The 144179-nt window shown below is 41.0% G+C and overlaps 1 protein-coding gene across 6 annotated transcripts; it reads left to right on the top strand.

The window, feature by feature from the left end:
* The first annotated feature begins 2383 nt into the window (after positions 1-2383).
* Positions 2384-114191, top strand: NLGN3 (neuroligin 3). 6 transcript variants are annotated; one of them, XM_072124105.1, is made up of 8 exons: positions 2384-2540; positions 90429-91038; positions 97589-97648; positions 106431-106490; positions 107635-107784; positions 108927-109112; positions 110384-111173; positions 111701-114191. In XM_072124105.1, the coding sequence occupies exons 2-8, from the start codon at positions 90600-90602 to the stop codon at positions 112536-112538; spliced, it is 2523 nt and encodes an 840-aa protein (XP_071980206.1). In that variant the 5' UTR covers positions 2384-2540; positions 90429-90599; the 3' UTR covers positions 112539-114191. The 6 variants fall into 6 exon arrangements, with proteins under 6 accessions (XP_071980206.1, XP_071980210.1, XP_071980211.1 ...); XM_072124106.1 differs by having other exon boundaries at positions 2409-2562; XM_072124107.1 differs by lacking the exon at positions 2384-2540 and adding an exon at positions 41830-41850.
* Positions 114192-144179: the final 29988 nt, after the last annotated feature.

The raw sequence follows: 144179 nt of genomic DNA on the forward strand, positions 1-144179 counted from the left end.
TGCTATTTATTCATTGCTGGTAAAAATTAATATGTATTTTTGCTGGAAGGACATATTTTTCTATTAGTGCTATATAATAAACTTGAAAGTGACCCCACAGAGGCCTAAAAGAATCAACTAATTGATATGACCAAGAAGTTTTCAACTGATATGTAACACAAGGTGAATCTTCTTATCTCAGAGGATCCCAGCTCAGGCTGTTTCTATATGCTCCCCAAGATACACAAAGATGGTAATCCAGGAAGGCCTATTATTTCAGGCATTGGCACCTTGACGGAAAGTATCTCAGGTTGGCTGGAAAATCTCCTTAAACCCCTTGTCAGAAGTACTCCCAGCTACATGCAGGACACTACTGACCGTTTAAATAAACTGGTCACCATGGATGTGGAATCTCTATACACGAACACTCCGTGGCTACAGTTTTACAGGAGGGGTGGATTGGGGCAATTTTGCTTTTCTACCTCAGGCTCCAAAATGCCTTTTCCCAGCGATGCTGGGAGACACAGGTGATGGGCGAGACACGATGACTATGTGAAAAGGGCAGAGTTCACAGCGTTCTGCTTCGGCAAAGGACCTGCCGACTGCTAGCAGTACCCAAATAGTACTATGTGCCTTTGCAGTAAAAAACATTTGTGGATTTGTGGGGGGGGGGGGTTTGAACTCCATGTCCACAATTTAATATTCCATGCAATGTACTGAAAAGCTGGAAAAAAATTCCAAATGTGGTAAAACACATTTGCGGCATTTTCTTGTGGGCTTTGTTTACACAAATTTCATTGTATGCTCCAAATAACACATCCCCTTTATTTTTTATGTAGGTTTTATTAGGTTTTTAGTCAATTTAAAAAATGTAAATCTTCCGTACAAAAAAAGTGCCATTTTGCCAAATTCTGAGGCCAATAACTTTTTCATACTTCGGTGTACAGACCTGTGTAAGGTGTAATTTATTACGCACTAACATTTTATTTTCTATCAGCTTGGCACCTATATGAGCCTTTTATTTTTTATTTATATATTTATGGATAAAAAAAATGGTGAAAATGTGGTAATATGGGCACTATTTTCTGTTACGGTGTTCACTGCCGGGAATAATATCTTGTCAATTGGCCCTCCAAGATGGCGGCGGCCACCGGCAGCTCTTTTAGGTGTCGTGGTTCGATGGTGTCAGTGGACAGGTTAACTGTGGCGACCAGTGTCAGCACTGACCGTGACAGTTACAGGCAGGTGTCAGCTGGGTTATACAGCTTACACCTACTGTGTATGGAGAGAGCTAAACCCGTGAGTTCTCTCCATACACCCCCCGCAGCTCCATGATGTTATAGTGCGTTGTGCTACGTGAAGGGGTTAAAAGTCTGCATGTTGAGTTTTTTTGAGGGAGCTTTACACTGACTACTTTATATTGCATCATAGTGGTATATTTATATCAAAAGATATGATAAAATATTTCAGAAAATGTAAGAACTTTTTTGTATATGAATAACTTTTTATAGCGGTATTTTCATGTATGCCACTGGTTGGCATCTACAGAGTGAATCCCTGTTGGGTGTAAGGATACATCAGCTACATCCAGCATCATAACTTGAAGCTGATGAGACCTGGTGCAAAGTGTGTGCCAGGCCGCTGACTGTAATGTGTGGTTTATATATAGTACTAGCCTTCCTATATTGGAAAGTGACACCTAATGGGCCTCCTAAGCCTCTTGGGCCCGGTTGGGACCGCACCCTCTGCACCCCCTCATGTTACACCCCTGGCTACATGGACAGGTGGCATGTAGGCATTCTGTCATGACACTGAATGTAACTGTACATTACTATCTGCCTCCATGTACATTTGCACTAAGGCATCCATCTCTGCAGCAAAATCATTCTCAGTGTGTGGGCTACACATTTTATCCACTTCCCTGCGTGTTTTCTTCACACAGTTCTGTGCTGAACATTTTATAGAGAATCTGTTATTTGCAAATATACTCAAGGGTGTTTTTACACATTGTTTTTTTTACTGTAATATTGTAACCTGCTTTTTTGTTAGCAGTAGGTTAGAGTATTATGCAGGGCACCTCCTAACAAGGGGTTACAGGGGTATTAATGAGGTTTTTTTTTTACCTCTTTATAAGGGAAATACACCTGCCAATACATGCTTTATTTGATTCCTTACACCCTCACGTAGTAATAACATAACCTTATCAAACGAAGTAAAAACTAGTACAGGGGGTAAACTTTCTCTCCTCATAAACCAAACCCAAACCAAAATCTCAGCAGCATAGCACTGCCCCTGCTCTACCTACAGAGCACATAGCAGAGGGGAGCCCCTTCCAGTCAGCTGCACTCCCCAGCATCCCCAACACAGGAGCTCTGTATGAGGCGGCAGCAGTAGCCCCTCCCCCTGTGCGCGCCCCCGCACCCTCCGGTCCTTCGTCCTTCTCATCCTTCTGTGCGCGCTCCCGGAGTCGCTGCTGCTGCTGCTGCTGCTGCGGGCGGCGGGAGACGAGGGAAATTGGAGAGGCCCGGGGCCGGACACACCCGGAGCAGGGAGACAGCCGGGTGAGAAGACATTGCTATATTGGTATATTTTGCTGGTGGTTGGGATATGGTCTGTGTATGACATGTGTATGGAGTGGATGCATCACCGCTATGTACATCAATATTCTTCCCTGGCTCCCCCCACCCATGCATACACATACATGCACAAGGACAGCACAGTGCAGCCATTATATACCTATGTGCACCCTCATTACATCACCCTATAGCAGGGGCCCCGTATACACCACCTGGCTGTATATATACCAGAGGAAAGGATAACTAGGGGCAAGCATGGCACATATGGGGGGAAGGGCAGGCTGCAGCAGGACTACACTGGCACCGCATCTATAGAACATCTCCATACACATCATGGCAAGAACAGGATGTGATGTCTCCCTTACCTGGCAGGATCTGGTGGCATAAGCCCTCACCCTGACCCCAGATTGTGGTCATATTTGCAATCCTCCCATCCTTGCCCTGTTTTCTTGATACATTTTTGGTGTCACCCCCTCCCCCCCCCCCTTCACTGTTGGAGGATTCTTGCATAAATCTGTGCACCCTTTCAAGTAATGGTGTACTCATCTCTCATGTCATCCACCATTTGCAGAGCTCTGGCTCATTCACTGCTTACTCCCGGATATATTCCTAGATAATCTGTGTAAAGTACATATTGCCTTACTTCTTCCTTGTGTTATGTCTCATTCTTCAGTCCATGTTTTTTGTAATAGTCCTAAACATCTTAAAATGTTTGCTTTGTCTGAATTTGATGTTATGTTATATTTAAAGTTATCTGTTGGATTTCTTAAATATCACACCTTAGTACATTAGATGACTGTATAGATTCCTGTGATTAACATACAATACTATCCGGTCCCCCATCCGGCATCGTTTCAATGACACCACCACAGTACCAATAAAAGTAATGGAAGTCTCCCCGTTCTAGAAGAGATCCCAGGGGGACTCCATTGCTTTATTTCCATCTCTGACTGTATCTTACCTACATCAATCTTTCCTTGCATGTCCTTAGTCTACTCTTGAAAGCGTGCCTAATACTTAAGTAGTAAAATATTAACATCACTTCCAATGGTAATAATACAAAGTAAGCATGAACCTATTCAACATTCTGTATTTTATATATAGTTCTATATGTTATAAATGATCTACATTTGAGTCCATCCTCCTATTTAAAAGTATTTAGTTTGGGGCTAGAAAGTGAAATTTCCTGTTTTTCAACAAAGCATTGGATTATCAATGAAGGAAATGGTTGTAAATTGCTTGTTTTTCATTCTTGGTTTAAACTTGATCTATAAAATTGATCTATTTGCATCTCCCTATTGCAAAATAGAACCTGTCAGGTGGTTTTTCTAACCTTGATCATTCCCCATCTTGTGCAGCATCACGTGATAACCTTTCCCATGGTGTTCCTCAATAACCTTTCTGTTGCTGAAATGTCAAGTGATATATCTATATATGTTTTAAAACTTTAGTTCCCCTTGTGCAAATTTAGGCAAGTTTTCCCATCTCACAGTATACATGACGGATGCAGGTCCTTCCTCTGTATGTTTAACTCTATGGGAGCATAGAGCATATAAGGGCACATTACTAAGAACAGTGCAAACTGCACTATGTGCTGTTTTCCTGTGTACAGTGCAAGGTGAGCCAGATTCATGATTTTTGGCGCACGTTCTGCATGAATCTGGCGTCCCCTGCACTGCCCCATTATAGTACACCTTTAACATAGGGCGTGTGACACATTTCTTTCAGACTTTGCGTGATAAATGTGGCGCACAGTCCAACCGTGCATGGGAAAGGCCATTGCAGTGCATTTCAGTCACATGAAGAATAGTGCAGCCACGCCACAGAACGGTTGGGTGCAATGAAAATGTGGCGCGGCCACTTCTTAATTACCTGTGCAAGCAGTTTGTACATAAAAAACGTGCAAACTCCGCCAGAAAACTGGCGCACTTCCATCAGTAAATGTGCCCCATAGTCTCAACTATTGTTGTAGTGGAGCACTCTCCATTCAGTCCTGCTGCAGGAAGGAGTTAAGTGCGGTTTGGGACAGCCGAGGTATAAACTACATCTATATATGACATGTGGATATGTCATAAATAAGTTAAAACCCCTTTAACTAATCACAGGGGTAAGGAGCTGCATTATTTTGCCAGTCATCATACTTATTTTGGCTGGCAATTTAATAGGGCACCAATGCTGACATCTGACAACAAGGAGCATGTCAATTACTCCTCACAGGGGACTTGATTTAGTGCAGTTAACACATGACTTTATTTACTTGCTACAGGTGACATATTCTATATTTTCTATAGTTTAACTGATTGTATTTGTCTAGCACTTACTGCCAGTTTCCAGAGTGGAGCTGTTTTAGTGCATAAAGAAATGGCAGACTTTCAAAGAAAGAAAAAAGACAAAAAAAAATGTAAATTTGTTGAAGGTGCTCAGGCTGACAGCACCTGAGCGCCTCCCAGCACTGCCAGCTTTTAATTTATGTACGTTCCACACTGTATTTGTAACACTTGCTCCTGCTCGAGGAGCTAGGAGCACATCGGAGATTTGGGGATTGAAGAGAGCAGGCTGTGAGTACTCACCAAGCTCCTCAGGTGGCAGCAATTGGTGGCGAACCTATGGTACGGGTACCAGGCGTTTCACTCAGAGACCCAGGACTTTTCACGCTCAATGTTATTAAATAGCAACAAGCCATCACTGACTTGGTGCATAAAGAAATGGTCATGTAAGTGGTAGACATCTACCATCAGTGAAACTATAGATACTCACCAATGCTCCTCTTCATCTTGATCCCAAAGATTGTCTTGTCTTATCTTGACACGCCTGGATCAGCTAGAAAAGAAACTTATAATAAGAAGGGGGAAGTGTTGGGACAAGATGTTCGATGCTCCAGGCAGCTAATTATGCACTACCCCACACTACCGTGAATTCACACCTCCTGCGTAATAGATACCTCCTTCTCCCATGTTGGAGAGGGAGATGAGGTCACGCAAATAGCTTGCATAATTAGCAGCCCTGAGTGCCGGACAGCATCCCCATGCTCCGACCTGTTAATTATAAGTCTCTTTTCTAGGTGATCCAGGCATGTAAAGATTAGCAAAGACAAGGGACGGGATCAAGATGAAGAAGAGCGTAGGCGAGTATCTGTAGTGTAGTTTATTTCTTCCTACTGGTTGATTTCATTTAACTTTTTAGTCTAATCGTTTTTTGGTGGCTACTAAGGAAGTCAATGGCTGGATTGGTGTAACTGCTTACTGTTGTCTGTGGTGTCCTGCCAACTTCAGAATCATCTCAGTAGAGGGAAATCTTTGTATTGTAGCATTCAGGCATGCACTATTCACAACACATTCATCAATTGTTGTTCAGGGTCCATATTTTGGTGAATGAGTTGTGTAGTAATTTACACTAGAATGTTAGATTGTGGCAAAAGGCATTAATGAATTTGTGCATGACCGAAAGGGTTCTTAAATGTCACCACATTCATGAAATAGAACATGGTAGACCAGATTTAACCTCATCTATTTGTGCACCAAAAAATAGTGTTGGGAACCTAGAAGCACAAGAAAAGTGCCAAAAGTGCCAAAAATAAAAAAAGGCGTGAGTATCGGAGAAGGATCAATATTGTGGCACTTACACTTTATAAATATGGCGCACAAGACGCAGCAAGGAAAAATAAACACCCATATCTGTTCTATATAAGTGCCATGATAAATGAGTGGCATCATTTGTGTCGCAAAATTACCAAGAATTCTGCCACTCTTACACCAGAAATATGGAACAAACAAACCTGCGCTGTGTAACTGCATGGATGTGCGTGTAAACTCTCTGTATGTAGAAGCTTTTTATTTTTTTTCCTTCAGATGATAACAGTGACTGAGCTTTCTGCCCTAGGGCTTATTTGTTGGAATCTATACATTGTGACCTTTTGGCAACTTTGATGTTTATAAATCTTAACGATAAATGCCTATATGTTAGAATGTCTTTATTTGATTCAAAATAGCTTTATAGTCTCTGATTATATATTTGTCACAGATTTCGGGAACTCCTTGCTTGTTAAAGGATAATAAGTAACAGAAAATAGGTTGTATATTGTATTCCATATTCTAATATAAATTGACTGCCAATTTATATTAGAATATAAATTGAGACTTACTAGTCTCAAAAGCTTCATATCCATGTTGGATCAACCCAGTACAGTCCTTTCCTTTTCATTCCTCTATTGCCACAAAAACAAAACCAAAGCCTCCTTTCTGTTTCTACTTTAGGGCCTTTGTGCATAAATGATTTTCTTGTCTTGAGTGCTGTCTGATGCACTAGTGTTATGTGCATGTCCAGTGTTCTGCATGGACTGTCACCTCATGCCGAGAAAGTTCTAGCATCTCATCTGAGTTTTGGATGAAATTTGCTTATCCAAGTCAATGGTTGGAATCATTCAAGCATGGTAATTTTTTTGTGAAAATTGAGACTTGATGTAATAATCAAACAAAACTTTGATGACACTAGAACTACAAAAACTGGGAGAGGGATGGAACTATATGGCAATCTGACTAAAATTGTTAAATGAGCCTGAGGGGCTCCAGGCTCCATACTTGTATTTGCATACAGTATTTCATCCTGGTGGTAGATGCCCTTTAACTAACTTAAAATGTCTCATTCTAAACTCCTTTAAGGGTCAATTGACCTGGAATTGGATGTGACAGAGAAGGGACCTGGTTTATCTTATGAATTAAACCCTAACGCCAGTCCAATACCCCCACATCACTATGCTAACACTGAAGAAAATTCTATATTGTGTTAGGACCAACAAAAGTTTAGCTTTCAGAACCAGGTGCTGAAACCAGGACATTTTTTTTAAAACTGGGGCTTTACTTGGCTGGGAACACATTATATATGTTCCCCTTCTGTTATATGCAGAACACACATAACAGTGATCTTATGGTAACATCCCATAGGATCACTGTTAGTGATCTGTATATGTATATATAGACATGCAAAGAGGATGCACATTGCATCTTCTCTGCATGTCTATTAACCCCCTCTGTTCCGGGAATCCTGTTGAAGTCACTCAGCGCTGTATTTGGGGGCAGCTGTCATGGTGACTGATAATATCAGCCCCCTGTCTCTTCAGAATTGGGCTGTCACATTGACAGCTCTATCCAACGGGTAACATTGTGTGCACACTGCCAATGGGGCAGGCAGAGCTTGCTCCCGACTGCTACAGATAGTCATGTGACTGGTGCAGCCTATACTGAGTAGCTGAGCTCCGGTCATGTGACTTACTACTAAGGCGCGTGCTGCAGAAGCGAAGAGACTAGAGCTCTCGGATTGTCAGAGGGAGAGGGAAAAATCTGCATCGGACTATTTTTGTTTTATGGCGCACAGTCGGACTACGCGCCACATTTATCATGTGCTGTCTATGTTAAAGGTGCACCAAAAATAGTTGGCACTCTATCGGAACGCCAAAATTCATGAATCTGGCGCAGCCTGCACACTTCACAGGCAACCTGCACCTAGTGCTGTTTGCACTGTATTTTTTTTTAACTGTGGGTCATTCTGTGTGATTTTTCAATGGTTTTAACTTTGTCGATTAATAAAGAGTTGCTATAACTCCATTTCAGATGTGCACATCTTCTTTCTTTCACCTATGATTGACTATTTCATTGATATGTGTTGCTATATCATATGGATGTAGTAGGACCTATTTTTTATACAGTTGTGATCCTGCGCAAGTTGCGATCCTGCGCAAGTTCCTTGCGCAGACTATAGCTAGTGCGCCACCATGGAGCAGGAACGCTCCATGCTGGGCCACTTTGCCACTGGGCACAGCCTCCTTTACGTCCCTCAGTGTCAACTTGGTGTGGAGGTGGCGTATGGGGAAAATAACCACAGTTACGGTCCTTGTGCCAGGAAATTTGCGACTATTTCATGGCTTGTCCTACATAAAACTAGCGTACAAGCTGTGATAAATCCCCCCCCCCCCCCCCCCAAAGTGTTTGGGAGAGCTCTAAGCCGGGAGACACATGGGACAGCTTGGTTGCAGGTTAGCCACATTGGAATGATTTCATCCACTGCAATTTAGTGAATAGGATTTATACAAAATCCAGTCTACATTCTGCATTTAAAATCTGCAACAGATTTGTTTCTCCCTCCCTTACTACTATAGCTGTGTGCGCTGTATAAATAAAATAATAAATACCCCCTACTCTAGTAAAGTACTAAAGTAAAGCATCCAGAGAGGTCCATCTGTAACTAGGGGGTCATCTGTAAGTTGGGTGTCCTTAAGTTGGTGACCACCTGTACAGTCAATGAGTGATCCGTAAAAAAATGGATCAGACTAGAACATCCTCTTTTATTTAACGAAATGTACACAATCCATTAAAATAACAGCCATGGGTGCTAATCTATTAAAAAGTACGGTTGTGTGCTGCCTGTTAAAACAGTGAGCACAAGTCAGTTTTCAATGATGTAGTTTGTAAAGGTTGAGGTGAGAGCTGTTGATAGTATTCTGAATAAATCAGTCATGTTTCCACAGATCTTGTACTCTTGCTAGACTAAAAATACACCTCAGAGAAGTATTTTTACTCTGCCAGAAAAAAAGAGCATAACCTCTTTTGGTAAGTTCCATTTCTTAAAATTCCATACATAATTAAAACTGTACAGCCCTTTCAAACCACTAAAAGTATTTATGCCATTAGGGGAAGATTTATCATACACCAGCTCCACTGGCTAGCGCTAACCTCTACGCCCCCCTCCAAGCCCACATGGTGTTTGGGAAACAAAGTAGCTGTTATAATCGCAAAGTCTTGCATTGCGCAGAAAACCCCTTTATAGTTTACCTCCGATTCTTGGGCTCTTGTGTCTGGCTAGTGTTATTTATCAGAAAGGTACAGTGCCATTGATAAATTTGCACAAATTTTCACATAATTTTATGAAAAACATAGGAAAACACATCAAATAGTTTTGTTTGCTGTTTATCATGTCTTCTGCTTTATTTTTAAAATGAATTAATGTTCTGAAATATTCAAAAAAAGCCATGCTCCCTTTCCTGTCCAAAATAAATAAGGTCATCACTGATACTTCTTAATTGGGTGCAAATTGGTTATAAAATAGGCGCACCCATAACTAAACCATAAGCAGTTTTGCAAAATGCTTTACTACAGGACCTCTGTTTTCTTACTTTGGACAACCAAACATTGATAGCCTATATGCTGCTCTGAATATTTAACATCTCCTCTATTTTACAATCAAATTAGAGGAGAGGGGAGATATGAAGAAAGGGTAAGCTATGCTTTATTGTATCAACTATATTTGATGCTGCTGCTTTCATCTTTTCCCTCTTTTAGTGCCTTGATCTGATATTAACAGCTTGTTCAGGGTTTTTCTAGCTGGGCAAGCCACAAGAATGACTTATGATATTATATATAGTCCATAACAAGTGGGAGAATAGCAGCTGAGATCCATGAACAGGTCTTAGCTAGTTTTATTGTACAGATAGTTGTTCAATAAAATGGGTTATCTGATTTACTGGTTCTCCCTGGGGCAACCCCTTAGTGTCTGTAAGATATGTCCCTGGATTATGGATGGGGAGCCTGTAGTGGTAGACAGCCTTATCCAGGGATCAGACAGAGGCAACATAGTGCAAAATAACTCATGGTTCTTTATTGGAACAACTGCAGGCAATGGGCCAAATGGTCTTGTTACAGATTCTGGATTACTGGAGTGGTCATGGACAGTGTCCTCAGTGATAGATTCTGTGTCCAGATGTGGATGCTGTAGCTTGTCCTGGGATTAGCTGTGTGTCTGTGCCAATGGTGCACAGACACAGTCTCTGGTCGCTCAGTGTGTATTCTGGAAGATCTTCTCTCTAGGAGAGCCGGGGCCTAAGAGCTGCTCATGTGGTGAGAGCAAGTGCTCAGAAGCAAGGCTCAGGCCTAAGACTTGCCCCTTCCTGTCCAGGCGTTTTGTTAAACCCTGGTCAGGTGGTGGCTCACTGTCCAATCACACTCCAGTTTACATGAAGGAATATAATTGGACAATAACTTTAGAAAACATAACCCTTGCCTGCACAAGCAGTATCTACAGCTACTTATTACCTTAATTGACTGCATTACCCTAAAGGTGAGTTGATCAGACTCCCCTAGAGGGGTCCTACAGATAGAGGGCCTTATTCGCAAGCCCTCCCTTGCCTAGATGTTGGCAGCGGTGTTGCACTGGCATGTGACTGCATTTCATTGCCCTCAGTGGTCCTGTGCTGATCCCTATTGTTAGATCAATCAGGGTTAGCCAGGTTAGCATTGTCAGAGAGGAGGGCTTCTACCGCATCTCCCTGCTTCCATTACTGGATGGAGGACATCAAAAATCATCTTTTTTATAAAAGAATGGTGGCTCTAATCCTATTCATAGCTGATGTGTTTGGGGAATTCACGTGGCTCTTAGTCGTAGCTGTGCTGGATGATCTTCATTTTCTGAAAACTATTGTGGATACTCAGGAGTCCAGCCAGTACATCCGTGCACAGTTGCAGTATTTGGAGGAAGGGGTAAGGCTTTTTTCTTATGACTTTGGACTTACCGTATATACTCGAGCATAAGCCGACCCGAGTATAACCCGAGACCCCTAATTTTACCACCAAAAACTGGGAAAAACGACTGACTCGAGTATAAGCCGAGGGTGGGAATACAGCAAGCCCCTAGTAGTATACAGCAAGCCCCTAGTAGTATACAGCAGCCCCTAGTAGTATACAGCAGCCTGCCCCCACGGCCCTTAAAAAAATAAACTTAAATACTCACCCTCCGATGTCAGCGCGGCTTACCGATGTCCCCGATGTCAGCGCATCCCGTCTTCTTTCTTCTCTGCGGCTCCTCTTCTCTCTTCTTTCTTCCGGCATGGACGCGGCCATGTTTTCTTCTAGCAGGCGCATACTATGACGCATCCGCTGCTGACGTCATAGTATGCGCGGCCCTGAAGAAAACATGGCCACGTCCATCCCGGAAGAAAGAAGAAGAGCCACGGAGAAGAAAGAAGACGGAACCCGCTGACATCGGGGACATCGGTAAGCCGCGCCAACATCAGGGAGCCGCGCTAACATCAGAGGGCGAGTATTTAAGTTTTTTTAATAGACTTGTGTATAAGCCGAGGGGACGTTTTTCAGCACATTTTTTGTGCTGAAAAACTCGGCTTATACACGGTATATACGGTATATTAGTAATCAGTGCTGTGTCTCGTGCACCTGTGTGACATCACATGACCCGATAAGAAGTAGAGATCTAAAAAACTGTAAGGAATTGATACAGAAAGTATATTGGAAAAGTGTTTCACTTTTTATTACACAAACAATATCCATTATTTGCTTAAAGTGAACAACCCCCTTTAACCGCTTACTGACATGTGACGTACTATACGTCAATGTCGGGTGTGGGCGTATGGCTTGAGCTCTCTCCATACAAGGTGGCCGTTTGCTGCAAATATAGAAAGATTATGTCAGTGCTCACTCCTACTAGTTCCTAAAGGATTCTTTTTCAAGGCAACAAGTCCCAACACTCTTCAATTATTGAGAGAAGAGGATTCTACTACAAAGGAAGTTGTTCACTTGTTAACCAATGTTATGGTAGTCTGATTCCGGCACCACCTTGGAGGCCAATTCACTCCTGTGTCTGGGTTCTTACAACTGGTCCTAATAGGGATCGGGTAAAGAAATTGTTTTAAACCTTTGGGTTTAGAGTAAAAAAAGACACTTAAATTTTCTACCAAGAAGGTTAAAAACGTACATATAAAATCAAAACTCCATCGGACGCTGAAGCACCATTCTTTGTCCAATCCCTATTAAGGACCCACTGGAGGAGCCCAGACAAGAGAGTGTATTGGCCTCGGAGGTGGTGTCGGACTATTGGAATCAGATTACCAAAACATCAGCTCAGAAGTGCATGGCACTTTGTAGTGCAATCTTCTTCTCTCAGCAGGATTAGAGTGTTGTGACATATTGCTTTAAATAGGCATTCGGGCCTGGTAGAAATGAGCATGTTTGCATTCTAAGGTCATATTACCGACCATGTATGTGGTATGGGCAGTCCGGTATAGGTCCGTTGTTTACAGCCCAATAATGCATGTCTATTGAAGCTTGGCTAATTAGTGTCCTGGTTAATCCTCCAAGCCTTTTTGGAGAACAGAAATTATCCTAATACCATACAGAATTCATTTGGAATAATCATAGTTTATTGTATCTGCCTGTTTTGCTAAGGGGCAAAAAGAATGTTATCACATGCCACACAAATTAGGCATCATCACCCACTATACCCGACCACATAGAAGTCAATACATTTTTTAAAACTTACACAGTGCAAAAAGAACTAAGTAAAATCTACATTTTCATGAATATTACTTATTCTCTTCGAGCCAACTGTGCTCTCAGTGAGGTTGTCTGATGGCCACTGTATTCCCAAGAGGCCGTTAACGAGTCTAGGTAATTTCAAGGAAAATAAAATATTAATTTCTGAGTAAAATCTGTGATCAGTAATTTTGCTGATTCCAACATTCACACTCTGATTAATTCAAACACAGTTAAACCCAGTGAAGGAGAGTTTGTGCACAGCCCTCCTTTCTATATTGTCATCTCGAGTCCATGAGATGTGTGGGATTTGTAGGCTATATCGCCAAAGTCTGTTTCCGGCCCTATAATTATTATGTAGTAATTCTCTAAACACTGATTTAACTGTAATTAGAATTAATATAATTATTTTCTTATAATAATCATTTAGAATCTTTTAATCTTTTAACTTCTGAGAAGATATGGAAATGAGGAAAATAAAAGGATAAAAGGAACATGGCACTTTAAAAATACACAGACACTTTTACTACTTTTGCTTTGTTACTGCTAAATGCAAAATGCAGAGATGAAAAAAAGGAGATGAGCAAATTGTTCAGTGTCCTGCAGGTGGCATGTTATAGAACAGGAGAAGCTCAGTGGATTATAAATAGTGTCCTATCCACAGAACACATTATAGCGCGAGAAAAGCCGAGCACTTGGTAAACCAGTAGTTGCGATTATTATTAGGCTGCCTCCACACCAAATGGGTGTGGAGAGGCATAAAGGAGGGCAGCGCTGCCTGCGCACTCACTATCACCAGCAAAGTTTCATGAGTGAAATTTTGCATTCTACACCAGGCAAGGTGGAGCCTCCTGATGTATCTGGCAGCAGTGGGGTGGTGGGGATTTCATTGCACAAGCGCTTGGGTATGATAAATGTCCGCCATAGTGTCCTATTTGCAAGAAGAATATTATAGAGCATAAGAAGCTGAATATCTTGTAGATAGTTATTATAGGCAGGAGGAGTGGAGCAGATGGCACATAGGGGCACATGTACAAACAACCGTGCAAACTGCACTAAATCCACTTTACCTGTGTAGGGTGCAGGGTGTGCCAGATTCAGGATTTCTGGCACACTTTCTTCATGAATCTGGTGCCCCCAGCACTGGTCCGACAAAGTGCACCACTTTTTTGATGCACTTTTAACATGGGGAGTGCAACACAATTCTGTCAGACTTTGCATGTTAAATCTGGCCCACAGTTCGACTGAGCACCCCCTAATTTGTGTTGCATGATGCCTAGTGCAGCTGTGCCACTAATGGGTCACGTGCGACACAATTGTGGTACAGGCACTTCTTAAATACCTGTACAAACAGTTTTCACTAAAAAGAATGTGCAACAGCCCTTAGTAAATGTGCCCCATAGTGTTCTGTATGCAGGTAGTGTGTTGTAGAGCACGAGGAGCTAAGTAAATTGTACACAGTGTCCTATTTGCATGCACAATGTTATATGACAGGAGGAGTGGATCAGATTAAAATATAGTTTATGTGAAAAGCTTCAGTATAATCATTAATTTGTATAAGACTTCTGGGATGTACTACAGGGCAAGTGGATTCTCCCATCTCCCGACTGCATTTCTGGAGCTCAGCCACAGTGATCTTGGAGATCATTTTTACCTCTCTCACAAAGGCTAAACAGTAAGGTCAAGGAAGAGTTGTGGCTGTCCCAAACTTTTTCCATTTAAGAAACCTTGAGTACTACAGAAATTCTTTTGTAACCCTGGCCAGATAATCAATTAGCAAAAATATCTTTATTTCTTTTTTTTCTGTCAAGAGGGTGTGCAGAATGTAAATTAATGAGCAAAAAAAAAACTTTTTTCATCTCACCAATTGGCTGCTATGAAACAAAGAAGGCAAAATTTAAAGGACATCTACCTCCAAATCTAGCATTGGTAGACTGTCACTAAAGCAATCAATACGTCACCCAGCTGTCTGCCAATCCTGTGAGCACTACCAGCAGTCTGGGACCAGTGTTGCTGCACAAGGTGTAGTGCTCACGCGTAAGCACGAGATTGGCAGACAGCCGTTGATGCTTGCGGCCGGCTGGCGTTGTGAGTATAGATGTACATTGTACTTACTTTTCTGTGGCATGGAATCTACAGTTTTATCACAATGAAAAATTTCCTATTATATAATATTATGAATAGTAACTAGCATGCAGACAGACAGAAATGATTTTACATTTAACAACAGTAATATGCAACAAGTCCTTATTCATTCTTGTAATATCAATAAAGACACTTTATAAAGTGGATAAAAGCATTTTCATTTTTATCTGTTTTCATAAAGTTCATAACATTTTTATATATGAAATATATATGTTATATATACGACTCGTATATATTTGTTTTTTCTGTAATTTATGGAAAAATTATATGTTGTTTACAACATGTATGTCAGAAATGTTAAAAAGATCTTCTGTCACAGATTGCGTCAAAAAGCATGGAGGAAAGGAAACCCAATGAACTCCATTGGAGCTTTTTGTCTACATTGGAGGATGTTATTTTTAACATTGGGGAATATTTTAGTATACAAGGCATTTTCTTCTTTTGCAGAAATGCCTTATATACATTATGTTCCTTTACAACTATTTGTTTATAACCAAAATACCAAAGGGAGAAAAAAAGAGGAAAAAAAACAAAGCTTCAGTACAATTACACAAAATATAAATCTTTATTAGTGGACAACAATAAAAATGTATAAAAAAGACTAAGATGCATCTCAGAAAGGATACAAAAAGCACGCCAGATAATAAGTCCTATAGCACATGATCTAAACATATAGTATACAGTGATAAAGACCCATAAATATAATAAGCAATTCTAAACAGAGGTAGGAATAGAACAATGATGGTGTGGAACCAATATATGGCTTGCAAACACAGCGCTGTAATAGCAAGCGTCACAAAAGCAAAACCACAACCAGTGATAAACGAATGAATGTAATAGAAACAAAGTAAGAGCTAATGTGACAAAGGGAAGGACATAATATCACCCGGCGTGCACTTGTTTCTTGGTTATATATTTGTTTATAAGGCTGGGACATTTTGATGTTTTGCAGGATGTATTTGTATTCTGAATTGTATCTCTACTATATATTATATCTATACAGTTTTATACTACACCAGATTGCATTTTATTCCAACTCAGTACCTTCCTATAAGTAGACTGGAAATTGTGTATTTGTGGAGCATGGCATTGCAATTTAGGCATGCCCACTTTATACACTTTTTGCAGTTTGTGCTATAGGGAGAGCAGATATTTCTCCTTTAGATTTTTCACTTTCTCCCACTGTAAACTGTATGCAAATCTTTACAAACAGAATATCTGGTTTTGAAGATTTTGTTGGTTGGGAAAATACAATTGTTACACAGTTCCATTTTTTTTTTGCAATGATCAATGTTGTGAGACCTCTCACCTTTCTCCATATGTATTGAGCATTAGACACAATGGATGCTGAGATTTTTCTGCTTACTGGGCACTGGGTTTTTTACAACAGGGGCCAGATGTTAGTGAATAGGATTTTCTTATCTGATACTGGGGAAGGGGGGCATAGTCATGTTCTTTCTTGATCATTTTGCTGCTTTCTCTTTTTTTCATTTTATAGCTTTACCTATATGTGGCTTTATCTTTATGTCACTCATGGTTAGTAACAGCAGCAAGTAAAATATTTAGTGACATGCAGTTTTCAAATGTTGCTTCTTGGAAAGTGCCTCAGACCTCTTAGAATTTTGCGCTGCTGATTGTTGTTGCAGTAGAGTGTCAGGGGCTTGGTGTTTTATGACATTTTTATCAATTTCTAACAACAGAATTTTGTTTTACATAACTGGAGCAGATCCCATTGACAATCTAATCTCTATGGAAGCTGCCAGATGCTCTCTCAGCATCCGATATTGTCCTCAACATGGATCTTGCTGCATGGATTTTTTTCTGTCTGATACTTTTGTTTCGCTTGAAGCTAAATTCTACCAGATTTATCTGGCAGCTGTTTATCCCCTTTTGCCTTTTTCAATGCAATGTATAAAAACTGGGCATAAACATAGCATGACCGTGGGTAGAACAATATCCGATGGCTACATGGCCAGCTTTAGCAATTGATACTTCATGTATATGATGTTGTTATTGTGATATATGTGTGTGTGTATATATATATCTATATATATAGATATCTCTCTCTCTCTCTCTCTCTCTCTCTCTCTCTCTCTCTCTCTCTCTCTCTCTATATATATATATATATATATATATATATATATATATATGGACTTGCTTAAATATAGATATGTCTGGCAATACGAGAGGTTTGTTCATCTATCCACAAGTGTCTCTATTTAAAATGTCAGAGTATTGGGCATTATTATCAGCCAAGTGTTGCTTTGGGATCAAAACATTGGAATATTGGGCTATTGAGTGTTGTTATGTGTGGACAGTATTGCTGAGCTAAATAATATGACTGAAATGAGTGTTTCTACTTAACTAAATCTATACACCATGCTGTCTTTTTCATCCCCTGGCTTACATTTGTCATAATTGAAAAGCATCTTAAGAGCAATTAAAGGCACTTTTTGACATTAGTATATACGAAAGCCCGTCTATTACTGTCCTAATAATATGCATGAAATGACTGGAGTGTTTATGCTGAACTCATATCTGCAAACATTCCCAAATTGACATTCAGAGTCAACCTAATTTTAAGAAATGTAAATTGTAAATATAGTTTGACTGTTATATATATATATATATATATATATATATATATATATATATATGTATGTATATATATATATATATATATATATATATATATATGTGTTGATGTTCCTGTCCCCACTGAACCTTTCAGATTCAATTCTTACGTACAACAGGCATGTACAATGGGTTCAGATTTTTATAGTGTAATGTATTGGTGTACTCTATTGATTTTCTTGTAAAAGGAAAATAATAATAAAGATAAAGTTGTGATTGTGAATGGAGATATTTTTGTGCATACAGGAGACTTCCTGTTATTTTGATGAAAGCATCTGCAGAATCCCTAAGGGACTTATGCCAGGTTTTACATTTCTTTCTTGTCCACAGAACCGGTAATAATCTGAACAAGTCCAACTGCAGGGACCCCCACCAGTCGCAAAAACAGGGTCCCATGTGATCCCATATAAATAGAAACGTGTTTGAGCTTCTGTATTCATCTTTACTGGATGGCTAAAAAGAGCCAAAGTGTCTGTGTGGACCACCTGTACCATTGTTAACTTAGGTTACTTTTTAAGAGTGAGGATGATTGGCATATTTAAGCAGTCTTTAATATGTCATCAATTGCTGCAATTGGAGCTGTCCCCAACCCCACACAATTAACTGTGTTTGTTATCTATTTTTAAATAAATGCCACCCCCTTAGCTATGTTTTCTAATATCAGAAAACACCTTGAATACAAGATACTTACATGAGATGAGCAATAAAACATCACTGCTACCCCCTCCTAATAGCAGGGTCTTCTGGGTCTTCCACTTGTACCAATTCAATGTAGTTTTTGTACTACCATTTATTCTCCTCTTAATGTAATGTACAACTGAAACCAAAAGTTTACATACACTATATATAAAGACACATATGCATGTTTTGCTGAATAACTATCTTGAAATCAGAATAAACATTTCACATTTAGGTCAGGTAGGATTACAGTCTTCATATTAAAGTATTTATATTTGGCAAATGCCAGAATAATGAGAGAGATTTTTAAAGGCATTTTTACAACTTTTTGCAAAGTCAAAAGTTCACTTACACTAAGATTATTATGCCTTTAAACAATCTGGGTCAGGAAGTAAGAGTTCTCCTTATAATGAAGCTGCCAATTGAGGCCGCCTTGCAGGTGTGTGGAGACTTATAGCCCTTGATTATTCACTTATGGATTTTGAGAAATATGCAAATACGTTTTCCAGAAATGGACAAAACCACACCTCTTTTGCTACTATGTAAGGCAGTCCCCCTTACCATCAAGTAGGACTTTATAGGAAGCTTAATTAGATGATGTGAGATTAAAGCCAAACCAGTTAATTTATTCCAGGTTCCCAATGGTAGATAGCATTGACCTGGTTGCGTCTCTTCAGTACAGTTGGACAGCCAGTACAGGCGGTCCCCTACTTAAGAACACCCAACACCCAACTTACAGACCATTCCTAGTAACAAACGGACCTCTAGATGTTGGTAATTTACTGTAGTCTAGCCTTAGGCTACAATAATCAGCTGTAACAGTGATCACAGGTGTCTGCAATGAAGCTTTACTGTTAATCCTGGTTCTTATGACAACCCAACATTTTTAAGATCCAATTGTCATAGAGACCAAAAAAAAATTGGCTGGGGTTACAATTATAAAATATACAATTCCGACTTACATACAAACTCAACTTAAGAACAAACCTATCTAGTACGTAACCCGGGGACTGCCTGTATTTTTATGTTGTTTCTTTAGAAGCTTCTGATTCTCTCTCTGATTGTTCTGGTAATTTGCAAATATAAATAATTTTGGTTATTTTTATATTGGAAAGGTTTATTCTGATTTCATGTCAGATAGTTAGAAAAACATGCATTTGTGTCTTTTATGTAGTGTATGTAAAGTTCTGGTTTCAGCTTATTGAATGAACACCTTAATTAATGGTGCCTTATAATAAAATATTAATAAAGTGTTAGGAAGTTACAAGTACTATACATTTTATATTAAATGAGTGTTAGAGAGAGTGAACCTTGTCTTACATGGTGTTTTTCCCCAGGTTTTGGTAATGTTACTCTTTTTCCTATTTAGATCAATAGAGAAATGGTTAAAAACAAATATATCACATAGGAACATTAATCTCAATAGTTTGATCTAATAGTAAATGAGCAGAGCAAGCCGAGTCCTCTGGTTTTGTAATTGCTATGTGTTTCTAAGTGGCTCTCGAGAGGAGATCTCAGAAACCACTACTTGTAGCGTGCATATGATTGCTTGTCCAGGCCATGCTACGTGTACAGACTTTCTATGTTTATGTCCTTTTCTGTTCCTGGACACAAATCATGCAATGTTTGTAAATACACACACTGTTTGTTTTAAAAATTTCTTCTCTGAGACCTATTGAAGGTACATGTTCACTTTGCCAACCACCACAGCCATAATCCAATTTATGTGGATTTTAGAAAAAGTCACTTATTGGCTCTCCTTTTTGTTACAGTAAAACATGTTTTTTTCAGGCTAAAAATATTGATAACATGTCTGTAGAATAGAGACTTACTGTGAGATTAGTGGGGGTACCCCTCCCCCAGGTCAGTTGTTCTTAGAAGCTAAGAAAATGGAATAGGAAGCAGAGGGCTGCATTCACTATGTTCTTCAGACCAGGTTACTGAAATTAAGCTTACATTCATTCGTGTGGGAATAACTTATATTTGTTGGTGCTGGATGTTGGATCTTCACCAAACTAATTTTATTGATCTATCATTAGGTACATCATCAATAGTCAAACTCCTTTATATTAAATGACCCAAGTGCCTGCCCTAAAGGCATCTGAAAGACACCTGTTCCATCAAGGTACTATCCATTCCTGGGGAAAAAAGACAAGCCAAAAATCTGGTTAAGGCTGGATTCAGATGACCGTTGTCCACCGTACCGTAGCGAGGCGGGCACACGGGAGCACGCGGGGAGAGGAGGAGGAAGTGAGCAATGTGCTGCACTGTACCGCACCTGTAGGGCGCCGTGCACCCATTGCCATCTATGGGGGATCTATATCGGCCTCATATACGTCCCCCATACTGCCGTCTGAATGTAGCCTTAACAGAAGAAATCCACTAAAACTATCCTATTAAAATAGTATCATGGTTAGGAAGCTCAGGCACTGTAAAAATACATGCTAGAATTTTCTACTGTGTATATTTTTCATTGTGAACATACCCTAAATAGGCTTTCTATCCCCCAACTCATGATGTTCATTACTAAAGATAAGAACTTGTCCTCTGTCAACACAAGGGTTTATGAAAACAGATCAATCAATAAACAGGAAATGCCGTAATGGATTGATTTCGCATGGTAGTACAGATTGAAGAAAATAGCAATCCAATTATATAGACAGCTCTACAAATGAAATGACGTAGGAAATGTTATTGAAAACTGTGACCTCTCTTATTTGAATCTTCACGAGAGTAGCAGGGACACAGATGTGGTCAATTCTTCATCACTATTGATTGGCCAAGGTTCCTATATACTGTAACACATTTACCAGTTCTCTGCAAAGATTGTTCCTTAAGCGTAAGGGTTGATTGCGTGAGTGTAAGTCTAGAGGAGGGGTGATATGTAGTTGTTTGATTACCTGGAAGAGATGGTTAACATCATTCTACTTTTACAGGTCTAGCTTAACAGAATAGTTGAGATCTATGGTTAGAAATTGATATTCATTCAAACAATGGTTGAGGTCTTTATTTTTTTTCCTTTAAGCAGGTATGAAACGGCTCTATACACATCTGCATTGTTGTTTCCTTTAATCTTTTGTGTTGGAGGATGCATTGAACATAACAACAATGGTGAAAAAAGAACGTTGCGATGTTCCAATGAGAATGTTAACAAATTTTGTTAGTAACCAGTAGACCAAAGTAGAAAATTTTACAATACATGAATATATACATAGAGGTAGTTTACATTAATGTGATCAATTGTATAATAAGAGATGTTAAAATGTGACTGATATGTTTAAAATTGAAAAATAATTATCCATCTTGTTCACTGGTTCTTTTTATGTATTTCATATATCCACGTGTATATACATATGTATGTATGTATGTATTTCAGGATCTTAAGTGGGATTAATAACATGCTGAAAATAAACCATAGTCGTTTCTGTAAACAAACAAATGTTATCTTAGTGGAGTCCGCAATGTCAGCTCTATATAGGGTGCCTAAAAGCCATTGACTCTGCTCTGAGATTACAGTTTATGGAAATATCTGTAACAACAATCAAAGCAAGGTTTCAGTATTGTGTCAGGATAATGAAGTGATGAATATCTCTGAGCACTGGTACTAAGGGCATGGGCCTCAATCCCTTGGGTGGAGGTTTGAGGAGTGATTATCCACATATGTGATCTTTGAACATGTTACTGTGACATCTCAAAAGATCCTTTGTGGGTAGAGGTCCCCTTTCAGTATGTAAGAATCAAAATATACATTGTTCTAACATAACTTTTCATGCTTTTTTGTTTTGGCAGTTTAAAGGAGCCATGGGGTAAAAAGCTGAATTCTGGGTGGTGAAGGTGCCAAGTGCAGTTATAAGATATCCTAGTAAAAATTTGAAATGTGTGCCATAGGAGCACATAATATATGTACCATATATAAAACGCAGAATGGAATCACACAAGCCTTGGCTTGGTTATATTGCCATATTAGATGGAGGAGGTCTGTTTCCTCTTTATCACCCACCATTGACCGTAAATATTAGTTACAACTCTTCCCTGTCACAGCTTTAGATTAGGGCCCACAAATGACAGGGCAAAGCGACAGTTCATCATCCTATATTTCGGTCATGGGCTTCTTATCTGCTCTATAACAGGGAAGTGTCATAAATAATACATATTCAGGATGATTTTTCTATTATATAAAGGATCCGTGTTCATCTTCTCTTAGAGGCAGAAAATGGAAGGACTCACATCTACTATGTCTTTGTAGCAAAAGAACCAGTAGCTTGTTTAACTGTCAGCGTGTATAGCATTGTACAATACCGGATAATATAGGTAACTCAGCATGTGAGGGGCAACTCGGCTCTTTCAGAAATGTAAATGAAACATAGTTGGAAAATTACAGTGTATTTAGAATTCTGTTCAAAGGCAAGAATGAAAAGAATAGGTGGATATCCTATTTGGTAGCAGGTTTATTATTTGCGATATGAGAGGGCAGCTGAAATGTTAACCAAACCCATGACCTGAGCTGCATAAGCTCAATATAAAGAAGTTTCGAATTATTGATAAAATATATTGATTTTTTTTTCCATTTTGCAAAAAATGAAGTCTCACAGCTGATATTATTAGAAACAATAATCATATGTGGTTCTAAAAATTGAAAGCAAATCTGTGTAAATTCAGGAGATATAGGCATTTGAAATGTGCCTGTCAGAGGGAGGTAGAATGTAGAAGGAGCTGCAGAAAAGACTTAGCTTTCAGTTTTCAGAATCACAGAAGTACATGCACCCTCTGCTAGGGGAAAGGGTGATGGAATGATGCTGTACATATTTATTACATATTTTGATGAAAGTCTATTCAGTTTTACTTCAGCATGAGGAGGCAACAGAAAGGGGAAAATAATTGCAAATGCTAGAAATACGGTAGCATTTGCGATAATTTCAGGGTTTCTATAAAGTCTGGATAAATACCCCCAATGTGTTTAAATGGCCATTTCAGGGTAAAGATATAAATGACCTATCCATAGGATAATTGATATGTGATGGATAGACAAAGGTCACACTAACTTTTTTAAAGAAGGGTAATAATACTCCTCTCCTCACTTTTGAGGAGTATTTTTCATCTGAGAAAGAGTATGGAATTTTCAGTAATGCAAATAAATAACTCCTAGGCATATATATTGTTAATAGATGGATATTTATGCAAGAAAAGCATTACTGCTAGTGTTTTCTGTGCTTAAATAGAAAATTGAGACTAGAGATGAGCGAACACTAAAATGCTCGGGTACTCGTTATTCGAGACGAACTTTTCCCGATGCTCGAGTGCTCGTCTCGAATAACGAACCCCATTGAAGTCAATGGGAGACTCGAGCATTTTTCAAGGGGACCAAGGCTCTGCACAGGGAAGCTTGGCCAAACACCTGGGAACCTCAGAAAAGGATGGAAACACCACGGAAATGGACAGGAAACAGCAGGGGCAGCATGCATGGATGCCTCTGAGGCTGCTTAAACGCACCATTATGCCAAAATTATGGGCAACAGCATGGCCATGACAGAGTGACAGAATGAAGCTAGATAGCATCTAAAACATGCAATAATTGACCCTGACACTATAGGGGACGGCATGCAGAGGCAGCGGCAGCAGGCTAGAGAGTGTCATGGCGACATACCCTAAATGGACTCAGGCTTCAAACCAATGGGTGGCAGAGAGGAACCAAAGGAGGTGAGCAAGAAGTGCTCAAATAATATCGGTACATGATAAAAGTTTGCCAGTATATTTTGTGGATTACACAGCAGGGTGGCGACAAAGTTAACATGGAAGCCATGAAAACAACCCAAAATTCTGCCTGACACAGCTCGTTTGATAAGGGGACCATGTATGGAGGCAGTGAACTAGTAGTAGATTAAAGGTGCTGCAGTTAAAACTATGTTAGTTGGATCTTGGCATGGAGCTGGCGCTCCGCTGCCAGGCGAGCTTTCGCCAATCCAAGCCCCTGTCTCTAGGCTACTCCCCAAACAGCACTTCTAAGAACCTTTTGTATAAGATCAAGTGTAGTAGCGTTCTTATAAGTTTAGGATATGCCGGGTGAGGGGAATGTAAACAGATGCGCAAGAAGCGCATGATGCGCATGGAGCTGGCGCTCCGCTGCCAGGCGAGCTTTCGCAAATCCAAGCCCCTGTCTCTAGGCTACTCCCCAAACAGCACTTTTGTATAAGATCAAGTGTAGTAGCGTTCTTATAAGTTTAGGATATGGCGGGTGAGGGGAATGTAAACAGATGCGCAAGAAGCGCTGAAATAATATCCCTAAATGGTAAAAGTTTGCAAGTATATTTTGTGGATTACACAGCAGGGTGGCGACAAAGTTAACAACTTTGATGTGGAATCCATGAAAACAACCCAAATTTCTGCCTGACACACCTCGTTTGATAAAGGGACGATGTATGGAGGCAGCTATATGGACGACTTTTGGAGGTAGGAATGGAGACAACGTGTGGAGGCTGCTATGGAGACAATTTAATTTGGATAGTGCCTGTATGTGGCAGTCCCAAACATTTTTCAAACCAGAGGAGCAGGTAGGTGGCCCTCCAGTAAAATGGGATAGATTGAGTGCCTGTATGTGGCAGTCCCAAAAATTGTTCAAACCAGAGGAGCAGGTAGGTGGCCCTCCAGTAAAATGGAATAGATTGAGTGCCTGTATGTGGCAGTCCCAAAAATTGTTCAAACCAGAGGAGCAGGTAGGTGGCCCTGCAGTAAAATGGAATAGATTGAGTGCCTGTATGTGGCAGTCCCAAAAATGTTTCAAACCAGAGGAGCAGGTAGGTGGCCCTCCAGTAAAATGGGATAGATTGAGTGCCTGTATGTGGCAGTCCCAAAAATGTTTCAAACCAGAGGAGCAGGTAGGTGGCCCTCCAGTAAAATGGGATAGATTGAGTGCCTGTATGTGGCAGTCCCAAAAATGTTTCAAACCAGAGGAGCAGGTAGGTGGCCCTCCAGTAAAATGGAATAGATTGAGTGCCTGTATGTGGCAGTCCCAAAAATTGTTCAAACCAGAGGAGCAGGTAGGTGGCCCTCCAGTAAAATGGGATAGATTGAGTGCCTGTATGTGGCAGTCCCAAAAATGTTTCAAACCAGAGGAGCAGGTAGGTGGCCCTCCAGTAAAATGGAATAGATTGAGTGCCTGTATGTGGCAGTCCCAAAAATTGTTCAAACCAGAGGAGCAGGTAGGTGGCCCTCCAGTAAAATGGAATAGATTGAGTGCCTGTATGTGGCAGTCCCAAAAATTGTTCAAACCAGAGGAGCAGGTAGGTGGCCCTGCAGTAAAATGGAATAGATTGAGTGCCTGTATGTGGCAGTCCCAAAAATGTTTCAAACCAGAGGAGCAGGTAGGTGGCCCTCCAGTAAAATGGGATAGATTGAGTGCCTGTATGTGGCAGTCCCAAAAATGTTTCAAACCAGAGGAGCAGGTAGGTGGCCCTCCAGTAAAATGGGATAGATTGAGTGCCTGTATGTGGCAGTCCCAAAAATGTTTCAAACCAGAGGAGCAGGTAGGTGGCCCTCCAGTAAAATGGAATAGATTGAGTGCCTGTATGTGGCAGTCCCAAAAATTGTTCAAACCAGAGGAGCAGGTAGGTGGCCCTCCAGTAAAATGGGATAGATTGAGTGCCTGTATGTGGCAGTCCCAAAAATGTTTCAAACCAGAGGAGCAGGTAGGTGGCCCTCCAGTAAAATGGAATAGATTGAGTGCCTGTATGTGGCAGTCCCAAAAATTCTTCAAACCAGAGGAGCAGGTAGGTGGCCCTCCAGTAAAATGGAATAGATTGAGTGCCTGTATGTGGCAGTCCCAAAAATTGTTCAAACCAGAGGACCGGGTAGGTGGCCCTCCAGAAAAATGGAATAGATTGAGTGCCTGTATGTGGCACTCACAAAAATTGTTTCAAACAGAGGACCGGGTAGGTGGCCCTCCAGAAAAATTAAATGCATGAAGTATAGCAAGAGCCAGTGGGCCCTGTCAAAAAATAGCCATTTTCCTCTGCTTTACTGTACAAAGAGGAGGAGAAGGAGGAAAATGAGGAGGAGGAGGAGGAGTGGATCAATTATTCAGGTTGAGCTTCCTTCACCTGGTGGAGATTGGAAATTCTGAGAAATCCAGCCTTTATTCATTTTAATAAGCGTCAGCCTGTCAGCGCTGTCAGTCGACAGGCGTGTACGCTTATCGGTGATGATGCCACCAGCTGCACTGAAAACCCGCTCGGACAAGACGCTAGCGGCAGGGCAGGCAAGAACCTCCAAGGCGTAGAGCGCCAGTTCGTGCCACATGTCCAGCTTTGAAACCCAGTAGTTGTAGGGAGCTGTGTGATCATTTAGGACGATGGTATGGTCAGCTACGTACTCCCTCACCATCTTTCTGTAAAGATCAGCCCTACTCTGCCGAGACTGGGGACAGGTGACAGTGTCTTGCTGGGGTGACATAAAGCTGGCAAAAGCCTTGTAAAGCGTACCCTTGCCAGTGCTGGACAAGCTGCCTGCTCGCCTACTCTCCCTCGCTACTTGTCCCGCAGAACTACGCACTCTGCCGCTAGCGCTGTCAGAAGGGAAATACTGTTTCAGCTTGTGCACCAGGGCCTGCTGGTATTCATGCATTCTCACACTCCTTTCCTCTGCAGGGATGAGAGTGGCAAGATTTTGCTTGTACCGTGGGTCCAGGAGAGTGAACACCCAGTAATCGGTGCTGGAATAAATTCTTTGAACGCGAGGGTCACGGGATAGGCAGCCTAGCATGAAATCTGCCATATGCGCCAGAGTACCAACGCGTAAGAATTCACTCCCCTCACTGGCCTGACTGTCCATTTCCTCCTCCTCCAACTCCTCCAACTCCTCTTCTTCTGCCCATACACGCTGAACAGTGAAGGACTCAACAATGGTCCCCTCTTGTGTCTCGCCAACATTCTCCTCCTCTTCCTCCTCATCCTCCTCCACCTCCACCTCCTCCGATATGCGCTGAGAAACAGACCTCAGGGTGCTTTGGCTATCAACAAGGGAATATTCTTCCCCCGTCTCTTGTGACGAGCGCAAAGCTTCCGACTTCATGCTGACCAGAGAGTTTTTCAACAGGCCAAGCAGCGGGATGGTGAGGCTGATGATGGCGGCATCGCCACTGACCATCTGTGTTGACTCCTCAAAGTTACTCAGCACCTGACAGATATCAGACATCCACGTCCACTCCTCATTGTAGACTTGAGGAAGCTGACTGACCTGACTACCAGTTCTGGTGGAAGTTGACATCTGGCAGTCTACAATCGCTCTGCGCTGCTGGTAAACTCTGGATAACATGGTCAGTGTTGAATTCCACCTCGTGGGCACGTCGCACAACAGTCGGTGAGCGGGCAGTTGGAGGCGGCGCTGCGCTGCCCTGAGAGTGGCAGCATCTGGGCTGGACTTCCTGAAATGCGCACAGATGCGGCGCACCTTCGTGAGCAAATCAGACAGATTGGGGTATGTCTTGAGGAAACGCTGCACTATCAGATTTAACACATGGGCCAGGCATGGCACATGTGTCAGTCTGCCGAGTTGCAGAGCCGCCACCAGGTTACGGCCGTTGTCACACACAACCATTCCCGGCTTGAGGTTCAGCGGTGCCAGCCACAGATCAGTCTGCGCCGTGATGCCCTGTAATAGCTCTTGGGCGGTGTGCCTTTTGTCGCCTAGGCTCAGCAGTTTGAGCACCGCCTGCTGTCGCTTAGCGACGGCACTGCTGCTGTGCCTAGAGCTACCGACTGATGGCGCCGTGCCCACGGATGGTAGTTCGGAGGAGGAGGTGGAGGAGGGGTGGGAGGAGGAGGAGGCATAGTAGGCCTGAAACACCTGGACCGAGGTAGGCCCCGCAATCCTCGGCGTCGGCAGTATATGAGCAGCCCCAGGGTCAGTCTCGGTCCCAGCCTCCACCAAGTTAACCCAATGTGCCGTCAGCGATATATAGTGGCCCTGCCCGGCAGCACTCGTCCACGTGTCCGTGGTCAGGTGGACCTTGTCAGAAACGGCGTTGGTCAGGGCACGGATGATGTTGTCTGACACGTGCTGGTGCAGGGCTGGGACGGCACATCGGGAAAAGTAGTGGCGGCTGGGGACCGAATACCGAGGGGCGGCCGCCGCCATGAGGTTGCGAAAGGCCTCGGTCTCTACTAGCCTATAGGGCAGCATCTCCAGGCTAAGCAATCTGGAGATGTGCACATTAAGGGCTTGGGCGTGCGGGTGGGTTGCACTATATTTGCGTTTCCGCTCCAGCGTCTGGGGTATGGAGAGCTGAACGCTGGTGGATGCTGTGGAGGATCGTGGAGGCGACGATGGGGTTTTTGGGCCAGGGTCCTGGGCAGGGGGCTGACTAGCAGCTGACACAGGGGAAGGAGCAGTGGTGTGCACGGCCGGAGGTGAACGGGCTTGTTGCCACTGAGTGGGGTGCTTAGCATTCATATGCCTGCGCATACTGGTGGTAGTTAAGCTAGTAGTGGTGGAACCCCTGCTGAGCCTGGTTTGGCAAATGTTGCACACCACAGTCCGTCGGTCATCCGGTGTTTCCTTAAAGAACCTCCACACTTCTGAAGATCTAGCCCTCGCCGCAAGAGCCCTCACCACGGGAGCTTCACTAGTTGACAGTGGCGCTGATGCACCAGCTCTGGCCCTGCCTCTCCGTCTGGCCCCACCACTGCCTCTTCCAACCTGTTCAGGTCGAGGACTCTCCTCCGTCTCAGAAGCACTGTGTTCACCCGGCCTCTCAACCCAGCTTGGGTCTGTCACCTCATCATCCTCCGATCCCTCAGTCTGCTCCCCCCTCGGACTTCCTGCCCTGACAACAACTTCCCCACTGTCTGACAACCGTGTCTCCTCATCGTCGGACACCTCTTTACACACTTCCACTACGTCAAGAAGGTCATCATCACCCACAGACTGTGACTGGTGGAAAACCTGGGCATCGGAAAATTGCTCAGCAGCAACCGGACAAGTGGTTTGTGACTGTGGGAAGGGTCCAGAAAACAGTTCCTCAGAGTATGCCGGTTCAAATGGCAAATTTTCCTGGGAGGGGGCAGACTGGGGGGGAGGAGGCTGAGGTGCAGGAGCTGGAGGAGTGGGGATTTCGGTGACATGGGTGGACTGCGTGGAAGACTGACTGGTGGTGGACAAATTGCTCGAAGCATTGTCAGCAATCCACGACATCACCTGTTCGCACTGTTCTGGCCTCAACAGTGCTCTACCACGAGTCCCAGTAACTTCAGACATGAACCTAGGGAGTGTAGCTCTGCGGCGTTCCCCTGCTCCCTCATCAGCAGGTGGTGTCTCACCCCGCCCAGGACCACGGCCTCTGACCCCTGCAGTAGTTGGACGCCCACGTCCCCGCCCTCGTCCTCTACCCCTAGCCCTGGGGTTAAACATTTTTAAAATGAGAGTTATAACTTTTTTTTTTTTTTTACTTTTTTTTTTTTTTTTGTGTGTTTTTTTTGTGTTTTTTGTTTTTTTTTGTGTTTTTTGTTTTTTTTTGAGTTTTTAGAACCAAACAATCCTATCCTATTGCTATGGCTATTTTCTAGCCAAGTATCAAAGGAAGCACACTACTATGCCAGATGAGATGACACTGAGTTATTGCCTAATAGAAATCCAACCCCTACTGAATTTTGCCACTTCAGCCTTTGCTATGGATATGTGCGCCACTAAGCGCAGAACACAGCGGTCGCAAGTCTCACTACAAATTGCTCAGAATTGGCAAGTACATGCACTGCAGAAACTACAGCCACCAGCAGATCAACCAGAAATCAAATATATAGAACGCTACTGTAGGCTTCAAGAAGCTATTTGTATTCTCCTATGGCTATTTTCTAGCCAAGTATCAAAGGAAGCACACTACTATGCCAGATGAGATGACACTGAGTTATTGCCTAATAGAAATCCAACCCCTACTGAATTTTGCCACTTCAGCCTTTGCTATGGATATGTGCGCCACTAAGCGCAGAACACAGCGGTCGCAAGTCTCACTACAAATTGCTCAGAATTGGCAAGTACATGCACTGCAGAAACTACAGCCACCAGCAGATCAACCAGAAATCAAATATATAGAACGCTACTGTAGGCTTCAAGAAGCTATTTGTATTCTCCTATGGCTATTTTCTAGCCAAGTATCAAAGGAAGCACACTACTATGCCAGATGAGATGACACTGAGTTATTGCCTAATAGAAATCCAACCCCTACTGAATTTTCCCACTTCAGCCTTTGCTATGGATATGTGCGCCACTAAGCGCAGAACACAGCGGTCGCAAGTCTCACTACAAATTGCTCAGAATTGGCAAGTACATGCACTGCAGAAACTACAGCCACCAGCAGATCAACCAGAAATCAAATATATAGAACGCTACTGTAGGCTTCAAGAAGCTATTTGTATTCTCCTATGGCTATTTTCTAGCCAAGTATCAAAGGAAGCACACTACTATGCCAGATGAGATGACACTGAGTTATTGCCTAATAGAAATCCAACCCCTACTGAATTTTGCCACTTCAGCCTTTGCTATGGATATGTGCGCCACTAAGCGCAGAACACAGCGGTCGCAAGTCTCACTACAAATTGCTCAGAATTGGCAAGTACATGCACTGCAGAAACTACAGCCACCAGCAGATCAACCAGAAATCAAATATATAGAACGCTACTGTAGGCTTCAAGAAGCTATTTGTATTCTCCTATGGCTATTTTCTAGCCAAGTATCAAAGGAAGCACACTACTATGCCAGATGAGATGACACTGAGTTATTGCCTAATAGAAATCCAACCCCTACTGAATTTTCCCACTTCAGCCTTTGCTATGGATATGTGCGTCACTAAGCGCAGAACACAGCGGTCGCAAGTCTCACTACAAATTGCTCAGAATTGGCAAGTACATGCACTGCAGAAACTACAGCCACCAGCAGATCAACCAGAAATCAAATATATAGAACGCTACTGTAGGCTTCAAGAAGCTATTTGTATTCTCCTATGGCTATTTTCTAGACAAGTATCAAAGGAAGCACACTACTATGCCAGATGAGATGACACTGAGTTATTGCCTAATAGAAATCCAACCCCTACTGAATTTTCCCACTTCAGCCTTTGCTATGGATATGTGCGCCACTAAGCGCAGAACACAGCGGTCGCAAGTCTCACTACAAATTGCTCAGAATTGGCAAGTACATGCACTGCAGAAACTACAGCCACCAGCAGATCAACCAGAAATCAAATATATAGAACGCTACTGTAGGCTTCAAGAAGCTATTTGTATTCTCCTATGGCTATTTTCTAGCCAAGTATCAAAGGAAGCACACTACTATGCCAGATGAGATGACACTGAGTTATTGCCTAATAGAAATCCAACCCCTACTGAATTTTCCCACTTCGGTCTTTGCTATGGATATGTGTGCCACTAAGAGCTAAACACAACGGTAGCAAGTCCCCCTGCTAATTCCTCACAAAATGGTAAAAGATGCAAATTAAAATAAAAAAAGTAGAACGTTATTGTAGCCCTAAGAAGGGCTGTTGGGTTCTTTGAGAATCACTCCTGCCTAACAGTAAGCTAATAGAACACCCTAACGCTTTCCCTGACCAGCAGCAGCTCTCTCCCTAGCGGCATCCAGAGACAGAATGATCCGAGCAGCGCGGCCAGCGGCTAGTCTATCCCAGGGTCACCTGATCTGGCCAGCCAACCACTGCTATCGACGTGTAAGGGTACCACGTCATGCTGGGTGGAGTGCAGAGTCTCCTGGCTTGTGATTGGCTCTGTTTCTGGCCGCCAAAAAGCAAAACGGCGGGAGCTGCCATTTTCTCGAGCGGGCAAAGTATTCGTCCGAGCAACGAGCAGTTTCGAGTACCCTAATGCTCGACCGAGCATCAAGCTCGGACGAGCATGTTCGCTCATCTCTAATTGAGACAATAGTATAGTAATTTCAACCAGACTATGGCCAATGCCCCCGACCCCCTGTAAAGACTATGGCTGACACCCCAGACCCCACTGTCCAGACTATGGTTGATGTCCTAGACCACCCTCGCCAGACTGTGGCAGATGCCCCAGACCCCCCTGTCCAGACTGTGGCGACACCCAAAACAACCCCCCTCCCAGTCCATACTATAAATGATGTCCCAGAAATCCCTGACCATACTATAGCGGTTCTCCAGCCCCCAGGTATTTGTGAGCTTTTCCCTTACAATCATGTAACTGAGAAGCCAGCATCAAATTATACAACACTGATGCATTCTACAATGTCTTCATTGGCAACAGTAATAGACCAGTTCATGTGTCACAGTGTAATATGTAAAATATGTTCACAATGTAACATAAAATAATCATCCGTACCATCCATGTAAATATGTATGCTGCATGAATTTACATGTAGATTGTACAACCTGCTGCATATTTCACCTTGCACAATACAGTAGCTGAGATCTGCAAAATACTGAATCAAATCCATGGTAAAATAGAATTTGCAGACCACATCCACAGCATGCCTTCATTCATATGTATTGTATTGTACTTTGAAGTTTTGAATATATTGCAAATAAGTTACTAGACTAGGTCAAGTCAATACTTACATAGTGCAGTACTATTTGCTATAAACTGATGACATGACTATGGGGCGTTCATTCATTTCATGTGTGTTTATGAATACTGATGGATTTTTCTAGTAGGTTTTCTTTAAGTCTACCTGTTCTTGAAGGTGATGAAAATCGGCTGTGAAAAGCAGATGTTATCATCCTTTTTATAGCTGATTTGCATCAGTCTGGCATCCGATTTCCGATCCACAATGGAAGTATATGAGTGACTAGGAAATGGTGTACATGCTAACTGGTCGGTGGCACAGACTGTTAAAATAAAAGCCGTGGGCACTGATCTATTTAAATTGTTTTTTAGTGCAGTTTAAGCTGTCCATTCTAAAAATGAACGACACTCAACCTGGGCGTTGACCCCTATACAAATCTCATTTATCACTAGGAGCCTGCATCGCAAATTCTGCAAGTATATACTGTTCTAGTTCATCTAGCACAATGAGAAACACTGAAACAGGAAACCCAGTAGGAAACCCCCCTTCTTAATTAGTGGGGACTGTCTTACATGTAAATGTCATGTCAAGTAAATATTATACAGTTAAGTTGTGATATGAATTTTATTGTAGGCAGCCCAAGCAGAGGAATTTTGTTTTGGAGACCTCTCCTCATTTATATACACAGGAGTATGTTAATAGGTGTCTTGAAAATAGATGTGTATGAAATTGTTTTGATATCTGGACATATTCTCCCGACCTTTCATTATCTTGCAGAATGCTTGAACTTTTTTAAATGTATATGCTAATAAAGAAGCATGTCTGACAAATCATGATTGTATATTATAACGCCAGTTTTCTATGAAGTTCCCATGTACATCACAACGTTTGTCAGCTCAAAATAACGGGTTTACCAGCTTTTTTGTCTGGGAAATTGGCAGCTTTCAGTGTCTTCTAAACCACAATTTTAAATAATGAGCCTTCCATAGACAGACTTCACATTGGCCTCAGTTCCATTTTCGTTACCCATCTGCTAGGCAATCACAAAAAAATGGAGTTAAATTAATTTACCAACAGCAGAGAACAAGTTTGGTAAGTAACAATTCTCTCTTGGCGTCTGTGAAGTGATAAAGGCCATACTAAACATCATAATTGTCATTGTTTGTTAGAAGATATGAAAATGAAGGCGCCAAATTCATGGAAAACACATTAGTGTCATGCAAAATGTCTTCAATTGGTATGTATGGTTTCATAGAGGTGTACACTTTTAGTGTTTTTTGTCAGCTTTTTAATATTTTAAAGTTTTTCATTCTAATAAGGGTGCATTATTTATATTTTTCCTGCTGTCTTTATATTCAGGTCACACATCACCCTTTAAAACATGGGAACATTACAGATTTCTCAGGATCCTACAACATTTGGATTCTTGCACATGCCTCAATATGAGACTGTGACACGAAACTGATTGGTAGAGTCCCCTGTCACAGTATACAAACACAGCCTGCCAATGGCACTGTGCACTGGAGAACACAGTGCCATCAAACGCACCACGTAAATGAACAGACTCCAGGCACATGCAGCCTCATACTTGGTGCAGTATAGAAGGGGTTATATCAGCTTACTGATACCGAGATATGTTAGTTTTTTCCCTTAATGTAAGTAATGTAAGTAATTATACAAGGACACAATCTTCACCGATATGCTTTGTTCTTAAATACTATCATGGTATCATGACAAGTGTATCTTTTTTCATTTTTTAAACAAGTGTTTTTTTCCACTGTATACATCTTTATTGTATTATTCCTCATAAACATACCCACCTCACTTAGATCTACGGCTGCATGCCTTTACAAATTTTTACAGATATATACCAAAATATATCACTAACTTGTCCAAGCTGCTCTAAACTTCTCCCTTCTTGAAAATGTATGTGAACACTTAGTCCATCGCTGTCAGATCTGCTTCTAAATGTAAAAGTAGAATAAATTCTTAGAGGACTTTTAGAAAAGTCTGTAAGAGTCCAGCTTATGCCACCCATGCTTTACTCAATGATAGGGCAGAAGAAATAACCTGACAGGTTTTCTACTCTTAAAGGGGTTTTTCCACAAAGAAAAGCTAGGCCCTATCCACATGATAGGGCCTAACTTGCTGATCAGTGGGGTCTCAGTGCTGATCTCCGCTGCACTCTGCAATCTCAGTCTTAATAGAGATTAATGGAGCAAAACGGTCATGGGCGGCCGTCTGCTCCATTAGTCTGACGGAGCGACGGGGGTCTGAAAGGATCAGCACTAAGACCCCCACTGATCAGCAAGGATAGAGCCTAACTTTACTTTTTGTGGGAAAACCCCTTTAAGGACCAGACCAATTATAGGTTTTGAATTTCCATTTATCACTTTCTGAATTCCAAAAGCCTTTTTTAGTTTCCGTTTAGAAAGATGTATGAGGGCGTGTTATCTGTTGTGCAAATTGTACTAATGGCATCATTCTATATTCTGTGAGATCTCCTGGGAAGCTGGATGAAAATTCCAAAAGCGGTAGAATTCACAAAAAAGTGAGTTGTGCCATTTTCCTGCAGGCTTTGCATTACCGACTTTCTAGATAACACATCCCATTTATCCTATAGGTCAGTATGATCATGGAGATGACAAATTTATCTAGCTTTATTGTGTCTAAATACGTTAAAAAAACTTTAAAAATCTTAGCAAAAAATTGTCCTTAGATCACCATATTCTGATGCCTATAATTTTTTATACTTTAGTCAATGGGGCAGTTTGAGAAAAAGTTTTCATTGATACCATTTTTAGATCTGTAAAACCTTTAAGATATTTCTGGGTCCCAAAATGGCAAAAAAGCTGTGGTTTGGACATTTTGAAGGTTTTTTTCAGTTAGGATACACCACATTGGATAATTATTTTTATATTTTGATAGATTGAGATGTATGATTACTAATATGTTTATGATTTTATTTTTCTATTTTTGTATGCATTGTAGGGAAAGGGGGTGATTTGAATTTTCTCTCTCTTTTTTTAAAAATTACATTGGCAGTGAGCAAGGTAAGCTTTATCAGGGGATACTACACAAATGGAGGGTAGCAGAGATGTGAGCCTAACTGTTATGTAATGTACTATTTAGTGCCTATTGGGACCTGTAACCAGTGAAATTCTGCTTTCTGGTGACAGGTTCCCTTTAATGTGACTCTCTGTGTTCCTACCAACATATGTACAAGCGTTATAGATGCTTGTACAGACAGTTTTACTCTTCAAAAATAGCCCCACCACTAGATTCTAGGCAGCTTCATGTTACTCAATCCTGCAGCTCGTGGTTCTGTTTGAAGGACATGTGACCGAAGATCAGTTACTCAGATGACTTTCTACAGCGACCACGGGCTTTAGCAGCGAGGAACTTTGCCCATCCAATGGCAGTTTTGCACTCCTGTACACAGAGCCATCAGGAGGATAGAGTTTTGACAGCCCGATCCTTTACTGTGAAAGGGGGACAATATAACCTCCAGCAGCCCCTGCATACAATGGCATCCCTGGTACAGTGGGGGAAGGGGGGTGAGAGCCATGTACGGAAGATGCTGTGTGCATCTTCTCTGCATGTCTCTGTATACAGATCACTGTTAACAATTGATCCAATGGGCTGTTATATGTGATTTCTATATAAGAAAAGTAGGCAACACACGTATAATGTGCATATAAGAAAAGCAGGGAACACACAAATTTCTGATTTCTTATATATAAGCAGTCTTTGCAGTAGTCTTTGCGCTAACCCTCTTGGACAGCTCTTTGTTTGTCTCTCCAATCCGCTGGTATCAACGACAAGTGGTACTCTGTTATTTTAACCCCTTAACGCTGAAGCCACTTTTCACCTTCCTGACACGGCCCATTTTTAAAAATCTGACATGTGTCTATTTAAGTGGTTATAACTTTGGAACGCTTTAACATATCCAGTTGATTTTGAGATAGTTTTTTCGTGACACATTGTACTTCATGTTGATTGAGAAATTTAAGCAATATGTTTAGTATTTTTTTATGAAAAAAAATGGAAATTTGGCAAAAATTTTGAAAAAAACAATGTTTTCCAAATTTTCTACTTTTTGGAAAGTTGGCAATATCACTAAAATAACTTGATAACTAACATTTTCAATATGTCTGCTTTAACTTGGCATCATTTTTCAAACATCGTTTCCTTTATTTAGGATGTTAGGAGGCTTATAGCTTTAGGTGCAATTTTTCAGATTTTCACGAAAATCATCAAAACCTACTTTTAGAGGGTCAATTTAGTTAGAATTGACTTTATAAGGCCCACATGACAGAAAACCCCCATAAATGACACCATTTTAGAAACTACACCCCTCAAAATATTCAAAACACCCTTTGGGAATTTTGTTAACTCTATGTGCGTTTCATGAGGGTGAAAAATAAATGAAAGTGAAATTACAGAAATGTAATTTTATATTACAATAGATTCATTGAACACTAAAATTTGCACTTTCACAATGGGTTAAAAAGGAAAATGCATTTTACAATGTTTAGGGCAATTCCTCCTGAGTATGCCAATACCCATTTTGTCACTGTACCCTTCTGTACGGGAACAGGGGGGCACTTGGAAGGGAAAGAGTGTTGTTTCGTTTTTGGAGGGCAAATAGGGCTGAAAAAGTTTTCATGTGTCAGGATGCATTTGGAGATCCCTAATGGTACCAAAACAGAGGAAAGCCCCAGCAAGATACACCATTTTGGAAAGTACACCCCTTGGAGAGTTTAGCAAGGTGTAATTTGTGTATTTGGCCCAACAGGTGTTTGATTTAATTATGCCACAAAAAGGAAAAAGGTGAAAATTGATAAGTTTATCCCATGTTTTCAAATCAACTTTAAGCAGGGATATCTTTGTGTAGTATGCTAATGTGAGCTAAAAGCATTGAAGGAGGCATGGGTGCGTCTTCTTACAGCGCATTACACACGTTGGCCAAATGTGGAAGTAATAAATACCCCAATTTTTTATAGTATATTATAGAGAAGCTGTCTGGCCTGGGGGGACTAAAGTCACTGGGGATGGATAATATAATTTTCCTCAGTTCCACTATCGTAACCGGTTGTAAAAGCTTTATTGAAATACAGACACACAAGGGGGAAAAATAGGAAAGGGAACCTGCAAAAGTCCACTTCGTGGTTTGGGCTATTTGTATAATGTATGCGTAACCCACAATCCCTTGCAAAAGTCCAAATCAAGTGAAGAGTGAATGTTTTCCGGTGTTTGCCAGTTAAACACAGCCTGTTTTTCGTAATACACCTAATCTAAGCAAAGTCCAGCGTCTTGTACAAAAGTCCTGAAGTTGTGCAAAGTGTAGGTGTCCGGTAGAAGCTGGAAAAAAGCGGCTGTTGCTGGGATTCTCCCTGAGGGAGGCGGTGAGTAAAAGCGCTCTTGCCTTTTCCTCCTCTAGCACTTGCAGTGTAAGTTGGCTAAGGAACTTTTTAATTTTGAGTGCCCTCTCTTGTGATCTGCATAAATTTAAAGAGACTTGTGTAGTACTTTTGGAACACTCTGGCTATCTCGTCAGTGTCTGTCACTTTATCCCCCATCCCCAATCTGAGAGTCTAGACATATGTTCTCGCCTGGGCTTTCTGCGGTATGGAAGACATGGTTCTACTGGCCTTATCACCATGGGCATAGAAGCGATTCTGTGATTTCATATATATTTTATCTGCTTGAATATTAAGCTCGTCCCTCAGGCGTTCCGCTGTAACTCTTCCTTAACCATTAGTGCTTGCGTTCTTTTCTGTTACCTCTCAAGGGAAGATATATGGGCTATAAGTACCCGTATTCGTCCTAAGGGTTCATTCACACGCGGTTCATTCCTCCCTCCATAGTAAACAGCGGCGCACACAGAAAGATAGAGAATGCGCTATCTTTTTGCGCATGCGGCGCGGATCGGTAGCACACATGTGTGGCACTGTACCGCCACCAGGCCGCCATTGCCGTCTATGGGGATGTATATGCAGCCGCAAATTTGTGCCCGCATGTATGTCCCCATGAACGGCCATGTGAATGGCCTACCGTATATATTCGAGTATAAGCCGACCCGAGTATAAGCCGAGACCCCTAATTTTACCACAAAAAACTGGGAAAACCTATTGACTCGAGTATAAGCCGAGGGTGGGAAATGCATTGGTCATAGACCCCCCAGTATATAGCCAGCCAGCCCCCAGTAGTATACAGCCCAGCCAGCCCCCAGTAGTATACAGCCCAGCCAGCCCCAGTAGTATACAGCCCAGCCTGCCCCCAGTAGTATACAGCCCAGCCTGCCCCCAGTAGTATACAGCACAGCCTGCCCCCAGTAGTATACAGCACAGCCTGCCCCCAGTAGTATACAGCACAGCCTGCCCCCAGTAGTATACAGCACAGCCAGCCCCCAGTAGTATACAGCACAGCCAGCCCCCAGTAGTATACAGCCCAGCCAGCCCCCAGTAGTATACAGCCAAGCCAGCCCCCAGTAGTATACAGCCCAGCCTGCCCCCAGTAGTATAGAGCCGTGCCCCCAGTAGTATACAGCACAGCCGTGCCCCCAGTAGTATAGAGCCGTGCCCCCAGTAGTATAGAGCCGTGCCCCCAGTAGTATACAGCCGTGCCCCCAGCAGAATAAAAAAATAAAGTTATATACTCACCGTGCATCCCGATGCGCAGCGCTGCTCCCCCGATGTCATCGCGGCTCCTATTCTTGCTTCAGCTTGCTGGGCGCCGTCTTGTTCTTCACGCGGGCGGCGCCTAGTATGACGCGCCGCTGCTGACGTCATGCTAGGCGCCGCCTGCGAGAAGAGCATGGCGGCGCCCAGCACGCTGAAGGAAGAAGAACAGCAGCCGGGAAGCCAGAAGAGGAGCCGCGATGACATCGGGGGAGCAGCGCTGCGCATCGGGGCCACCGGAGGGTGAGTATATAAGTTTATTATTTTTTTAGTCAATTTTAGTCAGTATTGACTCGTGTATAAGCCGAGGGGACGTTTTTCAGCACATTTTTTGTGCTGAAAAACTCGGCTTATACACGAGTATATACGGTAATTTATTTTTTTTTTTTGTCCTAGCTCCCATCTCCATAAGGTAGTCCCTGGCTAGCAATTTCTGTCCCTCCCAGTCCTTTATAAGATCTCTTATATTCTCAAATGATAACGTCATTTTTTCTGTGAGTTCTTTAAAGGAAATCTACCACCGTGATCAAGGATTGTAAATAATGCACACTGACATACTGGTGTGTCCCCCCTGTGTCTGGATCTGCTTTTCTTTTAGCTTCTTTTGCCCTTGTTTTTACAAAAAAAAAATAGGTTTTTTGCAATTATACAAATGAGCCCAAGGGGCTCCCCGCACCATTAACACCTATCAAGTCCAAAGCCCCTCAGGATTTTTTGCATAATTTTAAAATCTTGCTTTTGTAAAAGCAAGAAGTTAAAATAAGAGAAGATCCTTACAGAGGGGTCACACACCAGTATTTCAGTGAGTTTGGTTAACAATTCTTTATCCTGGTGGTAGATGTCCTTTAAGAAGAGCCTCAACGCCCAACAATGTGTCATTTAGTCTCCATGTCCAATCTCTTGGTAAACGGGAGAGCATAATTGTCTTTAAAACAGGGGCATGGTCTGAAAGGGAAATTAATCCTATGCTTGATGTGATCATCTCATGTACGAAATGGGATTGGATAAATATATAGACCAATCTGTGGTAGGAGTCATGATGGTCCTGAGTGGAATGCGTAATTTGTGGAAGTAGGATTTTGAAGGCGCCAAGTGTCAACTAGTTTTAGTTTCTGCAGAGGTAATTTCATCCACCGAAGTGCCCTGAAAGATAACGCTCAGTGACCTGTGGATAAGTCTAGCGTAGCCTTAACGTTTCCCCCTATTACCTTAACCAGCTTAATCAAATACAGGGTGTTACACAGCCAGGCGTATTGTCCATGATTGGGAGTATAGATAGAGGCAAATGTGTACTGTTGTCCTCCTATTGTGCTTTTTAATAAGAGCACTCTCCCTTCCGCATCACTATATGTATCTTTCAGGATAAAAGGCAGGTCCTTATTGATCCCTATTGATACCCCTTTAAACTCAGACATAGGGGGGACTACTTTGGCACCAATTTGTGTGGTGGGTAATTTGGGAATATGTTTTTCCCTAAAGTGGGTCTCTTGCAATAGTGCTACTTCAGCTTGCATCTGTAGGAGAAGCAGTTGGGTTCTCTTATGTAGGGAATGTAACCCCTTAACATTCTATGTACATACCTTTAAACTAGCCATTTACAATCATGAAATAAAAATGCTTAATTATGCCGTGAGAGTATTAGCAGTCCAGAATTCTTGAAGCCCCTTCAGCCTCAAATTCTTTCTTCTTCTGCGACTCTCTTGGTCTTCCAGCATGGTCATGATATGGTTGATGTGCTTGTCTTTTGCACACAGTTTAGCTTGCACTGCTTCAGAGAGTAGTTGCTTCCAATGCCTGTGTTGACTTTTCTCGAGGGGCTATGCCTATTCCCCTTGCTGCTGCTGCTGCCGTATTTAACAATTTTGTTTATGTTAATGCTGCATTACTTTTCTTCAGACATTTTCTTTCTCTGAATGCATTAAGTAATCAACATTTCTTTTAAAGCTTACATTATACATGTATTAATTGTTTATTTTTTTGTAATTGTTTGTAATTAATGTTAATTATATTCAACTATTAGATTGTATTCATTTTATTAATCCCTCTGATGAGAACACATTTCTTTAATAATTAAGCCTAAATTTTTTTTGAACTAAACATGTAATTTTTCATATCAGTCTATGGAGGGTTTATCTAAATGTTCTGTATCATCATAATAGTAACAAAACAAGTCAAAAACAATTTATTATATTCATCTGATACATGGTTTTGCATTATAGGACTATTAGATGAAAGCATATTAATATGGTCTGAAAAAAACATGCACACCAATAAGGTGCCTGGACAAGTAAATGCTAATATGCATGACAACAGTGCTTCGACAAGGTCAGTCATATTATGGACAGAGATGGTTCAAAAATGTGACATCATTCTGCTTATTTCATGTAGATTCCTAAAAAACACTGCTACTATGTGTGTCATCCTGACACATCTTTGATAATGCTTGTGACACCACTTTTATCCTGTGGATATCTGTGTTGCCCTGTCCCAGTTACAAAGCCATTCTTGTTATATTGTCGTTATAATGACAGTGTCGTGAGAAGCATTGTGTGTCATTGTCATAATTGTCACTATCATTGTGCTTCCTTTGGAGACTCTAGCAAAGTCACATTTGTATAAGCACAGTAAGAAAACATAAAATATAAGAATTGTGAGAGCTGTTCTATAGGTGCTGTAGACAGAACAGAATACAGAACTGATACAACAGGTCTTTATGGTATTCTCCTTAACCTTGTCGGGACTGAGGGCCATAGAAGTCTGAAAAAATTTACAAATGGAACGTCATTAAATCACTTGTGAAATAAAAATAATATCATAATTATTTTATCATAAGTATAGCTGTAGTAGTTATTGCGGTATAAGTGCAGTGATGGTGTAATAAAGCACTCATTACAGAGTTAACTTTTTTCTTGGCTTTACTTTGGAGAGCTAAAGAAAGCCAATAGACTATAATGGACTGTAATACAAGTCTCTCAACTGCCTTCAGCTCTCAAGTGTTAAGCCAGAAAAGGTCAGTGGGAGTCGTCACTGCTATATCTTCTTGATAGCCATTTATTAGGTTAGTTGTGTTAAACAATGGTGGTCTGCGAGTGGCAGTCAATTTGAAGCCTGTGTTATTTTGATTAAAATTTATGTTCTATGAAGTTACTAGTCCACTTCTCCTGTATTATTATGTCCACGTGTAGATATTATAGCTATTGCAAGAGCTACAAATTGCAGCATCTGTACATTGTACAGAAAGATCTTCATGACACTAATCTCCAGACGTTGGGGTTTGTATGTGAAGATGGACATATTAGTTTACAAGAATTATAAGGAGGAAGGAAAATAAGATTTTTAGGGGTGGTTGGGGACCGTGGAGGAGGTTTGTTCGGTATTTTATTTGAACGTTAGTACTGGTGTAATGATGGTTTGCCCGGAATAGTAAATAACTGCTCTTAGCTACAACAAAATAGAATTGGTAAAAAATTTTTTTAATATGCATCTATATGAACATCCCTTTTTTATAAACTTTTTTGACAGTCTTTTCCAGTGACTCTGACACTCTCATTCTACTGTCTGTCTCTGACACTCTCATTCTACTGTCTGTCTCTGACACTCGCATTTCAGAGCAGCAACCAATCACGGCTCAACTTCCAACTGCCACAGCAGCAGCAAACAATGGCTCCTGTATATTGTGGGTAATTAAGTAGATTAAGTAGAAAGCGAGTTGTCAAAATTTCGGCTCAAAACCTAGAATATGACGTTCCCTGAGTAAGTACAGTAAGCGACTGTACAAAATTTGGTGATTGTAAACGTTACGGTACCGTTTCCTTTAGCGAACATACATACATACATGCACACACATATACACTCAGCTTTATATGTTAGATGATATGTACTTGATATGAAGATGCTACTGATGTGAAAATTGTGATGGTATAATGTGATTAATGTTCTTAAAGGGGTGTTCCCATTTCAGCAAATAATTGTTATTGTTTTAATAAGAAGTTATACATTTTTCCAATATACTCTCTTTATCAGTTCCTCACAGATTTCCAGATCTCTGCTTTCTGTCATTCCATAGAATGCGTCTATGTTTGGTACCAGTGGATAGAAATCTGACCATGGTCTCACAAGTGCGCGGCTCGTTATATCACAGACTGTAATCAGAGGTGTGTGGTATAACGAGCTGTGCACATGCGTGACCATGGTCAGATTTCTGTCCACTTGTAGTAAACATAGAAGCTTTATATAGCAGGACAGCAAGCAGAGATCTAGAAAACTGTGGGGAATTAGTACAGAAAGTATATTGGAAAATTGTATAACTTATAATAAAAAGAATGACATTAATGTGCTGTAATGAGAATACCCTTTTAATGTTTATAATGTTATCTTTTTGATCTAACGTCCATTTGAAGCCTGTGTTATTTTAATAAAAATTTATGTTCTATTAAGTCACTGGTCCACCTCTTCTGTATTACTATGTCCACGCGTAGACATTGTAGCTGTAGCAAGAGCTACAAATTTCAGCAGCTGTACATTGTACAGAAAGATCTTCAGAGAGGGATATTTGGGATTAATTGGAATTTTACTTCATCACTGAACACACGTCAGTTTTTTGGTGAAACATTGAAAATATCATGTTGAAACCAAAAGTCATATTTATGAAGCTCTTACACCTCTTTGAATAAGACCTCCAGGTGTTTCAGGTGTGGTTTACAGGGAAAGAAACTATTATTTGATCGCTTGCTGATTTTGTAAATTTGCCCACTGACAAGGACATGAACAATGTATAATTTTAAGTGTAGGTTAATTTTAACATTGAGAACCAAAATATTACAAAAAATGTAATCCAGCAAATCACATTGTATAAATTATATACATTTATTTGCATTTTGCTGAGAGAATTTAATAATTTGATTCTCTACCAAATCAAGAGTTCTGGCTCAAGTGTGGGCCATTATGTTTTGGCAGTTTTTCACTGATAAGGGCACAGGACTACTTCACAACATCAATGGGAGAATGGATGGAGCCATGTACTGTAAAATCCCGAGTGACGACCTCCTTCCCTCCCCCAGGACATTCGGAATGTGTCATGGCTGGGTCTTCCAGCAAGACAATGGGGCAGATTTATCAAGCTGTCTGAACGTCAGAATATTGCCCATGGCAACCAATAACAGCTCAGCTTTCATTTTACCAGTGCTCATGAATATTTTAAAAGGGAGCTGTGATTGGTTGCCATGGGCAACTAGAAATATTCTGACTTCAGACAGCTTGATAAATCTACCCCAATGACCCAAAAGGTACAGCCAAGGCAACAAAGGAGTGGCTAAAAAAGATGCACTTTAAGGTTATGGAGTGGCCCAGACAGACTCCAGTGAGTATGAGTGAATGCATGTAGCAGAGCTGTGTGTGTATGTGTATGCAGCAGTGTTGTTCCTATGTGTGTGTGACCACCAGGGAATTTTAAATACAAATATATTTGATGACTTTTTGATGATCTGGGGTGTATCTTAAAGTAATGAGCGACTTATAGTCTAAAAAATACAGTACATTTTCCCTGTAGGCAGAAGGCTTTGCAGAATTTTGTTGGTTTCAAAACTCTTCATTTATTGTGACTCATCTTCACTTTTTGTACAGTGGATAGCTTAGAGTTATTCTTTGACACTCGTTTTGCTGGCTGCAAGTCATAAAGGGTACAGATGGGTCAATAAAATAATTTATTTCCTGTACATAGTAAAGTCTACAACAATTGAATATTTAGAATTTGCCAGAAGCCTAGCATTGAAATGACAACACTTCCATCACTTCCTTTAATCAAAAGCTGTTTAATCAGACCTAGTCTGGGAATATGGCGGTAGTAATGGACTAGTCAAGACTTCAACAATTTCATGAAGGTTAACAGAAAAAGTAACTTATATAACACGCTTGATTGAACGCTGAATGCAACATTATAATGGTTCTATATACAGTAGCAATGTGACTAATAGTTTTTTTTGTGTAATAGATTTTGGCTACAGATGAGCAAATCTATAAGCCGATTCATAGAACGGGTACAAATCTGACTAGTTTATGGAATTCATAGTATCTTAGTTGAAAAATGACACATGTCCATCAAGTTCAACCAAGGAAGGGAAGGGATTGGATTGGGGAAGAGATTTAGGGGAAACAACTCTCTGCTGTCCCTGCTGTGACCAGCGCCTGAGGCAGGTTATTCCACAGATTGACAGTTTTCATAGCAAAAAAACCCCTGCCGCCTCTGGTGATTAAACCTTGTTTTCTCCAGACAGAGACAGTGCCCCCTCGTCTTTTGATTTGATTTAATCTGGAACAAATTTTCCACCATATTTTTTGTATGGACCATTCATATATTTACAATATATTCGGTAAATTAATCATGTCCCCTTGTAGTTGTCTCTTTTCCAGACTAAATAAATCTAGTTGTTTTAATCTTTCCTGGAGACCCTCCATACCCCTTATAATTTCTGTCGCTTTTCGTTGAACCCTCTCCAGTTCCAGGTGCCCAGAACTAGACAGCATATTCCTGGTGAGGCTGAACCAAATGTCTTGTACAGTGGTAATATTACATCCCTATCCCGAGAGTCCATACCACTTTTTTTACATGACGAGATCCTGCTGGCTTTAGAGGCAGCTGATTGACATTGCATGCTGTTCATTTATGATTTAATTTATGATCTACTAGTACGCCCAGGTCCTTCTCAACAAGGGACTCTTCCAAATTTACTCCACAAGGACATATGTTGACTGTGGATTATTAACCCCCAGGTGCATAACTTTACATTTATCCACATTGAAACTCATTTGCCAAGTGGATGACCAAACACTCAGTCATCCTCCATAGACTTTATTTCACTACACAGCTTGGTGTCATCTGCAAAAATAAACACAGTGCTATTAATTCCTACCTCTATATCATTTATTAATATTTTAAATAGTAGTGGGCCAAGCACAGAACCCTGGGGTACACCACTTATACCTGGTGACCATTCTGAGTAGGAATCATTGACCACAACTCTCTGGATACAATACTGCAGCCAGTTTTCAATCCATTTGCAAATGTTTCCTGCCAAACCAATAGCCCTAATTTTACCCATCAGGCGTCTATGAGGGACAGTGTGAAATGCCTTTGCGAAATCCAAGAACACAATATCCACAGCAGCTTCTCTGTCCAGAAATCTGCTCACCACTTCATAGAAGCAGATCAGGTTAGTCTGACAACTTCTATCCTTAGTTAACCCATGCTGGCTGTCACTTATTATACTATTTGATGTCACATACTCCAGGAAATTGTCTTTTACTAACCCTTCCAATCTTTCCCTACAATGGAAGTTAAGCTTACAGGCCTGTAATTGCCTGGCAAAGTTTTGGAGCCTTTTTTAAATATTGGCACAACATTCGCCACTTGACACCATACCAGATATTAGAGAATCCCTGTAGATTTTAGACAGTGGTACAGAAATAACAGAACTGAGTTCTTTAAGAACTCAGGGGTGTAACCCGTCTGGTCTAGGGGCCTTGTACACATTGGGGCTTTTTTACTAAGGGTTGCGGATTGCACTTTCGTCGAACTTTGCATGTCGCACTTTAACAGGGGTTTGCATGGGATTGTGTTGCACGCGCTGGCTTCCATGTGACACAAATCGGGGGGCATGCCGCCGGACGATCCAACTGATTCGAGCTGAGCGTGGGATTTAACTTTCAAATTGTGTCGCAAATTGTGCAATTACATGCACCAAGAATAAAGAAGGTGAACTCTGGGGGACCTGAGCGGGAAAGCGACACATGCACGATCTCGGGCGCATGGACCGGGTAAGTAAATGTGCCCCATTGATTTTTATTGAGCCTAGATTGGATAATGTCTACATTCAGCCAGTCTAGTATATTACAGGATGCATCACCCAGACTGGCATTTGTATAAATGGAGCTAAAAAACCCCATTTAGTATCTCTACATTCTCTCGGTCTCCAGTCACCAGTTTCCCATTTTCAGAATACAGGGGTCTGCTCTGACCCATTTTTTTTTCATTTACTTAAAAAATGTTTTAGGATTTGTTTTGCTATCTTTGGCCATCTGTCGTTCATTTTTGTATTTTTGCTGATTTTATTTCCTTCTTACAGATTTTGGTAAGTGTTTTGTAATTATTGAATGCCTCAGGTGACCCATCAGATTTTAATTTTTTAATGCCCTCTTTTTATTGAATTGAATCCAAATTTTTCTAATTTTCTTTGGACAGATCAATGTTGCTTCAGTCTTCCTGGATATTGATATATGCACATTGGAGGAAGGGAATTTATAATGGCTTATAGCAGTGATGGCGAACCTTTTAGCAGCCGAGTAACTTATTGCTCCCTTCTCAACAACTTCATATTTGCCTCCTGAGCAACAGGACAGCAACACAGTAGAAAGATGTACATTTTTTATACTTTTGGCTTCTTTCCAGTGTCCCTCCTTACACAGAGAATCGTGGGGCCAGCAGTAGGTCCTCCGAAAATAATTTGTCTACTCATTCTTCCTCTTCCTACAGTCCCAAGTAGCAAAGTAAGTATCAAAATATGACTGAAAGCAGCATCTTTTAAGTTGCTTGGAACTGCAGGACAATACTTTGAGTCCTGTCTAGTGTTCTGGGGCGATGGCCCGGGTGCCCACAGAAAGGGCTCGGAGTGCCGCCTCTGGCACCTGTGCCATAGGTTCGCCACCACTGGCTTATAGGCTTGATTTCCGGCATAAAAGCCAGTTTTCTTCCCTCTACACCACCCAAGTTGGAGTGGAGTGGGTCGCTCAAGACTGGTGCATTTACTTATAGCAAAATTCTACGCCAGGCAGGCCCGTCTAAGGCACTTTATAAATCTGGCATAACGTGAGTTGGGAAGAATATCATGATAAAAGCCCACAATTACTTATTACTATTTTTAGAGCCGTATAAGACTATAACAGTTCTGTTGGAAAACTTTATCTTTTCCACCAAAATTGTACCACATTTTCTATGGCAATTTTTTCTTGCAATCCACTTGCAAGCTTTAATCCATGTTGGCTTTTATACAGATCCATAATATGGGCATGAACTTAAATCCTAAATTGAAGTTTTCCATATCAAACAGTAATTAGTACATTTTTTTCTATTTTTGTCTAAAAGCAAAATGTTATTACGACAGATATTTATATATGTTTAATATCATAATCAACGGATTTCCGAAAGAAAAGATGAATGCTATGTCTACTTTATGATAAATATATACATTTATAATAGTCAGGATCAATGTAACAGTTACAATTTAGGTCATATTGTGGTTGCCTTTTTAAGAGACTCTTATCAATCCAGACAGCACTTGGCAACTAGGGCAGGAGATCTAAGCATGACAGACAGTGAGAAAATATACATAGCTTCTGGGTTCAGACATTAAAAGATAAATATTGCAGACGGTAGGTGAAGCTAACTACAGATGAAGTTAGGATAGCCCGTTGACATGTACTTGTAAGGTTCAATCCACATATACAAAGTGAGTTTGCTGGTGACCAGAGGTCGTATTAACGTTTTCAAGGGAGAGTAAAAATACTCCTTTTGGCATTTTGGAGGAATATTTTTAACCGACAAGGAGTACACACCATAGAAACGCATATGCTATTGTCCCAAAGCTCGTTCCTGTACGTTAGTGCTGCGTTTGTAAATGCAGTGCTAGGGGTATGTGTGACCGCATCCTTACGGATCACATGTTTCAGTTGAAATATGTATGTGATCGCACAAAGCCACTCCCCATTCCGCTTGACTAGAGTTTCTAAATACAAGTCATCTGGAATGCGTAAAAGCAGCTAAAATTGTATTACCTTTACCCTGTAACCATATAACTGATAGTGATGCAATATTAGATATGGGCAGGTAGACTATCCTTCTCAGCTAATGGCTCTCACTTTTTCTACTTTTTTAATTTTTGAACCTGGTTCTGCCGGATTCCTTGTGGAGCAGGGGAGCATGTGTTGCTGGAGTCAGTGTGGCACATTTACTAAGATCAGTGCAGTGTGTACCATGCACAGTTGCCTTTGTAGTGTGCAGGGGGCATCGGGTACAGGATTTTTGCCGCATGTTCTTCATGAATTTGTTGCCCACTGCAGTTCCTCGACGCAGTGCACCACTTTGTTTTTTGGTGCACCTTTAACATGGGTGTGCAATACATTTCTGTCAGACTGCCCCGTTCAGAGCATAAAATTTGTGTTGTGTGAAGAGTAGTGCAGCCACGCCACAAAACAGTAGTGTGCAACACTAATGTGGCGCAGACACTTCTTAAATACCTGCGCAAGCAGTTTGCACCTTATAGAATGTAAACCAAAAAAGAGTTCCACAAAAGGGAGTATAATCAAATATAGATAGTTTTATTGTAAACAAAACAGTTTTAAAACCATGACAACAAATACATACAAGATAATAGAAACCTGTGCCCAGGGGAGATATACCCCGACACTAGACAGCGTGGGTTAACATTGTGTGTAATATTTAGCACAGTGGCAGTAAGAACAACATAGGAATATTGTGTAAGCACACCTGGGAGATGGACAACGAGTACCTATTGTGGAAACTAATCCCCATCAGACATATCTCAAGAAAACAATGCAAGTGCACATAAAAAGAGGGATTCTTATAAGGTTAAAAGAGTCAAATTGTCCTCACCCATAGTGCAGCTGAACTCCAGACAATTTGGCCTTTACCCCGACCTCCAGTATATCACCTCCCGTGCCTGGAGGGACATGACAGGGAAGCTAGCTAGTGCCATACAGCAGCATGGAGCATGGTTTGTTTGGGTTGGAGGAGAGTACAGGGCCAGGTGATAGTAGCAGGATGGGAGCTGCCAATGGCTTTTTTTGTTACCTAGTTCTGCTGAGTTGTGGAGCAGGGAAGCAGGGCCAGCTCCAGGATTCAGTAGGCCCCTGGGCGACAGAGCCTCAGTGGGCCCCTTAGCAGGAAACTCATATGGCGGCATTGAAAAAAACACAATATTTTAATGAATTAACCTCTTAGTGCTCTACACTATACATGTACACATTGTAATGATTCCTATGTAAAAATTCCATATACTGCAATACAGTAGTATTGTGGCATATGGTAGGAGTGATCAAGCCATCTAGGGTTAAATTACCCTAGAGAGTCTAAAAAAATTGTTAAAAAAAAAAACTTAAAAAAAAATATAAGAATTCACCCCTCTTTCCTACAACTGATATACAACTAAATAAACAGTAAAAATCACAAAAGCAGGCATCACTGCATCTCAAAATGCCATGATCAAAATATAAAAACGGTTGCTCCTGACGGTGGACCTCATATTTGGCCAAATTATCCTAAACGGCACCTTTACACCATTTTACATCACATAAAATTTTTTTAGAAAAAGTGATCAAAAAGTCGCAGTCCTCAAAATGGTAGCAATGAAAATGTCAGCTCATCTCACAAAAACTGACACCACACACAGCTCCTACACCATAGAATGAAAATGTTTTCATTTTCTAAAATGTATTAAAATACAATAAAACCTATATGGTAAAAACTGAGCCCACAATAAAGTGACACAAATGCGTTTTTTCGCCAATTTCCCCACACTTGCACACTCACATAGCTCTCTACACGTTATATAAAAAATTTATGGAAAAACACTGCGCCCATAAGAGGTTAATATACAGTTGCTCCATAAATTAATATACAGGCACACAAATTAATATACAGCCCCTTTTAACTGCAACAGCCAGGCCATTAGTTAGGTATATACAGCCCCCTGCCCTATGAATTAGTTAAATGCACATTAAGCACCTTATAGTGGCAGTAGAAAAATAATAAACGTTAACTTACCTAAAGCAATGCAGGTCCAGGGCTCCATCCCACGCTCCTCTCCACCTATTCTGGGGCCACGATCTTCAGCACAGCGTCCGGCACAGTGAGCAGATATAGATAGCCAAAAAAGCCTTTTTATCACTATCTGCTACTGACTTACTACCCTCTTCTGAACACATGCACAAAAGTTGAATATACAAATGTGCTTAATTCTGCAGGTGTGGTTAGGAGAAATTATATCTGGGATCCATGTGGTATAAGAGCCAAATATTCTGGTTTTGATGAGCCTCATCAAAATTTTCTAAAAAAAAAAAATCACAACTCTGTGGCAACTGGTTGCATGCACTCTTTAATATGTATGCCTCAAGACTCGATGAATAAAGGTACATATTCATCAAATTGTATGAAACCAACCTCTTTGAAGCATTAAAATACATGAAATGTAAAATGACCAGCGCAGCCGGCTGGTTACTACTGCTTCTGTCCAAGGAAAGTTCAATCTTCAGCACAGCGTCTACTGTGCAGCAGCAGGGATGCTGACGGCGTGCCCCCTGTCGCCCGCGCCAGCAAGCTGTCTCTCAATTACATCGGCGACTCAAGGAAGCCGATGTAATTGAGTTCTATCATCTTGCCAGCGTGTGCCTTGGGCCCCTCTGGGAGCTCTGGGGCCCCGGCACCAATTGCCTGGGTAAGCCGGGTGCTGGCGCCGGCCATGCAGGGAAGCATGTGTGGCTGAAGTCTGGCAGCCGCACAAACTGATGGAACACGTTCACACTCCAGTGCACTCAGCCAATAACATAGCCCCTTACATGCTGCTTAATACTTGCAGCGTGAAACTAGCTTTGTTATTGGTCTTGTGGACACTGCCTCATGTGCAGTTTTCAGGGGTTAATTGCCAAGCATACTTTTACGCATGGCAATTATTCTTTGGAGTAATGGTGCCTCATCATGCGTCTATGACACTTAGTGAGGCGTTAATGCGACCTCTGCCGGCGTCAAACTTATCCTTTTAACCCCTAGGGGCACCAGGACGTTATAGTACGTCCCCGGAGCTACATGCTAAGTGCACGGGGACGCACTATAACGTCCTGCTTCTGGCACCGGCTCACAAAGGGAGCCGGCACCAGAAAAACACTGAACACTATACATTATAATAAATAAAAAATAAATATATTAAAATATAAGCCCCTAAAATGTCACTTTCCCATAAAAACACTTAATAAAGTATAAAAAACACAAAAAACCCTGCAAATTTGGTATTGCCGCGCCCATAACAATCTGTATAATAAAACAGAATCGTTACTGGACCCGCACGGTAAACGCCGGAGAGAAAAAAATGCAAAAACTTTCCGAAAAGAGATAATTTTTCATTAATACCCTATAAAAAAATGCTCTAAAAAGTGCTAAAATGCTAAAATGAACAAGATTTTCTCCAAATTAGTTTTTATTCAGTACAATTGAATAAAATACACAAAACCCCCACATATTTGCGTCCGTAACAATCTGCATAATAAAACAGAATCATTATTAGAACCGCAAAGTGAACCCCGTGAAAAAGAAAAACCCCAAAAAAGCTCCAAAAAAAGATAATTTTAAATTAATACCCTATAAAAAATGCTCTAAAAAGTGATTTAAAAAATGTTATGCACTCTAAAATAAGACCACTAAAAAGAACAATCCTTCTCTCAAAAAATAAGCCCTTAAACAGATTTGTGAGGCAAAAAATAAAAAAGTTATGCATATGAAAGACGGTGATGCTAAAATTAACATTTTTGCCAAATTACTTTTTATTCAGTAAAAATGGGAAAAAATAAAAAATCTATATAAATTAGGTCTTTTCGTAATCGTGGCGACCCATAGAATAAAAATAATGTACTATTTTTATGGTATGGTTAACGACCAAAAAAAAAATTTCCTCCACCAACAAAGAGTTAATAAAATCTCACCAATTAGCTATAGATGCCCCAAAATTACGTACCAGAAAAGTGCATCTCATGTGGCAAAAGAAATAAGCCCCTATAGGTCCACATTAAAAAAAAGAAAAAAAATTATAGCCTGTACAATGTGACCTAGCAAATCTGATCTGGATGGCGCCTCCTTCCCTTCTATGCCCGGCCGTGCGCCCATACAGCAGGTTACCACCACATATAGGGTATCCGTGTACTCGGGAGAAATTGGGTATCAAACTTTGTGGAGCCTTTTTTCATTTAATCCATTGTAAATGTTTAATTATCCACCCAAATTGAGTGTATTGTGAAAAAATATTACAATTTGCAAACTGCACCTTCATTTTGTTTTAACCCCTATAAAACACCTAAAGGGTTAACAAACTTCTTAAAAGTGGTTTTTCATACGTTGAGGGGTGTAGTTTCCATAGTGGGGTAATTTATGAGTCTCGCTATTATTTAGGCCTCTCACAGTCAATTAGAAGTTGAGCAGGTCCATCAAAATACGGGTTTTGGTGATTTTACAAAAAATGTGAAAAATGATACCTAAATTCTGAGCCTCATAACATTCTAGTAAAATATGTGGAATCTTAAAAAACCATGCCAACATAAAGCAGACACTTGGGAAATGTATGAATTTATTTGGGTGCTATGACTATCTACATCAAAAGTAGAGAATTTAGAACGTTGAAAATAAAGAATATTTCATCCAAATTTTTAAACTAATTTGAAGTACAATGTGTACCCCTGGATATCTCATAGCGTTCCAAAGCTATAACCACTCATAGTGACACAGGGCAGATTTGAAAAATGGGGCCGTGTCCTTAAGGCCAAAAGAGGCTGAGTCCCGTAGGGGTTAAGTCTTATTTTGCAATGTTTACTGCACGGCAGGCATGTAATATTTTTAGTATTTTTCTAAATGTTAATATTAATAATCACCTTCTCCAGGGCTACCATTCAGTTTCCGCAGAGTCCATCAATGCTGGCCCCTGTTTGTATAGAGCAGTGGTGGCGAACCTATGGCACTAGTGCCAGAGGCGGCACTCGGAGCCCTCTCTGTGGGCACTCGGGCCATCGCCCCAGCATGAAGTTCAGCAGACAGGACTCAAAGAATCTTCCTATAGAATCTTCCTACAATGATAGGCGAATTTGCCCTCCTCCATTCAACTGCGTTAGTGTCCTTAGGAGGCTGAATGACTGAAAGTTGTCTAAGAACAAGGAGAAATAAATTACTGCTTAAATTGCTGCGCTGGCACTTTGCAATAAATAAGTGGCTTTTGGTTGAAGTTTGGCACTCAGGCTCTAAAAGGTTCGCCATCACTGGTATAGAGTATGAGTTTCGGGCTATAGCAGGTGCACGGCTGTGGTTGGGATGGCACTGCTGGCCTTTTTATACAAACAAAGACTGACAGTGACAGGAGGCGTTGCGGCTGAATGGGAGTGCACGAATAGTATTGATTATTTTTACAGTCCCCCCCAGCTATATAGATAGAAACTATGTTCCCTGACGATCCATTTTAGTTCAGTCAACTATTTGTATGATCCAAAGGTTTTGTTACCGGAGCTCACCAATACAGAGTATATTCTTCAATTCCTTTCTTCTACATATATACAAGAGATTTCTCTCCAACTATGAACGCTTAATACGACCAGACACTTTCAACGAGAATAAGATGTCATTCAGACACAAAGCCGCTGCGGTCCCTCTTCTTCAAATATCTTCCATAGCTCAATCCACTATATACACTCACCGGCCACCTTATTAGGTACACCTGTCCAACTGCTCGTTAACACTTAATTTCTAATCAGCCAATCACATGGCGGCAACTCAGTGCATTTAGGCATGTAGACATGGTCAAGACAATCTCCTGCAGTTCAAACCGAGCATCAGTATGGGGAAGAAAGGTAATTTGAGTGCCTTTAACGTGGCATGGTTGTTGGTGCCAGAAGGGCTGGTCTGAGTATTTCAGAAACTGATGATCTACTGGGATTTTCATGCACAACCATCTCTAGGGTTTACAGAGAATGGTCCGAAAAAAAAAAAACATCCAGTGAGCGGCAGTTCTGTGGGCGGAAATGCCTTGTTGATGCCAGAGGTCAGAGGAGAATGGGCAGACTGGTTCGAGCTGATGGAAAGGCAACACTGACTCAAATCGCCACCTGTTACAACCAAGGTAGGCAGAAAAGCATCTCTGAACGCACAGTACGTCAAACTTTGAGGCAGATGGGCTACAGCAGCAGAAGACTCCTTTCAGCTAAGAACAGGAAACTGAGGCTACAATTTGCACAAGCTCATCGAAATTGGACAGTAGAAGATTGGAAAAACGTTGCCTGGTCTGATGAGTCTCGATTTCTGCTGCGACATTCGGATGGTAGGGTCAGAATTTGGCGTCAACAACATGAAAGCATGGATCCATCCTGCCTTGTATCAACGGTTCAGGCTGGTGGTGGTGGTGTCATGGTGTGGGGAATATTTTCTTGGCACTCTTTGGGCCCCTTGGTACCAATTGAGCATCGTTGCAACGCCACAGCCTACCTGAGTATTGTTGCTGACCATGTCCATCCCTTTATGACCACAATGTACCCAACATCTGATGGCTACTTTCAGCAGGATAATGCGCCATGTCATAAAGCTGGAATCATCTCAGACTGGTTTCTTGAACATGACAATGAGGTCACTGTACTCAAATGGCCTCCGCAGTCATCAGATCTCAATCCAATAGAGCATCTTTGGGATGTAGTGGAACGGGAGATTCGCATCATAGATGTGCAGCCAACAAATCTGCGGCAACTGTGTGATGCCATCATGTCAATATGGACCAAAATCTCTGAGGAATGCTTCCAGCACCTTGTTGAATCTATGCCACGAAGAATTGAGGCAGTTCTGAAGGCAAAAGGGGGTCCAACCCGTTACTAGCATGGTGTACCTAATAAAGTGGCCGGTGAGTGTGTATATATATATATATATATATATACAAAAAAGATAGTCGCAGCACCCAAAGAAATTCAGGTATGGGTGCACATCCAGGGGCCAGGACGAGAGGTCCCAAAATACTTAATTATCGGAAAAAACGGCAGCACTCCAAAGGCTTGTGAATGAAAAAGTGTAGTTTATTCCAACATGTGCCAAGCTACGTTTCGGCTCCCATGGCCTGGAGCCTTTCTCAAGCTTGAGCACTCAAGCTTGAAAAAGGCTCTCTTGAGCCGAAACGTCGCTATTGTTATATGTGATGGAATAAAAGGACCACTTTAAACTTTTTTGACCACAAACGGAGTGCTGCACGTTTTCTTCATATATATATATATATATATATATATATATATATATATATATTCATCCTCTCATTTCTCTTTATATAAATTTGCAAACGATGTGGCAAACTTTGCCCCCATCACCATTCCGTCCGTTTGTAAATAAATATTATCATCAAACCAAAATAATTGTTTTAAAAAAAATCTATACCCTCCACTGTAAACCTTTTCTTATTGTATTCCATATTTAGAGCACGATCCAATCTATCCTCAATCACTAATACCCCATGGTTTTGCAGAATAGAAGTATAAAGTGCTGAAACATCGCAAGAACACAAAATAATATCATCACCTTTTCCAATATCAATATTTTTCAAAATGTCAATTAAATGTTGTGAATCTCTAAGATACGATTTCATACTTTTAACCAGCGGTTGAAGATAAACGTCAATGTATTCCCCCAGGCGACTAGTTATAGTTTATTCCTGAAACTATAGGTCTACATAGTGGATTGAGCTATGGAGGATATTTGAGGAGGAATTACCGCAGCGGTTTCGTGTCTGAATGGCATCTTATTCTTGTTGAAATTTTTTGGTCGTATTAAGCGTTCATGGTTGCAGAGACATCTCTTATATATATGCAGAAGGAGTAAGAAATTAAAGAATATGTTGTGTATTGGTGAGCTCTGGTCACACAACCTTTGGATCTTTGAAAACTATATGTTGGATGACCGTGGGACCCATCCAGGAGCGTATGTATAGCTCATAGACTGAGAAGGGGCAACACTTGTGTGGTGTGTTTTTTTATTTGGATGACCATCTGCATAGAATATCCATTTTTTGCAATTTTGTAATAACAACAAAAATGTGGTGTATTGCTCCTCCATTAACCCCCAAATTTTTTTTTTTATTTTGCCATCTTCTGGCGCCAATAACTTTTTCATACTTTGGTGTATGGAGCTGTGGGTAGTGTCATTTTTTGCGAATTTTGATGGCGTTTTCATTGCTATAATTTTTGGGACTGTGCGACCTTTTGATCACTTTTTATTAATTTTTTTATATTTTTCAAAATGGCAAAAAAATGCCATTCTCGACTTTGGACGCCATTTTCTGTTACGGGGTTAAACGCAGTGAAAAACCGTTAATATATTTTGATAGATCAGGCATTTTCAGACGCGTCGATACGTAATGTGTTCATGATTTTGAATTTTTCGGGTTTTTTATTACAATTTATTTTTTTTTAAACTTTTTTTATTTTTACTTTTACTATTTTTCAGACTCACTAGGGTACTCTAACCCTAGGTACTCTGATTCATCCTAACATATACTACATTATGGCAGTATATGTGGATTTTACTCCCCATTCATTACAATGTGCAATTAGCACATTGTAATGCATGGGTTAAAACGAAGTAGCCTCAGGTATTCGGAACACCCGAGGCTACCATGGCGCCGGATCGCCGCTCCCCGTGACGCGCGTCGGGAAGGGGTTAATGCCACCATATGAGTATTATTGCAAATAAACTAGACAGCAAAACTAATCTCTAGTCCCTGGGGTTCTCTTGATAAATGGAAGTCGGTCGGTATGTGAAGTTGGACATATTCATTTCCAAGAATTGAAAGGAGGAGGGAAAATAATTTTTTTGGGGGGCCCCACCTTGGTGGGGAGGGTGGAGAAGGTTGGGTTTGGTATTCAATCTGAATGTTAGTACTGGTGTAATGATGGGTTATATTTTCTCATGATATATACTTGATATTAAGATGCTACTGATGTGAAAATTGTGATGGAATAATGTATTTAATGTTTTTAATATTTATAATTTTAGATTTTTGATATTGGATAAAAAGTAATAGACAGCAACATGTATCTCTTATCTAAAATACAACATATAATAAATAATTCATAATTCAATAATTTTTTAAACAGAGGAACTTTTTACCAAGCCCCATTACTTATTAATAACTATTTATTTAGCTCTGTAGCAGGGAAATGTTACTGCAGAATAGATCATACACACATAATATGACGGAAGTTCATACACTCACCTCTCAATAGTTGAGTATCTCTTTTTCGATTCCAGCATCTAAATCCGTTCTCACTTGGATGAGCAGTGTTAATTAAAGTGAATTGTGAAGCACTGCATGTACATATGAACCATGCACACTGTTTTTATTTTCGAAAATATTAGTGCTTCTGCTGAGATCATTAAGTCATTATGCAGGTTAATTAAATCTGAACATAATTGCCTCTTTCTTTGTCAACAGACCTAGTCCCTGCCCTCATTGCTATTCAGGAGTCCATAATGACATTCATTATTAATGGGGAGGAGGGGCTCTGATTTAGGGAACAGTAGCCTCTAGTAAGTGGTTTTGTTTTACAACAAGGCCATGTGAACACTGCACTGAGACAGTGTACCATTGTGAGAATGTGCTTTTTAGAAAAGTTTAAATTTTCCCTAATTTTTTTTTTAATCTAGGTGTGGGTCAGAATGTAAGAGTTCTCCTTATGGAGAGTTTGCCAAATAAGGCTGCCTTGTAGGCGTGTGAAGACTTAAAGCCATAGATGCTCCACTCTGGAATTCTGGGAAGTATGCTAATACTTTTTCCAAGGTGATAAATGGAAAACAATGCCTCCTGTTGCTACCTTAAGTCATACTTGGTGTTAAGGGAGCTGCCTTTCAAGGTAGCAAAGGGAGACATCGTTTTCCATTTAACACCTTGAGAAACATATTTGCATATTTTCCAGAATTCCTTAGTGGAGCATCTATGTCTTTAAGTCTCCACATGCCCATAAGGCACCCTTAATTGGCAAACTCTTAAAGAGAACTGTTACCTTCTGACACTTGTCAATAGCCTCTCACACAGCCAGTTCCCTACGCTGTACTGAGGAGACCCAACAAGGTCAAAACAGCGCTGTCTACAGTTGGGAGTCTGTTCCTTCTGCAATAGATATACTGGTTTGGGTTCATCCTACATCATGTTATTAGACTTCTTGTAGAGCATACTTGGTGTTAAGGAGGCTGCCTTTCAAGCTAGCAAAAGGAGACATTGGTGTCCATTTAACACCTTGGAAAAACGTATTTGCATACTATCTAGATGTGGGGAAAGCCAAAATGAAAGTAGTAAACACAAGCCATAGATGGCACGTTACCTATCTGCTTCCCAATCTTCATCCCTGGGCTTGATCCTATTTGTTTCTTCTGTTGTGCTTCTGTATATTCTTGAAGGGAGTACAGGCGGTCCCCTACTTAAGAACACTCGACTTACATACGACCCATAGTTACAAACGGACCTCTGGATATTGGTAATTTATTGTACTTTAGCCTTAGGCTACAATGATCATCTCTAACAGTTATCACAGGTGTCTGTAATGAAGCTTTAGTGTTAATATTGATTCTTATGACAACCCAACATTTTTAAAATCCAATTGTCACAGAGACCAAAAACGTTCTGGCTGGGATTACAATGATAAAATATACAGTTCCGACTTACATACAAACTCAACTTAAGAACAAACCTACAGACCCTATCTTGTATGTAACCCGGGGACTGCCTGTAGTGTGTTAATATAGCCTAAAGTTTCCAATTGGATGGTTAGTGGTTAACGCTAGTTTACATTGTATGATCTACTTATGGTAACCGGATTCTAACTGATTATTAGAAACATAGAATATCTCATCATTTAGTATGTGTTATTTTGTGTGTGTACTTGAAAAAAAAAAAATTATATTCTGTGCCTTTCTAGAGACAAGGACTGATGGGAATTCATTCTCTGTGGAGAGATGCAGATAATGTTGGTTGTGCGTAAATAATAAGCTATAAATTATCTGTTTTGTCTGTAATAAATAAGGTTTATTTTGTTTGTCAGCTTGCCATAAATTAAAATTACATACCTGTGCTTACAGTTTAACAAGTATGGCCTGACAGCTCTCTTTTTAGTGCTTTGGCAGATTAATTTAGCATGTTATCTGTTTGGCCAAAAGCCCTGCAGAATGTATTATACATATACTTTTATATCGCTGTAATAATCCAGAATAATAAGCACTGATTCTCCATTATCAGGTTTTACCAAAATATTGTTTTCCTTTTTTCTTTTTGCTGAAAATAAACTAAGAAATTGATGTCCATTTTAAGACCTATAAATGTCACAAATCTTGGCTGGCGTATGCCATATTTGTGCTAAAATTGTTGACTTTTAGGTTTTATCTAAGTGGTTGTAAATTGTAAATTCTTATCCCCTGTACCTTTGTTTTAGTTCAGTTCATGTGAAAAAGGCTAAAGATTCAGAAATTTGTTTAGCTCATTCTTGCCTGCCCATGCTCCATAAATGACATCTGTTCTATAATTTTTAACAATTGGTTATTTTATTTTAAACATATTAGACGCACAGTAAGTTCGTTCCTCCTGACTAATCTAAGCCACTTTCTGTGGACACACAGTGAACTAAGATCCAACATATTGGGGGAAGAAATGTATAGAGCATTTAAGAGAGCAACTTTTCCCACCTACTCCAACTCCAAAAGTTTGAGTGGTCCATTCACTGATTACTCACTGATTTTTTTTTTTCTTGCCACCTCCATTACTGTTAGTCTCTTTGCTGTCAGATGGTTGCTCCTGAACTTGAGAGCCATACAGTAAAAATGCCAATTAGCATTTTGTGTTTCAAAACGACTTGAACCGATTTCTCCAGAATGATAGGGGCTGGAATTGGTTCAGGGATACCTCTTTAAGGATGCAGAACATTCATGTAGGATGTAAAAGGACCTATCTCACAGGTATAGGCACATGCCATGGTTTTACTAAAATTTTGTTTTCTGTTTTCAAAAGTTGCAAGAAAGGAGCGTGTTAGGTGGAAAGGAGCAGGCGATTGCTTATACAAATTTATAATGATATATTCCACAAATTGGTATGAAATAGAGCATAAATCTATTATTACAGATGTATTACTGGTTAAGTACTTCTTTATAAATTTGGAACATTTTAGTTCAGTAACTTTAATTTAATATTAGCATGGATGTGCGAGACCTACAGTAGCAAATTATCTTCACTGATTCTTAAAATACATGTAGTATAATAATATATTAGTAGTATATTACATCATGAGGTGGTTTGACACATAATGTTGCTAGAAAAAGTATATGAATCCTTTGGAATTACCTGGATTTCTTTGTTAATTTCTAAATAAATTTATAACATAAAATATTTTCTTATCTTAGTCACAAATATACAGAAGGGCCTAAAAAGCTAATAACACACAAACAAACACCCAAGTACAGTTCAGGAAGAAAAACTAAGCAAACCTTTAAGTTTTGACTTCTCCAAGAGTTGCTCTGCAGCAGGAGATGAGAGTAAAATTGTGATTTGTCACTCGATGAGAAGAAGGACTTCTTTAAAACGCTTGGCCACTGTCAGGCAAACAACTTTCTAGAGACCTTCAAAAATAATGTTTATCTAGAGACGTTATAAGACATTGATCAATCCTTTGGGGGAGGGCAGCTATACTTGTACAGGGTAACAAGACAGTGTAGCTTGGGAACTGGGAAGAGTCATGGTACATAGGGGTGGGAGGGGGGCTGGGATAAGATAATAAGAACCAAAGCAATAGGGATAGGGAAAACCATTTAAACCATACAACCACATGATGTACACAAATTCAAGAAGCCTCACAAACAAAATAAAGGAACTGGCAAATATAATACATGTTGGGGGGAACCTGAGTAATAGTGACTACAATATTATTGATTTTGTATTATGCTTTACTAAGAGCATAAGTGAAAGGGCAACAAACACTCTAAATTTCAGGTGGGCAAATTTTCACTTATAGGCATAAACTTGTCCCAGTTTATGCCTATAAGTGAAAATTTGCCCACCTGAAGTTTAGAGTGTTTGTTGCCCTTTCACTTATGCTCTTAGTAAAGCATAATACAAAATCAATAATATTGTCCCATGCTCTTAAAGACAAAAGCACCCACAAAAATGAAAAAACTGTCCGCTCACCCAATCACATGGAACCTCCTCTCGATTGATAATTACGTATGAGTGGTGCACGCTCCTTGGATCCTCGACTGCCGGATCAAAATAGTTTCAAAAACAGGGATTGGCAGCACTCCAGATACCTCCACACGATGACTTCATTAAAATTCTTCTTTATTTGTTCAAATAACCGCACACATATAGAATGGACAGTACAATGATTATTGTACTGTCCATTCTATATGTGTGGATACAATGATTATTGTACTGTCCATTCTATATGTGTGGATACAATGATTATTGTACTGTCCATTCTATATGTGTGCGGTTATTTGAACAAATAAAGAAGAATTTGAATGAAGTTATCGTGTGGAGGTATCTGGAGTGCTGCCAATCCCTGTTTTTGAAACACCCACAAAAATGGGACTTTTTCACAAATATTCTAAAAAAGGCCTGTGAGGAACCCAAACCATATGGAAAAAAGCGTAATAGAAACAAGAAAACAAGTGGGTAACTGGTCTTGTTAGGAAAGCAAAAATAGAGACTGAGAGAAATATTGCCAAGTAAAGCAAAAATAATTCCAAATTGAGAGTGTGGGCCCTCTGAGGAATAACTTGGGGGTCATGGTGGAAGGAGATGAGGAAAGGGCCGATCTACTGAATGTTGCCCTCTTGACTGTCTTCACCCAGGAAAATCCCCTGGTGGAAGGCATGATGTGGAATGATGTAAATTCTCTTTGGAATGTCAACAGTTTAACCCAGGAAGAGGTACAGTGCTGCCTCACAGCCACTAATATAGGCAAATCACCGGGGCCAGATGGCATACACCCCTGGGTTCAGCATGAACTTTGCACTGTGATAGACAGACCATTATTTTTAATATTTGAAGATTCCCTGCTGACTGGTTCTGTTCAATAGGACTGGCGCATAGCAAATGTGGTACCAATATACAAAAAAGGATCAAAAGGCAATCCTGGAAACTACAGACCCGTGCGTCTAACTTCTTTGTAGGGAAATTATTTGAGGGTTTTTTTAGAGATGAATAATAGTACCTTCACTACTTCGTAGAAAAAGGTGAAAGAATAAAGCCGGCTCACCCAACCTTCAGACCGTCTCGGCTGTACACACTCTGTAGAGGTCTCCTGGTGCACGGAAAGACTAATCCATAGCCATGTAGCATATTCAGGAAAAAGTAGTGGTAAACCGGCACGACATGACGGACTTCACATGGGTACGATGCCAAAATTCTCTCTTTTATTGGTTAAAACGTCATGTAACACGAGAAAACAAGTAGGTTGACGTGTTTCGACGGAGACCGTCTTAATCTTAACCTGTCTGCTATCACAACACGCTCACCTTTTAAGCTGATCAGCTGGGTGGTGCAAGGGAGGGAACTCCCTTCCTGCCTCCACGTCACTCGGTCCGGGACGCGCCTCCGAAATCACATGACCTAATCCTAGGTCACATGATCGGGAGCGAAGCTCAGAACGATGTGATTCAGGTGAGTGAAAACTTTAAAAACAAATCAATGTGTGTAAAATTTGACAATACCCATTATAATTGTAGTATACAAAAATGTGGGGTAGACAAAAGTAGAAAATGTGCTTTGGGACCGTGCAGCAATGTTATGATAAATCTCGAATTAGACATGCACGTATTATATCAAAAATTCACAATTCATAAAGAACAATACATGTGAAAAGGAGATTGAATGTGCGACAAGATCTAAAAGGCAATGCTACAAGATATATATACAGGATACAGTATGCAATGAGTGGTACAGACTGCAATAAATGGTACAGAACAGGGCCATCAGACCTCACACATATAAGAGAAGAGGAAGGCGGAAGAGGGAAGGGAAACACCATGTTCCTTTATAGCAATGGTATAGGAGTAGGGTATATCTTATCTTAATACGTTAATATGATGTCCTGTCTTTTGTTCATACCCTGTGGCACTCTACATTCCATCACAAAAATCCAGTAGCTTTCCCTATTCAATAATTTCCTCTTCATATTCCCACCCCTAATTGGACGGGTAACCTTCTCAAAACCGGTCCATGTGAAATGACACGTAGATTTATCATGAATTTCTCTAAAGTGTCTAGAAGCCGCTGATATGCCTACCGACTCGTTGGTAATGTCTGATAAGTGGCGGCGTATCCTGATTTTGAGAGGGCCTGTAGTGTGACCTATGTATTGGACATTGCACTTATTACACTTAATGGAGTACATGGCATTGCAAGTATTGCAATTGAGGTATGATCGAATGGGATAACTCCTACTAGTGGTACAAGATGTTATATTCGTATCAATCGTGACAAACCTACATGCTTTACACTGTGTGTGACCACATTTATAGCAGCCTTTGGTGTTTAACCAAGTTGCATTGGATTTTTGGCTGCTAAACAGGCTGGGTGAGAGAGTGCTACCAATTGTGGGAGCTCTCTTTGCCACACATTTAAATGCCGTTGTTCAATATTGTATGCAAACTCGGATCTTGTAGTAGAATCGGGACAAATTTCTGAACTATTTTAGTGATTTCCCTAAACTGTCTGCTATATGCCGTAGTGAATACTATGGAAGTTTTGGGTTCTTGTGTTTCATATTCTACCTCTGTTCCCCTATGTTTACTCTTGTCTATCAATAGGTCCTGTTGCTTCATATTACAAACCCTCTTAACAGCTTTTTCAACATTAACTTTTTGATAGTCGTATTAGTTCCCCGTATGGTATGGTGTTTTTTAGAGATGGTATCCTGGATTATCTCACTGTATAGGACCTTATAATCCAGCATCAGCATGGGTTTATGAGGGATGGATCCTGTCAGACTAATCTGATTGGCGTCTATGAGGAAGTAAGTTCCAGACTGGACCTGGTGGGCTGTGGATGGTGTATATCTGGACTTTTCAAAGGCATTTGACACCGTACCACGTAAAAGGTTGATACAAAAAATAAGATTGCTGGGACTAGGGGAAAATCTGTTTATTTGGGTAAGTAATTGGCTTAGTGATAGAAAACAGAGGGTCGTCATTAATGGCACATTCTCAGATTGGGTTGACGTTACCAGTGGAGTGCCACAGGGGTCAGTATTGGGGCCACTTCATTTTAATATTTTTTATTAAAGACCTTGTAGTGGGTTTACACAGTCAAGTTTCAATATTTGCAGCTGATACTAAGCTGTGTAAAGTAATATTACTGAGGTCGATAGTATAGCATTACAGAGGGATCTGGTTTGATGAGGTTTAATGTAGATAAATGTAAGGTTGTGCACTTGGGCCATGGAAGCAAAAGGTACAACTATGTTCTAAACAGTCAATTACTTGGTAAAACTAAAGCTAAAAAAGACTTGGTGGATGGTAAACTTCATTTTAGTGACCAGAGCCAGGCAGCTGCTGCTAAAGCAAATAATATTATGGGATGTATCAAGACAGGAATAGATTTACCCTTATACAAATAACTGGTCAGACCACACATGGAATATTGTGTACAGTTTTGGGCACCAGAACTGGAACAGGTGCAGAGGAGAGCAACCAAGATTATTAGGGCAATGGGGGGACTAGAATACAATGACAGATGACAAAATTTGGGATTATTCAGTTTAGATAAAAGACGACCGAGGGGAGATCTGATTACAATGTACAAATACCTGAACGGACAGTACAAGGATCTTTCCAAAGATCTTTTTATACCTAGGACTGTGACCAGGACAAGGGGGCATCCTCAACGCCTAGAGGAGAGGCGATTCTACCATCACCATAGACAAAGGTTCTTTACTGTAAGAGCAGTGAGACTATGGAACTCTCTGCCGCAGGAGGTTGTTATGGCGGACTCTATGTAATAATAATTCTTTATTTATATAACGCACACAGTTTACGCAGGGCTGCACAAAGCATGTCAAATTGGTCCCTGTCCCCATGGGGCTCATGTTCAAAAGAGGCCTGGATGCCTTTCTGGAGAGAAACAATATCACAGGTTATGGGGAAAAAAACATTTGTTTAATTCTTAAAGGTTGCACTTGATGGACTTTTTCCAGCCTTATATGCTATGAATCCTGAAAGATGTACGATCAGAAGGAACCTAAGGGTAACAATAAAAGGACACTAAAGACTTCATAAAACCTCTGTGCTTATGTCCATTGTTAGAAACACTGAATAAAAATGATGTTCATAAATGTACAAGTTTTCCTGAAACTACCTGAATCTTTCAAAATTCTACTGTGAAAATTTCTATAAACACGGATAAGATCCTTGCCTAACTTCTAATCATAATACAGGGAACAAAAGTGCTTGGGGTAGGTCTGCTGCCTAATGGCCTGAGAACATTTAATTTTGCATAAGAAGTCTAAGCCCTTAAAGGGAACCCGTCACCACTATTTTCACAAATACAGCTAGTGACAGGTTCCTATAGAGCTCTAATAACTATTTGACACCCTGCTTGTAGCTAAAAATTATGCCCCTGAGATTCCCATATATTCAACTTTATAGTTTTATCTGGTAACTAAGCATGGCTACATGTAGTCCAGGTGGGCGTGGCCTCCTCGGGCTGAATCCAGCAGCTCCTCCCCATCCCTATCTCTGTATGCTGCTATAATGTCATGTGACCAGGGTGACATCATCGCAGGTCCTATAGCTTTTGTAGCATTAGGAGCTGTACACTAAGCATATATGTCATGAAATCACAGCATATTTTATCACATGAAATCACAGCAGCCTGCATGGAGAGGAGTAGAAGTCCATGGAGGCTGCTGTGATGGTTTTATGTGGTCAGATATGTACATGGGGTATAGTTTTCATATTAAGTAGCTCAAGGACCTTTGATGATGTCACCCTGGTCACATGACATTAGGCCACGCCCCCGTGGACTAGCTCCAAAGCTGCATAGTTACCAGGCAAGATTATAACTCTGATTTTATGGGGATCTGAGGGGAACAATTTTTAGCTAAAAGCAGGGTGTCAGATAGTTATTAGAGCTCTATGGGAACCTGCCACTACCTGTATTTGTGAAAATAGTGGTGACGGGTTCCCTTTAAGCATAAATGGAATTTAGAAGGATATTATTAAAATAATGTACCTTTGTGAAGATAATATCCTATAAATGTAGTCATGTTGTCCCTCAGAAACAGGTTAGTTGTCCTTGCGAACACCTCCACACTCTTCCAGAGATGGCCACACATGCGCTATTTAGGTACCCAACTACCTGGATTCTATGTTCATTACCACAGGATGGCTGCCGGACATGCAGTAACCCTCGGCCAATTTATATGCAAAAACTATTTCTTTGAACATTCACTTCAGCTGCGCTGGTTGTATCCAAGGACAATTACCTTATATACTCGAGTATAAGCCTAGTTTTTTAGCCCAAAAAATGTGCTGAAAAACCCAAACTCGGCTTATACTCGAGTCAAAAAAATAAATAAATCAAAACTCGTCTTTCTGGCGGCACCCGTAGATCTTCTGTGCGATCCATCCGGTATTGTTGTGCTGCACAACGGGGAAGGAGGGGGCTATATACACTGGGGCAGGGGCTGGCAGGCTATATACACTGGGGCAGGGGCTGGCAGGCTATATACACTGGGGCAGGGGTTGGCAGGCTATATACACTGGGGCAGGGGCTGGCAAGCTATATACACTGGGGCAGGGTTGCTACATACTGCAGAGGCTGTGACCAATGCATTTCCCACCCTCGGCTTATACTCGAGTCAATAGGTTTTCACAGTTTTTTTGTGGTAAAATTAGGGGCCTTGGCTTATACTCGGGTCGGCTTATGCTCGAGTATATACGGTATCTCATTTCTAAGGGACAACATGGCTAAATTTTTGGGAAATTATCTTCACAAAGGTAAATGTTTTATTATCAATCAGTTGAAGAAATATATGTAAAAGGCAAATTAATTAAATGTGAATACCCAGATGGAAATAACCCTTTAATTCACTAAAATACTTGAAAAATAATTTTTTTTAATGGCCTGATCAATGCCATAACCTTAACAGTATCATAATGCTGTGTCTGACCTGAAGACGGCAATGCATTCCAGAAATCCAGAAATATTGATGCAATGAAACACATTTCCTTACATATACTGTGCCACTCTTATTTGCAGCTACAGCAAATGTTTGGCGACAATAATTACTGTTTGGTAAAAGTAGGAATTAGAAGTTATTAAATTTAAAGAGAATATACAAAATCGAGCAGGATAAAGCAGGGACACTTACTCATGGACCCAGACACTATCACTGTGGTAATCTTCTTGTATTTGTTAACCATGGCCTCCTTCTTTTGAATCAACTTTTAAAAGAATGCTAAAGTAAAAAGTATTCTCTAGAGCCGTTACCACAGCCCCTCATGGCTGCAGATTCACAGGCTTTTACAATGAGCAGAACATGTCTTCCTGCACTCTCCTCATCAATCTCCCTGTGTAATCAAGCAACATCAGGAAGTGCCCGGGGATTGAAAACCTGTTCTGCTCATTGTAACAGTCTCTGAATCTACAGCACTAAAGTGTTCTGAAAACACCCACCAAAGCCCATTAGGCTCATAAGCCTACTTATAAAAGTTGCTTTTAGAAGGAATGAGGCCATTTATGCAGCATAATATCTAAATAATGGTGCATATCCTTCCTCCATTCTTTATTGTGGCAGGTTGGGTGGCCGGGCCTCCACACAGTGCAGGCCCTGTAGCTGCTATGCTTGCAATCTCTGTAGTTAAGCCCCTGGGCCTGAATCTAGCATTGCATGATTTGTAGTCCAGGATCTTGTTTTATTATGGAATAAACCAGTAATTAAGTATTATTACTCTTTATACATGGGAACAAGATTGTTAAAACAGTCCTGCCGGCTCTACTGACATGTCTATTTTAGTATCTACTAATATTACCTATGGATTAACAAGCAGCTCTTTCTGAACTCTGCATTGTGTCACTGCTTTGTTACCAGAGAATGCATGAATAAATGGAAAGCTAGATGTTACTGTTCCCCTTGTCCATAAGATGTCTACATAGATTGGTTCTGTCCATAGAGTGTTGCATACAGTACAGACCAAAAGTTTGGACACAAACACCTCATTAAAAGAGTTTTCTGTATTTTCATGACTATAAAAAATGTAGATTCACATTGAAGGCATTAAAACTATAAGTTAACACATGTGGAATTATATACTTAACAAAGTGTGAAACAACTGGAAATATATTCTATATTCTTATATTCTAGGTTCACTTTAACCCCTTAACGCTCTGCGCCGTAGCTCTACGGCGCAGAGGTATAAGGGATGTATGAAGAGGGCTCACGGGCTGAGTCCTCTTCATACAAAGGTGGGGGTTTTTGCATTTTGCACAAAACCCCCACCGCTAATAACCGCGGTCGGTGCTTGCACCGATCGCGGCTATTAACCCCCTAAACGCCGCCGGCAAAGTCGCCGGCGGCGTTTAAAAGACGGCGGCGCGTGGGCGCCGCCATCTTTTTTTCGATCGCCACGCCCCCGAACGTCATCGGGGGGCGGCGATCAGTTGCCATGGTAGCCTCGTGTCTTCTTTTGACACGAGGCTATCTGGCAGCTGCATATTCGTTACAATGAGCCAGTGGCTCATTGTAATGAATGTGCTGCAAAAATGCCATATATTGCAATACAGAAGTATTGCAGTATATGGTAGCAGCGATCTGACTATCTAGGGTTAATGTACCCTAGATGGTCTAAAAGATAGTGAAAAAAAAAAGAAAAAAAAAAGTTTAAAAAATAAAAAAAATTAATAAAATATTAAAAGTTCAAATCACCCCCCTTTCCCTAGAACGGATATAAAACATAACAAACAGTAAAAATCACAGACATATTAGGTATCGCCGCGTCCCAAAATGCCCGATCTATCAAAATATAAAAACGGTTACGGCCGGCGGTGACCTCCGAGGCGGGAAATGGCGCCCAAATGTCCGAAATGCGACTTTTACACCTTTTTACATAACATAAAAAATGAAATAAAAAATGATCAAAATGTCGCACAGACCTCAAAATGGTAGCAATGAAAACGTCGCCTCATTTCGCAAAAAATGACCCCTCACACATCTCCGTGCGCCAAAGTATGAAAAAGTTATTAGCGTCAGAAGATGGCAAAAAATTTTTTTTCTTTTTTGTACACATTCGTTTAATTTTTGAAAATGTATTAAAACACAATAAAACCTGTATAAATTTGGTATCACCGCGATCGCACCGAACCAAAGAATAAAGTAGGCGTGTTATTTGGAGCGAAGAGTGAAAGTCGTAAAAACTGAGCCCACAAGAACGTGACGCACGTGCGGTTTTTTTTCAATTTTTCCACATTTGGAATTTTTTTTCAGCTTTGCAGTACATGGCATGTTAAAATAAATAACATTACGGGAAAGTAAAATTTGTTACGCACAAAATAAGCCCTCACACAGGTCTGTACACGGAAAAATGAAAAAGTTATGGATTTTTGAAGTTGGAGAGCGAGAAATGAGGCGAAAAACCCTCCGTCCTTAAGGGGTTAAAGTAGCCACAATTTGCTTTGATTACTGCTTTGCACACTCTTGGCATTCTCTTAATGAGCTTCAAGAGGTAGTCACCAGAAAAGGTTTTCACATCACAGGTGTGCCCTGTCAGGTTTAATAAGTGGGATTTCTTGCCTTATGAATGGGGTTGGGGCCATCAGTTGTGTTGTGCAGAAGTCAGGTGGATACACAGCTGATAATCCTACTGAATAGACTATTAGAATTTGTATTATTGCGAGTAAAAAGCAGCAGTAAATAAAAATGAGTGGCCATCATTACTTTAAGAAATGAAGGTCAGTCACTTCCAAAATATTTGAAAGTGTCCCCAAGTGCAGTTGCAAAACCATCAAGAGCTACAAAGAAACTGGCTCACAGGACGACCGCCCCAGGAAAGGAAGACCAAGAATCACCTCTGCTGCGGAGGATAAGTTCATCCGAGTCACCAGCTTTAGAAATCGGAGGTTAACAGCAGGTCAGATAAGAGACCAGGTCAATGCCACACAGAGTTCTTGCAGCAGACTGTGTGCAGTAGCTTTCATGGTAAAATAGCTGCTAGGAAACCACTGCTATTGACAGGCAACAAGCACAAGAGACTTGTTTGGGCTAAAGAACACAAGGAATGGACATAAGACCAGCGGAAATCTGTGCTTTGGTCTGATGTGTCCAAATTTGATATCTTTGGTTACAACTGCTGTGTCTTTGTGCAAAGCTGAACAGATGAAGAGTGGACTCTATATGCCTGGTTCCCACTGTAATACATGGAGGAGGAGGTGTGATGGTGTGGGGGTGCTTTGCAGGTAACACTGCTGGAGATTTATTCAAAATTAAAGGTATACTGAACCAGCATGGTTACCACAGCATTTTGCAGCGACATGCTATTCCATCGGATTTGCGTTTAGTTGGACCATCATTTATTTTTCAACAGGACAATGACCCCAAACACACCTCCAGGCTGTGTAAGGGCTATTTGACCAATAAGGAGCTTATCAAGAGTGTGCAAAGTAAGCTACTTTGAAGAACCTAGAATATAAGACATATTTTCAGTTGTTTCACACTTTTTTGTTAAGTATATAATTCCACATGTGTTAATTTATAGTTTTGATGCCTTCAGTCTGAATCTACAATTTTTATAGTCATGAAAATACAAAAAAAAACTTTGAATGAGAAGGTGTGTCCAGACTTTTGGTCTGTACTGAATATATACACTTATTGTTTGGTATATAGCACAATTTATTTGAAAAATGGAAAATCAACAATCCACTGTCCAAATGTCCAAACTGTTCTTTATTGTAAATTAAAATCAATGAAACAGCAACATGTATCTTAGTGGCTAGAAATGCCAAACAGTCTACTGGTTTCGATGCAAAGCGTCTTAACCTTCGTCTAGTGTTAGATTTCTGTTCTTCTTACTTATGTTGTCTAAAATCACCCCTAGGATACCCTAAAAACAGTTATTTATGATCCAATTTGTTTCCTACCTCTTAGTTACCTTGTTAGGGTTTCTCATTCATGGAAGGATTGATTTTAATATTTTTGTTGTGGCCCCCTGGGCCTTTCACTTGAGAGCGTACCCTTCATTTTCAATATAAAAATATTGTCAAATGAACCTCAAGAGAATAATATAAACTTTAAAAACGTTTGTTATATTATCTGACTATTACTGAAGGGTTTTAGAAAAAAAAAAATACACATATATATTTTTTATATTATTAACTCTAGTAACATCTATGGTGTTACGGGTCAATTTTGACCCATATCTAACTACTTTATGAAAAAGGCAAAAAACTGATTTTTTTATTATAGAACTTTTATACAAATAAAAGATGAAAGTTATATTAACATTAATAGCAATAATAATAATAATAAAAAGTAACTTTTCTACTGGTGGTGTCTGTAAATCCAAACTTTGAGTGAAGTGGAGCCCTGTCCTTCATCTGCAACAATTCAGCGGACAGCTCAGGTTTGTTTTTTTTCACTGTGCCCACCCTAGTGATTTTCCAAGGTCATAGCTGGTAAAAAAAATTGTCACAAGTAATGTTGTGACCCTGCAGTCCAGTAGTCATATCGAGGACTACACGTATTGTTTTTTCTCAGGGATGACGCTTGCAGACTTGCCTGTGTAAATCTGTAGATTCCATGCATAGCTAGTTTTTGCATCACAGTCTGCCCAGATTTTTAGGCCGTATTTGCCTGACTTACTTGACATGTATTGCTTTAAGGGGCATTTTCCGCAGAAAGGGAGAAAACGTTCGTCTATTGTCTCTGGCCCTGGGTTGAACATCAGTGGAAGGAGCTGCACCCATTTCTCCCAAACATCCCCGATGGGAGCAAGTTTGTCAGATGTTGTTCTGGTGTCTCTGTTGTCAAATCTGAGGACTCTTGATATCATTTGAAACTTCTGAAGTGACATTGTTGCCCAGAAAATAATCCTGCCTGTCGATGCGTCCCAGAGATTATCAGTGGCTTTATTGCAGGATTTGTACACTCCAGCAAGGAGAAGAACACCAATGTAGGCATCCAGGTCATCATCATGAAGGTCATTCCACATGCTACCGTGGACTTTTTTTCCTTCAAGGTTTGTCATACCAATAATGACTTTTTTATTGACAATAGCAATCAAAACATGTCATGATGTCACTTACTCTTGTCACAGCAAACCTTGTGATCCCAGGCATCATTTTTATGACATTTGCAGCATCTGCCCTGCCATGTAAATCTGGAGGTACTGAGCTCCAAATGATCTTGCCACTTTTGGATTTGAATCTTTCAGCGGGAGCAGCTTCAGCACTGGTGACCTCCTCATCAGATTGATCAGAACTGTCTGTGTCTTCCGGTTGATACTCCACATCATCTTCCTCCTCAGAAACCTGTTCATCTGTATCAGCTTGCTTCTGTATCATCAAAGATATAATCCAGAATGTGGCTTGCATCTAATCTTCTCCTCATTGTTGCATGGTGTAAACTGAAGATGTATACTCTGCAAAGTACCAACTATAAGCTGATTTGGCCATACATGCCTGAACATGACCCTAACTCAAGTTGTTGGAGGTAGAGCTGGCTGTGGGCTGTTGGTTTATATTGTGCTTATGAGTTCAGTTTTGGGACTTATTATTGTTTTTTTACTCTTATGTTAGACCTGGGTCGAAATTGACCCCAACAACACAAATGTTACAATTTTAATAAGAGCATTTTACAAATTAGTAAAATAGTTTTATTTTATTGTATTTTGTTTAAAAATAAGTTCCTGACAAAGTCAAAAAGTCTTGATGTAATAAACAAATGTATGTAGAATTTGTATGCATTTAAAACCTAAAACGGGTCGGTCACGACCCTAACACTAGAGGAAGGTTAATGACCTTTTAGCCTGGCCAGCCTGCATGTATGGGTGCATATTTATGTATGCAAGCATAATTATATGTCTGTTAGTATTTGTGAATGCCTATGTGTTCAGGTGTCTGTGTACTTGTGCATGCATGTGTCCAGTGTTGTAACATAAGACTTTGCATCCACTATAGGAGATGTTCATGACGGCAAGGTTATCAGTTCAATTAATTATTAGAGTGCACAGGTAGATGCATGCATGTGCGCTCTGCCTGCTCACACTGTGTGACATCATACAGTGTGCGCCAGCAGAGCCGCAGGGAGTAATGACTACTGAGTTTATTTTCTTTAATACAATGGGGCCCTGTGACTGCTGATTTATAATCTATTATTAAAGTGGTTTTCCCACAAACTAAAGTTAGGCCCTATCCACGGATGGTGTCTTCATGCCAATACACATTTAACTATTCACTGCCTGCTAGTTGCTTGAATGTATGGGACAAATGGTTAATTATTATTGCAAATTCCACATTAGAGTTAGTTTGGTGCTTGTATGGATTAATGTTTTATCTAGTGGTTCAGATCACTTCAAGTTTAAGTCTATTTAATGTTTGTAAAATGTTTCTTAGCAGGCATCATCGCATATGGGTGACAACCACCAATACTGGCTAGATCTGCTGTGTTCCGTATAAAAATGTTTTGTGACATTGGTGTTTTAATAGCTGACTGTGTGAACAGACACAACCAGCTAGAGAGATGAAAGGATCAGTAACCCTAGTGACAGACCCATAAACATCCACAGCGTAAACTATAGGATCAGTTTTGATGCCTTTTTGGTTTTTACCCGCAATTAATTTAGTCTGGATATTAAATATAACTAGAATGAAGTCTTCATGTAGAGTAATGAATTCTCAAATGATTATTCATTTATTTACTAGTTAGTACAGCCCGTGAGCCCTCTTCATACACCCTTCATAGCTCTGTGGCGGATATATCCATCACAGAGTGTGAAGGGGTTAATCCATTACAGTGTAGTGTGTTGCTAACGGAAATCTTTGAGGCTGTGGTCCCAGCTTTCTTCAAGTATTGGCCAGGTCCTCCTGTACCTCATAAAGTGAGATCTTGCATGGAGCCCCAGATGGTAATTCACGGTCATCAAGTGTTTCTTATTAGTATTGTTTAATAATTGTGCCAACAGTTGTCTTCTCACCAAGCTGCTTGCTTATTGTCCTGTAGCCCATCCAAGCCTGATCCTTATTCTTGGTATCTTTAGACAGCTCTTATGTCTTGCCCATGGTGGAGAGGTTTGAGTGTGATTGATTGTGTGTCCTGGGCTCAAATTATTTATTACTATTGTTATTTATTTATAAAGTACTTATTTTCCCCACTGTATGGACCTGATCATGATCAGCTTCTGCATGGTCAAGGTATAGATGGTACAATTGCCGTAAGTGACAATGTTTAAACCCCTTCCCACCGATGCTCTTTTTCATTTTTGCGTTTTCCATTTTTTGTTCCCCTTTTTTTCCATAACTTTTTTTTATTTTTCTGTGTATGGAGCTATGTGAGCGCTTGTTTTCTGGGTAAAAAATAGTACTTCCGAGTGATGGTATTTAATGCTTGATTGTACTTCATGCTTGAAAGCTGGAAAAAATTTCAAATATAGTGAAATTGACAAAAAAATAGTTTTTGCACCATTTTCTTGTGGGCTATGTTTTTTTCCCCTTTCACTGTGCACACTAGCTATAAGAGGTTTCATTTATTGCGACATTTTTATTGCTACCATTCTGGGGAGTGCAAGAGCTTTTTATTAAATTTTTGTGTGTTGCTAAATGACAAAAAAGTGGTGCATTGCACATTTGGGCACTATTTTCCATTACAGGGGTTCACTGCCGGCAATAACCATTTTTATATTTTGACGGATTGAGACTTTTGGCACCTAACATGTTTATGATTTATAAGTGGCGAATACCAGGAGTGTGGTAATATTAGTTGCTTGTCCTTATTTGGGGTTATTATAAGTTCAGGACCATATTCTGCGGGACCTACAGGAATGGAGCTATTTCAACAGCATACAGGACACCCGATGGGGCATTGTTGGGATGTCAAGAAATTGGACATTATATAGTATTGAGACCATGAAATGGGAATATATTGTGTGGACACACTAGGGTGGGATTAGAGGCATATTTTTCCTTATTAAGATAAACTTCTGTCCCTCTTTCTGCATTCTGAAATTTGGTAGGTATGGGTAAAGCTGTTAGGTGACCAAATCATATGTGACCAACACAACACAATGGGGCACATTTACTTACCCGTCTGGAGGAGGAAAGTGTATTGTCCGTGTATAATGCACTCTGCTGCAATTCACTAACATCCTGCATGTGTCGCTTCCCTGCTATGGTCCGACAGAGTTCACCTTCTTCTTCCTGGTGCATGTAAGTGAATTGTCTTGCGACACCATTTGAAAGTTAAATCCTGCGCTCAGTCCGAATCAGTCAGATCGTCCTATGGCACGCCCCCAATTTATGTCACATGAAAACCAACTCAGCTGCACCACAATCCAATCACGTGCGACACAATCCCCTGTTAAATACCTGTCAAAGGCGTGCAATCCCCGAAAATGCCAGGAAGTCCGACGAAAGTGCGTCCGCGGACCCTTAGTAAATAAGCCTCAATGTTACCAACACATAAACGATCCATCATGATTTTATAAACTCCCATCAAAGGATTCATACACTTCTATTGTCCTGAAGGATATTGAGAAGTCTTTTTGGTGTAATTGGCCATTTCTAATTGATGTAAAAAATTATATGCTCCTTAATGGATTTACTGAGTTTGAGGTAGTCTCTTTATTGTTCCAACCTTGTAGACTATGATATAATGACCTCTTCTAAAATGAAGGGTGTAAAGTTTAAAGAACATATAGGTTATTGGAACATCTCGCCTTATCTGGCTGTGGGGATCACACACCCATTCTGTTGACATTTACATATACCCCATTAATATCCACACTAACCGGTTGGTTATCAAGTATGATCAGGATCCAGGATATCTTGGATACTTTATCCATGATATCCACGCTATGAAATAAAAAAATGTAATAACATGTTTACTGTTTTGCAGGAGACATACCTCCATATATATAGTCTGGAGCTTCATTTGCTTCTCTGGAATAATTTGCCTTTGATGACATTCTTTTAGCTAGATACGAAGCTGCAGTTACTTTTCTTGCGATCTGTCGAAACAGATGTTCAGTACATTTTTTGTTTTAAAGAAAACAACCAAATGGCTTTACGTGTTTGCTCAGTGTTTATATAGCCAGTTTACAGCTTACATTATCACGATGATAAAGTCTTATGGCTGCCATGTTAGCAGCCGTATAGAGGGGGGGCAGCCTGGTCATTTTGGTTACACAGTGTAAAGATCTACATGTACACCTGTGTTCACATATACAGCGATGTGGATGAAAGCATTTTTCCCAGGTGATTAGTACAACAGATGTGTTGGTGCTTTGTACTTGTAGAATAGACTTGGTCAGGCTGCTCATTTACATAAATATTGCGCATGCAGGGAGGGCTGAGGAAGAGCTCATTAGGGCAGCTCTTTCCAGTCTCTCCAGGCACTCAGTGCTTGTCTCATGGGGGTGGGGGGATTAAAGCAGGTGGAACAGAGGTGCTCTTTATCTCCGGATTGTTTCCCTAGCGTTGGAAGAAGCCAATTTATTAAAATGCCAGTTAGCAGGTGCCATCTAGCTACAATGGCCTATTCTGTCCACCTGCTACTGGATGGGCATCTTGACTCGTGGATATATATATAGCTTCTGTGCTGTAATGTGCTTTCCCTTGTGTTGCGCTCCTGCATTTTAGCTGCTGCATTCCCATCATCTGCCTGTTGATGCAGAGAGTGGCACCTGCATTTAGCCGTGATGCCTGTTGCTGCAGAATGGCTCAGTCAGGAAAGTGTTACTGACCGGTTGGGGGAGGGAAGCGAGGCTGAATGGAGGCGCGCGACAGGCTGCAGTTTCTATGGCAACGGCGTGAATGAGTGAACATGAAAATGAGCCGCAGACCCTCACTGCAGGAGAGAAGAGGTGGGGAGAGGGTTCTCCTGTATTACAAGAGGGAGGGGGCAACATAGAAGCTCTTGTCTGAAGAGGTGGCGGTGGTGGGGAGGGAAACGTTCCATATTTTTCTCTATTTCTGCACCTTCCCATCCGTGTGCTCAATTCTCTTATTCAATCCCTCCTATCCTTCCTCTCACTTCCCTTACTGCGGTTCCCTGAACACATATTTGGCCACATACCATCCTTCTCTTCCATCTTTATCCTAAATGTAGAAATTCCTTTGAATATCTATCTGGTCCATAAAGACATGGTGGTTTGTTGTCCTTTTTCTCTGTGTTACCTCCTCTCTTTTTACTACCCATCATCACTTTATTTTCATATTCCTTGCCCTGATCCTTGACTCTTCCTTGAGTTTCTATGTATCTGTCTCCGTTTCCGTCCACTCTCGTATTTAGCATTCTCACCTTGGGTTATTCTTCCCTCGTACACCTCTCCTCCTACCTTTCCTCAGCTCTCTCTGCTTAGTCTATTTACTCTCTCTGGTGAAGCACATCCTTGCCTTCATGTCTCACCCCCCTCCTTGTTTTATTCGCTTTGCCTCACTCCCACTCTTCTTCATGCTTTGTCTTCGGGTCCATGTCTCACCTGCTACCTATATTCCTTTCCTTGCCACCACATTCCTCTCCTTTGTCTTTATGTCCCATTTTTTGTACTCGTCCAGTTTTTTTTACCCATCCTATTGTCTGCACTACTGCTTATTGTGTCCCTTTTCTTTCCTACTATACACCTTTTTTTGTGTATTTCATGCAGGCTGCTCCCTATGCCTTACTGCTAGCATGCCACTCTCCTTGCCTGTGCCTCCATGCCCTCCCTTTCTGTAACACACTCAGCATCCATTTACATTCTGCTGTTGTGTCTCTTCTGTCACCATCTTAAAGCAACAGAGCTCCAAACCCTGGAGGAGAGGAGGTAGTTTTCTACATTTATTTATATATTCATTGTGTAAAAATATGACTTATGAAGAAATAATAAATGAACATTTCATCCCCTTTTTGAAGAAGAAAGCCATCCACCAGATGTCACCCTTTAAGTATGTCACTTTAGCTGTAGGATGAAAACAAGCGCGTGGTAAAACAGAGAAAGCGCAAGGCATCCAGGGAATAAAATGGATTTCCATTTCAATTATATGCAAACTGCGGGGTGAAAAATAGGGAGCAGAAGTGACGTGGAGGCGTCTTTTGGGAGCTTTTTACAGTGTTCTTCATTGTGCATGTCAGATTCGGTGAGGCATACTGGGAGTTATGCCATGTGCAGGCCTGTGCACATTTAAGGGTAGACAATGTTTAACTTAGCAAAGTGCATTTGTAGAGCATACACTACAATTTGTCATTTAAAAAAAAAGGTAAAGTAAAAATAAATATTCCTTTACCTTGTTTATGTTTGTATTCATACATCAGACGTAAGATTAACACCTGCCTAATATTGTGTATGGTCAATGTTATGACCACTACACCTTTAAGTATATAAAGCAGTATCAGGCATTAACATAGCAACAGATCTTATAAATCCAATAGGATGCTAGGTGTTTCCTTTATGGATAGGACTTATTTCTTTGCATGTCCCAAACCGTTTCTGAATATCAACATGTTTGCAGTACTAAGCACTCTCAGAATTGAACTGCAATTTCAGCATCTATCTGTCTATCTACTAATGCAGTGTCTCAAATAAAATTTCCATCATTGCTGAGAATGCTAAATGTTTCCTACATGCAACAATGTTTTATTATACGTTTTACGTAAGTAATATCGACATGAATTCCACATACTCGCATAAATCTTCCCATAATGCCCCCCAGTGACATCTCTTCTACATGTTAGGAATAAATATACATCCATCTGTCCATAATTATGTGACAGAAAACACTCATTAGACCACACCATTTTGAAGATACATATATTGGCTGATGTCCAACCCTACTGGTGCCATGGCAAAATAATCAATGCTATTATGACCCCTTAGAAGACAATACCCCATTGCAGTACTACTGGAGACACCATAGAAAACAATACTAGAAACCCCTAGAGCATATAACTAATAATAGTGGAGACCCCAGTGCAGACACACAAAAAAATCTCCTCCTTTCCTGGACTTTTTTCTCCTACATGCCAAACAACAGTTCTTCTCTCCTCTTTGTACCGCTTTGCTCTGTGTCCCATGCTGGTTGTATGCGGTGGCATCAGAACACAGAGCAGAACTTCACCTGAAGAAGAGGACCACGGAGCAGTACAATACACTGACAAGTACTTACCATTTGTGGGTCCTCTCCTGCGGGCGCTCTGCTTTGGGTCCTGACCTTGATCCATATAACCAGTGTCAGGACACAGAGCGGAGTGTCAGGACAAGGGAGCAGTGAGAACTTCTCAACTGCACGCACGGCATGGCTAGTGCACCTCTGATGCCCCTTTTAGTTGAGATGAATGTGTGCTGCACTTTATATACATGCTCAGGACTGAAGCTCCTCTGTTATAGATTAGAGGAATAAGAAGGAAGGAATGCCTCATTTATCTCACGTACTGCTAGAGTGACGCCTGTGGCGTCGAAGTTGATAACCGTTTTGGTAGGGTTGGAGTCGGGTTCAAATTTCAAGGTGGTTATGATGTCATGGTTGATTGGTTTATGAAAAAATCTGGCAATAATTGTATGTATTTTTATATATGTGTGCCAAAATGGAGAAAGATATGAAAGATATGAAATGAGCTTAATTTTCAAGTTTAATAATGTCTTCTCGTCTTCAGTAGTATGCAAAATGCAGTCATAGGTTTCTTACCATTACAATTTTAATAGAGGGTAAAATTGTTTTCAGTATGTCAGTCTCAGTTATGCATTATTATTAAAGGGGTTTTCCGCAGGATCCTCTAGCATGGCTTTTGCTGCCTGTTCATTAACACTGCTGGCTAAGTTGGAAATGTTGTGGGTCACAGAATCCACTACAGCCAAGCTGTGGGCTTTGGCTATGTCACATGTTCTAGGTCACTGGGGTTCGATGAGACAACTAGTTTACCAAAGCAGGTCCTATGACAGCCAACACTTTCAGCCCAGGTGACTCCCTATCAGAATTTCCAGAATTCCAGGAATACCCCATCAAAATATACCATAGCATTCTGGTTGCTTTGAGGTTAAAGTGACTAATGTTCCTTCAATATTTCTTATATCAAGCAGCAGTCCTATCCATTTCCAGTGATTTAGGCGATTTTGCAGTTGCTTGCACATTGCGTTGCCAAGAGCGTCACTCTTCAGAGTATTACTGTAAAGAAATTGTGTTGCTTTGCTAACTTTGCAAGTCATTGAACTCTATCCTCAGTAACTGAAAAAAAAAAACATTCTAAACTTATGATCTACACTAAACTACACAAAATACAAGTGAACAATCTGCCAAATTAATTATCCAATAAGTTGCAGATATCCTGCATAAAAACTTAAAGAACAAGTGTAAAATATAAAAACTTTTGCCTAATTCTGTAATAAGCAAAAATAAGCAATTATTTAATTTACTCTAATTAGCTGCAGGTTTTTAGTTGCTAGCAGAGGCTTTACCTTGTTCCCTAAGGTTAATCTTCATTTGCCATGCTTCCTGGTAAGCATGGGAAACCACTAGAGGGGAACAGCTAGAGAGTACAGGAGGCTTGTTTGGGGGGTGTTTTAGTAGAGGAGTACAAAAAAAAAATAGGACCTGGAGAGATGTCACAAGCAACTCATCACATCCTTCAGGTTGTCCAATTGCAAACATGCTGCGCTGCATCAATTGAAAGATCTTAGTTTTCTGACAAAGTACCTTGTGTGATATAAGCAGATCAGCCAACTACAAACATGCTGTCCTGAGTCATATGAATACCCTGGGTGCTGCCCTTATCCGAAGTCACAACCAGGAAGTGCCGCCCACTTCAGGAATAGCTGCATATGATATACAGTACTAAGAAATGATGATGGATATAGTGGCCTGTATCTGTAGCTAGGAAGAAGCCAGCAGCATGATACAGATATCGTTAATATTGTTGTCAAAGGCTCTCTCCAGCCGGGCAACAATTTTTTTTGTCAGTAACTTTACTGTTAAAGTTTAAGATTTCACAAAATGTTAAAGACTGCAGTATGTACTTGCAAACGAAATGATTTTTTCCAGGTAGGAACCTTAACCATTAAAGACTAACTGTAAAGGTTTTTTATTTTTCACAAATCAATCTCTCTTGGGATGTAAAACAACTTTGCCCATTATCTTTATTGCAGTAGTTTCTTTGCTATAGCCCTCGCATTACCTCATTGCTGTAATGGCTGCCTCCTCTCCATGTGCTGATAAGCCCTATGAGTCTGTATCTTTGTTTATGGTGGTTTCTGGGGAGGAGCTGCTGCTTACAGGGGAAGAGGTCATGTGTCAGTGAATGAAGCAGAGCTGGAAGCCTACAGAACAATGAATGCAGATGGCTCCTGCACAGAATAGTGAGGTACAAGTCTCCCCTATTCCCTATTAGTCCCTCCATCACAGTCTCTGATTCTACAAAAGTTTATCTGTCTGTCTCTGCTCTTCTCACTGCTCACTTCCCCCACCTTGTCATCTGCAGTATCAGCTCTGTGTAGATAAGCTATTAACCCGTAATGCTCACACAGCACAGGCATAGACTGTATGAAACTGGTTACTTATGATTTCTACCACTTATTACATGTTCCCTGCTCCTCCATGTGATGGAAGCTGCCAGGCCGTCACCATATACATCCTGCATGTGCACTGTGCAGTGTTCTGTGGATTTACTTGTGGGAAACTTAATGGATTTATTGCTATATTACATTGAGAGGAAACACAAGGCATCATGGGATGTGTGGGCAAGCTAGCTGGCCTTAGCCTGAGGGCATAGATTGGCAGACATTAGTCTCTGCCCACTTCATCTCTAGTGAGAAAGATTCAGAACAGAAAATGCCATAACTTTGGAAAGAAAAGGACGAGCAGCACAAAGTAGGTATCGTTCTGTTTGCTTTCAAAGCGGGAATCACATATAATAATTTGGTAAAATCACTATAACTTTACAGTTATGCTTTAATAATGTTTTCATTGAAGTTCAATTGCATGCTTATTTAGGTTAAATTAAAAATTTACCTAAGGTTTCTGGAAGGGGGTAACATGTTTTTAACCTCTTAATACTACTCTGATGCCGGCTCGAAGATCATGCAGACCCAGCTCGAGATTGGGCCGGCATCGGAATACATCGGATGTCAGCTTTAACTATCGGCTGACACCCCAGTGTAACACCCTGGATCGGTGTTTAACCCATGCGCCGCCATATTTCTGAAGCTGCCGGTGGCGGCTGCTAGCACTGATCACGGGTGTTACCGGTAAGTGTTTGCTGCAATATTTAGCAAACACTTACCGACTATGGAGAGCTCGTGAGCCCTCTCCATTCACCCGCAGCCGACGTGTGACATAATACTACGTCACATGTCTGTAAGGGGTTAATAACTATGAAGATCTCAAGGGGTTAACAATCTTTCTAAAAGCTGTTTCTGATAGTTTGAGGGGTGCAGATTTGAAAATGGGTTGATATATGTTTTTTTTTTAATATTATATATTTAAAATTTCCATTTCCATGTTGCGGATCGCGGGTGCACCCTTGCTCCTCTGTGCTGCCCTTCTCCTCCTTGCCTTTACTCACCTCTCCAGGTTCCTGGTTCCGCTCGGATCCCGGCTTGTGGTCCGTGCGCCTCCTTCTTTCCAGGCCGCGCGCGCTCCAGAGAGCGACTCTTCAGGAATTTAAAGGGCCAGCGTCCTCCTTATTGGCGCTGGCAGTCCCGACTCGGCTATATAGCCTGGCGACTCCCAGCATCACCTGCCGGATCTTCAGGTCAGTTTACTGAAGAGAAAGCCTCCGTGAGCGAAGACTTATGAATATGTCACACTTTTGTTACTGGGCTATGCCCTCTCTATAAAAACAGAGGTATATAAGACCCACGATTGGGGGTCTGTAGAATAGTAAAAAAAAATTCAAAGAGAAAAAAAAAATAATCACCCCCTTTTTCTAAACTGATATAAATAATATCATACACATGTTAACTATCGCCACAAAAAGAGTAAACAAAAACAAAATGTAGAAAGCAAAAAATAACACTATTAGAACAATCAAAACAAATCCATTTAAAAAGACAACACAGAAAAAGTCCACCATCGGTCAAAAGGACTTAATATACATAATAAATAAACCACAATAAGCCTGTATAGAGGGTGTAGTCCTCAGAGCCAGTTTTTTCTTGCAAACAAGTATTGCACATTACCCAGAGGAATAACAGAGGACAAGGGGAACATACACAGGTACATACAGACGATGGATGGACCCCACCCGGCACGTGTTTTTCCTTGCTTCGTCAGGTGTCAGTCATAAAAATGGTCGCATAGAAAACATCAGGCCGCCCCGCAACAAATGATACCTCACACAGCTCTGTACACCAAAGTATGAGTTATTAGTGCCAAAATATGGCAAAGAAATCTTTTTTTGTACAGAAGATTTTGATGTATATATGCATCCCCTTGATCGTACCAGTTTAGAAAATAAAAAAAGACATTTCATTTGGGGGTGCACAGTGAAACCCGTAAAAAGCAAGCCCACACCAAATTAGTTTTTCACCAATTTAACTGCATTTGAATTTTTTTTCCCGCTTCTCAGTACATGGCATGGAATATTAAATACTGTCACTTGTCACTTTGAGGTACAATGGGGCACATTTACTTACCCGGTCCTGACGCGATCCAGCGGCGCATGCCCCGTCGAGGATTCGGGATCTTCTGGCGATGTCCACCAGGTGTCGCTGCTGCGCCGAGGTTCGCCGGAGTTCACCAACCTATTCCCGGTGCATGTCAGCGCGTGTCAAGCGACACATTTTTGCATTTTAATTACCAGGGTTTTTCCGAATCCATTGGGCTTTCCGCCGGCCCCTGATTTCCGTTGCACGCATGCCGGTGCCAATGCACCATAATCCGATCGTGTGCGCCAAAAAACCCAGGGCAATTCGGCGCAAACCGGTAATGTTCGGGAAACCCGATGAAAAAGAGTGATTCGGACCCTTAGTAAATGTGCCTCATTATGTTATGTTGCAAACAAGCTCTGTAGATGGAAAATAAAAATGCTGTGGATTTTTGTATGTGAAGAGTGATAAATGGAAACGCAAAAACAAAAAAGTTGTTAAGGGGTTAATAAGTCTGAAGGGCAGTGGAGCTCCAAAGGCAGACATATAACTATGGCAAGTAGATACCTAATTATAAATAACCCCCTATGGATCTGTCAGTATGGTTCCTAGAAGGACCTTTCATCATCTCCACCACTGTGTAGACTTTAACACTTGCTTCTCCACTGATACCTGCATAGTTGGAATATTTGGCTCCACTGTTCTCAATCAATCAGTTTCAGCACCCATATTCCTAATAAGGCTTTTCTACTTCCTGGTGGATATACCCCGGTTGCCAGATAATGCACGTGAAAAAGACTCAGGACTGAGCTCTATCTTTTCTATGGCAATTAATGCGTGAAAAACGCGTTGCACTTGCATTGGACTTGCATGTGTCTCAGAGTGCAATGCATTTTTGATGCATCTATATAGGCTTGTATGGTGAGTTTTTCACGCGCTTGACTTGCAAAAGTAGAGCATGTCGAGATTTAAACACACGTTTAAAAACGCGCATGTGTGCATGGAAAAAATGCAAGTCTGAAAATACTCATTGATTACAATGGGTCAGAGTTAGAGATCAGCGAGTATACTCGTCCAAGTATACTGCTCGGTCGAGTATTAGCATACTCGGACCGGTTCGTTACTCGGACGAGTATTTCCCCTGCTCGCGATTTAGCATTAAATTAAGTGAAGAACAGTGTTTTTACTGTTTAATAAAATATTCCAGATGTTTCCTGATGTTTTCCTTGTAAGAACACATTGAAATAACAATATTCTTCACTTTCCAGGTCTGCGCGCGTGTCACCCGCTAAGTTAGGAGATGTTCGGAACATCTGGAATGTGAAGAATATTGTTCTTTCAATGTGTTCTGCACTTAAATGGTCCTGTATTCACTGTTTTTAATGTTTTAATTCTATTCTTCACATTGCAGGTGTGCGCGCGTCTTCCGATAGGTTCGGAGACACGCGCGCACCTCTGCAAAGTGAAGAATAGAATTAAAACATTAAAAACAGTGAATACAGGACCATTTAAGTGCAGAACACATTGAATGAACACTATTCTTCACATTCCAGATGTTTGTGCACATCTCCGAACTTAGCGGGAGACACGCGCACACACCTGCAAAGTGAAGAATAGTCTTATTCCAATGTGTTCTAACAAGCAAAACATCAGGAAACATCTGAAATATTTAATTAAGCACTATTCTTTTACTGTTCTGTTTAAGCAAAAAAATGCTCGGGTCTCCCATTGACTTCAACGGGCTCGTTATTCGAGACGAGCACTCTAGCATCTGGAAAAGTTTGTCTTGAATAACGAGCACCTGAGCATTTTAGTGCTCGCTCATCTCTAGTCAGAGTGCAAAGCAAGTTCTGCACGTCAAAAGCATGCGCAGAACATGTGCATGAAAAACACGAGTGTGAAAGAGGCCTTACAGTGGTTGCTATAATAGAATCAGCCCCACTCTGTGAATGACCACAATGTCAGCCCTATTTTAAGAAAACCACCTTCAGCACCTTTATGGCATGGCAGGATGTTTTACGGTGAGGGAGCCACTGCATCGTCACGTGACCTGGGGTGCAACTGTACAGGGCACAAATTGAGCATAAATCACACCTCATACAGCACTCCAGAAATGATCTGCTGCCACCACTTATTGCATTTATACTGGGAGCAATAAGTATCCCACTCTACATCCACTCTTGCTTCTCAAGCAGTCACCTTGTTACATCACTAGACATGCACACTCAGCACTTTAGCAGTCACACAGCTAACCACACTTTACAAGGCTATGAGTTTGCAGAGCATAAGGGACCACAATTAAAGTGAAATCTTTAATACAAAAAAAGTTGTTCAGTGCTTCCAAAAGATGTTAAAACAAAAGAATTACAAAGTAAAATGACACACAACAAGGCAAAACAGTTATAACATAAAAAGTGTGAAAAATAACAGAAAGATTCCCTGGTGGGGGGAAAATATGGAACACCCCCAGCTTGTCAGGCAGCCCCCATAACGTGAACACTATTCCCTGTATCTCATATTGTTTTATAAGATCTCTGTTTAGTTCAGGTTTCAGAACTTCCCATTGATTAATTATTCCACAGGGTCATTCAGGATTGGATAAAGTGTTAATGAGGGGGGAGAGTCCAGGAATATTTAAACAGTTCTTTGTTTCCAAGTCCTGATGCAGGGGGGGAGGGGGCGACCACATGTCCTTTGGGGTCTGAACAGACCGGTCTTCAGGTCAGGGTTTATCAGGCTGTAAAGGCTCCAGGATGCCATAAAAAGCTGCCTGGACACTTCAAAAGATGCCAGTTGTCATATAGGTCAACAAAGTTAGTAATTGCCCTATGGTTCAACAAATCTTATACATTCAAGATTAATATGTTCTTCATACATGGTATTGGGTTGTTTTGGACTAGATGAAAAATACTTCAAAATTTGTCCCTAAATCTTGTAGCTCAAAAGTGAATACCTTTGTCAAGGTAGCTAGACACTGCCCTCATAAATCTGCTGAGACTTTGTGACCTGGTTGTGTGATAACACTTTGCTTCAAATAAGGTGCAATTGAAAATTAATGAAATTGGATGCTGTCTATCAAATCTTCCACAATATAGCTGTGTTTTTGTTCAATTTATTTGCTAGTTATTGTGGCCATTCTCTTCAGCTGAATGCACTGTGCTTTGGCTCCTTGTAGTTAGGTCATATGTGGACAGCAACATTTTAGTTTAAGTATAACAAAAGGTTGAATAACTTTTTAGATGGTTTTGCACTTACTTTTAGTGTTTAATGCATCCTGTGTCTCCTCTCTGCCGTACTATAAATAACTGCTTTTACAAATTTCATGGGATGCACTTGTTTTTGTGTACTCTTTGTTCATATACTGCATGTTCTAAAATCATAAAGCACAACTTACCGTTAAAATCAAGAATGAACAACCATGGCACTTACTTACAATATCAGGTACATTGACTGAAGGGCTCTGAGGGGCAATACAAGAGTCCTGCCATGCTGTGGCTTTACAAGCTGTTATGGAAAAGCGAGGAGGGAGGGGGAGACATGATCCGGTAACACCCTTCCTCCAGAATCCTTCTTGGATATTGGATGTTATAAGCAAAGCATATTTTTATTAAATAGATGTTAGAAGTGATCAATGATGTAGAGACTAGTAGTTTTAGTGTAGTAGTATTAGTTTTAGATGTTAAAATCTAAAAAAGGATCATAATTTTCAGATTATATCATACTATGAAGTAAGATCAGTTGTACATACTGAAAATGACCGTTTGGATAAACTAGCAGTAAAAAATTCTGGATCTTGTCGTCATCTGTCCAGAAGATTTAGTAATTAAATTGATTCCATATTTCCTTTAGTATTTCCAATAATACATTCAGTTGATTGAGTGGATTGTCAGTAGATTTTCATGATCCATTCTAAGGATCGGTCACCCAATATAAAAATTCTGGAAAATCCCTTTCATGGAAATCTACCATCAACATCAGGCATGATAAACCAGGCACTCATAGATCCAGGCACAGTGACTGTGGAAATCTTCCAGAGCCCTTCATTCTCATTAGCATAATTTAAAAGCTGATTTTAGAAGGAAGGATGCCATTGATAAATATAAGAAAATTATCACAGTCACAATGCCTGGATCTATGAGTAAGTGCCCCTGCTTTATCATTCTTGATGTTGATGGTGGATTTATTGTTGCTACCGTGAGAACTTTAACAATTCAGGCAAACCAATCACATTGAACAAGCAATCTGACCGCATGCATCTTATAGTTTTGTTAGAAAGGTTTCTGTATAACTATTTATTTATTTATTTGCATCTTTGTTAGAATTAGGTGGCCAGTGTGTGTTCCTACTGAGTGATTGTCATCCTGCTTAATAAGCATAGAAAGAGCAGGAATTTAAATCAGTTAAATGCAAGTTCTACTAAAAATATTTCCCAAAACTACATGTCAGGCTGTGCAGCTCATCTTGTTCTAGGTGCAGTTTCAGTGTGACAGGCCTGGATTTGTCTCATTTGAGATTAGATAAAGAGAGGGGGTGAGAGAGAATATAGATTTTTTTATAGATTATTTTATCACATCTGCTTCTTTGACTTTCTCTTTGGGTTTGGCATGAGTTCTAGACTATTAAATTACAAAATAATGGACCGCTAAAGAAAATCCAAGTGTTACTGTCCCAGAAAGGTCTTTTGCAGAGGTTTTCCTTGGTGTTTAAAAAGTTGGTTAACTGTTTGTTACTGTTTGCCACTTCCAGCAACACCACCCAAGTTCTCCCTTTTAGGTTTGTTTACTTAACTGCTTTGATGACATATCTCGGACAAACATCATTATAATAATAATGACAGTACAGTTGATAATGGGACCCTGACACTAATCCCTGACTCTGACCTATCACTAAGACATCTGACTGTGATACCTGACACCTGAATCTAACTCCTGTCTATTATTGTTTATTATTTGCTATTATCTTTTTTTTTCCAATATGCAACATTTTGGTTTAGTGGCCAGCATAATTATGTAATGAACAAGGAATGATATACATAGCTAATGTACGTAATATCTAGTAAAGTCCATTTTTATATTATCAGATCTCTGGTACTTACTTTTCTTCAATTTATCCTTAACGGATTTGATGAGCTAAAGGTGCATTAAGATACCTAGACATAGAATACAACAGATAACATGTTCAAATGCAGAGTTTGTGAAGCATTTTATGTCTATAAACATCTTCAGTAGTGAACATTCAATAGAGTTTTGGTGTAGTACGACTCTTGACAGTTCTGTGTTTGCTTATGCCTTACTGACAATAACTCTTTTCTCTTTAGGCCCTGTGGATGCTGGTTCGGCCACCTGTCTTGCTGCTTGTCTGCCGCGGCCTTAGATTTTGGGACACAGGATGTGACGGACATGTCCTGTTTGGGGGTTCTTGAATTTCTGTAACCCCCTTACCTCTGTGGTGCTTACATTCTGGATGCTAGGACTGTACTGTTCATACCATGCATGTGGTTGGGCTTGGTGTGGCCCCTGGGAAGCTGAGTCTGGCCCTTTGGGTTCTAAGTGTGACTGCTCGTATACTCTCTTCTCATGCACAGGTATATTCGCAGACTGTGAACACACATTACGGCAAGCTGCGTGGCATGAGAGTGTCATTGCCAAACGATATATTGGGCCCTGTGGATCAATACTTAGGGGTGCCTTATGCTGCACCACCTGTGGGAGAGAAACGTTTCCTCCCACCAGAACCTCCACCTTCTTGGTCTGGAATACGAAATGCCACACATTTCTCACCTGTGTGCCCACAGAATATACAGAATGCAGTACCAGACATCATGATGCCTGTTTGGTTCACCTCAAATCTGGATACTGTGACTGGATACCTTCAAGAACAAAGCGAGGATTGCCTGTATCTTAACATCTATGTTCCTACAGAGGATGGTGAGTAATGAGGGATACGGTAAGATCTCCTCACCCAACCAGGGATTCAAACTGGTTTGCGTGTTGTCCCTCTAGTGTTATGTCCACAGCATGGAGAGGGGTGTGTGCCTGCTGCATGCTGTGTGTCAGCAACAGTGAGTGCTGTCTGCTAGTCATGCCTTCAGCACTGTCTCTTCTCCCATCATTCAGTCAGAATTTTTTAAATTCCTCCTCAGATTGGATTTGTCCTCATAATTTTTAACCTGCGCCCTGTTATAGGGAGAGGGTCTTTTCCCGTCTTCTTCCTCCATGTTTTTCATTACAATCCATTATTCAACTTTTCCAGCTCCAATCCAACTCTTAACTTTTGTAGCTCTCGTTCATCTGTAGATCTCCATCTCATCAGTGCCAATTTTCCATTCTCCAATAATTTTTTGGATATTTGTTCTTTATGTTAACATGATAGTCTCTTTTCACACTAGCAGATTTCTCTTTGTTTTATAGTGCTATTAATAGCATAGTTTGCTACCATATTCTAACCGCTAAATAAAAAAATAAAAAAAATCTGACTTCATTATTATCCTTTAAATTCGACATTGTTGCTTAATTTACAGAATCCTTGATACTAGTGTGAATAGATTATTAACCCTGTCATTCAGCTTTGTTGTGTTTGCTCTTGGTTCTTATATTTTAATTACATTTTCCTGATTCCAACTCCTCACTAGTAAATTTGCATATTAGACCCTATTAGTTACTGTACCCAATGTGGCCCCAAGGTATATCATCAACCTCCCAACCTCCTCCAACCTTCTTAGTCATTCTGTTAAGCCTTTACATTTCATCATGTCTTAACAGCTCATTATCACAATAGTTCCTGTCAGTCATCAGCATGTCATCCTACCTTCTAGCACCTTGATAGGATTGCCACCAGTCTATGTTTAGCATCCACATGCATTCAGATTTACCTCTGTATTCTCTCATTTAAAGGGTTGCTGTGCCATTTAATATTAGGGTTATATAAAAAATGGAAAAATATCTATCATGATTTTGATATGTTTTAACTTCTTTAAAGGAAATCCATCTCCAGGATCATCGATTGTAAACCAAGAACACTTAAATGCAATGTGCCCTCCGAGCCAAGTGTTCTTGGTTTGCAAATCTTGACCCTAGTGGTAGGGAGCCTGTCACCAGAAAATGCAGTTTAATCAGTATAGACCAGGCAGAGCTGAGAAGATTGAGTAGGGAGAAAAAGGTTTTCCCAGCCCAGATATTTATGACGTATCCACAGGACTCACACTTATCTCCCAGCTGGGCTATGAGAGAGACTTGAATGGAGACTAGCCACACATACGTGGCATCCTCTCCATTCATCCCAACAGACATAGAGACAGGTCCCACAGGTGGAACCCTCATCTCTCATGTATCTATGACTATCCCGAGGATATGTTATAAATACCCATGCTGAGAATATCCATTTAAATGTTACCTTTATTTTATTAAATGAAATCTCTCCTCGGACAACTCCCTTATGTCTCAGCAGAGATCTTGGTGTAGAAAATATAGGCAGCGCTGATTCTTTTCTAAGGGACCTATTTTGCAATCTGCGCAGCTCCATGATGCCTGCAGATTACACTGCATTTTCATGATAACATGTTGGCTTTAAAGGGGTTTTCCCACAAAGCAAGCTAGTCCCTATGTACAGGGCCTAACTTGCTGATCGGTGAGAGTCTCAGTGGTGGGATCCCTACAGATTACGACAACAGGAGTCCGTCGCACCCCCGTTAGCTCCCCGAAATGACTGAAGCAGCCGTTTGCACATGCGCAGGCTGTCCTATTAATCTCTGACAGAGATTGCTGAGTATGGGGCACAGCAATCCCCATCAGCTCCATAGAGCATACGCAACTGACTGCTCAGGTTATTTCGGGAGCTGACAAGGTTAGTTATGGGGTACAGTGGATCTCTATCCTGTGGATAGGGCCTAACTTGCTTTGTAGGAAAACCCCATTAACCCCTTCCCAACATGTGACCTAATAGAATGTCACACGTCGGGTGCAGGTCCATGGAGAGGTGTCACAGGCTGAGCCCTCTCCAGAGCCGGCATATTGCAGCAAACACCCGCGATCGGTGCTAGCAAAAAGGTCCTCGGCAGAAAGTGGTTAAAGGATTATTCCAAGGCATTATTTCTGATCACCTCTCCATAGCAAAGTTCAACACTTTAGGAATCATGACGATCGGCCGCCCAGACTGAAAAGCTGTTGGAAGAAGTAGCAGGGCTGCAATGAATACCATTTCTTCTCCAAGACAATAGGTCACATGTTTTCTATACAAGTGAATGGTGTTAAATTTCCACTAGCCACAGCCACTATACACTGTATGCTGTGCTTGGTTGACTGTGAAGAAGCCACAGCTGATCAGATGTGGTTGGCACAGCAAAAAAAAAAAATTAAAACCCCTTTAAATTTGGCGGATGATATATTACAGGACTACTTATTGTATGTATTTGGGAAACAACAGTCAAGACATAACTAATTTTCTCTAATTTGGCTACTAATTTCTGCTGAGGTAAATCACTTTGCAATCCTCATAATTTGTTACCAGGACCAATTTTCATTTCTGCTTCATCACTTTGCATGTTATCTTCCTTTTCTTGATTTCCAAAACTTTCTGTATTTTTTCTTACAACCCTAATAAGAGGCATTGTCTGAAGTACCAGTTTATATATCCTTTCTGTGGCACACACATTCTCCATTACAAACAGGAAAACCCTGGTAAAATATGGCTAAAATATGTCCATTCTCCGCTTTAATCTCTTGTAATTACCTGGGAATTCAATTGTTTGGCCTGATGAGGATTTTCAGATTACAAGTTATTACTGGAGGCCACTATGAGAGTGTATGGGAATATTATAACAAAGTTAACAGGCTGCAAAACTAATGGTCCAGTTATCAGGTATTAGGAGGAATTGCCTTTTTAGGCGCCCAGTCTATTGTACAATTTTCATTATTAAAGGACATCTACCAATAGGATCCAGTATTGTATACCAAGCACACTTCCTTGCATGTGTGTGCCCCCTTTGTCAGGATCTTATCTTCTTCTAGTTTTTTTACCCTTATTTTTACATAAAAAGGTTTTTAAAATTATGCAAATTAGTTTAAGAGGCTCCTGGCTCCATTAACAGCTCGTTTGCATAATTGTAAAAGACTTTTTATGTAAAAACAAGGGCAAAAGAAGCTATAATAAGAGCCGATATGTCATAGGGGTCGCACACCACTATGTTAGGTTTACAATCATTGATGCTGGTGGTAGGTGTCCTTTAATTACGTAGTAGAGGGATATTTCTATTACTCTGGTACTAACCGTTTTTACTGAATCTATATGTCATTGCACTACAGCATAACAACAGTCAACAGTGCTAATAACATTAAATTAGGATGAGAGAGGGAGTAAAAATTGAAGGGGGAAGAAAAAGGGGTTCCTTGGGGCTCATGTGTTGGTATAATTAGTTCAGAAGGTCCTGGTTGCATCACAGCATGTATCATTGTGCTATTAGAACAAAGAGTGCTTTGTCCAGAGAGGATAATAATCTAAGCTTTTTTATTGATAATAGGGATACATGTTTCAACGTAGAAGCAGGGTCTTCTTCAGGCCAAAAATACAGCATCAGTGGATGAACTTTGCTCAGTACTGCTGTATTTTTGGCCTGACAAAGATGCCACTTCTGCGTTGAAATGCATATTCCTATTATTAATAAAAAGCTTTGACTATTATCATCTCTGGACAACACACTCTTTGCAGTGGTGGTGCTCTGATATATGCCCATGTTTTTCTAACCTCCACTATCACATTAAATCGAGTTTCCAATCAAGATGGACACAATTTGGAAGCCTCATCCCTTTATTTATTGACATAATTCTGTCTGCACGCTCCTCTTGGTTCTTGGAGGTGCGTGCAGATGTCCTTTGTGGTTTTTACACAAATTTACCTATAAACTCCTTTTTTTTAGCTTTGCCATCTATTTGTTAACACAATTATAGTTCACTTTACTAAGATAAATTCACATTTTGTCATCTATGTTATTTCTTATCAAAATTTTTGATTAGATGATTCTTTATTTATACAGCTCAGCATTTTTTCTAGTTGTTTTCATTGTTTCAGTGTTGCGATTTGTTAATTGATAGTTTAGTGGATATTGCCACAGATTAAATAAATGTATGTACTTTCACAAGATATTATATGATAGTCTTATGCCAAAGTCTCATGCTGTATTTTCGTTCTTATAACATTTTCTATTTTGTTTTCTTCTATATCAGGTCTTGTCCATTTCCTTCTTTACTGATCATCCATTTGGCTTGTTTCAATTACACAAATGCACACAAATGAAATTCTTACTATCGCATTATTTACTTTTATCTTACATGCTTGTTTGTTTTTACATCAGTTTTTAGAGGAAGTATCACTTTTAATGTTGATCATTTTGTTCTAGCTAGTAAAATGGAGAATTCCCATTCAGGTCAATTCACAATTACCCCAGCGTCTGGCTTATGGTTATTTCCTCCTGAAAAGGAAGTGTATATTCATTAGGATAATAAAAGACAGAAGTTGTAGTTTGGTTACAGTTCATTTCAGTCAATGAAACAAAATATAAATGTAAATATAATGTGATATGTGATACTTCCTCTTCAAACTGTGGGTATGAACTGTGTTCCTCACTCATATCACCATAGTTTATATTATTATTATTTGTTTCTCTGCCTGCCAAGATTTTTCAAAAATACTTACAGCTTTAATTTCCATATTGGATATGACTGCTCCATTATATGGCTGCAAATTTTGTTTTGTTCTATCTCTCCTTTCATTATGTTTGCCTGTTCATGTTTTTTTTATTTATATTCCAAAATCTGCCCGTTTATATTTTTGAAATGACTTACTGATTTAAGTCTCTTTTCTTTTTCTACAATGACAATCCCTTTTACCTTTAATTCTTAACAATTACACCTATTTTATTGTGTAAATTGTTCAAAGGGGACCTCAAGTTAATAAGATAAAGAGTATAACACTTCATGTCTCCATTCATCTGTCGATTGCCTATCGCATGTGAAGCAGTAACCTTCAAGAATGACATGGTTAAATGTCTTCTCACTCACAAAAAAAACTTCATCCCTGTTGGCAGTGGAGACCAACTACCACTTTAGTAAAAAGTAAAAACTTCCCCTCCTTTCCACTTGGTCTTTAGGCCAAAAATGGAGGGTACCAGGGTGAGCTAGAACCTGATTTCACAAATTGATTTTCTTTAAGAGCCTGTAGAAAGATATACAGGCTGAAAAATATGATTGATGTTCGTGTTGTGTTTTTCACTCATTTCATGCTAGAGTCCTCCATTAATTAATCGTTTTATTTATATATTTTGCCCTTTACTATTTCATTGTCTTAATATATTTTAATACTAATATTATATCATGTTCAACTGTTTCACACAGGTATTGCATTCTCTATACCCCCTTCCCTTTCATGTTAATTTGCATTTTCACAATAAATGAGCATTTAATGATGTGTTTTTATACTATTTTTATCATATTTATTAACCTTCATCTTGACTTTCATTTTCCTTTTTTGTATTGCCTTGAGCCAACTTCACCTCTTGTTTAACCCCCTGCTTTGTCTAACACAATTTTCCACTTCTGTTATTCATTACTAGTCATATAAATCATTAGTTTTAGCTTTTTGATTTACCTTTACTATCTCTTACCTTTCAGTTAAGTATTCATTTTTCCTTCATTTATTCTGTTCATGAATGTTAAAGTAAACCTTTCTGTACTTTTTCTCATATTTCTCATCCCCATGTCATAATCTGTACTAGAGCTTGCATTTTGCTTGTGGCTATTTACATTAGTTCTTCCTTTAATAAATCTACATAACCTTTCTCTGCTCGGCTGCCCAGTTTTCTACCCACTCACCCCCAACTTTCTTCTTCTCTTTTGCAAGCCCATTATCTTTGATCATTCTCCTGCTTTCCTTTTGTTTGTTTCCATTTTCTGATCACCTAGACTCTGCTCACATTCCTCACCTATACTGAGTCCTGCTTCACTTTTTCCTAAAACCAATATGGTGCCCTGTTTTTAGTTCTGAAAATGGTGTTTCAGCTGTAACTTACATTTTCCCATTGATAATCAATTCTCCTTTTGATTCCTTAAAACCCTTGGTGGGGACAATTTTAGTTTCTGTGGTGTTAAACAATGTATCTTCTTAATGATTATGGGGAATGTAAGATGGACTTATATTATGTCCCTCAGATTACCACTTAGCATCTCTCACATTATGTGAAACAGAGCTGCTCAGTGTTACATCTGCTGCCTTCTTGTCCACCTTACCAAGTTCCATCAGTTAATTTCCCTTCATGATATGGGAGGAGGCTGCATGGGGCAGGGACTTCACTAGGGTCACCTGGTACATAAAAGGTCTACTCCTTCCTCTCAGAGGTTTGAGGGTGAGCACAGCCATTTTGGCTTGCATGACCCCCCTCCCCAAGGGTGGAACCTCCTGTTATTTTGGAGTCTTTTATTCATTTTACAGTAAAACGAATTTCCAAGGAGTGTGTCCGAAAACCCAACAAGAAAATATGTAGGAAAGGAGGTATGTAATCCCAAGGTGTGTGGCAAGAACAAACACCCACCAAAAAAACCTAGTGAAATCCAGAAAAAAATTGGTCTAAAACAAGAGGGGTACAATATTAGCCTATTTGAAAGAGCTGTTCGAACTGTTCTTTTGATGATCATAGAAGCAAAGGAGGCAACTCAATTAAAAAGAAAGACATAAGCCTTTTCAGAAGACAAAAAACACAGGAATTTGTACTAACATTTTAATGAACTGTGGGAACATGAAACAATCGCGGTAAAAGTCAGTAATAGATTAAAATTTTTAGAATGCAAAATCCTAAGTCTGCCAAATCACCCAGTCATGGATACACACAAAACCATGTTGGCTTATTTGACTTTATTTGACGTAAGTAGTCACATTGGCTAGATAAAAGGTGTGCCCATCCTCGCAACTTTTCATTTGTCACTACTCTAAAAGCAAAAAGAAAAAGCAGATTGAGGGCCAGATGTATCACTTGTTTTTTTTTCTTGTTTTAGCGACTTTTCATTTTGTTGCAGTAATTTTGCACCAGTTTAGGCGCAAAGATTAGTGCACCACAACTGTGATACATCTGGCCCTAAATATCTACTACCGATTTTTTCATGTTAAAATATTTTATCTTAAATTTATGAAAGATGTATCCAGAATTGGCCTATGGGCTCATTCCTTATATTGCAGTTGCTATGCCATGTATACATACATGCATTAAGCGTGGCAAGCGGTTGCAGTATCTGCTACGATGCATTACAACCTATACTATTGAAATTTACGATTTCATTGATTTATGTAAGAAAAATGGCTTTTCACATAACATAAATAATTGATTGAGTTAGGATTAGTATATTCCTAGTGTTACTGACAATTGTTATTTTAATTATTAGATGATAAGCTTGCTTTCCACTTTTTTTTACACGCCAGTTGCCATGTTCTACAAATATTAAAATGTGACCTACACTCAAGCATTCATTGTACCCTTATACTAGGCGGTTTAACATCTAACAAATGTTACATCTCATTGATTTCTATTATCTACAGCACATTTCAATGTTTGCACATTTCAATATATGTAATTACCCCCTCCTTGCCATATCATCATAAGCAGCAGACACATATATGTAGAGAAATGGTTTGACTTATGTAGATATCCGTGGATAGAATTTCTCAATATGTCTTGTTTTTGTTTAGTCAGTCCAGTATCTAATTTTGTGTGTGTCTTGTTTGTTTGGTCTCAAAGATCAGCAAAAAACTATGGTAAGATATAGCTTAGTGTGGCTTAGTTGTTCATTTAATTATATACCATGTTAAATCCAATAATATATAGAGAGAGGGCTGTAAAGGAATATTGATTAATAAAGTAATTATTGGAAGAAATTCATAGGGGCGTAAAATGTGGCCAGATAAAAGAACCCATCAAAAATGCAATTTACAGAGGTCAACATTTATGTAAATGCTCAGTAGATACTAATTGAAAGGTTTTACTATCATTGGAATAGTTCATCGATATCAGATTGGTAGGTTATAACACCCAGCAACCGCCCACAGAATAGCTGATAAACAAGGAATAGAAGAAGAAACCTAATGATACATGGTAAAAATGTAACAGCATGTGTGTAGTATTGGTAAGTCTGCTAGGTTTTCTGCAGGACCTTGAAACTATTGTGACAACATCATATGTTAACCTGAAAATATCCACATTTTTATTTTGGAACATATTTTTTAAGAAAATGGAGACACAAGTAATTTATTCTTCTATGCTGCTGTCACTTCATTTATATTGCAGACGGGATTACGATAGAAGATAAGACCCATATAGGAAACACCATCATTGCCTCCACTCATTACACAGCAAATAACAATTTAAGATTTTTCTATAGTATGGTCTATAGTGAAGCTGCATTGGTGCACAATGTTTGTACCAAGCATTTATACTAATTCTACATTCAGCTTTCTATTATTACATGCCCATACCACTGATGTATCCTACATTTGTTGAAAAGTTAAGAAGAATAAAAATTGTAGTGCATAGATGCTGCCTAGATCATGACAAAAAAACTAATATCTATAGCTGATTTTTTTCCCCAAAAGTTGAGACTTTTGTTTTCCAGGTGAAAATGAGATATCATTGTTAAATGGCATAGCCTCAAAGAATGTATTTTGTGGCAGCAAAATACTAATATATTCATATTAAAGCTTTCATAACATCTGCATGTGATTAGCATTCCATTCCTTTTCCTTGTGTAGTCTCAATGGGACAATTTCCCAGGAGGAGCAGGCAACACCAAAAAGACCTCACTGAAAAACAAATGTAACACTGACAATTTAAAAATATACCTGTATTGATAGCCATATCCACTGACTTATACTGCTGTGTATCTGTAGCCCATTTCTGATACATATTTTATCTGGTCATGTAAAAGCCACTGAGACTATATTTAACAGTGCAATATGAAATATAGAAATCTAGATGAAAGTACAAATTTTAAATTATTGTTGATCTATTTCTAAAACATTGGATGAAGATCACGTGTTTTACTGATATGTATACTGTTACTAGGGGCATAGCTGCTTTCCATGCAGATTTCCAATGTACAACATATATTAGAAAAGTTAAACATGAACAAGAAGAATAAATACTATGTCAGTTCAAGAGACAAACATTTGTATGCAGGTTCACTATCAGTACCCTAAAGACATTGATGTATTATTTCATTCCTATCTAATGCCAATATGTTTAAATACAGGCGGTCCCCTACTTAAGGACACCCGACTTACAGACGACCCATAGTTAAAGACGGACCCCTCGGCCCACTGTGACCTCTGGTGAAGCTATGTGGATGCTTTATTATAGTCCCAGACTGCAATGATCAGCTGTAAAGTGTCTGTAATGAAGCTTTATTAATAATCCTTGGTTCAATTGGAGCAAAAAATTTTGAAACTTCAATTGTCACTGGGGCAAAAAAAATTTTTTGTCAGGATCTACCATTATAAAATATACAGTTTTGACTTACATACAAATTCAACTTAAGAACAAACCTACAGACCCTATCTTGTATGTAACCCGGGGACTGCCTGTAGTGTATCTACATTGTGAGCATACTTCACTTCCAATAATAAATTTCTCTAAATATAAAAATATCTCACTTTATCCTAATACTAGACATATACATTTCAACACCGTAAGGATATTCAACTAAATAAATACATAAATAACAAAGCTAAATATTTCATCATCCCTCTTCCTGTTTTTAATACAAGCATGTAAAAATGCTTTTTTTTCTTGTATGTTCCTGGAGGTAATCATTTTATCTAATTTTTCTACTACTCTCTTCTCCACTTATTTTGGAAACTGGTTGAGTTTCCTTACAATTGTATTACAATAGTCTGCAATTATTATCCAGTTGAGAGATAATTTGCAAGACAATCCAGCTTTAGAGTGGAGAAGAATACGCTTTTTTGGTGTGGGTTTGGGGGAGTGAAAAGAATATAGGTGGAAAAACAGGCCACACATAATACATACAGAAAAAAAGACAAGTCCACTCTGTTCAAATTTATATTTGTTTTTATTGTTTTCTGTTTTTCAGCATATAAAAAAGTCTGATCCTTAGAATGTCTTTAAAACCTCAGATGATCAAAACTCAATGGCCCACATTTATCAAAAACAGTGCAAGCTGCACTATGTGCAGTTTGCCTGTGTAGTGTGCAGGGGGCACCATATTCATGAATTGTAGTGCCCCCTGCACTGCCCCGACAGAGTGCACCAACTTTATATGGTGCACTCTGTTCATGCTGCAGAATTTTGTTGCAGACAGAAATGTGGCGCACTTCGGACAGAATTGTGGGGCACGGTCTGACTAAGCAGTGGCACGCCCCCTTTTATTGCACATTTTTCCTGTCTTGTCTCACAGTGTAGCCGCCATGCAAAACTGGCGCGGACACATTATAAATACATGTGCCATCAGTTTTCATGTTTCTTTCCAGTGCAAAGTCGGACAGAAAACTGGTGCAAACACTTTAATAAATGTGGGCCAATATATTCAGTAACAGTATTACACACTCCCTGTAACTCACAGAAGTTAACCTGTTAAAAGGAGCCTGTTAGCCGAAACTGAGCTATCTAACCGTTACAAGTATGTTATCAGGCAGCTTCTAGATAATTTTTTTTCATTGCACAGCATGGTAGCATCATCCAGAAAATTAAATAATTCTATTCCAAAGAAAAAGCAAGGTGGCACTAACCAACGTGACGAACTATCTTTATTAGAACGAGGTGCAGTACAGAGAAGAGCGGGGCCAGGCGACGGCCCGCTTCGCACTAAGACGCGCTTTCTCAAGCCGTTGATGTCATCCGTCGGCGACTGCGCACAATATATGCGCCACAGTCAGCCGGCGGCGTCAAGGCAACAGTAAATAACAAAAGTGACGTGCAGGTAAGTATAAAAACATTACAAAATTAAAAGCAAAACAGCAATATTAAGCAGTCTTATTACAGGGAGAACATTATACCTAGATTAAATATCGGAATATTTCTATAACGGACCACAGTTGATAAAGATGTGATATTCTAACCTAAGTAGAAAATTAAATAAACTGAAGTGAGATGTAAATGGTTGTATAAAGACCTGAGTGAAGTTGGCCCCCCCACCTTGTTCAAATCAAACAAAATTGGTGTCAAACGTTTGTGCTACGTTTGTGCTGGTTTGTGCAGCAGAAATTTTCGTTTGTGCCGCTATCGTTTTTAAGATTTTAATGAAAGTTTCCAGAGGTCATCAGAGGTCAACCAGCCCCCCCACATTGCCCAAATCAAACAAAACTGGTGCTGAACAATTCTGCTACGTTTGTGCTGGTTTGTGCTGCGCAAATTTTTGTTTGTGCTGCTTTTGTTTTGAATATATGAACAAAAATTTAAAGTTCAAAAGGTCAAGCAGCCCCCCCACATTAACCGAATCAAACAAAACTGGTGTCAAATGTTAGTGCTACGTTTGTGCTGGTTTGTGCAGCAAAAATTTTTGTTTGTGCCGCTATAATTTTTAAGGTATGTTCAGGTATTTGAGGTGCCTTGGATGAACTGGTAAAAAACAAACCTAATGACACTTCCCTGGTTTGATCACCAGGGGGAGCTGGCAAACACATTATACTTTGGAAGAAATGAACTCTGATGACCTCTGCAAAAAAGTATGAATATATTAAAAATGATAGCGGCACAAACAAAAATTTTTGCTGCACAAACCAGCACAAACGTAGCACTAACATTTGACACCAGTTTTGTTTGATTCGGTTAATGTGGGGGGGCTGCTTGACCTTTTGAACTTTAAATTTTTGTTCATATATTCAAAACAAAAGCAGCACAAACAAAAATTTGCGCAGCACAAACCAGCACAAACGTAGCAGAATTGTTCAGCACCAGTTTTGTTTGATTTGGGCAATGTGGGGGGGCTGGTTGACCTCTAATGACCTCTGGAAACTTTCATTAAAATCTCGAAAACTATGGCAGCACAAACAAAAATTTCTGCTGCACAAACCAGCACAAACGTAGCACAAACGTTTGACACCAATTTTGTTTGATTTGAACAAGGTGGGGGGGCCAACTTCACTCAGGTTGTATAAAGTCATGGAGGAGGCAAGCTCAGCAATGAAGTCAAGATCTCCCCACCACAGAACAATTTCTCTGCTGTGATTGACATAATCCCTTTTAGACTTTTGTAGAGACGTTTATTATGTCTCTGGACACAGGGCCATCAATTACAGTAAAGGAGGCACTCTGAGACGAGAGACTGACATAAGTGCAGAACTCTTTGCGTCTTTTACTTCCTACAACTATTTTACATCTCACTTCAGAGTTAATTTTCTAGATTATACCAACATGCTGGGCCATGAAAGAAACACAGTAGGTGTTAATCTGGCTGACAACATACTAGTAGTAGTTTATTAGGCCAATTTCTGCTGAAAGGCACCCTTTAAGTCAGTGGTTCTCAACCTCTCTAATGCTGTGACCCCCACAATACAGTTCCTCATGCTGTGGTGACCCCAAACCATGCAACTCGCAGTAAAAACACATTAAAATTGCGGCTCCGATGGCTTTAGGCGACCCCCGGTTTTGGTCGTTCGACCCCCGCTGGGGTCCCGACCCACAGGTTGAGAACCACTGCTTTAAGTGCTTCTGTCGAACCTGAAAGCAGCACCAAATTGCCAGTCGTGCCCCCCGTGACATCATTGGAGGGTGTTGATCAGTTGCCATGGCAAACTATAGTCTCTTAGAGACTCCTAGGTCTGCCAGTAAGTAAGATATGTAAGAGTGTGCCTGAGGCACACTGTTATAGATCACCGGCATGTACACAATATACTACAATACTACTGTATATTATATGAGCGATCCGACCCACTCGGATAAAAGTATGGGCCTGAAATAATAGTAGAAAAAATGTTTCAATTTAATATAAATAAAAATAAACCTGTTAATTGATATAAATGAAAATGCCAGCTCATCCAGAAAAAATGACACCTTACATAGATTTGTACATAGATTTGTCTCTAATGAGCCCGAAGGGCTACTAGGGCAATTCCCAGAGTCCCTCTGTGATGCAGATTCACAGGTTGTTAACTGTCTCATCACCCTACCTGTCTGCTTGATACCCCCCCCCCCTCCTCTATCTGATGTAATCTCACTGCATAACAAGCACAATATTTTTCTTGATAATTCAGCTCTATAAGTAGATGGGTCTAACCAGTGGCCATAAAGAGTGAAGTCGCTATAAGATTTAACAGCTTTGCCTATATACCTATGCCCAAATATATGAGTATGGAAGGAAAGCTAAATTAAACATTGGGGAAGCAAAAAAAGCATTTAACATTGTTTCAAGCTTTTAGTCAAGTATATGGCTCTCAATAGTAATTTAGTAACTTGTGTCGCTCTAGCCCATTTGTGCCATCAACATGTTCTAGATATTTCTGCTGAAACATTTTAAGTGAATTCCAGTCCTTCCCCTCTCAAAAACAAGGTCTTCACATAGTTTGAGGGCCAGCACAGGTGTTTTTAACACTCATTGGCTAAAGTTTAGCTGTTGAGTAAGTGTGTGTTTATCTTTTGTGTCTTTTTGTTTGCCTGTCTTCATGTTACTGATACAGGTATTTTGTTGGACATGCATATGTAATTCATAATACATCAAGGTACATATATTTCACATATATATAATATGCCATTGCTATGGGAGACATAGAGCTTTCTTGGCACTCTTCACTCCAAAAAAAAGGAAAAAAATTACCTAGTTTAATAAATGTGCTTACAATAGATTAATCCCCTATTTCCTGGGTCCAATGCTAAAAGTACCCCCAAGAGAACAAATTAAAGGACCTCTACCATCAGATTACATGTTGACTATTACTTACCTCCCCATCCCATGCACATTATTGACTACTGTTTCTACCATTCCAGCATTCTCCTTGAATGGTGTTGTGTCCAAGCATCTGGCATGTGTAATCCTAATATATTGGCACATTGCTAGCGTTACCGAATATACAGAGAGACTGTTTGATTCTGTTTGAAAACAACCTTATAATAACAATCCTTTTACTTAGATATTGTGACACATCTCCAGAAGACTTACTCTTTAAGATGATACCTTTTAGATCACATTTCTTTTAACAGATTTTAGTTCAAATATATATTATGCATACTGGCCATGTTAAGTGAGTCCACACTTTTTGGCGACCACTCTTCTGTTCAACATTGGGTAGGCATCTCTCATCTCTCTTGCCCAACTATTATTCTACAGTTTCTATCTATGACAATAACTATAAAACACAACACTGTCATTTTGTACTTGCTGGGTCTGCTAGAACGATCAAATGTCCATTTCTTTCCAGTATGTAACTTTAAAAGTTGTATAATAAAAAAAATTATCTTGTGCATAAAATAGTTTCATCCTTAAACTATGAAACCATGAACATCTAGTTAAATATTTTTATCTTTATTAGGCCTCATTCACACAAACATATGGGGGCCCATGATAGAGGTTTATGGCACCGGTTCATGGTGCGGAGAGCACACACTGGGGCAAATTTACTTACCTGGTCCATTCGCGATCCAGCGGCGCATTCTCTGTGGTGGATTGGGGTCTGGCCGGGATTCACTAGGGCAGTTCCTCCGACGTCCACCAGGTGTTGCTGCTGCGCTGAAGTTCCCCGGAATGCACTGATCTTCACCAAGCCGGACCGAGTGAAGGTAAGCGCGAGCTTTTTTTACGAATCCGTCGGGTTTTCGTTCGGCCATGCCCCCTGATTCTCGTCGTGTGCATGCCGGCAAATCGGAAATATTCGGGTAACACGTCGGGAAAACGTGAATTGGGCCCTTAGTAAATGACCTCCACTGTCTCACTGCACCATGACCGAGCTGGGCAGGAAATGTCAACGGAGGACGAGAGGGGTGAGCAGCTTCATTGTGTGAATGAAGCTTACATGTATTACGCATCTAAGATATTCTACACTATAGAGACCACACCTAGTGTCAACAGGAGTAAGTACATATCACATTTTGTACACAATTCACTAAACCAAAGGATATCTAGTTATTTTTCCAATAACTCCTTGATATGATAAACACCTCCCCATAAAATGTAGCTCCATCCTGTAAAGGCTGACTTTTCTGTGTAAAGTTGCCCCTCTTTCTAAAAGCTGTCCTCTAACCCCAGGGTAAGAGCTCTTATTCTTTACGCTCTAGACCTGTTTTCTCTTGAATTCTCTTGTTTGTTTCTGTTTGTTCGGCTCGGTCTCCTGCTCTGCTCAGGACCCAGCGCTAAGAAACAGGGGGACGAGGTATCGGATAATGACGAAGACGAGGAAGGAGGTATTTTCTGGCTGAGGTTGATGCATGGAACTTGTTATTATCATACTTTCTTTCCATCACTCCCTCATTCCATCCATTAGAAAAATATGTCAACAGGGTATTTGTGTACTTTTTATGCTGTTCGTTCATCTCTTAAATTTCACATCTTCCACAATTCCTCCATGACTTCCAGTTTCTATTTTTACTAAATCCATTTGTCAAGTCAGATTTGCACCTGTTCTTTCTTGCATTTTTTCTATTCCATTTAGGAGTGTTTTTTTTACTTGGTAGGCTTGCAGGGCTATTAACTTGCGAGTTAGAGCACTGAAGCATGGGCTACAATAGCCAATGCGCTAGGTGGGGGTCAGTAAGGTGTCTCATGAGGATAGAAGGTAGGCAGCATTCTGTTTGCAGAGCTGGCGATGAATAGATCCAGTCTTAGACAGTATACTGAACCTACAACCCTCATGCTCTCCTCTTCTTTTGCATTCATTGCTGATTTACAGATCATTATTTTTGGTTGCGATCCTTGTGAGTGAGGAGTATGATTACGACACTGTGGGTCATTGTAATATTCCTCATGCCTGAATTTTACCCTCTATACTCCTTTAATGTAAACATTACATATATCTTCTTAAAATTAAGCTGAGGTGACCCATTTGCCTGCTGTAAAACATTGTTTTTCTCTTGTCCATGTTAATATAATCATATTTTTTGCTTGATGTCCATGGCTTTCTCCTGTAAATAGAGCATTGCCATGTTTCTTATTGACAAATTCATTTCACAACCTTGTTGTGATTTTCTTTCACAGGACTGTGCTTATCCCTCTAAGCTGCTGTCAGTCTCACAATGGTCAGATACTGTAATGGTCACAGTCCTGTGAAAGTGCTTATTTAGTCTTTGGCATGAAGTGCATGCTTTATTTGCTTCTGCATTCAATTCTGTGGAAAGTGATGGTAGAGCTGCAGGAGGCTATTCCCTTGTGTGTGCTGAACTAGTGGTCTCTACTACATTCCCCGATATGTCATATCTATTGTATGTGAACTACGGCTGTTGTACTGTTCCTTGTTTCTATGAATGAATGTGTCAGGTATCCTGAAGACTTATCTTATCTCAACTCAGCAATATATTTAGACTCTATTATGTTTTATTTCTCACTTTGTAGATATCCGGGACACAGGGGCCAAACCAGTGATGGTGTACATCCATGGAGGATCCTACATGGAGGGCAGTGGGAATATGATTGACGGAAGTGTACTGGCTAGCTATGGCAATGTGATAGTCATTACTTTAAACTATCGTGTGGGAGTTCTGGGTTGGTATCCATTTTTATAAAATCTAATTAGATTAGTTAATCTAATCTATATTCCATCTCTGTATCATGTATTTACCTTCCATCATTTGCTTGTGTCTCTACCTTTGCCTTTGGCTTTATGCATATGTAATTGTTGAATAAAATGCAATAATTAACAAGTCTATTTATTTGTCATCCTCAGGGCACCATCAAAGATAATGGTTTCCTTCAAGCATTTAATATCAAAATTATGAGTTAGCGATGGGGAGTTCATTTCATTAATTTACTGCCCCCCCCCCTAGCTCTGTCATTACTTCCCTCCCAGGTTTTTCCAAATCACATACTATTTTTTTTCTACATATGAAAGTTGTAAAATGTCAACAGAAAGTTGTAATTCTGTAACGTCAGTCCTACTGTATAGTGCTTAACTTCTATCTATGTGTTTTACATTGGATACCCTGCTAAAGAAAATTTTGATTTCTGATACTATCTCCAGGCTATCAACATGTGCCTCCATTTTTATATTATGTCATGCATTTTTTTCAACCAAAATTTCCAACCAGTTTTTTATGGACATTTCCAAGAATTTGGCTACATTTAAAGGAAATCTACCATTTCAAAATGGTCATTCTGACCCAAACATACCTGTATGCTGATGCTGGAGGTGGTCTTGATATAGCACAGAAATCCTTAGTAGACGTCACTGGCTCTCGGAAGCGACAGAGGGAGGGTGGGGGAAGAAACTTACAAACCTGCAAGGCACGTGCATTGTTATGCCAATGACCAAGTGTCAGGGGCCCATCACTAAGTACAGGTATGTTTGGGTCAGGTATGGTTTTCTACGATCCTTGGCTGCCCAGTCAAAGCCTACTGGAGCTCCATGGTCATAAATTTTAATATGCCACATATTTGTTGCAAATGTTCCCCCAACCTCTGTCCTATTTTTTTTTTGAAGCATGGTCATAAAATCACATGCCTAAGAAACAGCCACATTCACGTCTAGAGAACAAATGGTTTGGTTGCAAAATGTTTTGCAACAATTCTGCAATGTGTCAGTGTAACCTTTTCAGATCTAGATACATTCTATAATACTAGCTAGTGAAGCAATGCATGAAGACATTGTCATATTTTACATTGCTGAATTTATGGATTTATCTTCGCAGGATTCTTAAGTACTGGAGATCAGGCAGCTAAAGGAAATTATGGACTTCTTGATCAAATTCAGGCACTCCGTTGGGTCAGCGAAAATGCTGCATTTTTTGGAGGTGACCCTCGCAGAATCACAGTGTTTGGATCAGGCATTGGAGCCTCTTGTGTCAGTCTCCTCACCCTCTCTCATCACTCAGAAGGTAAAGTGAATTTGCATTGACATTCGTCCTAGCATTATACCAGGATTCCTGTGGTATGATTTTATAGTTGTGTATTTAATATTTGTATCTTTTCTCTACACCTTAAACGCCATCTAGTAACCATCCCGTTATACCATTGTTTCATGATTACACTTCGTAACTCCATGTCTGTGTGTCTGTTTCACAACATTGAAGGCCTCTGGATCACCTGACATAAATCCATGACTACATCACCAGATGTCTCTGTTTGGGGCCAGTTTTTAAGGTACTGAAAAAATTGATACAGGAGCAGCCTTGTCATTTATATGCCATGTTTTAGTTTCCTAGACCATCATTTATCTTTACTTTCATCTATACATTACTTACATTTAGCTGACATCCTATCACTATTCTTACCATGTATTCTATGAAGTAAATATGGTTTCTTACTTCCAATTACAGTTATAGTCACATCCAGTGGTTATATCTTGTATTGCATTTTGGCTTTATTAAAATTAACGCAGCTGAGATGCAGTACCACATTCAGCCTATGGAGAGGGATGCCATTGTTTACACTATGGACCATATTTTTCCTCTTTAAGCCATATTCCAGTCAAAGAATATCAAATATGCCATTAGAAGTAATATAGTGAATTTATTGCTTTTGTTATATAACTTTTATTAATTGCTTGTGACTATCATTTTAATCAAAACTTTTCACCATATATTGGGAATTATAATAATTTTTAAAATTCCCTATCTCTGAAACTGTTTCAGAAACTGAAAGAAATCCCCTAATGACTGGCAAAGTATAATTCCAAAATGGAAACTAGAGTTAACCTCAATTTACTGTGATTATAATAAAGCAGCAACTACAATATTCCTTCTATCATGAACATCACATCTTCCATTTTCTTAACCTTTGTACTCCCTTTTTTCCTAATTCTTCTCCCTTTACTCTTCTCTGGTTCCATTGATTTTCCTCCATCTCTCCTTTTTAGAAAGATCCTCTTGTGCTGTGTTTCTTCCCTGGCACACACTGAGACCAGCTGGGCAGGAAGTTGGGCTGCTGATCTCTTTATATCTGTGTCTATCTTTCTGCATCACATTGTCTGATGCTGAGATGAAAACCAGAAAACCCCACTTCAAAGGCAGTTCTGTATGCAATATTGTAGGGATGTTATAACAGTAATTGTAGAGGTACAGTTTAGAAAAAATGGACATCATTTTAATGGAAATTGTGCCATGTTAGGTGCAAACATTTTCATGAGTTTGTCTGGTCTCTTTAACAGGGTTGTTCCAGAGAGCTATCATACAGAGCGGGTCAGCTCTTTCCAGCTGGGCAGTTAACTACCAGCCTGTAAAATACACACGATTGCTTGCAGAGAAAGTAGGCTGTAATGTTCTAGACACCGTCGACATGGTTGACTGCCTTCGCCAGAAAAATGCCAAAGAGCTTGTGGAACAAGATATTCAACCAGCACGGTATCATGTAGCCTTTGGTCCAGTAATTGATGGAGATGTCATTCCAGATGACCCTGAAATTCTCATGGAGCAAGGAGAATTTCTCAACTATGATATAATGCTGGGAGTCAACCAAGGTGAAGGGCTCAAGTTTGTAGAGAATGTGGTGGATGCAGAAGATGGTGTTTCCGGGAGTGATTTTGATTACTCGGTTTCAAACTTTGTGGATAATCTATATGGATACCCAGAGGGCAAAGACACACTTCGTGAGACCATTAAGTTCATGTACACTGATTGGGCAGACCGTGACAATCCTGAGACCCGTCGGAAGACCTTAGTTGCTTTATTCACTGACCACCAGTGGGTAGAGCCATCTGTAGTGACTGCTGATTTACATGCCCGTTATGGCTCACCAACATATTTTTATGCCTTTTATCATCACTGCCAGAGCCTGATGAAACCACCGTGGTCTGATGCAGCCCATGGAGATGAGGTGCCCTATGTGTTTGGTGTCCCCATGGTGGGTCCAACAGATTTATTTCCATGCAATTTTTCAAAGAACGATGTGATGTTAAGTGCTGTAGTCATGACTTACTGGACCAACTTTGCCAAAACAGGGTAAGGAAATAAAGATGCATGTTTTATATCTTTTACTGAGAATAGATATGGGAGAACAAGGATTGAAGAAAGGCTCATTCACACATTCTTTACTGATGTCCGTGTGCTATCCTTTCTTTTGCGGATAGCATACGGTCCCATTGAGTTTTAAACTATGAATCTGTTAACTTGTCCATTTGTTTCAATTTAGAAAGGATGTGAGAAAAAAATAGCAGCATACACTATTTATTTCTATTTATTTTTTGGAGGTGAAAAAAACAAATGACTTACTGTAGGGAGAAAAAGGGAGGCAGATACAATAGACACACAGACATCACTTGTCCACATTTTACACAATGGACATGCTTGGCTGAAGGAGCCTTTACAGTATAGAAACAATTGTCTATAGTCCCAGCGGCAGTCTAAGTGACATAACTTCCGTATTTAATATCATAATATTGGTACCAATTTCTGTCTCTACTATCAGTCTTTAGACTTTTTTTTATTAAATAGATTTATTCACTTATATTCCTAATTATATTTTCCAGGGACCCTAATAAGCCTGTTCCACAAGACACCAAGTTCATCCACACAAAAGCAAATCGATTTGAGGAAGTGGCATGGTCTAAATACAATCCACGTGAACAGCACTATCTACACATTGGCTTAAAACCACGTGTTCGAGATCACTACCGGGCTACTAAGGTGGCATTTTGGAAACACCTTGTTCCACACCTCTACAACCTACATGATATGTTTCATTATACTTCAACTACCACAAAGGTGCCACCATCTGACACAACCCAAAATTCTCATATTACCCGCCGACCCAAGATTTGGGGTACTAAACAGCCAGCTATTTCTCCAACTCTTAATGGTCCAGCACCCAAATGGAACCCAGACCAGGACTCAGTTTTGATACAGGATCCAAGGGACTATTCTACTGAACTCAGTGTCACTATTGCAGTGGGAGCCTCTCTTTTGTTTCTTAATGTGCTGGCTTTTGCTGCACTCTACTACCGCAATGATAAACGTCGTCAAGACACACAGCGGCAGCCTAGTCCACAGCGTGCCTCAGCCACGCGGGATCCAACACACAGCCCTGTACCTCCTGAGGAAATAAATTCTCTACAGATAAATGCTGGACATCCTGATTGTGAAGGAGGAGGTGTCCCCAGCCATGATAATATACGAATGGCCACTCTTCCTGACTACACACTTACGTTACGTCGTTCTCCAGATGATATTCCACTCATGACACCAAACACCATTACCATGATTCCAAATTCTTTGGTGGGACTACAAAGCCTTCATCCATACAACACATTTTCTGCAGGCTTCAACAGCACTGGCCTCCCCCACTCACACTCCACCACTAGAGTATAGCACCCCACCATGTTGCACTTCCTCCTTGCCTGGACCAATAAATTTATGTAAGGTGTCTCAGGCAAGGAAGAAGATGTTGAAATGACACATTCCATACCCCCAAAGAGGAAGGGGGGACCGATGTAGGGCTCTGCTTCTATTATGATGGAAACGGTCTGTTCAGCCAAGACCCATCAAGAACGCACTTCTTCTGTGCTCTTGTTTTCTAAAGTGCTTTTACCCTATTGGAGGCACATAGACAGATAAGGAAGCTTAGCTGAGGAAACGGCTTGACCTTATTGATAATGGTCTGCAACTAAAAAAAATGTATAGGAGAAGGAGATTGTGATTGAAGAAGAGGAACGAGGGAGGGAGACAAGCCTAATGTATTTTCCTATCCCTTTCCAGAAATAAATGTCATCTAAGTTTACTACAAAGCTATTCTTTGAAATTGAAAAAACAGTCTAAATAAGCTGCTGCAGAAGAAAAGTATTCTTTAGCCTAGCCTAGGTATGATGTAAATCATATTTTTAAATATAATTAGTTGCAAAATAAAGAACCATGCTCATTGACCCAATTATCTTTATCTCTATGAGCTCTATCCCAAATATGTGCCAAATTCTTATCAGCTTCGGAATAGGGTTGATATATTCCCTGGTTAGTATACTACCTTTGTCCTCCCAGTGCCAATTATAATACGCTAGCCATCATCAAACAAGTGCAGTCATTGGCCTTTTCTCCCAGCTTAGGTAGTCTCTTTTTGGTTAATATTGGACTACAACTCTTAGCATATGCATCCAGTCAATAGCTGTGTAGGATACACATGTCCTAAAAATGAACGACACCTCTGAGGTTGGTACACTGATTTTCTTTTTCAAAAACTCAAGAAACAGTTGAATTGTGCCAAATTTCACAAACTTTCTCTTCAGTCGGAGCTGAAGCTATTGGTGTGGTCAGATGACTTGTTTTTCTGAGTTTGGGTAAACACTTTAGGAAGAGACTTATTTTGTTATTCTCTTTATTATCTTTTATTCATAGATGTGAATGGGGACTAGAAGCGACCTTTCCTGTCTTAATGTATCATGAAAGACAATATAAGTGGCTTGGATTTCAATCCCACTTGGGTTTCAACTCATCAAGTTAGAACTTTCAGCTTAATATGTATCCGAGATCTTAAAATGTTGGGTGTATACATTGACTGACATGGCAGCAGAAACATCTTATACTATTTTTACATAAAAAATATGTCATACACAAAGGTTCCCACCTCTCTCTCCTTGGGTATGTTTGTAAATGGGTGTAGAACAAATAGTTTGTGCATGTATGTGGGTATATGTATGCGTATATACCTGTGTATGTGTGTGTATATATATATATATACATATATATATGCATACACAGGAACACTAACAAACTGTTGTACATGAATACTCACATAGATGTTTGCTCCCCCTCCCACTTCTTCCTCCAACTGGGATCCAACGCCTTTTCAGCTTTTCTACCATTTTCCATGATTTTGGGACATGGGTTTTGTGACATGAAGGGATGCCATGGGTTCAATTGACAGTTTTGTGACACAGAGGGGCACCTGGGGTCAGTATTTATAGAATGTATTTATACTGTATCACAGGAGAGTAGAAAACGTATTCCAAATAAAGAAAACTCATATTTTTATATGATGGTCAATTGATGTGTTACCGTTGTAAAGGTTTAACTTCAGTGATGATTTGTAAAGAGTGTTCACAATTACAGTATGACTGCAGCATGATCCAAAGACATGAAAACTGAACAGTATCACAAGCCAACTGGATTGCCAACATAACAAATGGAATATTTCTTATACAAGAAACTTTAGGTAAGCACAACACTAGGTGTTTTGCCTGACATTAGTAAAGGATATTCCAAAGATCGCAGTAAGAGGTACGGCTTCGACTACTGATAAAAATGAATCTTATATTATCTAGTTTTACCATCTTGCTAAAACAATAAACCCCCTGTGCTACTTATCCACCTTTAATCCTCTAGCACTTTTCAAACTAATTCCAAGATTGGGTGCCATGTTCTTTAATCACTTATGGCTTTGGGAGTCAATCGTCCCTGTCTTATTCTCTTCCGTGCCCCACTATAAATTATTGCTGTAAAGATGATTGGCATGGAGAAAGTCGTGTCCTTTTATTGGCTGATGCATATTTATAGATCACATGGAGTATTACAAACGTGTAGCATATTTTACATGTTACAACTCAGCGCCCTTCACCACTGCTATGGAGAAGTTTTTCACCCAGATAATTTTTGTTCATTTTTATTATACCAAACATGAAGTAAAGACTGCAGTAAAGGTGAGTGTAACGTTACATAACAAAGCAGTTAATTCCTGGGGTTCTATAATGACTGCACTTATTGTTTTTTATCAGTAGGAGACTCAGTTATATCTAATATTAAAATAATATTCAATTTTTGTCTTGATCTAGGATGACCCTTCCCAAAATTTGGCCCCTCCTGATGACACCGCTGTCAGTATTTTTCTACTGAAGCAGCCCTGTTTATTCACAGCTCCAGGCAACACAAGATGTCAATTTTTAACTTAAGACCCATTTAAAATGTTTTACATTTTTGTGATGATGACTCATTTTTGAGACAACCATATTTTTGGACAGCTGAAAAGCCAAATATTCACAACTGAGCACATTCCGAGTAAAAAAATATGAAAATCATCCATCTGCTTTTGCAAGATTGTTTTTGTATGTTGAGATCTGTATCTCTACAGTTAACTTAATTGAAGTTAGAAATATCATCTATTGGTACAAAAGGGAGCAGCTAGTAGATAATACATGTTATTCACAGGGTCCATAAAATTATATGGATATGATATGCCACCTATCTAAACTTTGTGGAAAACCAGAGTACACCCTTTCATGACTACGTTATTCTGTAAGCACATTAGGCTCTTCTTGGCAGATTCTAAGCACTCAAACACTACAAAAATGTTTTCACGTACACTTTGTTAACTTGAAGATCAAATATCCCAAATATTATAGAGGTTTCCCCTCTGGATAAAGAACATTAGGTTTGTGGTGGGCGAACACATTGCAGCTTTTTAAAATTGTCGCTAATCTAGATTCAATTTAGTGGAGAGAAGTAGCAGCCAAAAAAAATGAGGAGGACAAATTTGTCACATCAGCTGAAAATTAGAAAAGTAGCATGGCGGACAAAGAAACCTGACTATGATAAATCCTCCCAAAGTCTTAAGAAACCTTTGTTTGAGGAGATAGAGCCAGGGATCATAGACAGAAGCTGCATTTCAGGAATCACAGAAACAATATCTGACCATAGCTTATTAAAGAAAGCATTCCAATATCTGACCATTCCAAATATCTGACCATAGCTTATTAAAGAAAGCATTCCACAGATCTTTAAGCCCCAGACAGGCCCACCAAATATGTAACATAGAACCACATGCCCCGTTACACCTCAAGAAGGAAATATCCTAGAATACCTGCAGTAAGTACCCTTCCACCTGGAGAGAATCTTGACGTTCATTTCTTAGAGTTGTGCTAAAAAGGAAAGCCTATGGGGGTCATTTACTAAGGGCACGATTCGCGTTTTCCCGACGTGTTACCCGAATATTTCCGATTTGCGCCGCTTGTACATGAATTGCCCCGGTTTTTTGGCGCACGCGATCGGATTGTGGCGCATCGGGGCCGGCATGCGCGCGACAGAAATGGGGGGGGCGTGGCCGAACGAAAACCCGACGTATTCGGAAAAACCGCCGCATTTAAAAACCGAAAATGTGTCGCTTGGGGAGCGCTCACCTTCACCTTCTATGGGATGGTGCATTCCGGGGCGTTAAGATTATTTTCGGCGCTGCAGCGCCACCTGGTGGACGGCGGAGGAACTACCATCTTAAATCCCAGCCGGACCCGAATCCTGTGCAGAGAACGCGCCGCTGGATCGCGAATGGGCCGGGTAAGTAAATGTGCCCCTATGTGTCAAAACAGAGGCTTTACGCCAATCCTCAGAAGAAAAAAAGTTTTTTTCAACTCCAAAGCTAGTTGATATGGAACACCAGACTTCTTTGTACTGTTTCCTAGCAGCTATCTGCAGATGAGAGAAATGAAATGGCTTGGGGCTGATGTGGTTGTGTATAGGTGCTTCAAGGGTGTGAGGTCACTAGTGAATGTTTGGATGGGACCCAATAACTGAATGAAACCTATAAGGTGGTGTTGCACCTAAAAATGCCTATATATACTAAAACTATAATGGACGGTTTATAATTAATCTATGAGGTCTGTATATAATAAAACTGAGGGATTGTGTGTAATATACTGTATCTATGAGGGGCTGTATATAGTAAAACTATTTAGGGGCTGTCTGGGGTGATAAACTAAGGAATATTTTTTTAAACATTCCTTTATTAAGCGATTGACCAGCAAAATAAGAACATTGGAGCATGGCACCATAGTCTTGCACACTGGCAAGTAAGCGTTGTCAATAACAGTAGGCAGACAGGTCAGACAATGTTCTCAATATATCACTATACAAACCATATTAAAACAGTGAATTAACAGAAATATAAGGTTAAAGACAGAACACATATTACGCAGATAATCATCTCTTTGGTCTTTGGTGGTGTGTTTATTCATGTGTTTATCTCAGTTGCGTGGACCTATGTATCGGTATACTGACCATATGACTCAAGAGGCAAGTACAGATGGGTCAGGCTAAGTAGATGTGTATCCATCAAAAAGGTATAGCTGAACACAAATTAACCAGGATTGGGAAGAAGGGTAGGGAATGGTCTAAGGGCTAAGTTTAAGGAGTAAAGATAAGTGATTGGGGGGATAATAGCGATGGATAGTCGTTCAGCCTGATGGGAAGTCAGGATTATCCGTGATAGTGATCAGTGGTCCATCGGTTTCCTGGAGTCCAGTTTTAGAGTCCATCCTTTTGAGCATCAGTAGTACTTTGGAGGCTATAAGGGGCAGGTTGAACAGATGGTGATCTATTGCATGTACTGGAAGCCAGGGCAAGTTTGTAAAAGGGAAGGGTGAAAGCTGTTCCTCCAGGTGAACCCATAATTTATTCTGTCTGTTATGGAAGCAATCAAGGATCCTTGCCAGTACCGTAGCTACATAGTAACCTCTGCAATCTGGTAATTCCAGTCGACCCTGTGGTTTCCTGCGTATCAATGTCACCCTAGCTATCCCGCAGGGGGGAGAGAAAGTGATTTAGGAGCCCTGTCAGTTTGAAAAAAATTTTTTGGCATGGTTAGGGGAATAGCTCGAAGCAAATATAGAAACCTGGGCAGAGTGGTTATTTTAACTCACGTGATTCCGCCCATCCACGAGAGCATATTGCGCTTAGGTCTGATGGGACATGGATATCCTAGGTATGGAAGGGGATCCGTGCGCTAGGAGAAGGGAAAGGCACTTTTCAGATGCCCAATCAAGGAGGGTGAACGGACTATGCCCATGACTGCACTTTTGGTGATGTTTACTTTGTAATTGCTAAAATGTCCAAATAAATTTAAGGTGTCCATGAGTGCTGGGAGGGAGGTTGATTGATGTGTCAGGTACAGGAGGTACATTGTCCTCTTAAAACTACCTTTGAGGTCATCGTCCTGAACTTATGCCCTAAGTCCCTGTGTGAAGATAATATCCAATAAATGTAGTCATATGGTCCCTTAGAGATTTTTATGCTTGGATATGACTTCCAATACTGGAATGATTGAGCAAGAAATACATTGTTTTTGCAAATGCAATGTCAGGGAGTTTCTGCACATCTCACAGCCTTTTTGTGTGGGTGTCCAATAGAGAAGCAGGAAAAAGTCGGCGCTATTCAGAATTCAGAAAAACCTCTAGGACCCAGTGATTCTTTAGGTTCCAAAAGTCTGAGGTTTTATTTTATGAATGGTAAAAAGTGCTAAAACAAATTGTACAACGCGTTTCGGCTCAGTACATGAGCCTTCGTCAGGTATATAGTGACATCAATACAGGAGCGTTTATATACACAATCCTAAGAATTTGATAGGTGTACCGGGATTAGCCCGGGAAAATGCATCAAGTTACGAAAATAGAGTTAATAGAACATATTAGAAATAAACATATGATGACAGAATTAAAAGACATAATTGGCCATAAAATTAATAAAATATCAAGAAATATGAAATTTTATGAATTTTATGGCCAATTATGTCTTTTAATTCTGTCATCATATGTTTATTTCTAATATGTTCTATTAACTCTTTTTACGTAACTTGATGCATTTTCCCAGGCTAATCCCGGTGCACCTATCAAATTCTTAGGATTTGTGTATATAAACGCTCCTGTAATGATGTCACTATATACCTGACGAAGGCGTTGTACAATTTGTTTTAGCACTTAAAACCTCAGACTTTTGGAACCTAAAGAATCACTGGATCCTAGAGGTTTTTCTGAATTCTGAATAGCACCGACTTTTTCCTGCTTCTCTATTGGACACCCACATTGCTGCACTGCCATCCCGTCTTCTGGATCGGGTTAAGCGGACATCAGGAAACTACTGGCTGCTACACGCTTTACACTCCCTGGATAAGGTGAGCGGCGATACTGCCACATTTCTCTACAGCTTCACGCTAGTCCAACACACTTCACAAGGTTAGCGCCTCTTGTCTCTCTTTGTTTACCCTCCTTTTATTCGCCGGATCCACTACCTCCGGAGCTTATGAGAGGGTATCGTTCTACCAGACCCCTACAGCCTTTTTGTGGTAATGAATACTGTATCCCATATTCTAAGGGATAACATGACTACATTTACTGGAAATTATCTTCACACAATTAAGAAATTGTATATATATAGCAGTTGAATTAAGTTGCTGTAATGAGAATACCCCTTTAAGAGTATTCACTAAATATGAATAAATGCCAGAATATTTCTATTGGTTTTCCACTACTAGGTTACCTGTACACAAAGTTTGCAGTTATACAGGACACAATAACGGTCACGTGGACTCTTGTCTGCATCCCACGTTTTATCCGCAGGTGAACTCCACTCATAAACAGGAATAGGACCTGCTCTATCTATTGAGTCTTAGGCAGTCTGCTCATGCATGGGGCCATGAAATCCACAGTCTGGTGCATGAATCCATAGAAGTGAATTCGGACCTGTGTGCAGTATCCTAAATTCTACATCTTGTGCCGGGGGACATAAGGTGTAACTCCGATTTCATAATGATTTTTACCAGCCCTTCTCAGCCCTCCAGCAGTATGTAGAATTTCTTTGTTAAACAATCTACAGTCTCACAGTACACATCAGAACAGAGAAAGGAGGATAACATAGAAACTGCTGGACATACATGATGAAAGTAAAAGGCAAAGTTGCCCTACATCACATGAGCTATTGATTAGTTTAAATAATCATGTATATATATATTTTAACATAGTTACACTTAAAGGAAACCTGCCATCAGGAGCCATTTTTCTGGTTGCCTTATGTCCCCATAGAGAATAGGGTGCACATTGCCAAAGTATTTTTTATAATAAAACTGGCTTTTTCTGATAAAAAGAAAAGTTAGATGAAAGTTTGCCTTTCTCTCTGCAGAGAAGTATCCCATTGGAGTGGCCAGTGAGGAGTTGTTCCCCTCACCCTAAGGAAACCACTCCATCATCGCTCTATTTCAAATAGGAGGGATGTGGGTGTTTATTTAATTTGAAATAGATGCATGACGGAGCGGTTTCCCGAGGGTGGAGGGAACCACTTTTTAAAGGTTCCTTTTAAAAACAGTTATTCATTATTTATATTGGGTTACAATATTTTATATTTTTATTGTAGCTGATCAGTGTTTGGCACTTTTGTGTGACCATATTTTTAAATGGTATATTTAGCAATTTATAGAATTTCATACATAGTCTGGTACAAAGAAACTTGGGTCAGGCGATGCTGCTGGATTTCATTGAGCACACTGTGAAATGAAGTTTATGAATAATACCCATGTAGAAAAACAAGATCAGTTAACTGCTTTAGAACAGTATGTATAGAAAAATTAGTATGCAAACAAATATGGTGTCACAAATAGAGAACAGACGTTATAACATATTCTTTTTGCGCAATGCAAAACACACTAACTTTCCAATCATTATACGTTATCCTATATAAGTGATGCTCATAAGAACTATAAAAAACTAGAATAGTAGAAAAAAAAAGGTAAGGGCAGGGTCATCCCACCAACAATATAAAAGTTCAGGCAAATAGGGCAACATAAGCTGGAGTACCTTTAAAAAGAAACCACAAGTGAACTTCTCCATGGTCTGCTTACTTGACAAGTTTGCACCCAGATGGACTTAAGATCATGTACCAACTCTTCTATGGCAGAAGACATGGAGAGAGGAACAGGTGGGTGTGGATGATGTCTATAAACAACAAAGAAGGGAGTGGCACCTTTAAAATTATGTCCAAGGTAACAGGATGGACCAGTCATCCTGTCGAGTGGAAATAAAGTGCCATAGATAGCAGCCGAGAGTCTGATTGACTCTCTCCACTTGCCTGTTAGACTGCGGATGATAGGCCGAGGAGAAGTCCAGCTTTACTTAGTTGGTTGCGCAAGGAATGCCAGAATCTGAAAACAAACTGGACCCCTCGGTTCGAGACAATGTGCATAGGATGTCCATGAAGCCAGAAGATGTGTAGAAAGCTGGCAAGCTTGAGGAGCTGACGGTAGACCAGGCAGAGAAACAAAGTGGAACATTTTAGATTGACGGTCTGTGACCACCCAGATGACGGTATTACCAGAAGATGGTGAAGATCCGCTCCATTCATGGACACATCCACAGTCAGCGCATATAAGCAGTAGCAGGAGCAGACCTGCAGGCTTGACACGTGACAACTTCTTCCAGGCACAGGAAGTGCAGGAAGTGTCGTACATCCTTAACAAGAATTGGCCACCAGTAGAAACGATGTCCGGCCACATGAGAGCAATGTCCCCAAAATAAAATTCTTTTTCCGAAGAGCAGGTTGGACATGGGTCTTGCCAGGAGGAATTTGCCGTAGATCCACAGGAGCGGCAATAACAAGTCATTCAGGAGTAACGATATGTTAAGCTGGTTCATCCCCAATAACATCGGAGGCATTACATTCTTTGACATTCTTCTATACTGGATGAAAATGTATCAGGAAATTGAAGCGAGAAAAAAAGAGGGAACAACAAGCCTGTCTTGGATTGAGGCGTTGAGCGGTCTGGAGATACAGGAGATTTTTGTGGTCATTGTAGATACAGACTGGATGACGAGCTTCTTCCAAAAGATAATGCCACTCTTCCAAGGCAAGTTTTATGGCCAGAAATTCCCGATCACCTATGATGTAGTTCTTCTCTGTGGCTGAGGTTTTCAAGAAGAAGCCACAAGTGAGATTTCAGGCTTTGGGCCCTTTCTGGGTGAGAACGGCACCAGCTCCTACGAGGAGGCGTCATCCTCTAGCAGGAATGGTTTCTCCGTATTAGGCTGAGTGAGAATAGGAGCAGAGGCAAAGGCAGATTTAAGCTTGAAGAAAGCTACTTTAGCCACTGGAGGCTAGTGCTTAGGATTGGCGTTTTTCTTGCTTAGCACCACAATGGGAGAAATGAAAGAGGAGAAATGTGATATCAACTGCCGTTAGTAATTGGCGAAGCTCAGGAATCTCTCTGGATGGCACAAAGTCCCACTGGGTGATGCCACTAAAGTACCGCTGACAATTTTGTGGGATTCATCAAAGATTACCGTATATACTCGTGTATAAGCCGTGTTTTTCAGCACAAAAAATGTGCTGAAAATCGTCCCCTCGGCTTATACACGAGTCTCAACCCACATAAAAAATAACCCACTTAAAAAATAAAAAAAAACTTATATACTCACCCTTCTTCTTTCTTCCCCGCGGCTCTTCTTCTTTATTCTGTCTTCTTTCTTCAGTCATGGACGCGGCCATGTTTTCTTCCTGGCCGTCGCATACTATGACGTCATAGTATGTGCCTGCTGGAAGAAAAATGGCCGCGTCCATGACAGAAGAAAGAAGAAGAGCCCCGGGGAAGAAAGCAGACGGGACATGCCGACATCGGGGAGCCGCGCCGACATCGAAGGGTGAGTATATAAGTTGTTTTTTTTTAAGTGCTGGGGAGGGGGGGCAGCCTGTATACTACTAAGGGCTGGCTGTATACTACTGGGGGCTGGCAGATTGTATACTACATGGGGGCTGCAAAGCTGTATACTACATAGGGGCTGGCTGTATACTACATGGGGGCTGGCAGGCTGTATACTGCTGGGTGCTGGCTGTATACTACTGGGGGCTGGCTATATACAACTGGCGGCTGGCAGGCTGTATACTACATGGGGGCTGGCTGGCTGTATATTATTGGGGGCTGGCTGGCTGTATACTAAAGGGGGCTGTCTGGCTGTATACTTCATGGGGGCAGGCTGGCTGTATATTACTGGGGGCAGGCTGGCTGTATGCTACTAGGGGTGGCTGTATGCTACTAGGGGCTGGCTGGCTGTATACTACTGGGGGCAGGCTGGCCGTATACTACTGGGGGAAGGCTGGCTGAATACTACTAGGGGCAAACTGGCTGTATGCTACTAGGGGCTGGCTAGCTGTATACTACAGGGGGCTGCTGGCTGTATACTACAGGGGGCTGGTGGCTGCATACTACTAAGGGCTGGCTGGCTGTATACTACTGGGTGTTGGCAGGATGTATACTACTGGGAGCTGGCTGACTATATACTACTAGGGGCATGCTAGCTATATACGGGGGGGGGGGGCTGTGACCAATGCATTTCCCACCCTCGGCTTATACTCGAGTCAATAGTTTTTCCCAGTTTTTGGTGGTAAAATTTGGGGTCTCGGTTTATACTCGGGTCGGCTTATACTCGCGTATATACGGTATATACCCGAGGAAAGATAGACTCTTTTGGTGGAATAGACACTTCTCGAGCTTGCCATAAAGGTGATTGTCCCTTAGATGCCTGAGGACTAGTCGTACATAAACATGATGGGACTCGAGGTCAGCAGCGAACACCAAGATATCATTCAGGTAGACCACGACACAAGTATAAAGCAAGTCTATGAAATTGTTGTTAACGAACTCCTGGAATTCGGCTAGTGCGTTACAGAGTCCAAATGGCATGACAAGATACTCGAATTGTCCATCACGAGTATTGAAGGCAGTCTTCCAGTTGTCACCTTCGTGAAAGCGGATAAGAGTATATGCCCCGCGTAGGTCTAATTTGGTGAAGACCGCGATAATCAATACATGGACAGAGTGAACCATCCTTCTTGGCAACGAAGAAGAACCCAGCACCAGCAGAAGAGGAATTGCTTATGAACCCCCTCTGCAGATTCTCCTTCCCATAGGCTGACATAGCTGCAGTTTTAGGCATGGAAAGTGGGTACACCCGACCCCGTGGAGGGGACATGCCTGTCAAAAGTTCAATAGGGTAACCAGAGACTCGATGTTGATGGGTTTCTGCTTGCTTCTCCGAGAAGACATCAGGAAAGTCCATATAAGAATCGGAGAAGACATGGTGAACACAAGATGAAGGGCCACCAGACAGCGTAACTGGCATTCAGATCCCCAACTAAGAACTTCCCCGCTCTGCTTGTTGAGCACAGGAGCATTACGTCACAACCACGGAAGACACAGGAGAACAGAAGATGTAGATAGGAGTAGCACAAACGACAGTCTTTCTTTGTGCAACGTCCCAATTTGCAGGCACAGTGGCTCGTTGCGGTACCAGACCGGATCGCGGAGAATCTGCCCAATGATGGACAAGATCACCAGCGGCTTTTCAAAGACGGACCACAGGATGATGATGCTGGGAGACTTCGGCAGCATCCAAGAAGTTTCCTGCAGAGCCAGAATCCAGGATGGCAGAAACTTTAAACTAGCTTCATGTCCCAGAGCTGAGTATGGCAGACATGGGGAAGCTTCGCTCTCACCTAGAGATGCTTCTCCCAAGAACCATAGGTGTGTGCGTTTACCGGACGCTGTGGACAGGTCCTGAGAAAGGGCTCTGAACTGGCACAGTAGAGACACAGATTCTCGTGTCGTCATTTGGAGCGCTCTTGGGGTGTCAGACAAGCTTTATCCACCTGCATGGCCACCTCTGCAGCAGACAATGAGGGCTGCTGTGGTGGTCTTTGGAAGACTGGAGCCAAACGGGACAGACCACAGGTCCTGCTCTGCGCTTGTTCAAGGTGCTGCTCCTCCAGGTGCTCCAAGAACCTGAGTGGCCAGGGTGATGAGGTTGCTCAGTGAAGACATAACATCTTTGATGCGACTAGCCAGTCCTTTTTTAAAGGTGGTGGCCAAGGCCACTTCATTACAATAGAGCTCGGAGGCAAGAGTGCAGAATTGAACCATGTAATTCCCCCAACGTAAGTTCAACAGGGCAGCAGAAGATGGAAGAAGACGGATCAAAATTAAGCAAGGAACACAGTGATGTTGGCAGTGACCATGTCATTACTCTTCCAGAGAGAGGTAGCCAATGCCAGGGCTTTCCCAGAGAGCAGGCTGACCATGAATGCCACCTTAGACCTTTCTGTGGTGAACTGTGTAGTCATTAGCCCGATGTGCAGTGAGCACTGGGTGATGAAGCCCCTGCACGACTTGGTGTCTCCATCATATTTGAATAGCATAGCCAACCACAGTCTGGGTCCTGCTGAAGATGCTGTAGTGGAAGGTGCTGCAGGAACTGGTCGCTGCTGGGCGGCCAGTTATTGCTGCATGATGATGGTAATCCGGTTAAGCTGATGAGCCTACACTGCAGTCTGCTTGGACTGCTTAGATATGTTGTTGGTGAGGTCAGCTCAGGTAGAGGAACCTTGGTGGGATTCATGGCCTGATCCTACTGTCAGGATCGGAGGTGGTGGACCCACTGAACCACTGGTGATGATGTAAACCGACACCTGGGAGCGGAGTCTAAGTGGCACCCGGTGTTCACCAGAGCCCGCCGCAAAGTGGGTTGAACTTGCGGTGGGATACCACCAGGTTGCTCCACAGGCTTGCTTGCCATAGTAGCCAATGCGAGGTATAGAAATGTAGAAATGGCAGGTAGAATCAGAGTCGTAGTCAGACAGGAGGTCAGGACAGGAGCAGGATCGGAGTTGGGGACAAAGCAAAGGTCACAACGGATAGATCAGAATAATCTCAATATAACACTCTCTTTTGCAACAGGGCACAAAGATCCAGCAGGGGTCACAGGAAGAGGCAGGCAATATATCAGGGCAGATATCGGCTGCCGCCAATTAGCTGCATGCTGGTACTTTAAATTTCACAGAGCTAGCGTGCATGCGCCATAGGGAACGGGGACGCGCATGCCAGACCACAGGAGACAGCATTGGAGAAAGTGTAAGAATCGTGACATCTGCGCCAGGCTGGCCCGAAACCTCAACTGAATAGCTTGTTTGTAGCAGAAATTCAACACCCAGCTCCTGCTCCCACTTTCCCAAGAATCCAGGTTCTTCCGGGTGCAATTTGTCCTTCAAAAAGGAGTAAATCTGATATATAACATGTACAGTGGATGAACATTCCTTCAAATGCTGTGAGGGTACAGCAAAAAGCAGCTTGATCTCCCCGAGCATAAATGTTGCAGTTGTGAGTACTTTAGCCAGGAGAGGTTAACATCAGTAAAATAGGTGAACAGTACCAGGGAGGTAGGGAGCTGTCCGTCAAAATAATACACATGCGTGGACCATCCGATAAATGCCAGGCCAGAAAAGATTCCTGGGTGGAAACTTTGGGTTCCATAACAATGGAGTTAAGGGACCTAAGGGACCAGAGAGAAGCCCCTGTGGAGCAATCTTCTCCAGAGCATCAATGTGGCTCGGGTATATTTCTAGTGTCTGCGCCAACTCTTCCTGTATCCAGGGCAGGTTTTTAAAGGGTATGGATGAACTTTTCTAGGGAAACCCATTTTCCGGAAGAAGTATTATAGGTCCAGTCCAAAAAGCACTGAAGCATTGCTGCCCAATGATACACCTGTAAATAAGAGAGACCCCCTGCGGAGGATTTGGGGCAAGTCAAAACTTTCATCTTCCCCTGGGTCTGGAAGACCCCCATACAGAGCAGACCTTAAGAAAGAGGGTGGAGGGAGAAGAAGTGCACCCTGAAAAAGGTAAAGCCATCGTGGCAATGTGTCCATTTTAAGGACGTTTATTTGCCCCAAACCAAGCCTCTTGTCATACATAGAGAGTGTGCGCTCCAGTAACGGGGCATAGTTGAGGAAGTAAAGTAATTCTGGATCAGATGGAATTAGTAATCCCAAATATTTTATTGAGTCTGTACACCATCGAAAGGGAAAGTGTGCCACAGCATGCTGAACTGAAGTTTGAGGTAAAGAAATATTGAGAGCTTTGGATTTTGCATAGTTGATCTTGAAATTGCTCATATGACTGTAGCGCTGAAAGTCCTGGAGCAGTGACAGTAATGTGATCCGAGGTTGGGAAACATACCAAGAGGTCATCATCATATAACGCAATTTTACACTACATATTTCCCACGCCCACACCTCATATGTTTGGATTCTCTTGGATTGCCACAGCTAGGTGTTCCATAACAATGGCGTACAATAAGGGAGACAGCGGGCAACCCTGCCGAGTGCCATTGTGAATAGGCAGGGATGAGGACATAGCGCCATTTATCCTGACCTGTGCCATGGGTTTATAGTATAGAGACGCAATTTTACCCAAGAATCCTGTGCTCATCCCCAGTTGTCTAAGGGCAGCCTGCACAAAGCCCCATTGAACCTGATCAAATGCCTTTTCGGTATCTATAGATAACAGACAGAGTGGAACAATAGAAATTCTTGCCCATGATATTAATCCCTTCCCGCCGCAGCCCTTTTCCGTTTTTGCATTTTCATTTTTCACTCCTCACCTTCAAAAATCTATAACTTTTTTAGTTTTCCATGTACAGAGCTGTGTGGTGGCTTTTTTTCTGCGTAACAAATTGCACTCCAAAATGATAATATTTAATATTCCATGCTGTGTACTGGGAAGTGGGAAAAAAAATTCCAAATGCAGTAAAATTGGTGAAAAAACGCATTTGCGCTGTTTTCTTGTGGGCTAGGATTTTTATGAGTTTCACTGTACGCCCCAAATGACATGTCGACTTTATTCTTTGGGTCTTTACGATTAAGGGATATCAAATTTGTATAGGTTTTATAATGTTTTCATACATTTACAAAAATTAAAACCTCCTGTACAAAAAAAATAAAATTATTTTGCCATCTTCTGGCGCTAATTTTTTTAATACTTCGGTGTACGAAGCTGTATGTAGTGTCATTTTTTGCTACTTTTGATGACACTTTTAATGCTATAATGTTTAGGACTGTACAACCTTTTGATCACTTTTTAGAAAATTATATATATTTACCAAAATGTCCGAAAAGTGCCATTTTCGACTTTGGGTGCTATTTTTGGTTACGGGGTTAAACGCAGCGAAAAAAACTTTATTATATTTTGATAGATCGGGCATTTTAGGACGCGGCTATACCTACTGTGTTTATTATTTTTACTGTTTAATTATATTAATATCAGTTCTAGGGAAAGGGGGGTGATTTGAATTTGTAGGTTTTTTTCAAATTTTTCAAATTTTTTTTTTTAATTTTTATTTTTACTATTTTTCAGACTCCCTCGGGTACTTTAACCCTAAGTTGTCTGATCGATCCTATTATATACTGCCATACTACAGTATGGCAGTATATAGGGATTTTCCTCCTCATTCACTACAATGTGGTTCAAATATGCAGCAAAGACTTACCGACTATGGAGAGGGCTCAGCCCATGAGCCCTCTCCATGCACCCAGCATGTGATGTACTATTACGTCACATGTCGGTTGAGTAGTACACCCAAATACCTCCATAAACCACTACTATAAAAAGAAAGTGGGAATACTCACTATACATCTATAAAGACAACAACCAATCAAAATAATGAGCTTACAACCACACGCGTAAAGAGGTATTCCCACGAAGACAAGATTCTTAAATTTACTCAGGATAACAATAAAACACATTATCTAATTCACTTATTAACAAAATTACAGCATTTCACAGATATAATTCCAACCTGTCGCTATTAGTCCTGGCGTATTCAATTTTGGTTGCCCCGGGATCAGGACAGATTATTCTCCTGTCTGATGCTGCAGTGAGCTCCTGTTGCATTCCAAGACGAGCTCACACACTCAAACACACTCACAACTCCACATTTGCTGAGGCGCTTGCACCAGTTTTCTGGCATACTTTGTTGTGCAAACTGCTTGCTTAGGTATTTAAGACATGCCTGCGCCATATTTCTTTTGCACACAACTGTTTTGTGGCGTGGCTGCACTATTTTTCTTGCAACACAAATTTGTGCACTGAAATGGGCTCAGTCGAACTGTGCGCCACATTTATCATGCAAAGTCAGACAGTATTTCTTTGCACACCCTATGTTAAAGGTGCACCAAAAAAAGTGGTGCACTATGTTGGGGCAGTGCAGAGGGAGCCAGATTCATGAAGAACGTGCGCCAAAAATCCTGAATCTGGTGCATTCTGCACTCTACACAGAGAGACATCCTGCCAGCGAATAAGGTCTTTAAGGTCTTTATGGCTGAGATAGTAGAACAGAGAATGTCATTGTACGTTATATGCATCTCATGGATCTCATCATCTCTCATCTCCCTTCCTATGTGTCAGATACAAGTGAATGTTCAGAAGTGTACATAAACCTGGACCCTGATAATCTAAGCACATTGTCAGCACACAACATCTCAAAGCACTAGAGCAGTGGTGGCAAACCTATGGCACGGGTGCCAGAGGTGGCACTCAGAGCCATTTCTGTGGGCACACAGACCATCACCCCAGGACAGAGTTCACCAAATATGACCAGATGCTCCAAATCCTGCAGTCCCGAAAGAGATGCTGCTCTCAGCGCTATTTCAAAGCGACACGAAAAGTGAGAAGGTGTGGACTGGGCTGCATTATCTTTGGAGGTCATCTTGCTGGACCCACAATTCTTCCTCTCCAGAATGAGACCCTGGTGAAAGGCTACAATGAGAGGGTTGTAAGGGTTGTTTTATGGACAGTTTCTACACAGCCAGGATCTCAAGAGGGTGGTGAGTGATTGTCCCAACCTTGGGTCTGGATTTTCATGATATAAGTTGCTATACTGAGAAGATCTAAAAGTCAGGCTAGGGAGTGGCCGTATTTATGGGCATGGTCATAAAGAGAAGAGAGAACTGTGCCGTATGCTGAAGGTGAGTCTGATCGAGTAAAGAATGGAGATTTTCCCTTTCTCCGTAAGTGCGGCCAGGACTTCATGGTCTAACTATCTTTTATGGCGTATTTCGCTTATTGAGCGCAGTAACAAGGTAATCTTGGCTGCCTTCTCTTTCTTTAACCTAGTGCCGCGTTGGATGAATACCCCTCTAAATTCTCCATTAGGGAATTTCCACAAAAGGGGAGGGGTGTAGGGTCATCTGCTTGCTTATCTGCAAAAAAACACACTCCAGTGGTTCGTAACTCCACTGTACTTAAAGAGTCTTTAAGGAGATTATCATTAAGTCTCTACACCCAAGACCGGTGTAGAGAATCCACAGGGAAGATAGCAAAGAAGACTGGAGCAGGGTCTGACAAGACTATATTTTCTATTGTTGAAATGGGGTGCCATCCTAATAATTTGTGACCTACCCAGAAAGCGTCTATTCTACTATAGGTTTGGTGGGCTGGTGAAAAGTATGAGCAATCCCTATCCAAAGGATGGAGAATGCACTAGATGTCAGTTAAGCACAAGGCAAGAAGGTCCTGGTGCAGAAGGCACAAAAGGCGACACAGACTGTGACATTACCTGAGGAGGTATCTATCCGAGGGTCTATGATAAAGTTTAAGTCTCCCACAATGATAATTTCACCTTCAGTAAACTATGTCCGACGTGGATTCGGGTCTGGCGCGATTCACTAAGATTGTGCGTCCGAGTTCCTTCCTGTGTCTCTATGGACTCAGGGCGGCCCCTAACTCTGTTCCCAGTGCAACAAATGTATCATTGTTTGTGGGTGTGCAACACCGTGCAGCAATGGATTTACTATAGTGATTCCCCCCCCCTCCCCCCCCCCAAAAAAAAAATCACGCAGTCACTCCACCCTGGAGCAGGTGTATGACTTAAAGCATGCTTAAATGATCCCATTGTCTACCTGTTTGTTAAATATAGCAATATTGACACTATATTATATAGTCCCTATAAATGAATACAGGTAAACCCTTTAATTTCAAAGATGATCTATTTAGATCTGATCTTCACATTTACTATATTTGTAATTGTTGGCCTGCCTTTACAAACAAATATTTAACATTAAACATTTATTTAACATTTTAATGACCATTTGCATATTTTTAATTATTAAAGTTCAAATTATTACCTTGTGTTATTTTTAGGTTTGTTTCAAGGAACATGTATACATTTTTGTATTTTATTTTTATTATTGCAACGATAATAACCAACATGATGTTAAAAATTGCAACATGCAATTAATAAAATAATCCACACATATTTATGTTTAAAGACAAATTAGACAAAATAAAAAGAATCACACACAAAAGATCATTGGAGACATTTATCACAACATTAGAAAACTGTTAAATTAGGCATATACAGAGAACAAGGTCTAAATCAATACACCATTTCAAAAACAACAAAAAAAAGATAAATGTTCCCCAATGTACTCCCTTGTGGGTATGGTACGAATATGTGCTGTCACGGTGAGGACGCCGCCGCCTCGTCACGTGACGTGGGGTGCAACTGTACAGGTTAATTTAGCCTACTCAAACTTGCGCTCACCTTTCACTCAGGACACAAATTGAGCCTAAATCACACCTCATACAGCTCCAGCACCAGACCAGACCCGCTGCCACCACTTATTGCATTTATACCGGGACCAATAAGTATCCCACTCTACATCAACTCTTGCTCTCAAGCAGTCAGCTTGTCACACTCAGCACTTTAGCAGTCACACAGCTAAGCACACTTCACAAGGCTATGAGTTCGCAGAGCATACAGGGACCAAAATTAAAGTGAAAAGCTTTAATTACAAAAAGTTGATCAGTGCATAAAAAGATATTAAAAACAAAAGAATTACAAAATAAAATGACACACAACACGGCAAAACAGTTATAAAATAAAAAGGGAGAAAAATAACAGAAACTTTCAAACTTATAGTAAATCCTGATCCCTGGAGGTGGGAGAAATAAGGGACACACTCAGCTTGTCAAGCAGCCCCCAAAATGTGAACACCAATTCTTGGATTTCATATTGTTTTATAACTTCTCAGTTTGGTTCAGATTTCAGAACCTCCCATTCATTAATTAGTCCAGAGGGTCATTCACGATTGGGCAAAGTTTTAATGAGGGGGGAGAGTCCAGGAATATTTAAACAGTCTTTTGTTTCCAAATCCTGATGCAGAAGAGGGGGGGTAGGGAGACCAAATGTCCTTTGGGGTCTGAACAGACCAGTCTTCAGTTCAGAGGTTATCAGGCTGTTAAAGCTCCAGGATGTCATAAAAGCTGCCTGGACGCTTCAATAGATGCCAAATATTTAGACAAAGTTTGTAATTACCCTGTAGTTAAACCAATCTTATACATTCACAATTAATATCTCCTTGACACCTCCCCCTTTCAAGATTGGGCAAATTTGAAATGACCCACGCCATTTTAAATTTTCCCAAGCCAATTACCAATAATACATTGCAGAAGTTCAGTACCATAAAAATCATTGCCATAAGATGTGATTACCTGTGCACATCAACCACCTGGTCCTTTGTCCTGTGTATAAGGCCAAGTAATATCATCCCTGGTCACTTGTACACTGCTGTGCTGGGACCCCCTGCTGACTTTATGGCTTTGTGCTGCAGAAACACTAAGTTCTGTGTCCCCTCTCCCAAGTGTGAAATGGTTAACCCTCTCCCTGCTGGATGAAATACCAATGGAGTTAAGTGTAGGACTACTGTACCCAGTTACATTGTGTTTTGGTTTTCCAGCTGTACAGCTATTAGAGTCCCTCTCTTTATCATTTATACTACAGGGCTTAGGTTGGACCACTGACTGAACTCTCTCCTGAGAGTCCCTATGCCCCTGCTCCCCTTTCTGATCGCTCCCCAAAACTGCACTGGCAACACTCATCACTGGGAACCCGACCTCACTGTGGACCCCAATCTCCTCTCTCAGCACTGGTTCTAGTGTACACGCTGTCTGTGGCTCATAGACACACTGCATCTCCCCAGTCTCCTCTCTCAGCACTGGTTCTAGTGTACACGCTGTCTGTGGCTCATAGACACACTGCATCTCCCCAGTCTCCTCTCTCAGCACTGGTTCTAGTGTACACGCTGTCTGTGGCTCATAGACACACTGCATCTCCCCAGTCTCCTCTCTCAGCACTGGTTCTAGTGTACACACTGTCTTTGGCTCATAGACACACTGCATCTCCCCAGTCTGAGTAGAGGCATCTTTGTGGCTCATGCTCTGAGCCTTACTCATCTTGACACCTCTTGTCTGCTCTAGGACCTCTCCTTGAGTAATGGCCTCCACCAGATCCACACTCAGGACCTTAGAGCTTTGAGGTGCAGATTCAGAGACTCCATCTTGGCAGCCTCTCACACCCTTCACCATATCTGCTGACTGCAGGGTTATCTCTGGGGGCCTGTTCACCACCCCCTCCCCCGTAGCTTCCTCATACTGGGACACCTCTGGTTCTGGAGCAGGCATAGCCTTGCTCTTGCTATCCTGTCCTCCTTCCCAGACCAGTCCCCTTGGGCTTCTGCCCATTTTCTCATATGATTGTTGTACATCAGGCACATACACAGTTGTCATTTTTCCCAAATCATTTCCCAACAATACATCCACAGGCAATTCTTGTGACACTCCCACTTGTCTGATACCTCTACCAGAACCCCAGTCCATAAAAACCTTGGCAACGGGCACTCCTGGATGGCATCCGGTTATCCCCTGCACAGGCAAAGTCTTTTCTGGAATGATGTCCTTAGGGTTTATAACCTCAGGGCGAACCAATGAATAACTTGCCCCTGAGTCTCTTAATCCCTGGGTGACTCTATCACCCACTATCACAGTCTGCATATGGTGCTGTAACTTGTCCATATCACCAGAAAGCAGCATGACTACTGGTACTGTAGAGTAGACAGTTGCCCCTCTCTCTGGGCACGCAGACCTCAGATGACCCACTTTGTTACAAATAAAACATTTGCGCATATCCCCCTGATTTATAGACTCCATCAGTGTAATGTTCTCACCCACTTTGGAGACAGAAGGCTGTGATGTTGTCCTGGCTTGTTTTTCCTTCCAGCTGGTGGACCTTTGGGGGGATGTTTCCATCTTGGCTTCAGGCATCCGGTTGGCAGTATAGGAGTCCGCAATCTGCGCAGCTTCATCCGCAGTTTTAGGCTCCCTGTCACAAACAAACTGTCGTACATCCACAGGACAAATGTGCAGAAACTGATCTTTTATCATGAGATCCTCCAGGTCCTCACGGCTGTTGACAGAAAGTCCTCGGGTCCACTGTAGAAAGATAGTCCGTAAGTTGCCTACTGTATCAGCGTAGCTGTCAGTTGGTCCTCGCTTTACGCTCCGGAACTTCTTGCGGTACACCTCTGGAGTTAGGTTGTACTTTTTAATCAAAGCAGCTTTTATAGAATCATAGTCCTCATCAAGCTCAAGAGGAAGGTCAGCAAATACTTCCAGGGCTTTGCCTCTTAGCCCTGGGCTTAAATACTGTGCCCACTGCTCACGGGGCAGATGGTATTGTCTGCAGGTCTTCTCAAAAGACCGCAGAAAAATGTCCAAATCCCCATCCTTGTCCAGTACTGGAAAACGTTCTTGACGAGGTCTTTTGGGGTCTACATCTTGGGATTGGGGTTGCACAGAATTGATACCCCTTTCAATACGCGCCATTTCCAGCCTGAATTCTCTATCAGCCTGGCGCTCTGCGGCTGCCCTCTCCTCTCGCTCTGCAGCCGCCTGATTAAACTGAAGGATAAGCTGCATACGCAGGCTAGGATCACATTCACCTAGCTGCTGTAGGGCCATTTGTAGAGACACATCCATGCCTACCTGAGGGCTCCTGCTGTGGGTAGCCTCAGGGGAAACTCTTCCAGGATTAATGTCCATATCTTGGCTCCCTTGAGCCGTGCCAGATCCTTGCTCTGCATCTTGCTCCATCAAAGCACAAACCAGCAGCTCTTTGGACTTGTCAGCCGGGTCGATACCTCTCTGCTCACAGAGGTGAACTAGAGCCTCCTTGCTCTGTCTCTTGTAGATGGTTGCCATCACTGAGTGCAACCTTTGCCAAATAAAATATAGAAAAGAAAAACGGGGAAGGGAAACTGTTTGCACGTGTGTCTGAGAACAGCACTGATTTGGTCCGTGTAAAACTAGGGTACTCCTCGCAAGGATTCCACTAGTCCTTAAGTGCAGGGGTTAGTTACTTAATCCCAACACTTAATGCTCTGACAAAAATGAATTTATCCCACCGCTGCCACCAATTTGTCACGGTGAGGACGCCGCCGCCTCGTCACGTGACGTGGGGTGCAACTGTACAGGTTAATTTAGCCTACTCAAACTTGCGCTCACCTTTCACTCAGGACACAAATTGAGCCTAAATCACACCTCATACAGCTCCAGCACCAGACCAGACCCGCTGCCACCACTTATTGCATTTATACCGGGACCAATAAGTATCCCACTCTACATCAACTCTTGCTCTCAAGCAGTCAGCTTGTCACACTCAGCACTTTAGCAGTCACACAGCTAAGCACACTTCACAAGGCTATGAGTTCGCAGAGCATACAGGGACCAAAATTAAAGTGAAAAGCTTTAATTACAAAAAGTTGATCAGTGCATAAAAAGATATTAAAAACAAAAGAATTACAAAATAAAATGACACACAACACGGCAAAACAGTTATAAAATAAAAAGGGAGAAAAATAACAGAAACTTACAAACTTATAGTAAATCCTGATCCCTGGAGGTGGGAGAAATAAGGGACACACTCAGCTTGTCAAGCAGCCCCCAAAATGTGAACACAAATTCTTGGATTTCATATTGTTTTATAACTTCTCAGTTTGGTTCAGATTTCAGAACCTCCCATTCATTAATTAGTCCAGAGGGTCATTCACGATTGGGCAAAGTTTTAATGAGGGGGGAGAGTCCAGGAATATTTAAACAGTCTTTTGTTTCCAAATCCTGATGCAGAAGAGGGGGGGTAGGGAGACCAAATGTCCTTTGGGGTCTGAACAGACCAGTCTTCAGTTCAGAGGTTATCAGGCTGTTAAAGCTCCAGGATGTCATAAAAGCTGCCTGGACGCTTCAATAGATGCCAAATATTTAGACAAAGTTTGTAATTACCCTGTAGTTAAACCAATCTTATACATTCACAATTAATATCTCCTTGACATGTGCCTATAATGCTCATAAATCAGTTAACTCCTCCAGTTCCAGGGAAGACCTTGCGGGGTATGGGTGGATTAGTGGGGTTTGATACAGTGGGGCAGATTTACTTACCCGGTCCTGTCGATTCACCCGAGGATTCGGGTCCGGTGCGATTCACTAAGATCGTGCGTCCGAGTTCCTTCCTGTGTCGCTGCTGCGCCGAGGTCTGCCGGAGTTCACCTGCTTCTTCCAGGTGCATGTGAGTCCTTGATCTTGCGACTCAAATAATTTTTTAAATTTCGCAGTTTGTCCGAATCTGTCAGGTTGTCCGATGGCCATGCCCCCAATTTCTGTCGCGTGCAAGCCTGCGCCGGCAAAATCCGATCGCATTCGGGAAACCCAACGAAAGCGCGGCATTCGGACTCTTAGTAAATGTGTATCTTTGCCATACACAGGCTGTATGGCAGGATCAGGCATAGGACACGGACTGTGCAATGAGGGGCAAAGTGGAGCTTGCTGAGGGTGGCCACGGATGCCCTGCTGTCCTAAACACTTTGGTGCATGGGGGTTCGACCCGGAAGCTGGGGACAGCTCAGCTGCTGGAGGAGAGGGAAATCCTTGGGTGTCAGGTTGGGCTGTAGTGTGAGAGGCAGTGGAATAGGATTTTGGAGCCACTACCGCATCGGATGCCACAGTGTCTCACAGCAGCTATTCTTTGGCATTTGGCAGGGTCACTAATTCAGCTTTAAGCTTTATCAGAGCTACACTCTGATATTTCTGAATGCCGTGACAGAGCAGGAAGTGATGCACGCCGACACTACCTGCTCTGTTACACTGACGACAGCAGCAGCATAGAAGAGGTAAGAACTCTTTTTTTTTTAATATCATGCACTGGCAATATGAATGGGAGCAAAATAGAAGGGGGCATTATGAATGGGGAATAAAAAAAGAGGGGATTATTAATGGGGGGCAATATAGAAGGGGTGGATTATGAATGGGGGCAATATAGAGGGGGTGGATTATGAATGGGACAATATAGAGGGGGGATTATGAATGGGGGCAATATAGAGGGGGCATTATGAATGAAGCAATATAGAGGGGGGCATTATGAATAGGGGCAGTATAGAGGGGGCATTATGAATGGGGGCAATATAGAGGGGCCATTATGAATGGGGACAATATAGAGGGGGCATTATGAATTGGGGCAATATAGAGGGGGCATTATGAATGGGGCCAATATAAAGGGGGCAATATGAATGTGGAAAACTGGGTATTATAAATGGAGGCAAAAGAGGGGTCATTAATAAAGAATGAGGGCAGAAGAGAATAAAAAATTGTGATGATGGGGCATCCACCAGGTAGAAGAGCAAAGGTGTGCTTACAAAAAGTCCAAAGTGTCCAAAGTGGGATTTGGGATTAAGGGACTTAAGTTTGAGGGACTTTAGCAGGTAACTGCTGTATTTTGTGTTACTTTTACTGTGAATCTCCTTTTCTTCCGTATTTCTCCTGTAATCCCCATTACAATAATGGACTCCAGAAGTGGCATTGCTACACAGCGTAGATCCTGTGCCATGTATGCTTTCCTTGAACAGCCATTCGAGGGGGAATACTGCAGTGTGGGATGTGTGAAAATTGCTCATTTGAAAGCCCAGATTTTGGATCTAAATGAGCTCTGGGGTAGCAATGCTGCAGCAGGACATGGCCTCTTGCAACCAGGGGACTGTCTGCTCGGGTAATGGGAGCACAGGCAAGGTCAGACAGGTACTGGTAGTGGAAGATTCTATTATTAGGGGAACAGACAGGGCAATCTTTCACAAAGACCGTGCATACCTAACAGTGGGTCCCATATACTTACCCTGTACCTGCGCAATCCCCGATCCGGACTGTCCAACAAGGATGTACTCTGCCGCGATTCATGAAGATCGTACGCCCAATATCCTGCATGTGTCGCTTCTCCGCAGTTTGTCCCAATCCATCGGATCGTCCGACGGTGCTCCCCCGATTTGTGTCGCATGAAAGCCGGCACGATTGTGGCAAAATCCAATTCCGTGCGCCAAGAACCCCTTTTAAATCCCTGTCCCAGCGGTGCAAAACGGAAATCGTTGGGATGTCGATCATGGAGAACTGGGATGACTTTGCTGTCGGCTACAGGATCTACAGTAGGGATGGGCTGCACCTCAATGGGGAGGGTGCAGATGTTGGGGGAAAATGGCTAGAAGGTTGGAGGAGTGTTTAAACTAGAAACTTGGGGGGAGGGCAACTACAGCTTTGCAGGGCAAAAAGACAGTGTAGATAGGGAACTGGGAAGAGTCATATTCCATGGGGGAGGAAGGGGGGCTGGAATAAGATTGGGCAATAAGAACAAAAGGAATAGGGAAAGGGAATACCATATAAAGTGCATGTACACAAATGCCAGAAACCTCAAAAACAAAATGGAGGAACTTTTGGAGCGCAAATATGATATAGTGGGTGTGGCTTGACAGTAGCTTGACAGTAGCCATGACTGGGCTGTTACTACAGGTGGTTATAGTTTTTTTTTAGAAATGATCGTATAAAAAAAAGGGGGTGAGGGGATTGTATATATGTGAATTCTTGCCTCAAGCCTGTCCTGCGAGATGACATCGGTGACGCAAATGAAAATGTGGAGTCCCTATGGGTGGAGATAAGGGGAGGGAAAAAGAATAAAATATTACTAGGGGTTTGTTATAAGGCTCCATATAAAATGTAGGCAGCAGAGGAAATGCTGATAAGTGAAATGGATGCAGCTTCAAAGCATTATGAAGTGCTTATTATAGGGGACTTCAATTACCCAGATAATGAAAGGGGGACAGAAACCTGCAGGTCCTTCATAGGTAGCAGGTTTTTGTTAACAACAAAAGACAATTACCAGTCGCAACTAGTCCTGGAGCCAACAAGAGGGGGGTTATCCTAACCAACGCACCTGACAGGGTATCAAAATTACAGGTTGGGAGTGACCTGGGTAATAGTGATCATAATATCATTGATTTTGTATTACGGTTTACTAACAGCATTAGTGGAGGTGTAATGAACACTCTAAACTTCAAGAGGGCAAATTTTTAGCAACTAAGGGAAGACCTTAGAGGCATAAACTGGGACAATGTTTTCAAAGATAAAAGTCCCCACAAAAATTGGACTTTTTCACAAATATTCTATAAAAGGCCTATGAGAAACACATATGGGAAAAAGCATAAGAGGAACAAGAAAAATCCACTGTGGCTAACTAGTCTTGTAAAGAGAGCAATAAGCGAGAAAGATAAGGCGTGCTAAAATGCGAAGGTAGTGATGAGGCGTTACAGGATTATAGAGAGAATAAAATCCTGTAAAAAGCAGATAAAGGCTGCAAAAATAGATACTGAGAGAAATATTGCCAGGGAGAGCAAAAATAATCCCAAATTAATTTTCAAGTATATAAATGATAAGAAACTACTAGTGTTTGCCCTAGGAATGGGGGAATAACATGGGGGTCATGGTGGAAGGAGATGAGGAAAGGGCCAATATCAGCATGGGTTTATGAGAGATCGGTCCTACCAGACTAATCTGATTGGCTTCTATGAGGAAGTAAGTTTCAGACTGGATCTGGGGAACGCTGTGGATGTTGTATATCTGGACTTTTCAAAGGCATTTGACACAGTGCTACCTAAAAGGTTGGTACATAAAAAGAGAATGAGACTAGGGGAAAATCTGTGTATTTGGGTAATTGGCTTAGTGATAGAAAACAGAGGGTCATCATCATTCTCAGATTGGGTTGACGTTACCAGTGGAGTGCCACAGGGGTCAGTTTGGGGCCACTTCTTTTTAAGATTTTTATTAATGACCTTGTAGTGGGTTTACGCAGTCAAGTTTCAATATTTGAAGATGATATTAAGCTGTGTAAAATAATTAATACTGAGGCCGATAGTTTAGTTCCTCTGTAAGAGAGGGATTTGTAGAAACTTGAGGAGTGGTTGAGAAATGGTTGATGAGGTTTAATGTAGATAAATGTAAAGTTATGCACTTGGGCCATGGAAACAAAAAGGATACTTATGTTCTACACAGTCAATTAATTGGTTAAACTGGAGTTAAAAAAGACTTGGGGGTATTGGTGGATGGTAAACTTAATTTTAGTGACCAGAGCCAGGCGGCTACTGCAAAAGCAAATACAATAATGGGATGTATCGAGAGAGGAATAGATTCTCATGATAAAGAAAAAGTTTTGTCCTTATACAAATCACTGGTCAGACCACTCCTGGAACACCCTGTGATTTCCATAAGGCTGTTTTCATCCTTCTCCACTCTATGATGTTGCCACTATGTTTGGTTTTCCCCTTCATTTCATCTGTCAGAAGGGTGAAAAGCTTCAGGATTGATAGCCAAAAGCAGGAGTGGATACGACCGGCAGGCTTATGTGATGTCACAGCCCTATAAAAACAGACGGACATTTGCAATCCCGTCAATTCACACTGCATGTGCTGTCTCTAGCGTCTATCTGCTTGTACTCAGTAGGTGTCCTTTTTGGAGTATCTGTATACCCCAAATGTCAATTCTTTTTTGTTGCTAAAATTCATATCAAGAAATCCTTGTCAAATCAACATAGTTGCTGGAGTGACAGTTGTTAAGGTTCTGTATTCTCCAAATTTCAATTCTTTTTTTGTTGCTAAAGTTATATATATCAAGAAATCTGTGTCAAATGAACATAGTTAATAACCAATGTGTCAGACAGAGAAGTGGCAGGTGGGACAGGCACAGGTTGCAGCAGGGGTGATGTTACAGCAGGGGTAACTCTGTGAGGCCAGAACTGCCGGCCAGGATTTCAACACACCAATGCCTTATGCATCAGATTATATGACGCCTCCCCCAAACGTTCAGAAATGAGTCTGGATTCTAACTACCTGCCTCAGCCACTATTCTGATGCTGCCACCCACCTGATGCCACACATCTGCTGCCAGTTGCTCCATCTGCCTCACACCATCTTTACCAGGGACTGGAATTTTAATTCACCTCCACACTCATTGTGCCACTTTCTGACCTCCTGCTGCTGCTGGCACCTCCTCACTCTGTCGTTGTGCCACACTGTGGCCTACCATGTTGCTGCCACCACCAGAATTTGTCATTGTGCAACTCTATGGCCTCATGCTGCTGCTACTGCTGTCGCCCACTTACTCACCCTGTGATTGTGCCACTCTCTGACCTCCTGCTGCTACTGCTGCCGCCACCTCCACACTTTGTCATTGTGCCACTCTGTGGCCTACCATGTTGCTGCCACCACCAGAATTTGTCATTGTGCAACTCTATGGCCTCATGCTGCTGCTACTGCTGTCGCCCACTTACTCACCCTGTGATTGTGCCACTCTCTGACCTCCTGCTGCTACTGCTGCCGCCACCTCCACACTTTGTCATTGTGCCACTCTGTGGCCTCCTACTGCTGCCGCTCCCACCACACTCTGTCTTTTTGCCACACTGTGGCCTACCATGTTGCTGCCACCTCCAGAATATGTCATTGTGCCACTCTCTGACCTCATGCTGCTGCCGCCACCACCACACTCTGTCATTGTGCCACACTGTGGCCTACCATGTTGCTGCCACCCCCACAATTTGTCATTGTGCCACTGTCTGACCTCATGCTGCTGTCGCCACCTTCACACTGTGTCATTGTGCCAGTCTGTGGCCTACGATGTTGCTGCTACCTCCATAATTTGTCATTGTGCCACTCATGCTGCTGCCAACTGACCGCTATCTCCATGGAACACCCTGTGATTTCCATAAGGCTGTTTTCATCCTTCTCCACTCTATGATGTTGCCACTATGTTTGGTTTTCCCCTTCATTTCATCTGTCAGAAGAATGAAAAGCTTCAGGATTGATAGCCAAAAGCAGGAGTGGATACAGAACACAGAGGACATGCAGATATCCCATTTACTGGTCATCTCTGTTTTGGATCCACTCCTGTTTGTTTTTGGCTTTAGCAATACTGATGGATTTTTGACCGATTGAAAGCGAACACTGACAGATGAAAAGAAGGGCAAAATGATCAGTGATGTCAATGCAAATTTACTGCCAACACCCTCTCCACTCTTTTGGGGGGTTTCAACATGTATCCGCTTTTAACAGGACAGGTTCTGTCGTAATCTATGGAATCATCTGATGTCAGTGTAAAAAGAGTGCACTCTTTGATGTTATAGTGGGATCTTGGTCCTCAGCTCAGTCCTTTTGAACTGGCACAGACGTTACCTTGTCAGGCTGCGTTCCCGCTTCGCTTATTTGGTGAAGTTGGCCTCTGTAAGTGCACATGGAATTGAAGAGAACTGAAGCGATTCTAAGAGCGGTGGCTGTCATGTGCTTGAAGTCTGTATAGGCAAAAAGTATATACAAATCTTTATTGAAACTAGATCATTGCCTAACAACAAGTATTCTGTTAAAAACCTCAGTACATCTGTACATATCCCCTAGACCAGTGATGGCGAACCTTTTAGAGACTAGGTGCCCAAACTACAACCAAGACCCCCTATTTTAACATCAAGTGCCAACGCGACAATTTAAACAGTAACTTATTGCTCCCATTAAATTGTTTCAGCCCCCTGAGGACACCAATACAATTTAAAGCACAAGGGCAAATTTAGTCATCATTATAGTTTTTCTCCAGGTTCTCTCTGTGCGGGAAGAATCATGGGGCCATCAAGGGGAAGATATTCTGGCCCTGTTTATAGCTTCTCACTTTTACTGCAGTTCTAATCAGTCAAGGATCTGTCACCTTAAAAAAAAAGGGCAGCATCTCAAGATGTCTGGGACTGCCTGGTGAACTCTGTCCTGGGGTGAAAGCCTGGGTGCCCACTGAAAGGGCTCAGAGTGCCACCTCTGGCACCCGTGTCATAGGTTCGCCATCACTGCCCTAGACCCTTGCATCAAACCGTGATAAGTTGATACAAATCACATAGTTTACTATACCAGGTAAAGATCTTCTAGCTGCATAAACCATCCTTGTAGACAATTTTGAAATATGTAACAGTAACATCACGTACAGACAGTAACCAATCCATTGTTCAGGTGGCAACCAGTATAGCAAGCATATGTGAGAAATATCCATACCCATACATATGGCCAGCATGTGTTGGGATGGTATAGGTTCATTGATGACGTCCTTCTATTTTGGAATGGACCTTTGGACCTATGCTAGGACTTCATCAATGAATTAAACAACAATGAGCTTAACGTCTTTCTTACCTCCAATTCCTTGCAGACTGTAGTGGACTTCCTGGATCTAAGGATCTTTAACCGAGACAACTGCATACATACGGATTTGTACAGAAAGGACACCTCCACCAATTCCCTCTTACAATATAACAGCTTTCACCCTCAGCATTTAAGGGACAGAATACCTGTGTGTCAGTTTATCCGCATTAGGAGGAATTGTACAACAGATAATGACTTTCGGAGAAATGCAAGAGATTTGACTGATCGCTTCAAAAATAGAGGTTATCCAAAAAAGACCATGTCTAGAGCGTATCTAAGGGGCTCACACAGCAGAAGGGAGGACCTATTAAGGACACGTGACAAATCAAGTGAATTCAAGCTAGGAATCACCACCACATACAATAACCAGTGGAACTTAATCAGAAAAATTTTGGACAATAACTGGAATATTTTGAAGGCAGAAACACGCCTCCAGACTTTTATCACTGAGAGACCACGACTGATCGCAAAATGTGTAGCAAATTTGAAGGATCATATGAGGAGAAGCCTTTTCCAACAGAAGAGGATACCTCTAGGTTGTGCACTAAAATTAGGGTCTCGTTTGCGTTTTGGGAGTGCACTGTATGCCCCCTGATGAAACCCACAAGACCGGTGGAAAACCCAAAAAGCCATCAGACCTTTACCTTGCAAAATTTCAGCAACTGCAAGAGCAGAAATGTAATTTATGGCCTCATATGCCCATGTGAAAAATTGTATGTGGGACAATCTACTCAACAACTCAGAAAGAGAATACAGCAACACCTATCAAGCATCAGAAATTCCACCAAACACTTTGGACAGGGGAAAGTCCTATCCACGGTGGCAGAACATTTTAGATGCTTTCACGCGGGACAAACGACCGGTAATGCGCGTTGTGGGGCTTGACCTGGTCCGAACCAATATTCGAGGTGGAGACAGCACTCCATAATTATTACGAAGAGAGGCTAGCTGGATCTTCAATTTGGGCTGTATCGAACCCATGGGCATCAACGAAGATCTCCTCTTCTCAGGATTTTATAAACAGCGC

This window comes from Engystomops pustulosus, chromosome 9 (genome assembly GCF_040894005.1).
Source record: "Engystomops pustulosus chromosome 9, aEngPut4.maternal, whole genome shotgun sequence".
Taxonomy (NCBI): Eukaryota; Metazoa; Chordata; class Amphibia; order Anura; family Leptodactylidae; genus Engystomops; species Engystomops pustulosus.

What these genes read in the sequence shown, in the direction of transcription:
- NLGN3 (XM_072124105.1), top strand. Translation starts at nt 90,600, where the DNA reads ATGCATGTGGTTGGGCTTGGTGTGGCCCCTGGGAAGCTGAGTCTGGCC. An exon ending in CTATCGTGTGGGAGTTCTGG is followed by an intron (nt 107,785 to 108,926) that starts GTTGGTATCCAT and finishes TTATCTTCGCAG; the next exon opens with GATTCTTAAGTACTGGAGAT. An exon ending in CCTCTCTCATCACTCAGAAG is followed by an intron (nt 109,113 to 110,383) that starts GTAAAGTGAATT and finishes TCTCTTTAACAG; the next exon opens with GGTTGTTCCAGAGAGCTATC.